This window comes from Xiphophorus hellerii, chromosome 1 (genome assembly GCF_003331165.1).
Source record: "Xiphophorus hellerii strain 12219 chromosome 1, Xiphophorus_hellerii-4.1, whole genome shotgun sequence".
Lineage (NCBI taxonomy): Eukaryota > Metazoa > Chordata > Actinopteri > Cyprinodontiformes > Poeciliidae > Xiphophorus > Xiphophorus hellerii.
The window spans coordinates 32,919,787-33,041,682 of NC_045672.1; the positions used below are offsets into that span (position 1 = coordinate 32,919,787).

Here is a 121,896-nt window from a genome sequence, read left to right on the forward strand (position 1 = left end):
GGCGTTCGATAGGGTTCACTGGGAATATCTTTTTCAAGTTATGGAAAAATTCAATTGTGGAAACAATTTTGTAAAATGGGTTAAAATATTATCCAATAATCCCTCAGCTGAAATAATAACAAACAGAAACATATCTAAGCCAATAAAGATCAATAGAGGTCAGATTCGCTCAGACCTTCATCTCATGGAATCACTGCTGGACCTGCAGAACAGGATTTCCTGGTTCGCAGACCATGTGACCTTATTCATGTCAAAATGAAGTCCATCAATACAAATTATTATGGAAATAATTCAATTATTTAGTGAGATATCTGGATACAAAATAAACAAAAACAAGTCTTCTGTTCTATTAATGAAAGAATTAGCCCATCCTCTGATGATTTACAGTTTAAAATAGTTCATGAATTTAAATATTTAGGGGTAAACATCTCTTCAGATCTTCAACAGGTTGCTGCGACCAATTATAAACTCATATTGAATGAAGTAGATAATTCATTTGAAAGATGGATGCCACTACCAATATCTATGATTGGAAGAATAAATATAATAAAAATGAACATATTGCCAAAGTTACTCTATATATTTCAGAATGTTGCTCTTCCTCCTCCTCCTGAATTATTTTCACAAATAAAGAAGAAGATGTTATGTTTTTATGGAACAACAGGAAGTCCAGACTCCGTTTATCTTTACTGTACCTCCTTATGACCGAGGAGGCTTGAAGTGCCCAAATTTTCTCTGGTATTACTGTTCTGTGCAGTTGAGATCTATGATGTTTTATTACAGTAATCATTCTCCACATTGGACTGAGAATGTCCAATGTGGAGACATTGGACTCAAATCCTGAGTCTCTGACATGGAGACTCAGGATTTGAAATTGACTCTGCCTTCATATTTATATTAAAATTCAATATCAAAGCTTCTGAAACATACTAAAAATCCATTTCTTAAGAATATAATAAGAGTATGGAGAGATGTAAGAAAAATTTTACATGAACCAAGTTGTTTATCGCGGTTCAGTCCAGTGGGGGGTAACCGATGTTTGTACCTGGTAGAGCTGATTTAATATTTAAAGTATGGAAAAACAAAGGACTCCAAATGATTCAGAATCTTTATGAACCAGACTCAGACAAACTAATGAGCTTCCAGGATCTGCAACAGAAATTTCACCTAGATAGGAAACATTTCTTTAAATATCTCCAACTCAGAAACTTCATAAGAACAAATCAAAATAATGAGTTGACTTTAGAGCCAAATTAACTTTAGAAAAAATGTTAACAAAGGACAGTTTGAAGAAAGGAATCATATCAGAGTTTTATCACTCAGTAATGTTACATATATCAGAAGGATCTCATGATAGACTTAAGGCTTGGAGAGAAGACTTACTGCTAGAGTTTTCTGAGGAAGATTGGCAAACAGCATGTAAACTGGCAAACAGCAGCTCTATCAACACATCTCTTTAAATGATCCAGTTCAAATGGTTAATGCAGGTTTATATAATAACACTGGACCTTAATAGGTACAACAGGGAGATTCCTGATGTTTGTCCAACATGCACAGAGGACAGAGGAACTCTGGTTCACTGCATGGAGGATAATTACACTGTTTTGGAAAGAGGTAAAAGATGTAATTGAGAAAATAATTTCCAAACAAATAATTCTTGAGCCAAAGCTGTTTGTGTTTGGACTGTACCCTGAAAAACATAATTATACTAAAAATGAACGGACATTTATAAACTTAAGTTTGCTTAATGCGAAAAGATGAATATCAATGTTTTGGAAAAAGACTCATGGACCGACCATAAACCAATGGCTCTGGAAAAAATTATATATATTAAAGGGAAAAGAAGATTTGTTTGAGTTCATCTGGATCCCTTCATTAGGGAGATGTTCAAGGATCTGAACATCTCAGAAGACGGTACAAGAACAAGTTAACTGCAGTTCCCAAAGACAATTCTGTTTGAGGACATACACTGTTAAAATCTCAATTTAAAGACGATATGTAAAATATGTGATGGTTGCATTGGAACCAGGATTGTGAGACATTTTGTTGTACTTTTTTGTTTTGACTTGAACAGTAATACTGTTCAAGTCAAAACTTGACTTGAGTTTTGACTGTTCAACAACAATTGCCACAACAAATTGTTGTTGCCACAACAAATTGTTGTTGCCACAACAAATTGTTGTTGCCACAATTTGCATACTAATCAAGTTGTTTGTTTAAGCCACTAAAATTCTAATGAAGATATTTTGAAAAAAAACAAAAAGGGCTTTGGACTGTAAATCTGACAATTTCCACATTTCTGGGTCATCAGCTGTTTTCTGTTTTAATGACCAAATTTTTAACCTTCTTGACTCCGGGGCCGAAGAAAATAAGTTCAAGGGCCCACAAACGGCCCGGGGGCCGCACTTTGGACACCGCCGGTCTAGGTGAAGAAATTCAGAGTTGACTTGAAGCTTTGCTGTCTGGTTCTGGTTCTGGTTCTGGTTCTGGTTCAGTGGGTGTGACCCGGAGCTGATGGGAGGCTCAGCCGCCGTCTGGCTGCAGCTGATAAGCCTCCAGTTGATCTTTTGTTTTTGTTTCAATGTCGAGTCGAGGAAATGAAATCCTGCTGCCAGCGAGTTTCTCTGGCGGGTGGAAACGTTCCAAAACGTTCCAAAACGCTCCAAAACGTTCCAAAAGGTTCCAAAACGTTCCAAAACGCTCCAAAACGTTCCAAAAGGTTCCAAAACGCTCCAAAACGTTCCAAAAGGTTCCAAAACGCTCCAAAACGTTCCAAAACGCTCCAAAACGTTCCAAAACGTTCCAAAACGCTCCAAAACGTTCCAAAACGCTCCAAAACGTTCCAAAAGGTTCCAAAACGCTCCAAAACGTTCCAAAAGGTTCCAAAACGCTCCAAAACGTTCCAAAACGTTCCGAAACGTTCCAAAACATTCCAAAATGTTCCGAAACGCTCTGAAACGCTCCGAAACGTTCCGAAACGCTCCGAAACGTTCCGAAACGTTCCAAAACGCTCCAAAACGTTCCAAAACATTCCAAAATGTTCCGAAACGCTCTGAAACGCTCCGAAACGTTCCGAAACGCTCCGAAACGTTCCAAAACGTTCCAAAACGCTCCAAAACGCTCCAAAACGTTCCAAAACGCTCCAAAACGTTCCAAAAGGTTCCAAAACGCTCCAAAACGTTCCAAAACGCTCCAAAACGTTCCAAAAGGTTCCAAAACGTTCCAAAAGGTTCCAAAACGCTCCAAAAGGTTCCAAAACATTCCAAAATGTTCCGAAACGCTCTGAAACGCTCCGAAACGTTCCAAAACGTTCCAAAACGCTCCAAAACGTTCCAAAACGCTCCAAAACGTTCCAAAACGCTCCAAAACGTTCCAAAAGGTTCCAAAACGCTCCAAAAGGTTCCAAAACATTCCAAAATGTTCCGAAACGCTCTGAAACGCTCCGAAACGTTCCAAAACGTTCCAAAACGCTCCAAAACGTTCCAAAACGCTCCAAAACGTTCCAAAACGCTCCAAAACGTTCCAAAAGGTTCCAAAACGCTCCAAAAGGTTCCAAAACATTCCAAAATGTTCCGAAACGCTCTGAAACGCTCCGAAACGCTCCGAAACGTTCCAAAACGTTCCAAAACGCTCCAAAACGTTCCAAAACGCTCCAAAACGTTCCAAAACGCTCCAAAACGTTCCAAAAGGTTCCAAAACGCTCCAAAAGGTTCACATTCAAAATGTCCGAAACGCTCTGAAACGCTCCGAAACGTTCCAAAACGCTCCCAAAACGTTCCAAAACGCTCCAAAACGTTCCAAAATGTTCCGAAACGCTCTGAAACGCTCCGAAACGCTCTGAAACGTTCCAAAACGCTCCGAAATGTTCCGAAACGCTCTGAAACGTACCAAAACATTTCAAAATGTTCCGAAACGCTCTGATACGCTCCAAAACGCTCCGAAATGTTCCAAAATGTTCCGAAACTTAACCTTTTGTGTTTTCAGGAACCAGGAGCAGCCGACGCTCAGAGAGAACTGGGATCCTCCTCACTGGTTCTGCTGGTTCTGTTGGTTCTACTGGTTCCTCCTCAGAGTGTCTGGGACTCAGCTCTCTGGTTTCTGGTTCTGAAACATCTCAGGCCTGACTCTGACCCAGTAGAACAGAGGTTCTGGCCTGGTTCCGGCCCACTGGAAGCCTCCAGATTACTGTTTTTCCTGACCCGGTACCCGTCCACCCGGAGATGGGAACCGGGTCAACAGGCTGTCTGCCTGACCTCCAGAACCTCCTGCTGGAGTCAAGTTCCAGAGCACCAACGTTCAGCATCTCACTGAGTTTTCATCCTTCCACTCAACTTTCTGCTCAACTCTCTATAATGAGCTTCAGCCTCTGATGGTCGGTGATCATGATGTCACCTGTTTGGACCAGAACCGGGCTCTGTCCTCCCACCCTCTGGGGGCGACCTCAGCTCATAAGCTTCATTCTGATTGGCTCACCATTTCCAGCCACTTCCTTGATGTGGGCGGCGTTCGTCTTCAAGGAGGTGTGGCTCTTGGTCGACGACAGGCGCGTCTCATTGGTGCCTGGGCTGCAGGTGGGGGGCGGAGGGCAGCCAATGGGAGGCTCTGATGAGCTGACCACACCTGGGACATAACAGATTACCTCACATGACCTCACAGGTGACCTTCAGCCTCAGGGAGGGGGCGGGGCTGCTCACCTTTCTGTCTGTAGGGGGCGGGGAGAAGGAGAGAGACGTCCTGGGTGGAGAAGCTGTCGGTCAAAGATTCATCGCTGCTGTCGGCTTCCTGCAGCCTATCAGAGGCAGGGGGCGGAGCCTGACCTATGAGGAAACAGGAAGCGTCATTCAGTCAGAGATCAGGAAGGAGCCGCTCCACCAGGAAACACGGAACTGTGGAACCATAAGAACAAAGAACCCGGCGCCGGTTCTACGCTTCGCTTCATTCTCGATGTTCTCGCCAAGTTTTCTGGCTTTTAGCAAATAGAATTAATTTTGATAATTCTAACTAAGATAAAACAAGAAAAGTTTGGTTTGATTTCACTTCAGACAGTGAGAAAAAAACAGTTTGTTTTCTTATGAGCTGTATCTAAATATGTATATTTACTGTATGAAGCAAAGTGGAAATTTAGCCTTGTGAAAAAACCTTCCATCTTTGCTAGAAACAAAATGTCAAAGCATTTTATGGTAAAACCCAGTAACTGTGTTACCTCCAGTTGTTATAAGCATTTACACGACTCCGGCCCTTTAAATCTCCCTGTTGCTCCATATAAGGACTGAACTCGTTTACTTCCTCCACCTCCAAACTACAACCAGGGGCAAACTCAACATCATCCTTCCTTTTGGTCTCTGATTGGCCGGTTAAAATTCAAACAGAAGAATTTCAGTCAATGGAAGAAATCCCAGATGGCGCTCTGAAGGGAAATGAGAATCAATCTGGACTCTGTGTTTGACCCGGTTCTGTTTCCAGAGTTCTGATCTGCTCTGACATCATGCTGGTTTCCCCTTTCAACCAATCAGGTCGCGTTCAGTTTTTCTCACTTGTCCAGTGACGCAGAAGCCTCTCATTGGCCACTGGCTGCTCTGAGACACATTGTGATTGGTTGGGATGCTTGGAAGCTCCGCCCTCGGTGCTGCCAGAGACACTGTGGAGAGACGTCAGCATCCATCCTGCCAGAAACAAAACACACCGTTATTATTACATTTATTATCTTTTCTAAAACAAATATTTCAGAAATATTTGGTCCGCATCGCCGGCAGTAAGTCGGGCTCGTTTCCAGGCAGAGTTGGACCGGTTGATCAGAGTTGGACCGGTTGCTCTGAGTTGGACCGGTTGCTCTGAGTTGCACTCTGCCATGGTTGCCCATTGTCACAGATTCTGTTCGTAGCGTTGAACAGTCTGCGGACCAGCCGATCCGTTCTGGTGACCTCAGGGTCTCTTTTTGCGGATGATGTCGTCCTACTGACCTCATCGGGTCGTGATCTACAGCGATACCGGAGCGGTTCGCAGTCGGGATGAGGATCAGGGCCTCCAAAGGGTAGAGGGCCTTCTCCGGGTCGGGGGGACGTCCTGCCCCGAGAGGAGGACTTTAAGTATCTCTGGGTTCATGAATGAGGGAAAACGGAGCGGGAGATCCACAGACGGATCGGCGCAGCGTCTGCAGTGCGGCGGGCGCTGTACCGCTCCGTCCTGGTGGAGAGAGAGCCCAGTGAAAAAGCGAAGCTCTCGATTTACCGGTCGATCTACGTTCCCACCCTCATCTATGGTCATGAGCTTTGGGTCATGACTGAAAGAACGAGATCGTGGATACAAGCGGCTGGAATGAGTTTCCCTGACTGGACTCTCCCTGAGAGAAGCTCAGTCATCATGGAGCCGCTGCTGCGTCACACTGAGAGGAGCCAGCTGGGCGGCATCTGGTTGGGATGGAGACTCCCTGCTGAGGAGTTCCCGTCCCACCAGGAGGAGAGCCAGGACAGGCTGGAGGGAAGACTGGGCTGCTGACCCGGAGACCCGGCGAGGGATCCGAGGGAGGAGGAAATTTCAGAAATGTAATAAATCTTAAAATGAGCTGCTTGTAAGGTTACGCAGTGAAACGTTGAAGCAGTAATTTGGTTTATTGATCCTGGAAGAAGAGAAAACAATCTGTGTTGTTTTCAGTCACATTTTTAAATGTTAAAAACTTCAAAACATTATTAGCAAACTAGAGATTTAGCTTCAACCTGAATATTTAGTTAAATGTGTGGTAAATATTTAGCTTCAAACTAAACATTTTGTAAACCAACTAAACTTTTTATCTAATATTTAGAAGTAAATATTCAGTTAGCACAGCAAATATTTTTCTTTAAACTAAATATACAGTTTGAGGCTATATTCATATTTGAGTTAACTACTTATTTCTATCTATCTGTTTAGTTTGAAACTGACATTTACTACTAAAATGAATAACATGGTCAAAATTTGGACCCTTATTTTTCCCATAAATAAACCAAATTATTGCTGTAAATTATCCACTGTGTAACGTCTTCAGATGAATCCGGTCCGGATCACAGCCCGGTTCTGTTGGGTTCGTTCAGACTCAACTGAGAAGAGCCGCAGAGAATGAAACCATTTCGAGGCTGTTAGAAACACCGAACGGTTCCGGACCGGTTCTGGATCTGGACCGGTTCTGCTTTTACTCCAGGCTGAAGCAGATTCTGACCGGCAGATGTAAAAACACGGAGTGATCCAGAAACCAGCGGGTTCTGGACCGGAACAGCAGAACTTTCTGCGTTCAGCAGGAAAACAACCGGAAGCTCCAAAATTAGGATCCAGAAAAACCGAAAAATGTAGAAAACTGAAACTCACCTGCAGCGCCGCGGGTCTGCTGCTGACTGCGGAGCTCCGGGGGCTGCGCCTCCCTCACACACACACACACACACACACACACACACACACACACACACAGAGCAGACGGAGGCTGTTACTGCCTCTCAATAATCATAATCAATAATAATAATCAATAATAATAATAATAATGATCATTTATTTCACGGATTTCATTCAGAAGGTGAAACTGGGTTAGAAATGAAACTCAGCAATTTATTTTCCGATTCTGGGTCAGAACATTGAACGTGACACAATAAACCAACAGAAAACATTCAGGATGTCAACATAGAGAATGAAAGGTCAAAGGTCAGCTTCTCAGGAAATTAAAACATCACACCAATAAAAGGGATTTTATTTTGAAGCCACGTTCGCTCAGAAGACTCCTGATTGGACAGACGTCCAGCTGTCTGGAGGTCAAGGTTCAGGAAGGAGAGTGCTTTATCCGAGCAGGCGGAAAGTTAGGTGGAAGAAAGAAGTGTGAGAAAAGAGAAAAGTACAGCAGGAACAGAGGAAGCCATGAGAGCTTCAGGACTGGAATATTTTTATTCTTTATAATCTGGAACCCAAAACCTTCTGATGGTTCTGGTTCTGGTTCTGCTGAGTTCTGGTTCTGGTTCTGTGGGCCTAAATCCTCTGAGCGTCACTTCGAGCTGTCAGGGAGCCTCCAGCTCTTCTTCTTCTGCTGCTCCAGATGTTTCTCTGTTGGATCCAGTTAAACCCAGAGTTCTGCTTCAGAGGTTTCCCTGAGCCTCTGCTGCCCCCTGCTGGACACATTCAGAACTGCAGCTGGTTCATCCCGGTTACGATAATCAGCAACAACCTTAAACACCAAGACCCGTCAAACAGCAGACCTAACGTTGTCCTGATGTACATGAACATGCATGTAGCGACAGTGGGGAGGAAGAACTCCCCTCTAACAGGAGGAAACCTCCAGCAGGACCAGAACCGGGCCCAGAACTGGAGCAGAGACACAGCAACAGGTCAGGAGAACTTTCTAGGGTCATGGAAGGGAACCAACAGGCAGAACAGTTCGGTGATGGCAGCATCATGCCAGCCGATGCCCTCCTCCAGGAAGCGGCCAGCCAATCAGAATGCCAGACCGGGTGGAGAGGAAATGACCGACAGCAGAAAGCTAAATAATGTAGAAGAAAAAGAAAATGAGAAAAAGTGATTCATTTATCCTCCAGAAGCTACAGACAGAACCGTAACCATGGTAACAGCAATGTCTTCTGGTCCCCCATCAGACCTATCTTCAATGGGTCGGGCGGATCCTCAGCTTGATTATAGATCCACTTAATCAATATTCCTTAATATTAATTTCTCGTCTGACATTTCAGGGACGCCAGCAGCCAAACCTGTCAATGACTTCATCAGGGACAAAACCAACAGCTTGGAATCAGGTTTCCGAAACAACTGACCCAATAACAAACGCAGAGATTTCAAACATGGCGGATCAGCTGAGTCACCGGCGGGTTGAGATCAGAAAGGAAGGATGGATGTCAGCGCGCCTCATTTCAAACACTCGCTTAGAAACGGGAACAGAATGCCATCCAGCACGGCGCCATTCAGCAGGGTGGAAAGATTTAACAGTTTTCAGTTCAAACGCTGTAAATAAATGAAAATAAAAAACCTGCCCAACTGCAAAATCAGTCCAAATCTCAACCTCTAATAAAACTCATGGTAATAGCATAATTTATCCATCTTCTACACCTTTGACCCCACTGGGGTCCAGAGGAGCTGCTACCTCCAGCAAACGTTTTGGGTGAGAGGCGGGGTCACCTGGACAGGTCAAACAACCACACACACACACACACACACACACCTAGAGCAGGGGAGGCCTGGTCTCCTGCAACTTTTAGATGCATCACATGATGACTCTGACTGCACCGAGGAGGTGATTCAGCTGTTGGACCAGAGAGACATAAGAGTTGCAGGTCACCAGGATTTTCCCCCCTGCTGGTTCAGAGAGACTGAAGTTGGGCTGTGGGAAGCCGGAGAACCAGACAGAACCAGCATGCAGAGAGACCCGGGCCGGGAATCGAACCCAGGACCTTCTTGCTGCAAGGCAACAGCTCTACCAACTGCACCACTGTGCAGCCCAAAATAATTTATGGAAACAGTAAAATTTTATATTTATATTTTCCAATATAATAGGACTGAATAAAAACTTGCAGTTTTGAAAATGTAATTTTTTTCTAAGAAAAGGCCAGTTTATCTTTAATACAGTTTTAGAGTAATTTATGGAAACAGTGAAAATGTATTTATATATAAAACTAAACCTTCTGCCAGCAGCAGCACTGCATCCTGGGAAATTTATATCTTAACCAGAACCGGAACCAGAAACAGAGCTCCAGGTGGACGAAAGGGGCGGGGTCTAATGCAGACACCTGGAGGTAATATATTGTAATAATAATAATAATAATAATAATAATAATAATAATAATAATAATAATAAATATATTAATTATTATTACCGACAGTTCTGCGATACCGGAATACCGCGATCCAGAAGACACCTGGACGGTGATGATGAATATTTGCTATTATTGCTATTATTAATTATTATTATTATTATTATTATTATTATTATTATTATTATTATTATTATTATTCTGCTGTTCTTGCGTCCCCCCGCAGTGAGCAGCTCCGGCCGCCAGGGGGCGCCTCGGCCGCCCTTCTTTGTGTTCGGTTCTGCTCCCTGCAGAGGAAGAGGAGGATGAAGATGCGGTGAAAACAAAGAGAACCCTGCAGGTTCGGCTCTGGTTCGGAACCGGAGGGTCGGAACACGTTGCGGCTGGAGCGGAGCAGCTGGACCGCCGAACCTTCTCATGGTAAGTCCGTGGAGTGACTCGGACATCTCCAGCCGAACCGAACCGAGCTGCAGTCAGAGAAATGAACAGAGCCTGGCTGGAGCAGTGTGGCCCCACAGTTCGGCTCGGTTCTGGTTCTGAGGCAGATCTGGACCTGATGGGGAACCGTCACCGAACCAGCAGAACCAGACAGAATCAGAACCCGATAGGTGAATGTTGAGGGCTGGATATGTTTACGGCTTTAGAACCTTCAGAACCCTATGGTTCCGGTTCTGGAGACCTCTGTCGGGCTTTTATTTTGAAGATTTTGTTGTGTTTCAGTCTGAGGAGGCAGCAGGAGCCGAACCGGGTCCGGAGGAGGAGGAGCAGGGAGGAGGAGAGGTTGCCATGGAAACGCCCAGCGCTCCGGTTTACTGCGTGTGTCGGAAACCAGATATCAACTGCTTCATGATGTAAGAACCTGAACCGATGAGCTGCAGGTCCAACTGGACCTGATCAGAACCGTGAGAAAGTATTCATCGCCCTGCAAGTTCCTGATCCGATTAAACCGGACGGGTTCCCTGTGGGACACCGCGGTTACCGGCTCGGTCATCCGGACCGGTACCAGAGGAGTCTGTAGAACTCCATTGTCCCAGAACCGGAGCATCAGAACCTTTCTGGACCGGGAGGAACTCAGAAACTTCTAGATCAATCACAAGAAGAAACTTTATTCTAATGAAACAACCGGGTTCTTTACATGGACCAGAACCTCTACTGGGCCCAGACTGGCCTTGAATCCTCAGATCCAGAACCTGGATGGAGACCCAGGAGAGGTTTTGATCCACATAAACCGGTTCTGTTCAGTCCTGTTCAGTCCGCTTCAATCCGACTCCAGTCCGTTTGTCTAGTCAAATCCGGTCCATTTGGTGAGGTGTGAACGCTAATTGACCTCTGACCTTCTGTCCTCCAAACCTCGGTCCGGGTTCTGTTTGAATGTGAACGCCAAGCGGACCAGAGTCCGCTCCAAAACCAGGAAGTGGACTACAGCGCAGGGCATTCTGGGTAAATACAACCAAAGCTAACATGCTAGCCTAGCGCTAGCAGCAGAAATGGCTCCTGGTCTTCAGCCAAAGACTAAAGAGAAATCCTCCAACACTGATGTAGTTCAGAAACACTTTCTCTCTCTGGATTTCCCTCAAGTTTCTCGTCTTCATCACTGAGTGTGTTCAGGGCGTGAATACTTTCTGGTGGTTCTGAATGTCTTCTACTGGTACCGCTGACATTGTTCTGGTTCTGATGGATCACTGAATAAAACTGGTCTGAACACAAATGTTCATCTCTGTTGTGCTCAACCAAGAAGTTTAGAAGGTACTGGTTGTCCTGTGTGTGTGTGTGTGTGTGTGTGTGTGTGTGTGTGTGTGTGTGTGTGTGTGTGTGTGTGTGTGTGTGTGTGTGTGTGTGTGTGTGTGTGTGTGTGCCTCAGAGGCTGTGACAGCTGCACGGAGTGGTTCCACGGTCAGTGCGTCGGCGTGTCGGAAAAAGCAGCCAAAGCCATCCGAGTTTGGTTCTGCCCGACCTGCAGAGGTCAGTGTGGCGCAGCGCTGCCCCCTGCTGGCGAGAGCAGCACTTACAGCTGAGCGCTGTGTGTTTGCAGACAGAGACTCGTCTCTGGAGATCAAATACCGTCAGAAAAAGAGCAAGGAGGCGGAGCCAGAGAGGGACGACAGAACGGATGGCGAGCGAAGCTCCGCCCTCCAGGCCAGGATCGACCGGCGGCGGGGTTCTCAGGTAGACGGTCCGCTGCTCTCTGGCTCCCCCTGGTGTTGAAGCCTCACCGTCGCCGCTGTCGCCCGCAGATCAAGCGCTCGGCCCGGATGTGTGGCGAATGCGACGCCTGCCTGCGGACGGAGGACTGCGCTCAGTGCGACTTCTGCAAAGACATGAAGAAGTTCGGTGGTCCGAACAAGATCCGGCAGAAATGCCGCCTCCGGCAGTGCGAGGTCCGAGCACGGGTACGTGGTTGGCATGGAAACCCGAGCTCCAGAGATCTTCATGTTGTGCGCCTTAGTTCATCAACCAATCACAGCGTGATGTGTCAGTGGTGGGCGGAGCCGCGTCCTCCCGTTCAACATGATGCTGTGATGATTTTTGTCTCTGAGCAGAAGATGCTTCGAGTTCGAGACGAGGAGATGAGTCGGAGTGGCAGCAGGGGGCGGGGCCTGTCCGCAAAGGGGGCGGGGCATCTTTCAGAAGATGATGACGAGGAGGATGAGGACGAGGAAGGTTTCAGTGAGAGCGAGCTGGAGCTGTACCAGCAGTACAAAGCGGCTGGATACAGAGACCTGGTGAGTGACCAATCAGACATCAGGGATTCACCTACTGACCAATCGTACATCAGGCAGCAGCTTTCTGTTCTATGATGCGGCTTCCTGTTGCAGGTGTGGCACAGCGAGGAGGAAGATGATGCTCAGTCAGACTCTCTGAGGAAGAAGGCGGTGAAGGTGAAACACGTGAAGAGACGAGACAAGAAACCGGAGAAGAAGGTGTAGCTGTTTGATCACATGATTCATTATGTCATCGATGACGTCACTAACGCACCTGTGTTCCTGCAGAAGTCCGTTTCTGTTCCCAAAGAGGAGGCGAAACCTCGGCGCCACAAGGTGAAGCAGCGCCACAGGGAGCGCGTGCGGCACAGCGAGCGCGCAGGAGAGGGCGGGGCTAAAGAGGCGGGCGGGGCTTTGAGGCAGTGTCTGGGTCCGGGCTGCGTTGAACCGGCCAGAAGTGGCTCCAAGTACTGCTCAGAGGACTGCGGCATGAAACTGGCAGCCAAGTGAGTGAGAGCTAAGCTAACGCCGGTAGCCTGATATGCAGCTAACTCTGTCTGTGATCGGCAGCCGGATCTATGAGATCCTCCCCCAGAGGATCCAGCAGTGGCAGCAGAGTCCCTGCGTCGCCGAGGAGATGGGGCGGAGACAGCTGGAGCGAATCAGGAAGGAGCAGCAGGCTGCCAGGCTCCGCCTCACGCTGATGGAGAAACGTTTCCATGAACTGGAAACCATCATCGCCAACGCCAAGCAGCAGCAGGTCCAACAAGACGAGGAGGTGAGATACGCCGAGAGACACAACGGTGTCCTCCCGGCCCGGCCCTGACCTGTCCATGTCCGGCCCTGTCCCGTCTCTGACTGTCTCCAGGTTGCTGAGGGAGATGGGGACGACACAGACCTGCAGATCTTCTGTGTGTCCTGCAGCCACCCCGTCAACCCCAAGGTGGCGCTGCGACACATGGAGAGGTGCTATGCTAAGGTGAGACTCCAGAGGCAGACTTGTGCCTGTCTGAGGTTTTACACATGGTCCAGAAGTATTCATACCCTCAGGACATGTCCGGGGAGCAGAACAGCTCCTCCAGGACGTCAACGGTCGTCCTCCTGTGTCACTGTGTCTCTGTCTGTCCAACAGTACGAGAGCCAGACCTCATTTGGCTCCATGTATCCGACTCGCATCGAAGGGTAAGACCACTGTACCTCCTCCAGTCTCATTACATTAATGTTGCCTCATGTCTCTCTCCCACATGTCTCTGTGTCTCTGCTGTCTTCGTGTCTCAGGGCCACCCGGCTGTTCTGTGATGTCTACAACCCACAGAGCAAGACCTACTGCAAGCGGCTGCAGGTTCTGTGTCCAGAACATTCCAGAGATCCCAAGGTACGTCTCCTCTGATGAAAACCTGTTGATCTGAGGAAGGATGGACCGACCGACTGACGGACTGACCGACCGATGGGGTGTTAAGGATTCGACACAAGTCTGGTGACGTTGCTCTTCTTTCCCCTGGACCTGTCATTGCCCTCCTCCACCAATATTTGTGTGTGTGAAACTTTGCACTCGTACATGAAGATGCACAACAGGAGGGCTTGCAATGCAACACGAGAAAGTGGAACCTTGGTTGCTGTCACATGATACTATGACCAACCAGCGAGGGTTTCATTGACTGACCAATGAGAGGAGCGTTGGCTCTTCAGTCTGTAACCAGTTTCAGCACGGAGGGACACATCATCTCAGCTGGGTGTCCAACGTTGTCTTTTGTAGAGTCAACAGCAAAATTCCTGTCACTTCTTTCTGACTCTTCATCCTTGAAGTCACAAACTGCTTTGAAACTTTAAAAGTTCCATCCAATTTCAGAAACACTCAAATTTCTAGGAGACGAGCAATCCGAGAACGCGATTCGCAACACAACCAGCATTGACATCTGCACCCTTTCTCTCTTCTTCTTCATCCCGGTGTTTTGATCCAATTTTCCTGTACTGCTCTTGTTGGAGAGCATGACCAAGAGCACGCGACCTGAGAGCGCGCCCTGCAAAAGCGTGATCTGAAAGCTTTGGCCTGTGTGTTGAGCCCATTACTGCCCTGCTTTTCTTTCTGAGCAGGAAACGGATCAGAACCAGGAGTGGAATCCTACCACAGTCGAGTCCTTGTTCAGATGGTTTCTGATGTTTCAGGTCCCAGCAGATGAGGTGTGTGGATGTCCTCTGGTCAAAGACGTCTTCGAGCCCACTGGGGAGTTCTGCCGGGTCTCCAAGAGGAAGTGCAACAAGCACTACTGCTGGGAGAAGCTGCGGCGGGCCGAGGTCGACCTGGAGCGAGTCCGAGTGGTAACCAAGTCCGAACGCACTGGAAAAGATCTGGAAACACTTCCACCTGGGGATGTTCAGTTAAAACCAGTAGTTCTGCTGAGATCAGTAGGGGGACTGATCTCACAGACTGAACTCCTCTAAACACTTATCGTCTCTCTGTCCTCTCTGTCCACCAGTGGTACAAGCTGGATGAACTGTTTGAGCAGGAGAGGAACCTGAGGACGGCCATGACCAACCGGGCTGGGCTGCTGGCGCTGATGCTGCACCAGACCATCCAGCATGACCCAATCACCACCGACCTGCGCTCTGCCAAGGACAGGTAGACGGCCGGACCCATGGACATCTGGACCCATGGACATCTGTCAGCAGCCGGGCTTCACTTCAAGAACCAGACAAACAGAACTGACCCGGATACATGACCAATCCAGAACTGGATCAACTCACAGAACCGTGAGTTAATCCAGAACCGTCTGAATTAGCAGTTAGACCCGCTTCCCGCTGGGGAAGGTTCTGGAGGCTCATTGGTTCTGGAGATACGAACCATCCCGGCCCACAAACTGCAGCTTGCACAGAATCGGTTCTGGTGCTGACAGAAAGATTTTCACTACATTTTCACCTAAAGTTTAATTTCTTGGATCCAGCTGATGTGACACTGAATGTTCTGGGTCGGTATCGACCCGCAGCAACCGGTAACCGGTCCGCAGCAGAATTTTCCTCTGTGGGACAATAATTGTCGTTTCCACGATCAGCAGGGGGCGATCAGCGCCATTGGGTTGCAGTCTGAATTTATCGGGTCAGAATCCAGAACCCCCAGGCGCTCCGTGTTTATCCCCGTCTCAGCCGCTCTGTAACCATGACAACAGCCACTTAGCGAATAAAACGTCACAAAGTCGAAAACATCCAGCTGTTCCTATTTATATGGCCAGTTTGCGTGGCTGTTGGTTCTGTGGTTCTGGGTCAGCTGGTTCTGTTGGTGCTGAAACTTCTTTGTGCTGCTGCCTAAACCTTAGGGGACCACATTACCCATAATCCTCAGCCCTATTGATGACACGTTGGTGCTGTTGCTACACGAACCCATCAGAACCGATCCGGGTTTTTACTGGGACCACAGCAAGACTGACACCTGATTGACTGACACCTTCAATGGAAACCAGCCAGCAGCCAATCAGAGAGCTCCATTGTTTTACTTCTGATTTTCACTTTTAGCGTATTTGTGATTATAAAGTTTTTTGTGATGTTTGTCCATCTGTCCTGGTCCAGCTTCTCCTGCTGCTTCCTCCCGCCTCACAGGAAGTGATGCGTGACCAGATTCTGTGTTTTTATTGGCTCAAATAAACCTGATCATGTTTTCATATCTGCTGCTGCAGTTTTCTTCAATTCCATGATCCTGATTTTAAAAAAATATGTCAATACGTGTTTTCACTTAAAACACACAACATATTTTACTACACCAAGATGCTACAATTTTATGCGTTTTTATAAAAAACCAACCAGTTTCTTTCATAAACTGTTGATTGATTCGGAGATAAGATCATTCATTATCACTTCAGGAAAATATATTTGATATAATCCAGAACATAATAAACATATCTAGTAAATTAATTTCTGGTTTGATTTCATTAGTTTTCAGTCTGAAACCCGCCTGACTCTGTAACTTGGGCTGGAACCGGGCCCGGACCAAAATGGCGGTTGAGTCAACGCATCGTTCAACTCAGGGCGTTCTTGCGTGTTTATATTTGCGCCTTGCTATGTGACGTCATCTCAAAGCGCCAGTCGATGTTGCATTAAGTTCGCGCTCAGATAAACAGAACCGTACGGAACCAGCAGAACCAGGCGGGGAGTTCGGCTCGGATTCGTCGTTCTTTGATGCTCTCAGGAACCGGAAACCCGCCGGAAATCTGAGTTTGACTCCCAGAAGAAGATAAAGCAGGTAAACAGATTAGTTCCGGTTCTGGTTCATGATTTATGGAATGAAAACAGGTTCGGATAGTGTTGGATCAGCAAGGTCCACATGAAGTTGAAAGAGTTCTGTTAGCATTATGAATATAAAATATGTTTCGACAAGTTCTGAACCAAACCGGACAGAATGTTTCTGCATCGGAACAATCTAAAATAATTTTCATATCTGGATGAGAGATGGTTCTGCTCTATGAACCAGAACCATCACACTGAGTAAATGTCTAACGGTTCTGGTTCTGGACCTCAGTGACAGAATATTCCGGTTACTGTTTCATCTGGGGGCGGGGCGGGTTCGGAAACCTTTCCTGCCTCTGAGCAGAGATCAGCTGGTTCTGGTTCTGTCCGGCTTGGTGGTTCGTGTACCGCTAAGCTTCTGACTCTGACACGAAGATGATCCATTCAGGCTTAAATCTGCTTTCTAGAAGCAGAACCTGGTCCGGAACCAGAACCCGGTGTCCCTTCAGTTCTAAAATGTCTGGTTCTGTTCCGCTGCAGGTGGACCGGGTCAGGCATGGCGTCCGGATCGGATCCTCCGGGATCCGGAGTGAAATCAGTCAGGAGGTCTCCACGCCTGTCACCTCAGGTCTCACACACACCCACACCCACACACACACACACACACACACACACACAAGTTTCTAAACCATGGTTCTGATTCTGACTGAGTTTGTCAGTTTGTCCCAGAGTCTCTTCAGAAACACTGAAGGATTTTAGACTGTGTGTGTTTAAAGTTTGATCCACTGGGTCAGTAATTAATCTGATCACAACCTGTAGAACCTCGGTTAATGATTCACCTGAAGAGCTGCAGGTGCAGCTTCCTGCTGCTCAGGTGCGTTAGCTGCTGCTGTGGTTACAGGCTGTGGGCGGAGTCAGCCTGCAGGAGGTGAAGAGGAGAGGACGGATGGAGAGGAGCAAAGAGGAAGACGGTCTGAGTGGACGTCTGAAAACGCTGGTGAGACTCTCTGTGATTGGTGGGTTTGAATATCTGGGGGCGGGTCTAATACTCCTGCTAGCATCCTGATCACTCAGGAGTTTTTGGCAGGTTTCTGGTCCAATAACGGTTCTGATCTGTGTCCAGGATCTGTGCAGCAGGTCTGCAGCCAGCGGAACCGGACTGGTTTACTCCCAGATCTTCACGCAACACCAGAACCTCTGGGATACCAGGTAACAGATCTGGTCCGGATCGGGCCTTCAGCAGCAATTAACTGATCTGGTCCTGGTTCCGTTCAATCGAGGTCTCTGATTGGTTGTTCACTTCCAGCCATGTGGAGAGTCCAGACAGAGTGACGGCCATCATGTCGGAGCTGCAGAGGAGGGAGCTGCTGAGCCTCTGCGTCACCGTGGAGGTCAGTCTGGTCCGACCTGCGCGGCCGCTGGCCGACCCGGTTCTGATCTCTCTGTGTTTGTCTTTTAGCCCAGAGAAGCTACAGAGGAGGAGCTGTTGCTGGCTCACACGTGAGTCGACCAATCAGAGAGCAGAAAGCCTGACTTCCTGTTTGTTTGTGTCAACTTCCTGTTTGCTGATGTTGCTGCAGGAAGCTTTATGTGGACGCCATGAGGGCGACTCGGACGATGACCCAGACGGAGCTGCAGAGTCTGTCTGACCAATACGACTCTGTCTACCTCCACCCTGTGAGAGCACACACCCGCACACACACACCCGCACACTCACCCACACACTCACACACTCACCCACACACACACACACACACACACACTCACACCCCTGCACACACACACCCGCACACTCACCTGCACACACACACACTCACACACTCACCCACACACACACACACACACACACACACCTGCACACACACACACACACACACCTGCACACCCACACACACACACTCACCCACACACACACACACACACCTGCACACCCACACACACACACTCACCCCCACCCGCACACACACCCCCACACACACCTGCACACACACACACTCACACACTCACCCCCCCCTGCACACACACACACACACACTCACCCACACACACACACACCTGCACACCCCTGCACACACACACACACCTGCTTTTTGTTTTTATTGGCTGAAAGCCAAAACCCATACTTCAGCTGTTGCCATGGAAACCACTAGAATAAGTCAGAAACATGGCTGCCGTTCTGTCTGAGGTCAGGTGTCGGTGTCACGTAGAACATGTCTGAAGTTCATCATGTGACCTACTTCCTGTGTGTGTGTGTGTGTGTGTGTCAGGAGTCCTTCCAGGTGTGTGTGACGGCTGTTGGTTCAGTCCTCCAGCTGGTGGATCGGGTCCTGACCTCTGAAGTCAGGAACGGATTCGCTGTCATCAGGTAAACGCAGCAGCACCTGTTCCTGTCACCTGACCCAGGAGACGCACCTGACCTCCTTCTTCTGCTGCTGCGGTCAGACCTCCAGGTCATCACGCTCAGGCCGACCAGCCCAACGGCTTCTGTGTGTTCAACAACATGGCGGTTGCGGCTCGCTACGCTCAGAAACGCCACGCCGTCAACAGGTGAGGGACGGTCAGCCGCAGCGGCGCCTCCTGCTGGTCGATCCCAGAACTTCAGCAGAAACTGATTACAGTCCAGAACAAAACCCGAATGAACTCAGAACCTTTCTGTGGATGAAACAGCTGTATATGCTCTTATTCTGAAAGGTTCTGAGGATGCTCTTATTCTGAAAGGGTTTTGAAGGTGTTCCTGTGTTTTCAGGGTTCTGATCGTGGACTGGGACGTCCATCATGGTCAGGGAATCCAGTACCTGTTCCAGGAGGATCCCAGGTAAACAAAACGGCTCTGATCCAGGAAGTCACTCTCCCTTTAAATCTGTCACTGATGTGTTAACCAGCTGCTGGCCGTTAACCAGCTGCTGGCCGTTAACCAGCTGCTGGCCGTTAACCAGCTCCTGCAGCTGGTTGGCAGGAAGCAGAGCCAGTTAAAACAACGGAGGACAGAAAGGTGAGAGCAGCCTCAGTTCATCACCTGTACCTGAGAGCTGTGGGGGCGGGGCCATCAGGAAATAAACACATACAGGGGAACATTTCAAAATAAAATGCATAACTCTGAAGAGAGGTAAATCCTGTGTGTGTGTGTGTGTGTGTGTGTGTGTGTGTGTGTGTGTGTGTGTGTGTGTGTCAGTGTGCTGTACTTCAGCATCCACAGGTATGAGGGCGGAGCCTTCTGGCCTCACCTGCAGGAGTCGGACTGCAGCTTTGTGGGCAGTGGGCGAGCTGAAGGGAGGAACATCAACCTGCCGTGGAACAAGGTGAGTCCGCTCCAGAACCGCTCCAGAACCGGAGCTGCTGACCCTGGATCAGTCCTCCTGAGGTAGCGCTTGTTTTACCTTCCTGCACCACTGGTTCTGATTCTCCTTCCTGTTTGTGTGTCAGACGGGGATGAGCGACGCTGATTACATCGCCACCTTCCAGCAGGTGCTGCTGCCGGTGGCCTATGAGGTAAAACACACACACACACACACACACAAGGTGTGTTAGCCTGCAGTAACTGGTGTGTGTGTTTGCAGTTCCAGCCTCAGCTGGTTCTGGTCTCAGCTGGTTTTGATGCTGCAGCCGGAGATCCAAAGGTAAAACTGACCTGAGATCAGCCCCTCCGTCCTGTGGGTCACTTGACTCACTGTGTGTGTGTGTGTGTGTGTGTGTGTGTGTGTGTGTGTGTGTGTGGGGGTGTGTGTGTCCAGGGGGAGATGTGTGTCCGCCCTCAGTGTTTCCACATTCTGACCCACATGTTGATGAGTTTGGCTGAAGGTCGGCTCGTTCTCGCTCTCGAGGTAAATTTTCCACATCAGACTTTTCACACTAAAAACACGTGAAGCTCATAACTGCAACTTAAGTCAGGTGCTGTTTCTGTTCAGGGAGGCTATGACCTTCAGGCGACAGCAGAGGGCGTCGCAGCCTGCGTCACAGCTCTGCTGGGCGGGGCCTGTCCTCTTCTGAACCCGCCCACTGCTCCCTGTGACAGGTAACCCTGCTCTCTGATTGGAGGCTGAGATGGGGGGTTGTTTCTAGCTGAGCAGTTTAGCACTGGTTGGTGCTGCACCATAGCATTAGATTCCTATAATAATATTGTGTTAGCATAGTTCTATAGCGTTAGCCTCTGTGTTGATACATCAGTTTAGCTTTAGCTTACGCTAAATCCGTGGTTGGTATTTTCCTTTAGAGGTAGGTTCTGCCATAGACATGAATACGTAGACGGGTCGGCCCGTTGCTGTGATTTGTCACAGCGTCCGCCATATTGAACGTGGCCTATGTGACAGTAAGCTAACACAAGTAACTGGACCAAACTTCACAAAGTGCCGTTCTACTAAGTATTTTAAGTTAATAAATGTCATTGACACATTTTCTCACACACACTAATATATTTGGTAATCAAAGAAATGACTAAAGACAGAGTTTCTAACTTTTAATGTGATTATTTAATTATTTTGGGAGATTTCTGAATAAAGAGCACAATGTTTTAATTTGCTAGAAATGATTCTGATAGTTTTTTATATTGACATTGATGAACAGACACACTTTTACAGTGTTTTATTCAAGAACATATTTACATGATTTCATAATTTAATGTACATTCAACATTTCAAGAGAAGAAAAAAAATTACATTATGTCAACTCTGCTATTGACAGCAAAGGGTGAAAAAAATTCTAAGAGTAAATCATATTTATTTAATTACATAAGCTGTGTTAATACACTAACACTTCAGATTGAGATATTTAAAAGTACACAAAAAGTGAAAGAATAAAACATTTATTTATTATACTGGGAACACTGGCCATAGGCAGGGCTTCAGTCTGCTGGTCACACTGGGAGAAGTCCAGTGAGTTCTGAGACGTCCTGCTACTCAGGCTAAAGCCCAGGATAAAGGAGAAATTATCCAAAAGTGTAATAGAAAATACATATATTTTTCCTTCACATTCAGAAAAAAGCCATTTTCATCATGTTGGGCTCTGACTCGTAGCATCTTTATAGCTAAATAGCGGCGTTGTGAAGCTGAGCTGTGAAACAGAAGAACAGCAGCTCCCGCTGGCTATGTATTTGTTGGGAGGTGGAGCTCCCAGTGCTTCCAGTTTGTCCCCTGTTGACTCCTGTCTCTGTCCCCAGCGCCTTGCAGTCCATCTCTGGGACCGTCTCAGCGCTGTACCCACACTGGGCCTCGCTGCAGGTTCTGGCTGGACCCGGTCTTGAGAGTCCTGTCATCACAGCAGCAGCGAATCACAGCAGCCCAACACCGGCTTCCATCAACACTTGTGTTGCCACGACAACAGGTCTGGCTTACGATGAGAAGATGATGGAGCATGTGAACCTGTGGGACAGGTGAGTCGACCGCTGAACATGGACACTAGCATTAGCGTGTTGCGGTGAACTGTGTGAATCGTTGCAGGCATCACCCTGAACAGCCTCAGAGGATTTCTAAGATCTTCTCTAAACATCAGCAGCAGGGATTGGTCGCCCGTTGCCATCGGATACCCGCCCGCCTGGCAACAGAGGAGGAGCTGGCCGTGTGTCACAGGTGAGAGGTGAAAGGTCGCGTGCCCAGCTGTCGCCACCGGGAGGGTTTACCTGTGTGTGTGTTGCAGCCTGCAGCACATCGAGCAGATGAAGGCGACGGCGGAGATGAAACCCCGCGACCTTCACAAACTGGGAAACGAGTTCACCTCCATCTTCTTCAGCAACCAGAGCTTCCAGTGCGCCCAGTTGGCTGCTGGAAGCTGCTTCAACGCCGTGGACGCCATCCTGAGTGGCCAGGTAAGCCCGCAGGAACACCTGAGCCCTCAGGAGGCGTCAGCAGGTCCTGGACAGGAGTCATTGGATGGCGCTGTCGCCATAGCAACGCACCAGACAGACAAAGTGTTGATCAAAGAACAACAGCAGCATCAGAGCCAGACTAAGAGATTTAAATCCCCAGAATAAAGTCATAATATTAGTAGCATAAAGATCCAATATCACCAATAACTGATTTAAAGTCATTTCTTTATTTATAAAGTGTAACATTCCTCATTTTAATTCTGAATAATTTTTCATGGAGTTCTGCCTTAAATTTATTTTCTTTATTAGGAACTATTAGTTTCAGGGTAAAAATAAATAGCAACAGGAGATTTTACAGTTAAGAAAACATCCTACTCTGAATAAAGAAAGTAAATAATAAGAGGCTGTGCCCCCTGGTGGCTGGCTGTCTCCACTGCAGCTGAGTAACGGCGTGGCCATCGTCCGCCCTCCGGGTCACCACGCTGAGAGAGATGCTCCCTGCGGTTTCTGTCTCTTCAACACCGCCGCTCTCGCCGCTCGCTACGCCCAGAAAAACTCCCATGATCCTCAGCTGCGAGTGCTGATCCTTGACTGGGACGTTCACCATGGCAACGGGACGCAGCACATGTTTGAAGACGACGACAGGTGAGGAAGGAGAGCAGTGAGAGTGAGAGCGCAGCAACATGAATCTGATGTTCTGTCTCCGTCTGCAGCGTTCTGTACATCTCTCTCCATCGCTATGACAACGGGACATTCTTCCCCTTCTCAGAGGACGCCGCCTCCGACAGGGTGGGCATGGCCAAGGGGGCGGGCTTTAACGTGAACGTAGCGTGGAGTGGCGGGCGAATGGGCGACTCTGATTACCTGGCAGCGTTTCATCACGTTGTCATGCCTATCGCTGCCGAGGTAATCAATGACAGAACCATTGGTTATTGGTTAATCAATAACTTTTACTGTTACAGGCGGTTCATCTAATAGAAACTATCTGAAGGCCTCTGATTGGCCGCCTCCCTGCGGTGTTCTCTGATTGGTCCGTTTTTCCTCTGCAGTTTAACCCCGGACTGGTTTTGGTGTCTGCCGGGTTTGACGCGGCCCGGGGAGATCCGCTGGGCGGGTACCAGGTGACTCCCGAGGGATACGCCCACCTCACACACCTGCTGATGTCACTGGCTGGGGGGCGTGTCCTCATCATCCTGGAGGTGAGGCCTGACTGCTCCTCTGCTCCTGATTGGTTGATGCTCCTCTGCTCCTGATTGGCCGGCTTTCTTTGCAGGGCGGTTATAACCTGACGTCCATCTCTGACTCCATGGCGATGTGCACCAGCGTGTTGCTAGGAGACGCTCCCCCCTCACTGGCCACACCTTTCCCTCCTCCCCATCACTGTGCAGTGGCAACAATCAGGGAAGTCATCCGACAGCACGCCCCCTACTGGCGCTCCCTGAGGATTACCGGTGAGTTTCGGACCTGGACCGGTTCTGGTTCTGTATCTGGTTCTTAATCTGGTTCTGGTTCTGTGTCCGGTTCTTAATCTGGTTCTGTATCCGGTTCTTAATCTGGCTCTGGTTCTGTGTCCGGTTCTTAATCTGGTTCTGTATCCGGTTCTTAATCTGGCTCTGGTTCTGTGTCCAGATTAAGAACCGGACACAGAACCAGAACCAGATTAAGAACCAGATACAGAACCAGAACCGGTCCAGGTCCGAAACTCACCGGTAATCCTAATCTGGTTCTGTCTGACTCGGTTCCTTTCAGTTCCAGAGTCGGTGCAGTTGGCCCTCCCCTCCCCAAAGCATCGTGGGAAACGTAGTTCTGAAGGCAGGAAGTCAGACAAACGGCCACTGCCCCCTGCTGGACAGGAGGTTGCTACGGTAACGCCCAGATTGAAAAAAGATTTCCTTCTAAATTGCATAGAGTCACATGACTTGTCCCGTCCAATCAGATGCAGGGTATGGAGCAGCTCACTCAGGGATTGGCCAGTCTTGATATCACTCAAGCCCCGCCCACCCCACAGGAACCGCCCACAATGGAGGTCAAAGGTGATGTGGAGTCTGAGTTGGAGAACAGCCAATCAGCAGAGAGCATGCAGACTCAGGTGAGTCCTTTAGATATGCCTCTCTCTGACCTCTGCCTTCAAATCTGAACACTTCCTGTTTCCTGTCAGAATGTTACCATGGCAACAGCAGACTCAGACCCCAAGGGAGGAGAGGGGTCAGGCGAAGGGGCGGAGCCTACGCCAGAGGGAGCCTGTGGTTGGTCGAAGCCTCAGGTGTCTCTGGAGCTGACGTGCAGCACTGAGATGGGCGGAGTCAGTAGATATTAGCTCACCTGCTAACCGCGCCCTTAATGAGTGCCAAGGTGTGACGTCCAACCTGTCCTTCCGTTCCCAGGACACTCTGTACGTGGTGGACCCTCTGCCCTGGTGTCCTCACCTGGATGCCGTTAAGCCCCTCCCTCCCTCAGGTGTTGACGTCTTCCAGCCGTGCAGCGACTGCGGTTCTGACGCGGAGAACTGGATCTGCCTCACGTGCTATCAGGTGAGCCCCCCCTACACCCCTCCTGCTCTCCCTGTCTTCAGGATGTGGTCCCTGTCTCACCTGTCCCATCCCCTCCTCCAGGTGTGCTGCGGTCGCTACGTTAACGAGCACATGGTGACTCACGGCGCCGTGTCAGAGCACCCTGTGGTGCTCAGCTTCTCTGATTTGTCCGTTTGGTGCTACCTGTGTGAGTCCTACGTCCACCACCAGGTGAGGCGGCTCCGGGTCGGGCGCGGTCCGGTTCCGACTGGTCGGCGGTACCGCTCATGTTCTGTTTGCTTCTGCTCAGGTTCTGTTCGAGGCCAAGAACGCCGCTCACTTCGCCAAGTTTGGAGAGGAAGTTCCTCCCTGGTGCTGAGCTGGCTGGTCGCCATGGAAACAGCTTCGCTTTTATCATTTTAGTGCAAATTGCTTCCTGATCTGAACATGCTTTTATTCTGAAAGTCCTACCCAGAGTTGGTTTTCGAAGGAACACTTCCTGTAAAAATTCTGACTTCCTGTGACATCACAAACCTATAATCTTGCTGCGATGTGATTGGTTGGATTGGGAGATGATGTCACTCTCTAAAAAACAGCAACCAGCTGATCTGGTTCAGTTCACCTCATTCATAAACCCAGCTCTGGATCAGAACCGGGTCAGTACCGACCTGTTAATAATCAATATTTGAGATAAAAATCTTACCATTTGTTTTATTGACAATAAAAATGATTTTTTTCTGATTTTCAGTTTTTATTGTTTTTACTGTCCGGTCTGGGGTACGGCAAGCCGTTTTAACATAAAATCAGTTTTCTCTGAAACCTTCATTTTGATCCTCCTGATTGATTATTCCAGATCAAAATGGCGTCTGGATTCGTCTCTCTTCCATAAATACAAAATAATATGTTCATAATATAATTATGCGTTTATTTACCTGAATGAAGAAAAGAGACGAGGAGAATTTCATGAACTATTTATGTTTTGATAAAACTGAAGATTTATTTTTGAATAGAATTTCTAAATGCTCCGTAAATCTGTAGTATTTAATCAGATTTCTGTTTCTGGATGAAAATCTGCCAGATTGGGGCAGATTATCTTCTGTTACCATGGTGATGAACCCAGAGCCTGTTTCCATAGTGACAGAGTCTGTTAGACTGGAGCATCCGGGAACTTTGCCTCCTCTTCCTCCCGCTGCAGAAAGCCCTCCTCCTCTTCATCACCATCTTCCTCTTCCTCAGACCGCAGTCCGTCGCGGCTCCAGCTCAGGTTCGGTTCGGTTCTCTTCGTGTTTCCTGTCTGCTGATTTTTGAAGCGTGAACGCGCCTCGGCTCGTGCATGTGTCGGTAAATCTGACAGACGATGACGTGACGTCTGCGTGTCGGCGCTTTGATGTTTGATGTGAGTGACGCTGGTGTCTCCGGAACCTTTGATCTTTTGCTTGTGTTTCCTCTTTGATGTTGCGGGATTTTGCTGCGCTCTGATTGGCTACTTGATTATTGTTTACTATTTGTTCCGAAATCAGCAGATGGATGGATGCATGTTGGATGTATCTGCTTCTCTGATTGGCTCATTCTTTCAGCTCAGGAGCCAATCAGAAAGCAGAACAATAATCAGCAAGTCCCTCAGAACCGGTTCTGGTTGAGCTCGGATCTGTACTGAAACAGTTTCGACCTGGTTCTGGTTCTGGTTCTGGGGAGCTGAAGAATCAGAACCAACTGCAGCAGGTTGGAACCGGTTCTGATCCTGTTCCTCTAGAGGCTGCTGTTTGGGCCGAACTCTGCGCTGGTTCCGGTCGGGTTCTCCAGAACCTATCCCCCGCCCCCCTCCAGGATGTCGGTGTCTCCGGGCCTCGCCGACCTTTCCCGCCTCTACCAGACCGAGTTCGTGCGCAGCGCGCGCGCGGTCGGCGTGCTGTGGGCCGTGTGCACGCTCTGCTTCGCCATCATCCAGGTGGTCATCCTGGTCCAGCCGTCCTGGGTCGGAACCACGGCCTCCCGGACGCAGCGGGCCGGGCCGCCGCTGCCCAGCGGAACCATGGGACTGTTTGAGGTGAGGAGGCTGAACAATCACAGAACCTGACAGCTTCCGGTCTCACATTACTGGGTCATGACCCGATAAAATTCTGGATTCAAATGTTTTTAATTGTATTTATTTATTTTACAACGAACCTTTTTAACATTGAGGTGATCAGCCAATCAGATGGCAGCGTTCCTTCCTCCAAAAGTGGTGATTACTGCTTGGTTCCTAGAGTTGAGTAGGTATCACCACAAGGGGGCGCCTGTCACACTTTCTTTTCTTGTAATCCTGTAGAACGAGTAAGAACTCGAGAAGCTAATGTAAGTTCAGTAGAGATCTGACTTTACGTGGACGAAGTGAAATAAAGTGAAAGTGTGGAATTGCTGGGTTCCAGATGACGTAGCACCGACGTCATCCAGTGCAGTTGGAGGGCCGGAAGTAAATGCAGCCCATTTATTTCTGCTGATCCAGCATCAAAATGTCTACAGTCTGAGTCCTTACGGTTGTTCCAGCCGTTCTGATAGAGAGAAAGATAAACGTTATTTTTTGTTTCGAAGGTAGTTCGGTCACAAGGGAGTTAATTTAAAAAATCTTACCAAAAAAGAGGAGAAAAATGGATCAACAATCTACAGCTAAAAACAGGAGGTGCAGAAACTAACAACACCAGAGTTTGCAGCCACTTTCTAACAGGCAACGATCGCATTGTTTAAATAGTATTTTCAGATATTTTATTGGACAGTTACTTAGAAAGACCAGCATTCATATGTAAGGTAAGATATATTATTTTTACGCCCTAGCTAGTCCCGGTCAGAAAATATGTTTATTCAATGGGACTTTCCCGCTAAACAAATAAAAAGCTAAATAAATTATAACCTCCACAGCCATATATTCATGTCCAGACATGAACATGTGGTTTCTGTAAATCGCTGCTAATGGCTGACCTACATTGGACCTGAATCCAGCAACGACTCGACATTAACGTACAACTCCAGCATGAATTTGTATTTACAGAAACTTACAGAAATTTACCGGCAGATCCAAGCTGATAGAAATAACATGAGTTAGCTTGTTGTTAGCATCGTTATCATAGACTAATTACTTAAATAGCACAACTCACTACTCACAGACAGAAACCAGTCCACAGCCATTTAATGATTCTTTTGATCCTAAATTTGACCCAACCTGGAACTAGATGATTTTATTCTCCAGGCTTTTGAAAACTTTCTTCTGGCTCGGATAATATGAGGTCTGCAGCTCCAGATAGTTAGTTAGTTATGTGGATCGCCTCCATGCGGGTAAATCCTCAACAGCCTGGTCTGTTTCAGCCCAGTCAGTGCATTAGCTACTCGTTGTGATCAATTTTGCTTTGTTTTGAACCAGAGAAATTCACTTCCGGACCTCCATCTGAATTTCGCGTCATCCAGGTCACATGTCTGAAACCCAGCAATATTTCAACCATCCATTCTGCTGATTCGGGTCAGAGTGGCTAACAACCGCTGCTAACTCCTTCTCCAACCCCACTGCACCGTCATAAGGTCAGAGGTCAGAGTGGATAACAGATTCAGAAACTCATAGATGGATAGGGTGAAAGCTAACTATTTAGCTTCAACTAAATATTTAGCGACCCCACTAGGGTAAGCGTGTAAGATAATGGATGGATGGATAAATATTTAGGGGTAACACTTTATTTGATGGGGTGTGAATAAGACTGTCATAAACATGAGAAAGTCTTCATGAATATTTATGACTGTTGTCATAAAGTGTCATTCAGTAAATCATGACACTTTTAATACAAAGTTGACATTATTCAAAATGTCTTTGTTATGACAAATTGACATTAACCAATAACCATCATATGTCATAAATATGTCATAATAGTAGTCATAATAATGTTATTACACTGTCAAAAATGTTAACAAAACAGTAATTATTTCTCCCTACCTGAAATAAAGCGGAACAAGTAGGACCAGCAATAAAGATTTATTAGGCTTTAATAAACGTCATTAATAATTCCTCTTACATCAAGTGGAACAAGTAGCACCAGTTATGACGATGTCATTAAGTGTTATTACAGTGTCATTAATATTATCTCTTACCTACATAATTTTTAAAGTTTAATCAGTAATACATTTATAACAAATTTATGACAGATCATGATTTCTTGGTTAATGTCAAGTTGTCATAACAAAGACATTTTGAATAATGTCAACTTTGTATTAAAAGTCTCATGATTTATTGAATAACACTTTATGACAACAGTCATAAATATTCATAAAGAAACCTTCATGTTCATGACAGTGTTGTGTCAGTCTTATTCACACCCGTCAAATAAAGTGTTACCATATTTAGCTTGCTGTTCACTTTGCAGCTAGTTATGAATATGTAGTATTTAGTTAGCCAAATATTTATTTTAAGGTAGACAAGCTAACTAGTTCGAAGCTAGTTAGCTTGCTAAATCTTTAGCTGGATAAATGTATTCAAGGAGGAATTTGTACTGTTTGTCGTACGCTAAACAAAGCTGCTTCCACAACTAAATACACTATAGTCAGTAAAAGTCGTGTGAACACAATAAAGTAAAATAAACATGTTGCTCAATAAAAACACGTTTTCCAGCAAGTGACCAAACCAGCCAATCAGCAGCATCACTAAACCCTGCTGACATTATTTATCAATCTGAGCTTTTCAATCTGTGAAGACTGTTGCTAGATGCTAACAGTTTGTCTCCCTCTGGGTCCAGGTCTGCCTGGAGTCGGACTGGCCGGCCCCGGACTGCCGCGGCGGTCTGTCCAGCCTGTCTCCGCTGCCGTCCTTCCAGTCGGTGGCCGTGTTGGTGGGCGTGTCTCTGTGGGCGGTGTGGACCAGCGTCCTGTGTCTCTGTCTCTTCCGATTCTGCAGCGCTGCCACCGTCTACAAGATCTGCGCCTGGCTGCAGCTGACAGCAGGTCAGTTCTGCTGGTCCTCCTGGGTCCAGTAACAGCAGGAAATCACAGGTCTGGTTCTGACCCACTTCCTGAGCATCAGAACCCCAGGATGGGTCTGATGAAATTCAGATAGTCAAGCCACTGTTTGTAAAGTTAGTTGGTCTATTTAGTTGTTAAGAGAAAAAATTCAGGGTTAATTTTTGAGTCATAATTTCATCATGTTGTCATTCACTTACAAAGATTGAAATTTAAGTATTTAATTAGTAATAATCATTGTCCACACATATGTATGGAAATTTGCTTTTGGCTTTGCATTGGGGTTAAAAACACAATACAGCATTTTAAAAAAGATAAATATTTATCTTGAAACCAAATATTTAATTTTACACATTAACTTTTCTTTTTTTGGCGCCGGTTTAGCTGGCTGCCTGCAGACGCAGCTCCCGTCGTGTTTGTGAATCTGTGTATATTTGCTGTAACCGATTAAGGATCTGTGCTTAAAGAACCCATAGATCATCAGTTAAGCTTCCACAAAGGCTGGATGTGGTTCTGTAGGTTCTGTCGCTGTTCTCTACGGAGTAGAGGCATTGATTGTTACGGAGAACCTCGCCGAACGGAGTAGCGGCATTGTTTACGCGCGTGAACGGCTGATTGCGCTGTGTAAGCCTCTGCTGCTGCCCGGAGACAGGCCTGTGGTCCCAGAGGAGCTACGGAGGAGACGCCGGGGCTGCAGGTCTGGAGTTACACGGAGGGAGAAGAGGAGACGGCACAAACCAGCGGTACCGGCGATTATTGTGGGGAACGTGAGGTCTTTGGGGAATAAGACAGACGAACTCACGGCGCTGGTTAGGACCCAGAAGGAGTACAGGGAGTGCAGTATCTTCTGCTTCACGGAAACCTGGCTGCACTCGCTTATTCCGGACTACAGCGTGGAGGTCCCTGGATTTTCCTTGGTGCGGGGGGACAGGGACTTTTCCAAGAGTCGGAAGAAGAGGGGCGGCGGGATTGCACTTTATGTGAGTGAGAGGTGGTGTAATCCCGGTCATGTTAACGTGAAGGAACAGATTTGTGGCCCGGACATTGAACTTCTGGCTGTGGGAATGCGGCCGTATTATTTACCGAGGGAGTTTACGTCCGCCATTTTGATCGCTGTTTACATTCCCCCATCAGCTGATGCAGCGGTGGCCTGTGACGTCATCAGCTCTACCGCAGCCAAACTCCAGACTCAACACCCGGACGCCTTCATGGTCATCACAGGTGACTTTAACCATGCCTCATTGGACAAAACTCTACACAACTTCCAGCAGTATGTTGACTGCCCCACCAGGGAAAACAAAATGCTGGATCTCCTGTATGCTAATGCCAAAGATGCATACAGCGCCACAGCCCTGCCCCCCCTTGGCAGGTCGGACCACATCTTGGTAAGGATGACTCCCAAGTATGTCCCCTTAGTGAGTAGGCAGCCTGTGCGCATCAGGACGGTGAGGAGGTGGACACAGGAGGCAGCTGAGGCACTGCAGGACTGCTTCGGGTCGACAGACTGGGATGTGCTCTGTGGGCCTCATGGGGAGGACATCGACAACATGTCTGACTGCATCACGGACTACATCAGATTCTGTGAGGACACTCTCATGCCAGCCCGGACCGTGCGCTGCTTCTCCAACAACAAACCCTGGATTACCAGTGACCTGAAGGCACTTCTAAACAAAAAGAAGATGGCTTTCAGGTCTGGAGATAAGGAGGAGCAGAGGAGAGTCCAGCGTGAACTCAGAGAGACACTGAGGACATGCAAGGACAACTACAGGAGGAAGCTTGAGTCCAAACTCGAGCAGAACAGTGTGAGAGATGTGTGGAAAGGAATGAAGCACATCGTTGGGATGAAGGGGAAGGACACACAGACATCTGGGAGCCTGGATAGAGCAAACCAGTTTAACCAGTTTTTCAACAGGTTTAGCTCACCTCCTGCTACTCCCCTACCACCACCATCCCCCCACACATCCACACTGCCCCAAGTTGTTCAAACCACCTACCGGCATTCTCCTGCACACCACCTCTCCTTCAGCCCCCCATCCCCACCTCCTCCCCCATCTCCACTGCAAACAACAACACCTACCCCCAGCTAACGGTGACTACAGGCCAGGTTAAGAGACAGTTGGAGCGATTACACCAGGGGAAGGCTGCAGGACCTGATGGCATTACACCACGGATCCTGAAGACCTGCTCAGGCCAGCTGTCCCCTGTACTGGCACACATGTACAACCTGAGCTTGAGGCTGGAGAGAGTCCCGCTGCGGTGGAAGACATCACATGTGCTTCCTGTTCCCAAGAAGCCAAGGCCAGCCGACCCAGAGGACTACAGACCAGTTGCTCTCACATCTCATGTGATGAAGGTCATGGAGAGACTGGTCCTGGCTCAGCTGAGGCCTCGGGTGAGGACGTTTCTAGACCCCCTGCAATTTGCCTACCAGCCCCACTTAGGAGTGGACGATGCCGTCATCTTCCTGCTGCAACGAGCACTTTCGCACCTGGATGGTGGAGGAGACACTGTGAGAATCACATTCTTTGATTTCTCCAGTGCCTTCAACACCATCCAGCCTCTGCTGCTGGGTGAGAAGCTGCGGAGGATGGGTGTCAACGACTCAGTGATCTCCTGGGTTACTGACTACTTGACAGGCAGGCCACAGTTTGTCCGTCTGGGCAGTGTCCTGTCTGATGTGGTGGTCGGTGACGTAGGGGCTCCACAGGGAACTGTGCTTTCTCCCCTTCTCTTCACCCTGTACACCACTGATTTCCAGTACAACTCTGAGTCATGTCACCTACAGAAGTTTTCTGATGACTCAGCGGTTGTCGGGTGTATAGGGGATGGAGGGGAGGGGGAGGACAGGACACTGGTGGACGGCTTTGTGGAGTGGTCTGAGCAGAATCACCTGAGGCTCAACATTAGTAAGACCAGAGAGATGGTGATTGACTTCAGAAGGAAGAAGATACCTTCACGGCCACTGAAGGTCAAAGGGGAAGTGGTGGAGGAGGTGGAGGATTACAAATACCTGGGAGTTGTAATCGGCATCAGACTGGACTGGGCATCTAACACTGACGCTGTGTGCAGGAAGGGGATGAGCAGACTCTATTTTTTAAGGAAGCTGAGATCCTTCAATGTGTGCAGCAAGATGTTGGAGACCTTTTATCACAGTGTTGTTGCCGGCGCCATCTTCTTTGCTGCTGTGTGTTGGGGAAGCAGCATCAGAGCCAGCGACTCTAATAGACTGGACAAAATCATCAGGAAAGCTGGCTCTGTACTGGGACTAAGGCTGGAGTCCCTGGAAACTGTGGTGGAGAGGAGGACACTGAAGAAGGTTCTGTCTATTATGGACAATGAACAGCACCCTCTCCACCACATAGTGGACAGACAGCGGAGCACCTTCTCACATAGGCTGCTCCAGCTCCGCTGTCGTAGGGACAGATACAGGAAATCCTTCCTGCCACAGGCCATCTCACTGTACAATAAAAGCTAAATCATTGTTCTGCACTAATCAGTCCGATTTTGCACAACTGCACTGTGGCACACTTGCTGTACATATATTTACATATACATATCTGTATTTTTTTTTAATCTTTGCAAGGACTGCTCTAAGCTGCTTTTTATATTAACAGCATTTCATATTTTTACAATTCATAGCATTTTATATTTTATTTTTATTTTATCTTGTCTACAACTACTACTCAGTGGTAGTTGTTGTGTCTTGTCTCTATGCTGTAACTGCAAAATAATTTCCCTGCTGGGATGAATAAAGTACTTCTATTCTATTCTATTCTATTCTATTCTATTCTAACTACTAACTTTGCAGGTAAATTAGATAAATAATTAACTAATATCCAAATTCACTTCCCGATAACTGGAAGTGGACTACCAGAATAAAAGCTTGGCCTTTCAAACTTTTTATAAACTCTGTTTCATGTGATCATCGTTTATTTTCAGGCTAAAACAAAAGACAGGCAATGTTTCTGCAGTTCCCCTCCCAGCCTGGTGGTGGCGCTGTGTGAGCTGATGTCTCCTCTCTGTCTGCAGGCTTCTGTCTCGCCCTGGCGTGTCTCCTGTTTCCCGACTCGTGGGAGAGTCCAGAGATGAGAGTTCTGTGCGGAGACTCGGTAAGAAGGTTTTATTCTCTTCTTTACATCAATTAAACATTGTTACCATGGGAACAGGAATCAAAGCTGCCATTAAGGTTCTGATGGTAATCTGTGAGGATTAGCAGCAGAACTTCCTGTATCTGCAGACCAGCAGCCTGGTTACCATGGCGATGTTCACTGCTGGTGTCAGGCTCCTGGTTTAAGCTCCGCCCCCTTCCCCAGGTGGGCAGCTTCTCTCCAGGTAACTGCTCCGTCCACTGGGCCTACATCCTGGCGCTGCTGGGCATCTTGGACTACGCCATCCTGGCCACGCTGGCCTTCGTCCTGGCCAACCGGCAGGACGCCCTGCTGCCGCCCGACGCCCCGGACGGTGAGCCACCGCCGCCGCAGGAAGAACGCTGAGCTCAGGGTTGAGTTGTTGATGCTGAACATGTTTCTGTTCTTCAGTGACCGCAGGCCTGCTGATGTCCGCCTGAGGAGGTGAGTCCTCTCTTCTTCTGCTGCCTCGGCTCTTCTTCTTCTCATGTCTCTCCTCTTCCTCAGAGATCTGCCCACACCGCCATGTTTCATCATCTTCATCAACAGAGGAGCGTTCTCCAGACGTGGGATTGTTTTAGTGGAACTGTTGAAGTTCCTGCATGTGGTGAACAGACATGAGCCAGGTTCCCTAAAGGTTCCCTGGACGTTCCCTCGTTGTTCCCTACAGATCCACAGTGGGTGGAACTGCAGAGTTAGTTGGTGAAAACTGTTTAACTTCACGCTAAATATTTAGCTTATTTACTAAATGCATGATTCAAAGTAAATAATTATCTTAAATGAAATATTTAGCTTACCATTTAGTTTGGAGCTAGTTAGCTTGCTAAGCTAAAGCTTCAGCTTTCAAACTAAATATTTAACTTGCAAAAGATGAAGTTCCCTTCCTTGGAGCAGCTGACAGTCCAACAGAAACCCGCTCCCAGGTCCAGTGAGGCGGACCCGGTCAGAACCACCTGGACTTTTTTTGTCCAGGTGGTTCAGAACTTTTTGCCCGTCTCTGTTTTGCTCTTTTCTCCGTTGCTCATTAACATTTAGAACCTGATGTGGAAAAATTACAGTTAGGTTCCACCTGCTGGTTGTATTGCTATATGTTTATTCTAAGTTCTGTATTTTCCCACCAAGTTAAAGCTGTTTGGGTTTCATGTACAGGGTTGGACCTTGTTTTCCCAGCTGCAGGGGAACCAGCCTGATTCCAGGCTTTGGATCCCTTTGTACAAAACTCATGTGTTTCTCTGCCTGGCAGAGCTTTCTGTTTCAGACCTGCTTCATTACTGACTGTCCTGTGACTCTCTGAGTTGTGCACAATTCATGAATAAACCTGATTGAGTGATTTCACCTGAGCAGTGCTTGGAAATAGTATTTTTCCATGACAGAACCAGAACCGGATCCATTTGTTAGAACTCCAGAACCCTTAAAGCTTCGCTTCGTCTGAGCTTCTGTGAACCTCAGTGGGAGAAATGATTAACTCTAACATTGAATATTATTAATAAGCCATTAATATTATTGGTGATCAATAAATCTTAATGTTTGGAAATATTCTCTGTTTCGTATGTCGGATTAATGAAACTAAGCGCCTGTTTTTGTTCAGCCTGTTAAAAACATGAAAACTTGATAAAACGGTTTCTGTCTGAATCAATCAATCAATCAATAAAATTTGATCTGTACAGCACATTTCAGCAGCCAGGCGTCTCTAAGTGCTTTACATCATGAAAACACTAAAACAAAGTCATGCATCATAGAATCAACAATCAAACATGACATAAAGTTCCATTGTTAAATTGATTATTGATTATGTTTCTAATAAAACTAACAGCAGCTTTTAGTCTGGATTTAAAGGATCTCAGTGTTTCAGCTGGTTTACAGTTTTCTGGGAGTTTGTTCCAGATCTGTGGTGCATAGAAGCTGAATGCTGCTTCTCCTTGCTGATGAGCTAAAGACACAACGTATTCTTTTTTTGTATATTAATTTTATACAAGAGTTAAGCATGTCCAACAATTCTGTATCCTTTTATTTCATGCTACAGTTTTCAGGGTGTCTATGACAAAAAGCTGCTCCCGTTTGGAACTTCCTGCTGTTTATTCCAAGAGGCCGCTACATGTTTTATTACTGGCTGTTATGTGAATTATTATGTGAAATGATGTAAAATTGGCTTTTTTAGCTTTATGTCATGTTACAATGTTATCCAACTAACTCAACTATGAACACTGACCAAGAGCAACAAGCACCAGGCGACCCTGACTGTTCTCACCCTCCTTCATCTGCCACCAAGACAGGAGACGAGAACAACCCAAGAGCAACGAGCATGCTCTGTGTGCTCTTCCCTTCTTGTTTTATTTATTCGCTGGTTAAATAAATATCATTATATAGTTAATTAAGTAGAATAATAGCTACTGCAGAGTACCAGAGCATTACAAGAACAAAGAGCGGCTCTCAGTGAGGCTCCAGTCCTGTCGCTGATAGTAAAGAGCCGTTCAGAAGAATCGAATCGTCGTGAACGTCACGTCACAGTATAGCAGACTTTTGGTCACAGCGTAGTCCCATGTCAGTGACACGTCAGTCAACAATAACGCAGCGCAGTGACTGACAGCTTTTTTCATAGTGAAAGCAGTTTGGCTCTGTCCAGCTAGCTTAGCTAGCATCACCTTTCTTGGCGCTTCTTTTCTAAGTGACGATAAAAGTTTGACGTAGTTCCACCGTCAGCGCTGCTGAAGTTTCATGTCGCCATGTCTGATGATTTATGTAGTGGATTTTTATTACCGACGGTTACAGACATCTTCTGCCGCTCAGAGGAAACCACTGCGCATGTCTCCGAGCGCTGCGTGCGAGTTAAAGGGGAGGCGATGGCCGACGGGACACGCGCAGTTAGTAAGTCACGTTATTGCTTGGATTTGAATCGGTATGTTTTGCATCCGGTGAAAACAAAGATTTTAACAAATAAACTGGACAATATGGTGGCAATTCAGGGACATTTCCACAGTTGATCAAATCCAGAGTCCTCAACGACCGAGACCATCAAGAAGTCTTGAGAGTTGAGACTGTTGGGAATATTAGTTAAATTATGCTAGTTTTAATGATGTTTAACTTTAGCGCATGTTGGAACATTGGGGGTTAGGGTTAGATTGTTTTATTGATTGTTTTGAGTCAATCCAGGTTCGATTTGTGTGGTTCAGTTTGAAAGGATGAGAAACTCAGGCAGCTGATAAACTTTCTTGAGTATTTTGCCTTTTTTCCAAGGTTATTGAGCTAAAACAGCCAATCAGATCACTGGGTGAAACTGTCTTAGCTGCCACACTCACTGCTCTCCCAAGACGCGTCTTCGTAATTTGCATTTTTTTATTACGGTAATTAATGTTTCCTTTCTGGCTCTGGTTTCTGATGACCATGTTGAGCTGTTGGTCTGATTTGATGCATTTGATTGTTTGAATAAATTCTGGTTGGTTGTGAAGTTGAACAGTGACTGCTGTCTTTGTGGTTTCACTTTTACACACATTAACGGACCTGAGGAGACGACATATAGAAAATGTCTCGTTTCTCAACAAGACCAAGGCTACAAGTACTAAACCCGCTAAATCTGCCTGGAAGGTAATACTGGCCCTTTAAGGTGTAAATGGCCACAAAATCAGCTTTTCAAGCTGATAAACTGTTTAAATAGGTTATGTAGGATCAGGGGCGTAGCCAGGGATCTGGGGCCCCTTAAGTCGTCCCCCCGACTCATCAAAAGTGTCACAATTTTAACGGCTTGTTTTCTTTGGTCCAATACTAATAACTAGCACAATATTTACTGCTCATGAATGTTACATCCAACAGTCTGTGTAGTGGTGATTATTTACCAAACCAAACATCCAACCAAACATCCAACCAAACATCCATCCAGCCACTGAGGCTCTGAGTCCAGTTTCTGTACGCAGGTAAAAGAAGTTCAATGTCCAAACGTGTTGATTGTTCTGGATGATTAATTTTTCTATTTCACTAAACTATTACACAGTTCAAACTTTCCTTTGTTCTCATGCTGCCTCTCTTGCTCTGGTAAAACCACAGGCCCCAAACCCAAATGCCTGCTGGTTCTGAACCAGGCCCGGCACTAATGGGAAGTGGACCGACCCACATTACTTCCTGTTTTAGAAAATAAATAAGAAAACACAAAATAAATAAAAAACAATCATTAACCTACAAATTAACTCTGTAAATAATACAAAAAATATAAATTATGAGTCAAGATTTTTTTTAAATGTGTTTTTACTCTTCTTAGGGCATAAAAAAACAAATATGAACTTTTTTTTTCAAAAATGTTATTTTTCCAGGAAGTTACAGAAATGTCCACTACAGTGGACTACATGCACTTCAGCACTCAACATAGAACAGTATGAACTTAACTGAAGAATAATTTTATCTGAGTTTGATCATAAATCCATGACCTCATATTCCATTGTGGGCTTTGAAAAGCACTTGAACATACTTTCATACACTCTAACATTCTATAGCCCTTCTGTTAATCCAAACCAAGAGAACAATCTTCATCAAACAACTCCTCTTCTAACTTCTCTCCTAACTCATTTTCCTAACTCCTAGGCTACATGAAAATTGGCAAAGCATCCAGGGCACAGTGCCACATGGCACTGCATGCAGATGTATTTGGTCTTCCTTGTGCATGCAGCATCGTGGCATCTGTTTGCATTTTTGACTTGAGTGAGCTAAGGCCAGTGATTTCCTGCGCTGAACCTGACCTCCCTGGGTACTTTGGTCACTGCTCTGCACTTTGCTGGAGGTGGGGCTCCACTGGGTCTTCCTTTTCTTTTTTGCTGACCAGAGCCAGAATTGATCAGTGCACGGGCCACAGAAGCTTTGAAGATAAGGCTTGACCAGTACATCCGTGTCCTAGGATACCGAATGTACCCCATGACCATGTTGATCCCTAGAAAACTTTGCATTTCTTCGCTTGTCACTGCCAGATTTTCTTTCCCTTTCTGCAGCGCATACATGTTGGTGTTATGCACTATCACATCAATGAGATCTAAGGCACAGGTGTCAAACTCCAGTCCTCAAGGGCCGGTGTCCTGCACTTTTTAGATGTGCCACAGGTACAAAACACTGGAATGAAATGGCTTAATTACCTCCTTGTGTAGATCAGTTCTCCAGAGCCTTGCTAATGACCTAATTATTCTATTCAGGTGTGGTGCAGCAGAACCTCATCTAAAAGTTGCAGGACACCGGCCCTTGAGGACTGGAGTTTGACACCCCTGATCTAAGGGAAACAAATACCCAAAGAAATCAATTGGTTCTCTTCCATCAACATTTACTCTCCTTTCTCCTAGAAAAGGTGGAAAGTCTCCATCAAAGTTATTGTCTTGGACTTTCCAGACATATTTGCGGGGTTGAGTGCAGGTATGGCCCTTGTGAACATTTCTCTGAGCAGGTACCATGTGGACATTTTCCTCAGCTCCCTCATCTTGCTGACCTCCATCTGCATCCTGTCCTTCATCATCCTGGCCCTCATCATCTTGACTTTCAGCATCCTGACTGTCTGCATCTCCTTCATCATCCGTATCTCCAATATTTCTAGTGTTCTCTGGCAGCCATTCCTCATGACTGCTGTCACTATACTTATCATCAGAGGAGTCAGAGGGAATTTCCTCGACTATTCTATAGTGTTCCTTATTCTTTGCTGCACTTGTGGTCTAAAAGTATGAGAAAATTATAATTTTACTAACACAAACTACAAATAATCTGAATAAAAAATTATATTTTTAAAACTAACATAGATATACTCAAAATGAATTTAATTGCAAGCAAAACAGTTATAATGAAAGATAAATCAACTACATGACTCATGTTAAAAATATAGTCAGCAATGCATGATGTCCACTGTGGTGGACACATGGTTAATCGCAATTTCCTACTTACGTGAAATAAAATTTTCCAAACTAAGTTAATAATATTGTTACCTAGATGCTCCTGCATGTCAGCATATTTTTTTTACCTCTAGAATTCTCCGAGAATAGAAGGATTGAGAGGATATTCCAGGAGTGGTCATTGACTGTGTCTGTCTGCCGGCCATCTTGGACTCCGATGACATTAACTTGTAGTTACAACAACTTGCCACTGAATTAACCTCAGTGGAGGGGAGCAGTAGAGAGCATTCTAAGGACTGATATGCAATACCACCGTAGAAGCCACTGCATTTAGGAGACAATGACTTCTAAACAGCTGTCCACTGTAGTGACCGCTATGCACCAGAGGGTTAAGAATAAACTAACAAAATTCAAAAGGATCAAGAAATAAAGAATCAATAGCTCCAACAACCTGCAAACAGTTTGCAAGTAGCTTCTTTACATTTTTTCTATTAGTTTTAGATATTGAAATGTTTCTCCCCACCAGCAACAGTCAAAATATACATAAAACAATCCAGAGTTCTCAAAAAATGTTATGTATGTGGAAATCAAGTTAATGTATAAATATTCATATGTTAAAACTTATTTGTTTAATTAGTAATTTAATAAGTGCATTTGTTGAGCTTTAGGTTGCACTATTATATTGCATGTAGCTAATTTCACAATGTTTTATTGTGAATAAGTGTTTTATTTTACGTTTGTGTGCTTTATAACTTAATTGGCCATTTTGCAATTTATGCAAATGAGGTTCGCAGCCTGAGTGTTAATGAAGGTTAGATAGCAGAGAGGAGGGAAGGCGCTGCAGGTAAGATCGACTGAGCCACACAGTTTTTCAACCAAAGTTTGTTTTGTGGAGGTTATTTAGGATTTAATTGCTCTTGTAAAGGATAACGCAAAACTGGGGGGTAAATTTTTGTTTTGTATCTTTACATCAGAGCGCTGTGGAAGTTCTTATTTTCCTCTTCAAACACACAAGTAAAATCAGCAAAATTAACCTTGTGGCAACACAGTGTAGTTGCATTTTATTCAAGCTGGAGTTTATAACTTTAATAAAAATGTTTTCTCCATATTTGTTAAAGCTGTCATCATGTCATGATGCCAGTTTGTTCTGAGACAGATAATCTGTGAAAACAATCAATCTCCTCCACCTGCTCCCTGAGCTGCTATTGCTAGCTAAAGTAAAGCAACGTTCCGACCAAAACAACCAATCAGAACCAGGAGGAGGGTCTTAGCGCTGTCAATCAACCTCATTCACTCGCTGCTAAATGTGCTAAAGGTGGAGAGACATTTATCATTATTGCTAGCTACAGCACAGCGCAGAGCAAGGGGAAGGAGGAGCAGCACCACATGAGATTGTGATTGACAGCACTAAAACTCTCCTGACTCTGATTGGTTGTTTCTAGAGAGAACTGGGAGAAAGCAGAGGAAATAGATTTTTCACAGATTATCTCTCATGCCAAACTGTCACAACATAATGACAGTTTTAACAAATATGTAAAAAAATATTTTTATAAAAGTTAGTGCAGCTTTAATTTGACTAGGAGGGGAGAGAGGACGGGTCAGGAGGTCAGAGCTGCTGCTGACTGACTCACCTGTTGTTAAGAGGTAAAAGGTACAGAGACAAGTTCAATATATGAATATGTTGGTCATTTATTTCTTTAATTTATTAAATGTTAGTGAATTGGAGGCCAACAGCCTGTAGCTAAGCTAACTATGCTAAATGGTTGATAATCTCTCAGTCTACCCACCTCTCAGAGAAAAACTGGGTTATAAATGAACACTTTTACCTTTTGCTCTCTCTTATCTCTATTTTTTCAAAACCTAACTTTATAATTTTTCTTAGCAGCATAATAACAGCCACAGTGGTTCTTGTTTTCCACTGACTGCTGCTGAACATCGTCACCGTCAAGCAGGAACCAACCATTTCCTGCAGATCCAGGAGGTTCAGGGTGAATATGGATGTTTTTCTGGGAGCGGCAACATTTCATTTTTACTGCTAAAACAATTTTAGAAAACACAATATGATTCGATTTGTAATTGACAGGGCCCCAATTTTTTAAAATTTCTATGATCAAAACAAAGAAAATTGTGGAGGGCCCCCTGTCACTCAGGGGCCCTTAGGATTCTCCTAACTCCCCCCCCCTACAGGCGCCTCTGTGTAGGATTCTCTGCATGTTTCTAATTCAAACTTTTACATTTTCATGAAAAGTTGTTTAGTTCTGCAACATTGCCTGAAACCGTCTGAGTGCTGCCCTCCTTAGGTTGATTGGTGGTACTGCAGTTGAATTTTGCTATTGTTTAAAACAGTCCATCTTTACATTCCTCAGCTCTGGTCCATCTCTGACGCCCCCTGGTGGCCATTAAAGTCTCCAACAACAGAAAAGTTTTTTATTGATAAAAAAAAAATCTCTTCAGGGTCTGAAAAGTCTGATTATTGTGATAAAGTGGAGAAGATGGCAGCAGACCCACTCACTCCCTCCCCTTGTCTCCACGTTTGGCCACGCCCCTAAGCGACTCTAGGCTCCGCCCACTTTGGTGGAATTACTTTCACATGGGGGCTGGTCTGTGATTCTGTGGCCTGGTTCCCTGGAAAAGGAGGGAATCACCATAGCAACCAGTGACAGCATGCTCTCTGGTTTGGTCTTTCCACCTGAACTGGACGCTGGTGACCTCTGTGACCTTGGTGAGTTTTTCAGCAGACACTGAGACGAGTGAATTTAATGACTTTATTTCTTATTGTGACACAAATCAAAGTTTCTCCACAGACGGGCGAGTCAGCACAGCGACAAGCTGAAGGTACGGGAACATCGACAACCAGGAACCAATCACAGAGCTGAGAAGCTGTTGCCACGGTCACAAACACTGTTCATCACATGTCCATTTAACAGAGGGAACCTGTCAACTACGACTCCCAGCAAGCCTTGCTGCTAGAAGTCAGCCAATGAGAACTTTGTGTCTGAAGGTCAGAGGTCAGCCTTGATGCTGCGTTCGGTTTGACTCAGAAGCTGGAAAACCAGAGCTGTGACGATGCTAGCTACTGTTAGCATTCTGTGTTTTCAAACAGGAAGTGATGACGTTTGGGTTTCTGTGTGAGACGAGCCGTCATTAACAGACTGACTTCTTTATTAAACCAGCTTTTATTGGATCCTGAACTCAGGCCTTCCCAACGTCACACATCCAACTGCAGGGGGCGCTCTCGTTGTTTTTCCACCCAGAAACTCATGAAGCCGAGTGTAAATAGAACGCATCATCACTGCGTACCAGCCGAGGCTCATGGGTAATGTAGTGTTGAGACATGTTAGATCAGAAGTTTGCTTCTTCTTGAAAATTCTTCCTGATTTCTCCTGATTTATACAACAAACATTTGATCCGCTCAAATTTACACAAGCAGCAAAACCAAAGAAACGATACGAACAATAAAAATGTGAGACACGACCCGAACTATCTTCCTCCTCCTCCTCTTCCTCCTCTCACTCCCTCAGGTAATCCAGAATCTGATCCATCAACATCTGGGGGTCGTAGTTCAGCACAGCTCTCCTGCGGCGCCTACGACTCCCGTGGTTCACTTCCTCTAGGTCAGCGGTTGCCATGGTATCGATGCGTTTCATCCTTTGCAGCCCGGGTCCTCGTGGGCGGAGCTTCTCTTCCTCTTCGTCGTCCAGCCTCTTTACTCTGAGGAGGGGTGGCTCGTTGCTAGGCGACTGGCCGTCCAGGGAGCGGCGGGTTCGTCTGTGGGCGGGGCTAACGGGTCTGGCCATGGCGGACAGGTCCCTCTTTGCTCTGCGGCCTGATGACATCATCACCTGGGCGTTGTTAGGGCCGTCACTAGACAGTATCTTAGCAACCATCTGCCTGCAAAGGAAAATCACAGAAATCTGTTTTTCAACATTTCATAAATAAACCTTAACAGAAACGAAAGAAAAAACATTTTTTAAATGATTGATTTGAATCCTGTTTTGTTTGAAAAACATTCCAGAAATGTGAAGGTTTTAAAGTGAACAAAAGAAGGTTTGAGACACAGTAACACATCGCTAACTACCGGTTCAGCTAGCTAACAGCTAAATGTTTAGTTTGGTGCTAGTTAGACATTTAGTTGGCAAACTAAATATTTGTGAACAAACTAAATGTTTCCTAACTAAATGTATAGATTTAGCTCTTAGCTAATTAAATGTTGTGTTTGTAGCTACAGCTTGCTAATTAAATATTTACTGTTTAGAAAAAAGAACCACATTTTTTTTCTCTTAGGCTAATTAAACCAAATTATTGTTGCTAGTTTTTGATTGTTTGTTAGATGATGTCAGAACTTTCAGCTTTCATCATGAAACGTTTGTATTTCATTCCTTGTGTAGTCGGGCGTCTCGTCCCCGGAAGTATGACCATATAAGGAATAGGCTGGGCAGAGCGCAGCCGAGTCGTTATGGAGACAAGTAATCAGGTAATTAAGTAATCAGATTACAGGAGGTTTGATTCTGATTCTTCCTCTTGGTTTTTGAAGGCGACATCATTTCAGAGGGAACGACTCACAGAGCGCCGCTGACTGGGTTCAGCTTGGAGGAGGCAAAAGCCGCTTATTATTGTTATTATTATTATTGTTATTATTATTATTATTGTTATTATTATTGTTGTTGTTATTATTATTTTTTCTGGTTTCAGGTTTCTGGTCTAACTTTATCCATTTGGTGTGTGCAGGTGGACCTGCTGCAGTTTTAGTTTAGTTTCAGATCAGAATGGTTTCTGATCTGATTATTGATTCTGAGTGTTTGGGTCGTCGGGCCCCTGGCTCATTTTAAAGGGACCTGCTGCTTTCTTTACAGTTTCATTCCTCTGTGGTTTTCAGCAGGGATTTCTGTGTGAGTGTTTTTGTCGGGGAGCAGCTGGGCGTATTTAGTTATATTAGTTGTTATGATTATTATTATTATTCCTCCTTCAAGCAGCCTGTTTTAGTCACAGGTTCCAACCAGATCTGCGCCGTGAGGCTCCCAGCATAGACTTCTATTTTTATTGTGGTCATTTTTGTATCAAGAAGTAACTTTTCTTTTCCAATGTATTTTATTGAATTTTCTCTCTTCGGACACAACAAACTTAACATTAGAAACATGAACTTATACACACTTACATTCACTCACTCACCATTCAAACCTGCATTTGTTTAGTTCCAAAAATATACAAAACCCTTTAGATTAAGGCAGAGAAAATAACAAGACAATATATAAATAGAAACTGTAGTTAAGACGCTCATTAATAAGCTCTGCCTTCAGTCCCTACCATCCTCATATTTGGCTCCCACAGGTTCCCAAAGTCTCCCTTGGTGATGTACTTTAGTTTTTCCAGTCTGAGCAAATTTGTAATTTCTTTCTTCCAGAGTCCAGGGAGGGAGCGTCCATGCTCCTCCAGCATGATGCAGTAGATCTTCTGGCTTGAAGAAGTCCATAATCTATCAATTTAGTGTTAATCTGTGATTGTTTAAGTTCCACTCGGTATATTCTCCACCACCGGAGGAAGCCGGTCAGACCTGGCGGCCCAAACATGTTGTGAAGGTCTGCTGGGAACATCTGGCGGAATTCCCTGAGAGACGGAGCTTTAACTCCCATCTCCGGCAGAACTTTGAACACGTCCCGGGGGACGTGGGGGACATGGAGTCTGAGTGGACCGTGTTCTGTTCCTCCATTGTCGAGGCGATTTATCGGAGCTGTGGCTGCAAGGTTGTCGTTGCCTGTCGCAGCGGCAACCCTCAAACCCGTTGGTGGACACCTTCGGTGAGGGATGCCGTCAGGCTGAAGAAGGAGTCCTATCGGGCCTTTTTGGCCTGTGGGTCTCCAGAAGCAGCTGATGGGTACCGGCAGGCGAAGCGGCATGCGGCTCGGGTGGTTGCTGAGGCAAAAACTCGGGCGTGGGAGGAGTTTGGAGAGGCCATGGAGAAAGACTTCGCATAGTCAAACCTCGGATTCAGGAAGAGCAGGGTGGTTCTGGTTCTGGTGGTGGAACACTGGACCAGCTCTACACCCTCAGCAGGGTCCTGGAGGGTTCTGGGAGTTCGCCCAACCGGTCTAAATGTGTTTTGTGGACTTGGAGAAAGCGTTCGACCGTGTCCCTCGGGGAGCCCAGTGGGGGGTTCTCCGGGAGTATGGGGTACCTGGGCCCTTTGATACGGACTGTCAGGTCCCTGTATGACCGGTGTCAGAGTCTGGTCCGCATTGCCGGCAGTAAGTCGGGCTCGTTTCCGGTGAGAGTTGGACTCCGCCAGGGCTGCCCTTTGTCACCGATTCCGTTCATCACTTTCATGGACAGAATCTCTAGACCAGCCAAGGTGTCGATGGATCCGATTTGGTGGCCTTAGGATCTCATCTCTGCTTTTTGCAGACGATGTGGTCCTACTGGCTTCATCAGGTCATGATCTGCAGCTCTCACTGGAGCGGTTCTCAGCCGAGTGTGAAGCGGCCGGGATGAGGATCAGTGCCTCCAGATCCGAGGCCATGGTCTTGAGCCGGAAAAGGGTAGAGTGCCTTCTCTGGGTCAAGGGGGGGTGTCCTGCCCCAAGTGGAGGAGTTCAAGTATCTCGGGATCTTGTTCACGAATGAGGGAAGAAGGGAGCGGGAGATCGACAGGCGGATTGGTGCAGCGTCTGCTGTCAAGCGGGCGCTGTACCGGTCCGTCGTGGTAAAGAGAGAGCTGAAGCTCGGTCATCCGGGAGGGACTCAGAGTAGAGCTGCTGCTCCTTCACATTGAGAGGAGCCAGTTGAGGCTTGGGCATCTGGTCAGGATGCCTCCTGGACGCCTCCCTGGTGAGGAGTTCATGTCCCACCAGGAGGAGGGGAAAACCCAGGACACGCTGGAGGGCGATGTCTCTCGGCTGGCCTGAGAACGCCTTGGGATTCCCCTGGAGGAGCTGGAAAAAGAGGCTGGGGAGGGAAGTCTGGGCCTCCTTTCTGAAGCTGCCACCCCCTGCGACCCGACCCCGGATAAGTGGAAGAAGATGGATGGATGGATATATTCCTAGAACACAGAGCTTAACCTCTAATCCAGTGGTGCCCAAAGTCGGTCCTCAAGGGAGGATCTGGATCAAATGATGGATCATTAGAGGCCTTAGGAGAACACTGACATGTGGAGAAGGTTGTTGGATACCAGGGAGAGAATAAAAGATGCATTTTTATTGCCGGCCCTCCAGGGCCCTCCTGATCTAATGGGACTTTCACCTTAAACAAATCAGATAGACACCTAACAACATCCTTCCAAAACTTCTGGATTTTAAGACATTCCCACAGACGATGGAGAGAAGTAACTTGTGACTACTTTCGCCCGTAGTTCGTCTGTGAACCGGAGGAAATGTGTCTAATTTGCTAACGGTGCCTCTGTTGATTCTTACCAGCTTGTGATGGTCTAGTAAAAGGACGGTTTGAGTTTCTGTTGGCGGTAGTTGTACCCACAGTCACACTTGTTGGTTCAACGTGTGAAACCTACCGTGAGGACAGTAAAGGTGTGGCCAGAGGGCTCAGACGCTGTGCTCCAGGACCGGTTCAGGAATACAGATTGGACTATTTTCCACCATACAGACTTGGATCAGTACGCCTCATCTGTACTGAACCATATTTCCACCACCATAGAACGTGTCACCAGCTACAAACGCATTACCATGTACCCCAACCAGAAACCCTGGATGAACCGAGACGTTCGTCTCCTGCTGAAGGCCCGCAACATCGCCTTCAGGTCAGGGGATGCACAGACTTACAGTGCAGCCAGGGCTGAGCTGAAGAAGGGAATCAAGAAGGCCAAACACCACTACAAAAGGAAGGTGGAGGATCATTTTTCTAACTCCAACTCCCGACGTATGTGGGAAGGCCTTCAGATTCTCACAGACTACAAGAACCCCAGTACCACCCCTGCTTCTACTGATGTCTCCTTCCTCAACGAACTTAACAACTTCTATGCTCGTTTTGAGAGAGGGAATACCACAACTGCAACCAAAGCAGCTACCACCCCAGGCCAACAGCCACTGACTTTCCTCCCCACTGACGTAGGAGCGACTCTGAGCAGGATTAAATCCCACAAGGCTGCGGGTCATGATGGCATACCTGGACGTGTCCTCAGAACGTGCTCTGGGGAGCTGGCAGGAGTGCTGACGGACATCTTCAACCTGTCCCTGGCCCCTGCTGTGGTACCGACCTGCTTCAAGTCTACCTCCATCGTCCCAATCCCCAAGAATCCCAACCCAACCAGACTCAATGACTACCGCCCGGTAGCCCTTACCCCCATCATTACCAAGTGCTTGGAGCGGCTGGTCCTAGCACACCTCAGATCCTGTCTCCCCCCCCACACTAGACCCCCACCAATTTGCATACAGGCAGAACAGGAGCACAGAGGATGCAGTCTCTATAGCGCTGCACTCTGTCCTTTCTCACCTAGACAGTAAGAACACTTACGCCAGACTGCTGTTCTTAGATTTTAGTTCAGCATTCAATACTGTCATCCCATCACAACTCATCACCAAACTCACAGACCTCGGCATCAGTCCACTCATGTGTAACTGGTTGCTCGACTTCCTGACCAGTCGACCTCAACATGTCCGGCTGGACAACCACTTCTCATCCACCATCATCATAAACACCGGAGTGCCACAAGGCTGTGTGATGAGTCCCTTCCTCTACTCCCTCTTCACCTACGACTGCAGACCTGTCCACGGCTCTAACGCCATCATCAAGTTCGCAGACGACACCACGGTGATCGGCCTCATCAGAGATAATGACCGAGGCCGCTTACAGGGAGGAGGTAGACCGTCTGGCTGAGTGGTGCGACAAAAACAACCTGCAGCTGAACACCGAGAAGACCAAGGAGCTTATCGTGGACTTCAGGAGGAACGCTGACCCACATCCACCCATCCACATTAAGGGGACAGTGGTGGAGCGTGTGGACACCTTTAAGTTCCTGGGAGTCCACATCTCCGAGGACCTGACTTGGACGACCAGCTGCTCCAAATTCATTAAGAAGACGCATCAGCGCCTCTTCTTCATGAGGACCCTGAGGAAGAACCACCTGTTCATCAGAGATCCTCACGAACTTCTACCACTGCACCATTGAGAGCATCCTCACCAACTGTATTACAGCTTGGTACGGGAACTGCTCTGTCTCCGACCGGCAGGCGCTGCAGAGGGTGGTGAAAACTGCCCCAGTATATCGCCGGGGCACTGCTCCCTGCCATCAAGGACATCTACAGGAAGCGGCGTGTGAAAAGGGCCGGGAAAATCACAAAGGACTCCACTCACCCAGCACACACACTCTTTTCCCTCCTGCCCTCTGGGAGGCGCTACAGAAGCCTACGGACCAGAACCACCAGGCACCGGAACAGCTTCTTTCCCACAGCTGTCACGCTTTTGAACGCCTCCTGACATAAAACATAAGCTATAAGGACAGTACTCCCCTATCCTCTCATACAACAATAACACATGGACTATCCTCACACACACACACATCACGAACTGTTTTCTTCACACACACATACAACCTGTAAATTTTATCTGCCATTATTTATCTATAATCCATTCCCTAACATTCTTGTATATTCTGTATAATCTGTGCATGTAGCTCCCATATTTATATTTATACACAATATCTATATCTCTTGCTATAACCCCTTATAGTCCATACATACATAGTCTTGTACATCTGTAAATAAATATTTATATCTCGTAGAGCACTTCTGGATAGATGCAAATTGCATCTCGTTGCTTGTACTTGTGACAGTGCAATGACAATAAAGTTGAATTCTATTCTATTCTATTCTACTGCAGATTGTAGAGACCAGTTTAGTTTTTAGTGTCAGTCAGGTGTGTGGTCCTACCTGAGGGCGTCCTGGTCTCGGCTCGGTGCGGCTGAGGTCTGACCGGACTCCCTGGTTCTCTGCAGCAGACTCTGGGCCAGCCGGGGATCCATCCTGACAAACATCCACCCGTCCCGTTAACATTTACACCCTCCTCTTCCTCAGACAGCTGATCTGACTCACTCACCTGTCCAGCAGCGCCTGAGCCAGCTGCGGCTCCACCAGGTCCCACCAGGGGGCGCCGGGCTGCCCCATGCTCATGCCCCGCCCTGTCTCATCGTAGTCTGCGACATCGGCGGTCTGGAAGTCCCCTGGAGGCCCCTCTTCCTCCTCCTCGTCCTCCTCCTCCTCCATCACCTCCACGTCTCCGGGGCCGACCAATCCCAGCGCTCTCTGCCTCGCTCAGGAGGCGGAGCAAAGCAGCCAGGTAAGCTGTGGATGAACGTGATTGGCTCTGGAGCTTATTCTGAATAAAATGTGACATCAGAGGTTCCTGCATCCTGTTGGCTAAAGATTTTAGAGCTTTTTATGAAAACGAGAATAAAGTGAATGAAAACTTTAAAGTTGCGAGTTTTAAATGTTTTATTAAATATAATTGAGCTGTTTTAAAGGTGTAAACCTTTGTTTGTTTGTTAAAACTGCTCAGTAAGAGGAAATCAGCGGCTTTAAATGAATAATAATTGTAATATTTAGTGAAAACGGCTGAATAAACAACCTGCTCGTTGCTCCTCCTCCTGCTCCCGTCTCTGGTCTCTCTCCACCAATCGCTGCAGAGCCTGGTCGATTCCCCGCGCTCTCCAGTCTTCTGATTGGTAGTACAGGTCATTGGCTCCGCCTCCTGCTTGCAAGGCAGGATATGACATCATTTGTTCATCATATGGCAGCCGGTTTCGGAGGTCTCTGCGCTGTCGTCTGATCCCGCCCACTGAGACGTCCAGGCCACGCCCACCACCAAGAGCTGCAGCTAGAGTCTGAGGCAAAAGGTCAGAGGTCAGGCAGAGTGACGGGCGTAGCCGTGGTGCTAAAGGCTAGCTGCAACAACTGGAGAAACATTTCAGATGTAAAAACTAGTCAGTAAATTACTGAAGGTTGTCACACAGATGTCATCATGTAGTTTACACTGCAATGCATGTTGGGTAGTTGACTTAACCCTTTCATGCATAGTGGTCACTACAGTGGACAGCTATCTAAAAGCCATTTTCTTCTGCTTCCTGTGGATTTTTATGTTATAAATGCACACAGACCACTGAAGTGGACATTAATGCATCATAAAATATACCATCAACTACTGGCCATCAGCTGCAAATGCAAGAAATTATTTTTGTTAAATACAATATGGCCGACAGACAAAAAAGCATGAGAACCAACCCGGTCCTCCTTCTACTGTAGACGACTCTTGCTAGTAAAGAACATATTGTGACATCAGAGAACCCCTAAGGAACAATACTACTGATGTATTTTTCAAATAACAACTTTGTATTTGGACAAAATTACAATTGATCACATAAAAATAAAAAAAAATAAAAAAATATTTTTACAAAAAATATTTCCTACCTTTTTTTATGCCTTAAGAAAAACATTTTTTTTTTAAATGGAAAAAAAATTCTGACACAAAGGATCATAATTCATGCATGAAAGGGTTACGCTAAGTGCTACGAAGCTAGCACTGGTCAGCCAGAAAAGTCATTTTTGCACACTGACTAACATCAACCTCTTTCAATTTGACCTGAAGTGCCTTGAAATGAGGATGAGGAGGATGAGGAGGACCAAGCAGAGGAAGAGGAGAAAAACCTGCTGATGGTTTGGAAATGCAGATGAAGCTGAATTAGCTTCTGATTTAGGAAATGGCTAAAAACAGCTAAACAGGTTGTGAGCTGGGTTAGAGCGCCTTTTACCCGACTGTAGGAATCCTGCCTGGAACTAGTGATGTTACGTGATGTGCCGAGGCTTCGAGGCGTGTGTCGAGTAATGGAGGGGGCGTTTCCGTAAAGCGCGTATCGAGGCTTGCTTCATTTAGGGGAGGAGCCGGAAACGATGACGTCCGAAGCCTCGCTGCCCGGCTGTACCACGTGACTGCTTCGGGAAGTGGCTCAGATGTTGGCGCGGGGTTTGACAGCTTTAGAAACCCCACAGGCTCCATTCAAAATGTGGGTTGTTGTAGGCGAGTTGGGTCAGTTGAGAGAGTGGATAGAGTTTTGATAGTTTGGATAGCAGAGTTTGGATAGTGGTTATTTAGTTTGAGACAGTTAGTTTGGTGTTTGGAGAGTTTAGGAGATAGATAGAGGGAGGGAGGGAGAGAGGGAGGGAGGGAGGGAGAGAGAGAGAGAGAGAGAGAGAGAGAGAGAGAGAGAGGACAGGATAGGAGTAGGATGGAGCCGGCGAGAAAGAGGAGGATTTCCCCTATGTGGGAACATTTTGATTTGATAAGCCCTAACAAGGTAAGGTGAACTGAACATTTGCAGATGCATTATGTTTGCTTATGAGGAACTGTATTTTTCACTGTTTCTTATTTTCTGTAAAGGTGAGGTGTTTATTGTGCTCCAAGGAGTTGGGGTACAATAATAACACCTCATCCATGTAGTGTCAAAAAAGAGAAATCGTTTGAAACCAAAAACTGTGGAGAAATTGTTGTTTCTTAATAAAAATGCATGAAATCATCCAAGTTACACAAGCATTAGCCTATTCACTACCCCCTCCCTAGTTCCACAAGCACTTTCACTGTCCTCTGCCTGATTAAGCCCAGGCCATTTTTCTAGAGTCACAGAAAAACTTTATTACACAACATGCCATATCACATGACACTACTATTTTGGGAATAATTACACACAGAGGAATACATTCAAACAATATTTTATTATACACATATGTGTATACATAATTTATGTAGACAAATGATTTCGTCCTACACCTTTTGTGAAGTCATTCCCAAGAGCCATAATAGACAAAAATTCAATGCATCACACGTGTTAAGATACAGCTGGCTGTGATTATACACCTGGCCAGTAGGTGGTTTCGTGTGCACATGAAGCTTCAAGAAATGAACCCTTTCTGAACCAGTTGGCTCAAGTGGTTCAATGCCTCATGAGGCTTCATCTCACCATCACTACCTGTCAGCTAATGTTCTGCAGGAAGTCCCATGAAGACACCTGACTGTTTCTGTTAGCTGCTGTTAGCTCCGTTAGCTTCTGTTAGCTCCGTTAGCTTCTTGCAGTGTGCCTTCCTAAGCCAAATACTTCATGAAGATTTAAATGGTTGTCGTAGTTTTAAGCTAAATAGTTAGCTTTGAGCTACATAAACATTTAGCTGGCATGAAGCTAAATATTGCCAACCTCCTAAAAAATGTCCTAAGTCATTTTCTGCCTTTTAAAAAAAATATATAATAATTTTTAGTAAAAAATTACTTTGACCTTTTGTAAAAAGTCCGTCTGTTCGTTTAGCACTACATTACCCATGATGCATCTGTTCATTTTGTAGTTCCACTTTCATGTAGCTGAGCAAGTTTTCTGTGTGGCTCCGTGGCATAAAAATAGCATCCATCCATCCATCCATCCATCCATCCATCCATCCATCCATCCATCCATCCATCCATCCATCCATCCCTCCATCCATCCATCCATCCATCCATCCCTCCATCCATCCATCCATCCATCCATCCATCCCTCCATCCATCCCTCCATCCATCCATCCATCCATCCATCCCTCCATCCATCCATCCATCCATCCCTCCATCCATCCATCCCTTCATCCATCCCTCCATCCATCCCTCCATCCATCCATCCATCCATCCCTCCATCCATCCCTCCATCCATCCATCCATCCATCCATCCATCCATCTATCCCCCACCCCAGGGGTCAGGAGGAGCTGCTGCGTCTCCAGCTACGTTCCGGACGAGAGGCAGGGTCACCTGGACGGGTCACCAGTCTGTCGCAGGGCAACACAGAGACAGACAGGACAAACACACACACTCACACACACTCACACACCTAGGGAGAATTTAGAGAAATTAATTAACCTGACAGTCATGTTTCTGGACTGTGGGAGGAAGCCGGAGAACCGGAGAGAACCCACCATCAATCCTCCCTTAATCCCGTGTGGATGAAACCTGAGAGCGTTTTTATTATGCAAGTTTACATTTTCATGTCTGATATTTGTGTTTATGTCTGTTATTAGCCCAGGAGGTGAAATGGTCCTCATGTTTCTCTGAATACTGATGATGCAAGAGTTTACTTATAATAACTCCAGTTATATTTTATACTTGCCAGATATATTGTCATTATATTAGTATATGAGGAAATTTACCGTTAATTCATATTTTCTGACGATTTTTGTCATTTGTATGTTTATTGCATTTGACCGATAATCTATGTGTGGTGTTATGGGGCCCTCCAGTGGATTTCTGTGGTACTACAGGCCATTTTCTTCCTGTATCTATGCATAGCTTTTTTTAGGCTATTGATATGCACCTTTGTTGTTTCTTCTGTTTCAGATAACCACACACACACACACACACACACCCACACACACACACACACACACACACACATAAATATACATACGGAACCAAATATAAGCACCTCGTTATTAATCTCCACCTCATCATCTCCCAAGTTCCTGCTATTATTCCATCAATAAACCGAAGTTGACCTTTTCCTTCTGACCGAGGAAGATTCAATTGATGAGAAATCTGAAATTAGCGCATGTTAGACACACACAGTCTAATAGACCTTTACTTTATTTAGCTTGGAGCTAAATATTTAGTGTAAGCTGACATCTATATGAACAACATGGTGAAAATGAAGCCTGTGACTGTGTAGCAGACAGGCTTCCAGGTGTACAAGTTGTATCAGTTCTGCCTTTATGCTGCATTTAGCTAACGGGAAGCTAAGTGTGTTTGTGAGACGGACCACGTACGGTCACTAGCTAAGCTCAGTTGGTAGCATCAACTAACTTGCTCACATTTTGGTTGCCTAGCAACAACCCACTCATTCTTCAGTTGCCTAGCAACAACCTGAAACAGGAAACATCTGGTCAGCAGTTTTCAGAATTTCAGATTTTTTAAACACAAAACTGATCAATAATTATCTATTGTTGGAGCTATTGATTCTTTATTTCTTGATCCTTTTCAATTTTGTTAGTTTATTCTTAAATTTATATTTTCTGTATTATTTACAGAGTTAATTTGTAGGTTAATGATTGTTTTTTATTTATTTTGTGTTTTCTTATTTTTCTTATTTATTTTCTAAAACAGGAAGTAATGTGGGTCGGTCCACTTCCCATTAGTGCCGGGCCTGGTTCAGAACCAGCAGGCATTTGGGTTTGGGGCCTGTGGTTTTACCAGAGCAAGAGAGGCAGCATGAGAACAAAGGAAAGTTTGAACTGTGTAATAGTTTAGTGAAATAGAAAAATGAATCATCCAGAACAATCAACACGTTTGGACATTGAACTTCTTTTACCTGCGTACAGAAACTGGACTCAGAGCCTCAGTGGCTGGATGGATGTTTGGTTGGATGTTTGGTTGGATGTTTGGTTTGGTAAATAATCACCACTACAATCAATAATTATCAAGACTGACTGATATGAAGCACTGATATTGTTCAGCTGTAATGATGGATGTGACTGTCACAGAAGCCCCGCCCTTCTCTCCAGTTCTTCCTCCAGGGATTGGTCAGATTGATGGCTCAGATTGTCAGGAACCAATCAGATTGACCGGCTGCAGCCAGTTCCATTTCCTGTTTCCTGTCCTGATTGATGGCAGTAATAATCTCTGCTACAGGAGGAACTGGGAACCAGTTTAACTCTGTCTGGTGTTGGAGCTTCGGTCAGGTTTGGACTTTAACGACGAGTCGGCTCTGATGAATGGAACTGAATCAACATTTCATGATGAGGTAACCATGGCAACGGGCCGAGGCTGAACCTGATTTACCTTGAGGGGGAAGACATAAATGATTTACAGCTTCACTAGCAGGGAACCACAACACACACACACTAACACACACACACCAACACACACACAGAGTGGTGTAGGTGACCTGCTGCCTCCTGCTGCCTTGTTGCCGTGGGTGACCATGTCCTGTCGTCATGGTGACAGCAGATGAAATAAAATGTCGCAGCAGCTTCACACACACACAGTCCTGATTCTCTGCTGTTGTTCTGAGGACTGTTGGATCCAAACCCGGTTCTAAACGGTTCTGAACGTCCAGCCTGGTCCTCACACAGCAGGTAAAGTCAGACAAACAGGAGCAGAACACACACACACACACACACAGGCCTGTGTGACGTCATATTAAAAGAAGATAAGCAGTACCTTTCTGCAGTCACCATGACGACGCATCATCATGGCCACAGATGAAGATGAAGATGGACACCTGGACATGTTCTTACCTGAGTGGCGTGGAGCAGAGCAGCGCCGAGCAGCAGGAGGCCGAGAGACGCCATGCTGCAGACGGAGGGAGACACACACTGAGGAAGAGGAGGAGGAGGAAGAGCAGGGAGGAGCTATGACTCAGGAGAGGAAGAGGAGGAGAGCTCTGCTTCATCAGCGCTGCTCTGCAGGCATCGCAACAAACTGAAAGCATCAAATATCACTAGTAAAATGCATCAAATTATATTCATGTGCAATAATTCACTGATCCATAGAAACAGAAATTCTCAAATTAAGGTATTCTGTTTAATCCAGGACTGTTCAGCTTCCAATCTGCTGCTGTTTTATACAAGTTATGTTATGGATTACATGGGTAGTGTCTATGCCAGAGGTGTCCAAAGTGCGGCTCGTGGGCCATTTGTGGTCTTTCAAACAACTGTGTGGCTGGAACAAACCTGACTTCTGTCATTTATTCACAGGAGAATTTCAATGAAAACTTGAATTCTTCTTTAACAGAATGTTAGAGCCAGAACATTTTTGTTTTATAGCAATGTTTACTTTCTATTTTAATGTTATAGAAAGTAGGACTATTGACTTTTGCTAAAAAGAAAAACTGAACCTGGAAGAGGACGAGGCCACGTTGAGCCAACATGACCAAGGCTACGTCGCAGCGCTAACAGCTCTGATGAACTCTGCAATTTTAGAAGAAACGGTGTGCAGCTAACTGACACCAGACAAGAAAAACAAGGCCTGAAAGAAAACCTGGCCAAGAGAAGATGGCACTATAAGCAGCATCTTCACTCAGTGAGAGGCTGAACCATCAACAAGCTAGGCTAGGCTAGGCTAGGCTAGGCTAGGCTACAAGCTAGATTAACTAGGCTAGAAGCTAGCTTTTAGACAAGGAGGGCAAGACAGAATCAGCGGAGTTACCGGAAGAAAGGGAAGGTGTTGATATTTTTGGTGTTTCTGGACTGATTGTTTAAAAAACTCGACCTTCTTATGGACCGAGCAGAACTCTGACCCAGAAACCGGACTTCAGTGGGGAAGCCGATCAATCGCGGTAATGTTTGGGAACTATCGTGCTAAAGAGGAGGTAATGAGAAAAAACGAGTCTTCTGTGAAGAAACTGTCATTTGTTGTGGACTGTAACTTCCCCGCCGAAGTGCTGAAAGCCGTTGAGATCTACAGCGGTCAGTCCTCCAGAGCCGCCATCCTGCTCCAACACGCCTGCATCCAATGAACGGCTCGCCTCGCCACCAGGCCTTTCAGAGCTGAATGGCTGCTGGTGCGGGAGTCCCGGTCTGTTGGACTGGACTGGAGCAGAACCTGGTCTAAAGCATCCCGGGTCAGGAGGCGTTTCTGCTGTCATGGCAGAAGGTGAAACCGGGAGCCTGACGCATCGGGATCAGTACGCAGAAAATCCGAGATGACTCAGGAAAAACGGACACCTAACCAAGTCGGTTCAGTTTTCCAGTGACTCAACCACTTTTCTTTAATCTTTGCTAGATGAGCAGAGCGACCTCCAGTAACTCTTCATGAAAAGATTCATACTTCTGTTCAATACTCTGATAAAAGGTCGGCTTGATTATGCCTCATTTACACGAAGTACTTATCAGAAATATCTGTCATATAACTCAAATTTGTTTTAAGTCATGTTTGATGTAAACATTGGGGGCATTGGGGGGGATTAGGGGTTTTTGCCCGCCCACAGAGTCAGCTGCGCCTCCCTGGACTGGAAGCTGTTTGTTGTTTTTACCTTAAAGTGGCCGATAACTTTCTGCTATTCCTCGGTTTGATACAGTAGCAGCTTCTGCATTTCCCATATCTGTGTCCTCTGTCACTCTTTTTCAGCAGTTAAATCTGTTTAATCCGTTGTTAACATGTCGTAACCCGTTTTTCCGAGCCGCCTTTAAACACAACATGAGCGCTAAGATGCTAGCTGGGTTTATACCTGTGGGCAGGAGACCTGCTGCTGTGCAGAGCTGCTCAGGTGTGTTAGAATCATGGCAGCAAACCAACAAAACGCAAAGAACTTGGCACAATTTTCCCCCCAAACTAACAGAGTGAGTTGGGTAATGCTGCTGGATGCAGCTAATGTTAGCTAAAAGATGGCTAGCTAATGTAGCTAAAAGATGGCTAGCTAATACCAATACAGCACCGTAAGCTTGTTAACTAGTAGCCTGTAGTTGTTGTCTATGTTCAAAAGTTTTGGAAATAAGCTATTTATAAGAGTAGTTTTACTGCACTGTTCATATTATTGCATTTGCTACGTAGATTCATTTTTGCCCCCCGCTGGGTAAACATTTTTTACATCTCCAGGTAACAAAGTCTCTTCTCCTTTAACAGCCAGATTCACTGGTGGTGAATCTACATGTGGATAAAGCAGCGCCACCCAGTGGACACATTGAATTATGTCTGTCTGTAATGACCCGGTCACCATGGATCCATTCCGCTTCCGGTCCGTCTCTTCGTTCATTCATCTGTTGGGTTAATAAATACACTCAGACCCTCAGCAATTATCATTTATTGAAACTTTTCACTGAAGAAACAGGGAGGGGAGGGGTCTCCATGGCAACAAGTCACACAAGCACACATCACTGTCAATACCATTGCCATGGTTACTGATGCTGGGCAGTACTTCATCTTACAGGAAGTTACATCACAAAGCCCAAGAGGAGAAGCCATGAGGATGAACAACTGAGGAAGAGGAGGTCATGAAGGAGGAGATGAAGAGCAAAGGGAAAAGAAGAAATAGATTAAAAGATGCACAGAAGGTGAGGAAGAGGAGGAAAACATATTTGATGAAGCATTGACAGGAAATGATCTCACACACACCTCAACAGGAAACAGGAAGTAGAATCACACTGATCTTCAGTTACTGAACAACACAAAAAGAAAACATGTCACCATGCGGAGGCGGATACCGACGCTAAAAACAGCTTCACGTTCAAAAAACAACCCAAGAAGAAGAATAGGAGGAGGAGGAGGAGGAAGCATCAGAGTTTTCAGGAGAACGTTCCAGAGAGAGCTGTGATTGGCTGAGAGCAGGGAGACACTGATGGCCGATTGGGCCTCAGATGGACGATTGGGCCTCAGACGGACGATTGGGCTCTTAGACGGATGATTGGGCCTTCAGAGGGACTATTGGGCCCACAGATGGACGTTTGGGCCCTCAGACGGACGATTGGGCCTTCAGAGGGACGATTGGGCCCACAGATGGACGTTTGGGCCCTCAGACGGACGATTGGGCCCTTAGATGGATGATTGGGCATCAGATGGATGGTTGGGCATCAGAATGGACCATTGGGCCTTCAGATGGACGATTGGGCCTCAGACGGACGATTGGGCCTCAGACGGACGATTGGGCTCTCAGACGGACGATTGGGCCTTCAGAGGGACTATTGGGCCTTCAGAGGGACGATTGGGCCTTCAGAGGGACGATTGGGCCCACAGATGGACGTTTGGGCCCTCAGACGGACGATTGGGCCCTTAGATGGATGATTGGGCATCAGATGGATGGTTGGGCATCAGATGGACCATTGGGCCTTCAGATGGACGATTGGGCCTTCAGAGGGACTATTGGGCCTTCAGAGGAACGATTGGGCCTTCAGAGGGACGATTGGGCCCACAGATGGACGTTTGGGCCCTCAGACGGACGATTGGGCCCTTAGATGGATGATTGGGCATCAGATGGATGGTTGGGCATCAGATGGACCATTGGGCCCTCAGACGGACGATTGGGCCCTTAGATGGATGATTGGGCATCAGATGGACCATTGGGCCTTCAGATGGACGATTGGGCCTTCAGATGGACGATTGGGCCTCAGATGGACGATTGGGCCTCAGATGGACGATTGGGCCCTTAGATGGATGATTGGGCATCAGATGGACGATTGGGCCTTCAGATGGACGATTGGGCCCTTAGATGGACGATTGGGCCTCAGATGGACGATTGGGCCCTTAGATGGACGATTGGGCCTCAGATGGACAATTGGGCCTCAGGTGGATGGTTGGGCATCAGACGGACGATTGGGCCCTTAGATGGATGATTGGGCATCAGATGGACGATTGGGCCTTCAGATGGACGATTGGGCCTCAGGTGGATGGTTGGGCCTCAGATGGACGATTGGGCCCTTAGATGGATGATTGGGCATCAGATGGACGATTGGGCCTCAGATGGACGATTGGGCCCTCAGACATTTCCTCAGCAGGAATGTAATAGATAGCTGTACACAGCTTGTTAATTGTACTCACAATGATAGGAAGCCATTTTGGATCTAGTTTCCATGGACGCCACCATGCCGGCGTCCAGGCTGCGTTTGCTACAAGTCCAGACTGACATCACTTCCTGTGTGGATATTTACATGCAGCAACACAAAGAGCTGGGAGGCGATGCTGGTGGACCGGCGGCTCATCATTTTCTATCCGGATCTTTGTTTGGTTCTGATCTGTACCGGATCGTTGAACCCAGTCTGAACAGCATTGATTAGCAATCTGGTTTTTGGGGGCGGGGTTTATTGCAACAAGAAATCCCAGGGTCCAATAGGAAGCGAGAAGAAAGGGTTGAGATTATATATCTGTTCATAAGTGATATCTATACAACACAAACATACATTCTGTCCACAGATACAGACCCGAACATGAAGATCAACCAGAACCTCTGGGTTCTACTCAGCACTGCTTGGTCTAGTTGTGGGTTTCTCATTTAGATTCTCTTTTCGTCATTTACACACTGATTCACAGCAGTGAACATTTATCCCAACCCCGCCCAGTAATGTTGCAGGCAGGCTGGAGTGTTGCATTGTGGGTAGGTTGCAGGCGACCCACTGCTGGTTCACTCCGGCACTTCCTGTGAAAGAAACACCAACATCAGATGATGATGTCCGGTTAACATCCAGCCTTCACTCAGAAGCATCGCCTGGACTCACCTGCTTCCTGTCGCCTCACATCTGATTGGAGAAGGAGGTGGGCGCCCCCTGCTGGCCGTAGCCTTGACCGTACTCAGCCTCCTGGTGACAGAAACACAGAGATCCAGCTCAACATCACACATTCGTCTAGTGGACATCGTGATGGGAACCAGGGCGACTCAGAGGTTCTCTGATGGATGTGGAGCAACACCAACAGCCATGTCACGTTCTTCTGAATTCTGATGCTCACTTCGACCTCCAGCAGCATCTCTTTCCCTAAATACTTTGGGTTGCCTCCATGTGATCGATGGCCATTGAGGATATGGAAGCTTTTGAGTTACAGATGAAGATGAACCATCAGACTTTTCATCAACTCATTACCAGACCAACAGGATGGTGGAGAACCAGCAGGTCCAACTGTGATCCTTTGCATCCTGAAGGCGGGCGTGGCGCCAGGTTTCCTGGTGGGATGCTGCAGCTGCGTGGAGCTGAGGTCAACATTCTGGTGACATGACATCATTTCCTTCCTGGGTGCCACGAACCTGCAGACTCTCGAACACTCGGCTGTACTTCACAGTTGAGGTAGACTCATTGCAGACAGCCGCCAGACATGCAAAGGTCAGCTTGGTGTTGCACATTAAAGTGTTTTGTATAAAATAAGGATGAGATTCGGCTAAATCCGTCACAAAGACGCGCAGCAGCTAGTCTGCCAGTCTAGGTGTGCGGAGGCTGCCCTGGTGGAGAAGAAACGGGGCGAGCTGCCCAATTGGCTCATCAAACTTACTGGCATCTTTTTGGATTGTGGGAAATGAAGGATTTTATCATGAGAAATGTAGGCAATCAGTACCATTGACCCTACATCACTTCCACATTCCCTTAGGAAGGGTCCTGGTCAAGTTTCTAGGGAACCTTACACCATTCTCACACTAGGGGTGAGAATGGAGAACCAGTTCTTTTAGAAACCTCTCTACCTTCATCCTGTTGGTCTCATAATAACCTGATGAAAAGTCTGATGGTTAATCTTCATCTTTAAATAGGAATGAACGCTATAAACGGTATAAGGTGGAAACCATAGAAATTTGGCCTGCAATAAAGATCTGTAGTCCACCGGCTAACCGCGGTAATGCTTGTTGATGATGTAGCCGACCGGCATCAAAACAGAGGAAGCAGGAAGCAGCGAAGGAAGAGCTCATTAAAAAGGCAGGAGGAAAACATAAATTATCTGGACCTGGTTCAGGTTTTATCCTCCAGTGGTCTCAGCGCGGCAGATGTCACGGGCAGACAGCGGGAAGCGAGGGGTAAAATCACATGTGTGATCCCCACCAGGACGAGCATGGGGTAAAGCTTGCTGGGTCCAATGGACACCTTTCCTAACTGTTAGAGATTTTTTGGTATTATCATTTTATTCTTACTTTAGTTCACATTCAGTCTATAGATCTTTGTGATTTTCTGTTTAAAGTGTTCTCTTCTTTAAATGACCTGGAGGTCACTACTGTCTGTTCAACTTTACGAGAAATAGATAACACTGAGTTTCTCAGACTTTAAACCCTTTTGCAAGAACACCCCCTAATTTAGTAACTACCTGTGAACAGTCGTATTTTGTTTTCTTGACAGTATTGACCGAGATTTGAACCGGGCTCAGACCTTTGATCAGATATCACATCTGGACCTGGGTTGTTAGATGTTTGGGTTAGAAGCTTTACGACCTCTGTTGTTTTTCCTGACTGCCCTCTTGCCTGTCCTTCTTTGACAATAAAAACAGGAGCCGTTGTAAGGGCAGCCCAGAACGCTCTGTAGAACTGATCGAAGGAGAGGTTTTGATAGAGCGTTCTCCTTTTGCAAAAGCTCTACATAAAATTCATATACGTTGTCTGTGGTTCTTTCTTTTATTTAGGTTCGAAAGGAAAATACCTATCATTATTTGGTGCCGAAACCCGGGATCTCTCACCTCCCCCGCTGTCAGGCAGAGGAAGACGCGCTGAATCCGTGCACGGCCAGAGTCAATTGGACCTGGAAAGGAAAACCCAGGAAGCAAATTCTTCGCTGGGCCAGCGACGTATCCGACTTTGTCTGCCAACGGCGGAGTGACGAGATCCGACTGGACAACCCGAAAACTACAGAAACGTAGGTGAATTTTAAGTCATATAGGTTTGAGTCCTTGTCAAATATTAATTTGACTAAAAGAAGGTTTGAGTCCTTGTCTGATATCAACTTGACTAAAGAAAGGTTTGAGTCCTTGTCAAATATTAAAATTTCAATTTGACTAAAGAATAATGAAGGGTTAGAGTCCCAGTTGACAGAGAGTTTCAACTAAAGGCAAAAGGATAGGCTCTTAGAGCCCCCTTACTTAGAGGACGCCTCTTAAGGGAAAGTCCTCACTTAGATAGAAAGTTTGTTATTTGCTGTGCTGCTACTGGTTTTGTTTGCTGTTTTGTTGCTGTGTGTGCATGAAGGAGTGAATGGTGTTTCTCTCTCTGGGAGTAAAACTCTCTGCCTTCGGAATTAGAATCCAAAGTGAAGAACCGCTTGGAGCTAGGATCCTAGAAGCCTGTTCTTCAGGAGGCACTGAGTGCTGAACTACGGCACTTTCTATGAGAGAGCACATGATACCAATATTTTCAAGCTACAATTGCAAGTGATTTAAAAAAAAAAAAAAAAAAAAAAATGGGAAACACAAATTCCTGTAATTCCTCACTCGTTGAGGGCCTCAAAGGGGATGAAAAGTACATGCTGTCCAGATTTCCTGGTAGCATTGTACATATGAAAAAATGGAAAAAGAAATATAAAATAGATGGGAAGCTAAAAATTGATCAATGGCAAACAATTGTGGGAATTTTGGAGAGTAGTGTAGCAAGAAAAAAGGGAATAAAAAAGGTTAAAAAGGAGGATGAACTAAGGTGTGCTAAATAATGGTTAAAAGCAGCCATAGACCGGAAAGAACAAATTAAAAAGTTTAAAGACAAAAAGCTTGTAGAATCAAATAACTTATTTGTAAGGCCAGAAGACAGTGATGGACGGAATGCTTCAGTGGGACGGGGAGAGCAGGTACGGCCGACTGCTCCTCCACCGACCGCTGCGGCAGATTCGTCTGCCCTTGTCTCAGTATTAACAAACTCGGTAGATAGTCAGCCGAGTGCACTTCTTAATATCAGAAAGTTAGAACAAATGTCTGTAAAAGGGCAAATTACAGTCATTTGTCAGGAACTAAACAAGAAACAAAAACAAAAACCACAACGTCCAGATGGATGTTGGAATTGTGGCCATTTTGGCCACTGGGCTAGACATTGCCCAGAAAACAAAATAAATCATCGGAAGGGTGGCAGATGGAAAAAAAAAACAAAAAACAAAAGTATAACTCCTCAGCATAAAGTTTTCTTCCACAACCAAACAAAACTTACCACCAGAAAAAATTGATGAAATGGAAGCTTAAGTGTAAAAGAATTTTAACAGGTGCAAAAACAATTTGATGAGAAATGGAATGAAACAATAAAAAAAAAAAAAAGGAAAAGAAATTTTTCTCAGAGAACAATGTTTTTAAATGTATTGATTACTGGGTAGAATAATTATAAAAGATTAAAACACCCACTTGGTGCTATGATCCTTTGGCTGTATGTCTAGAGGTGTCAGCGATCAGAGTTTGGTACCGACCTGGACTTTATCCAGCCTCATATCTCTCTTAAATTCCAAATGAGAGGAGGGCTGCTCGCTGGCTTCACAGATTCAGCATTAGGATCAATAAACTTAAGGTAATTCATTGATCTCTGATAAAATGATTACACAGACTAAGTTAATTTAAATGTAAATTAACTTACATTCTACATTTTAAAATTAAACATGGCAAAGGATGAAAGAGACTATGGGTTTTAACATGTTTCATGTTTATATGTGTTTTAAATGATTTATGTTTATAACATATAAACAATGTTGGGTACTAAGTGGCTAAAACTATACAATCAAAAGAGAGAAAATATATATATAAAGGAATAACAAACTAATAAACTCCTATTTGCTTCTTTCCTTTTCCTCTGTCTGAGCCTCGCTGCGGTGCGTCTAACCTCTGACCTCAACTCAAACCTGTCTTGCCATGGCCGAGATGATGTCCCTCTTTCGTCACTAGCTAATGACGGCAATCAAGAAGACAAAGAAGAGTTCTATCACCTCCAGACACTGAAGTATCTGCTGATTTTAATTCCTTGACACCTGGGAACTGCCATTGAGCAAACTCTTGTATGGTGTCCTGCTGGACATTGGACTGAAATTACATTCTTGTGTTTGGATGCAACTGAACTCTTACAACCTCTGCTGATCTACTCCCTGACATCAGCGTGGAGAAGGAAAAGATAACGTACTTCTGAGACAAAGACAACAAACTGAACTATTTGATGCTTGTTTTATTTGTGAACTGTTTGGACACTGACAGAGGGACAGTTTGGACAACTCAAGATCCAACACCAGAGCCAGTTGGACTGACAGGAAACAGCAGAGAGAGTAGGAGGGAGGAAGGAGGATTACACCCCAGCGACGCCAGCACTGGGAGGAGGAGGGAGAAGTGAAACAGAAAGGAGAAATCCAAAGATAAGTGTATCACACACACAGCTGTCATACACTGTTATTGCATTGAAGATTTGCTTGCTAACCCTGCACACAAATTATCTAGCCAGAAGAGGAAGTCTTAGAGGCTTTTATGTTCAATGATAGACAAATTCTCTCAGTTTGTCCCTGTTAACTCTGAGTCCTGAACAGCAGGACCACTGCTAAGGATCCTTTTAGGGTCCACGAGCCAAAGGTTGGGAAACCGTGAAGGGAAAACTGCAATCATTGAAAGTTCAGCAAAGAACTAGCAAAAACTTATGCCACTAAATTACACCAACTAAAAATCATCAAAGATTTTAAGCTAATAATTATTTGCAAAATTTCCTTTTTCCTTTTTTAAAGGACATGCTAGTTTGGATTTAAAATTAAAATATCTCTAAGTGTTAAAACTAAAAATAATAATAAATAATTGATGCTGCAGTGTTTGTAGACCATTAAATATTTGTTGCACAGTCAATGTAGAGTTAAATTTTTTAATGAATCTACATTTTATTGAATTGGGTGAAGTGTTACAGCAGCAGGAAAATCAGTTACTGCTGGATTCTAACACATGTAGCTCCTTTAAAATGTGCACGTTGCCTACAACAGGATTCTGACAACTAGAGATAAATGTTAACAAATTAAAAATGTTATTAAGAAATATTGGAAAAATTCTTAAAACGTCAGAAAATTTGATAATAATTTGAGCAAAGAAAAACAGTGAAAGTAGACTGAAAATTTGTTAACTGACTGAAAATCTAATAGATTTTTATGTTTCTGTTTGTGTCATTTTGCACTGATGAAAATGAATGTGATTAAGGGAACAAACAAACTATACTCAAGAACTGAGTAACTGATCAAATTATTGATTATTTAATATTTAGATAATAAATTGTCAGCTGGTTTGGAATGTGAGGTTAAAATAAACTTAGATGTCAAGTAACTGGATACTCCAAACTGATGATTGATGATTATTAAATTCATAAAGAAATACTGAATTAGAGGATTTGAGATTTTTGTTTAATTTTGGGAAGGTCATTTTTTTTGAAAGAGTAAGGAAATGTTCTGCAGACGAGCCAACTCTGGGTTGTGCCATCTGACAGGAGTAGAGCAGAAGTGTTCCACCTTGATGAATTTGACAACTTCCACATAGACAAACCTTCCTACCACAATCCCTGTAAGGCAGTTGCAATTTTGACACATGGATATTGTCAATGTGTCAACTGGGAGGAATGATTATTAAAATGAAATGAATCACGGATTAAAATGAAAAAATCAAATTCTTACTTAAAAAATTTTTTTAGTGCTGTATAGTACTGCATGACCTCTTTGTGTTAAAAACAATCCTCAGGGAAACATGAGACCAAAAAGAGGAAGTTTCCCTAAACCTTCTTATCAATTCCAGACAATGCATATGGATTTTAGTGAACTTACACAAAGCGGACCATATAAATATTGTTTGTTAATGATTGATGCTTTTTCTAAATGGGTTGAAATAGTCCCAGCAAAGCACGCAGATGCTTTGACAGTAGCTAAAGCTATTTGTAAAACTGTTATTCCATCACATGGCATACCACTACCTTTTTATAATAAAAAGTAGATTAAGAAATGTATGGAAACAAATGTTTAGATTTGGTAAAGATGTAAATAAGAATTACACTCACACAAGAAGGATTAACCATTTGAAATAATTCATGAACACACCTCCCCCCAGACAACACTACACTGACAACCCCCCCACACACCTCAGCACAACCCCCGCCCCACTTCACTACAGACCAGGTCAGAGAACAGCTGAGGAAGCTCAAGCCCAGGAAAGCAGCAGGGCCGGACCAGGTGTGTCCAAGGCTGCTGAAGACCTGTGCTACTGAACTGGGAGAGCCACTACAGCGGATCTTCAACCTCAGCCTGCAGCTAAGGGAAGTGCCCACCCTCTGGAAGACATCCTGCATCGTCCCAGTGCCCAAGAAGAACAGGCCCAGCGAGCTGAATGACTTTCGGCCCGTGGCACTTACTTCACACCTGATGAAGACGTTGGAGCGGCTCTTCCTCGGCCTCCTCAGACCCCAGGTGGAACATGCCCAGGATCTCCTGCAATTCGCCTACCAGTCAGATGTTGGTGTGGAGGATGCCATCCTCTACCTGCTGCACCGGGCCCACTCCCACCTGGATAAGGGCAGCGGCACGGTGAGGATCCTTTTTTTGGACTTCTCCAGTGCCTTTAATACAATCCAGCCCCTTCTGCTCCAGGATAAACTAAACAGCATGGGAGTAGACCCGCACCTGGTCACCTGGATCCATAGTTACCTCACCAACAGGCCGCAGTATGTCAGGCTGAAGGACACCGTGTCTGACACTGTGGTCAGCAACACAGGAGCCCCCCAGGGCACAGTGCTGGCCCCTCTTCTCTTCACCCTGTACTCTCTGACTTCCTCTACAACTCGGAGCTGTGTCACATACAGAAGTATGCTGATGACACAGCCATAGTCGGATGTATCAGGGACGACAGAGAGGAGGAGTATCGCTGTCTGGTGAGGGACTTTGCTCTCTGGTGCCACACAAACCACCTGGAACTCAACACTGCTAAGACGAAGGAGCTGGTTATAGACTTTGGGAGGTCCAGACCAAAGCCAAGACCAGTCGCATTAGAGGGAACTGAGGTTGAGGTCGTGGACTCCTACAAATATCTTGGGCTGTGGCTGGACAGTAAACTGGATTGGTCAAAACACACTAGCCACCTGTATGGGAAAGTGCAGAGCAGGATGTACTTCCTGAGGAGACTGCGGTCCTTTAACATCTGCAGCAAACTGCTCTGGATGTTCTACCAGTCTGTGATTGCCAGTGTCCTCTTCTACACCGTGGTGTGCTGGGGAGGCAGCATATCCAAGAAGGACACGTCCAGACTGGACAAACTGACCAGGCGTGCCGGCTCTGTGGTCGGCATGAAGCTGGACTCTCTGGTGACGGTGGCAGAGGCGAGGACACTGAACAAACTGCTGGACATCATGAACGATAGCAGCCACCCTCTACACGTCGTCATCAGCAGCCAGAGGAGCCGGTTCAGTGACAGACTGCTGCTTCCCAAGTGCCGGACCAATAGATTTAAGAACTCTTTTGTCCCCCATGCCTTCAGACTGTACAATTCCTCATTGGGGGGGGAGGTGACACAGGACAGAGGGTGGAAGGAGTAGTGACCCCTTGTATTTTTCTCCATACTTATCAGGTCAAACCACATAGTGCAATACGATATCACTGGTCAATCTATCCGTCCAAATTCTTATATTTTTTTTGTGTTGTATTTATATTTACTTATATTCTTATATTCTATATTCTTATTCCTTGTTTCTTGCATAATTTAAGGTTTTTCTTGCATAATTTAAGGTTTTGGTTACTCACATTTAGTGTGTACCTTAGTATTTAATTTGTATTTTGTATTCTTTTGCACTTTTGCTTACTGTGTGTTATCTTTGTTTTTTGCCTGGGAGCTGCTGGTAACTTCAATTTCCTGAGGGAGTCTTCCCAAAGGATCAATAAAGTACAAGTCTAAGTCTAAGTCTAAGTCTATGAAAGACCATATAGCTTGCCAATGTTTTCTGCAGATTTGCAGAAAGCAGATGTGGAGAAAAAATTGACAGAGTACATGATCAGGACGCTAAAGCAGAAAGAGGTGTCAAATGCAAATTTACTGCCCTCTGCCTCTACTCTCCCACAGAAAGCCCCTCCCATCAAGCCAGGAGACTGGCTTGTCAGAGAAAGGAAGAGCTGGGCCAGCCCACTGTGGGAGGGACCATTCCAAGTGCTGATAACCACACCAACTGCTGTAAATATTGCTGAAAGACCCAGATGGATACATCTCAGTCACTGTACGGTACAGAGAGTGTTAGACTTCTAGATTGAGTGATGGGGAAGATCTGGCTACACAGGGAATTCACTGTATAGATGTGTTTTGTCTCAACGCCAGCAGAAGAATTCAACAGATCCTCACTCTTTTAGCCTAGAAATTCTGACATCTCTGTAATCTGAGCAGCAATGGGACTCTCACAAGCCAGGTGGAATCCCTGCTGTGCTGTGACTGCAGCATGTTTATTATGTTGGAGTGGGGGCTGTCTCACCCTCAACAAGATAAGGAGAGAAGCAGACACATCCTTCCCCCAGACTCATTCACAAGATTACAACCCCTATTTGTGGTGGCAACTGATGAATAGAACTGCATATGAAGAAAATGGGACCAACACATAACTGTGGTCTGAGACATGGAAACAAGCACACACCCAAGTGACACCATACATCTGCCACAGATAGACCTCTGACTACCAGAAGTAATTATTTTGGTTAGTCTTAAGCCAGGAGCCCTTGGTGTCTGTGTGTATAATGGCACCACCTTTCTGGGGACAGCTCCATAGAACCTGTGAAACAAAAAAATCTACACCTCCTGTGACAAGAAAGCAGACATTTTCGACTGTGACGACTGCCAAGCGACGAACCACATCAGTACTGCCTGTTCCAAAAGATGGAAGTCTGACCGCAACTGTACCAGAGTTATTCTTCTAAAGATGAGGAAGTTCGACATCGGAAGCAAGACCAGGGGACGTCAAAGTCACCTTCTGCAGCACCATCATTCCAGGGAACAGAGGATCCAGGACAATGGCAGACTGTGACTTTCCTGAAAAAGGTCCAGGATGTTCACAGCCATGGACGCTACTGCACTAGGAGAGATGTCATGCCGAAAGCCCAGCCCAAAGGTGGGGAGGCCTTACTAAAAAAACTGGAGTTCCTTGGAAATTCCGGATCTGGAGCGGCAGAGAAGAGTGTATCCAAAGTCTATTCCCATCAGTGGGAGTAGCTGAAGTTCGAGACCATGTTGAGATCAACAGGAACTGGAGGAACTATACATGATGCCCTGAATGAATGGGAAGAGCTTAAAGACTATGTGGACGATGCAACTCAGAGGTCACAGCCTTTTGACTCTATTTCTTGGCTCACCTCCGGACCCTGGTGGCAGCCTTTTTATTAAAGATTGGAACACCCATCATGACTGTACTGATCCTATTCTGTCTCTATACAACCTGCATCATTCCAAGTCTTCGTAGCATGATGTTAAAGACATTTAACACTGCTTTGATCAGCTATCAGATGGACAGGGTAACCTCTGACACAGATGAGGACTACATCTGGTTTCCAGAAAAATGAAGATAAACAGGAAAACAGGAACATATGATGATGTGCTATACCTAATAAACAGATTAAATCATTTGCTCAATGGCTCCTGCACTGAACATGTGACAATAGATGATGTTCGTGATTTAAGATGCATTTGGGGTATACTGTTTCTTTTATTTTTCATTTATTGCATTATATTCCATATATTCATTGTGTATTTTCTGTGTTTAGATTAGAAAAAAAAAAAAAAAAAAAATCTTGCATTTATTGGTTCTTTTCTTTTCTGTGCTTAGCTCTTGCAGAATAAAATGATAAAAGGGGGGAATGTTAGAGATTTTTTGGTATTATCATTTTATTCTTACTTTAGTTCACATTCAGTCTATAGATCTTTGTGATTTTCTGTTTAAAGTGTTCTCTTCTTTAAATGACCTGGAGGTCACTACTGTCTGTTCAACTTTACGAGAAATAGATAACACTGAGTTTCTCAGACTTTAAACCCTTTTGCAAGAACACCTATTGTTTTCTTGACAGTATTGACCGAGATTTGAACCGGGCTCAGACCTTTGATCAGATATCACATCTGGACCTGGGTTGTTAGATGTTTGGGTTAGAAGCTTTACGACCTCTGTTGTTTTTCCTGACTGCCCTCTTGCCTGTCCTTGTTTGACAATAAAAACAGGAGCCGTTGTAAGGGAGCCCAGAACGCTCTGTAGAACTGATCGAAGGAGAGGTTTTGATAGAGCGTTCTCCTTTTGCAAAAGCTCTACATAAAATTCATATACGTTGTCTGTGGTTCTTTCTTTTATTTAGGTTCGAAAGGAAAATACCTATCACTAACCCTCCTGCTGTCTTAGCACGATGCTCAGGAGGAGCGCAGCAGATGTCACGGTCGGGGCGGCGTGACGGTCTTTCCAAAACCTCCAAAAGAAAACCTCACATGGGGTCAGTGTGACCGCGCCAGACATGCAGCAAGTTCATTATATTACTTTAAGTTAAGCTTTGAATTTCACCAATCAGTTACTATTTGTTATGTAAATTAGTTATTTCTTTGTATTAGTACTTGTTTGAAGCGAGCAGTTTTTCCTATTGCACTTGAACGCCCCTTATGCAGCGTAGCCACGTAGCCTGATGCATGAGGAGGAGGTTAAAGGCTACGCTATCGGTCCAGAGGTAAAACATTTTCCTTGGTTAATTCACATCCCATAATTTATACTGGTGATTGAAGGGAAGTTATATTTACTCGAGCCGAAGTCAGATTTTAAATGTACAGCAAGTTAATAGGAGTTCCTGTGTTCCAGTTGTGTAACTGTGAGTTATGGTGACTAGATTTGACGCAGCTGTGGCAGGTTTTTCTTGGTTGCTTGTTTGATTTGACTCATTTTTCTTTATTTTGGATGTCATTTTCTTGCAATGGGAGGTGTTTGGACCAGACTGCTCACTGCTGTTTCTTTTCATATCTCAGACATACTAAATAAAAGACGGTCGACCCAGATGTGGTTCTGTCACGGTGTGATGTGAGGTGGTGGTAAGGCAGACGCTTGGAGACCCAGGTAAGATGAATAATGGTGGTTTAATGATGAAATCCCAAATAACACAAACAGTCCGAACCCCAGGCAGCACTGCTAAGTGGAAACCAAGGCTTAACACAGGTAGCGCTGGGTGAACGAATGGACGTCAAGACAGAGACAGCACGATGACACCAAAGGAGACGAGGAACAAGGAACACAGGTGGGCTTAAATACACAGGGAGTAATCAAGGAAACGAGACACACCAGGGAGCAATCAAAGGGTAAGACGGGACAACAGGGAGACTCACAGACAGAAACTCAAAATAAACACACCAAAAACTCAAATCCCGACAGGTTCCTGTTCTGTCTGATACACTGATAGAAACACAACGCAGAGTGAAAGCTTGTGGTGTTTAAATGACCCCGTCTACAACCACAGTCGGACCGGGAGAAGAACCCGTTTATTTCTTCCTGGGAATCGAATCGATACGTCAGGTCAATACTGGAATCGTATCGCTAAAGTGACTCAGCTCTTTGTGTCTGTGGGGGGCAGAGATGGTCCTCATGGTTTCCCTGGACAGCGGTCTCTCTGGTGAATCTATCTGATGTTTGACTCCCTGGTTCTGGTTCTGGCTCTGAACTGGAACTGGAACCAGAACCACTGCTGCTTATGGTTGGGTATTGGTGGTTACCTGCTGTGGCTCACCTGGTTGTATCCTTGCTGGTTGAACTCGGGCTGGTACCCTCCCTGGTTGCTGGCGTACGGGTCTTGTTCGTACGCCCCCTGCTGGGCGTAGGCTTCGGGCGCAGGTTTGCCCTCAGGAGGCGGAGCTCGCATGAACGGGGCGATGATGCCCGTCTCCTTGAAGACGAACCAGAGGTTTCCGGCCCACAGGACCAGATTGATGAAACCGAACGCCTGCAGAGGAACACAGCAGGTTACCTCCGTCTGCTGGGTGGAACAACTGAAGGAGGCAGACAATGCTCTGCTCTGATTGGTCGGCTCCAGTGGCCTGACCAGGAATCGCCTCCTTTTATTGGGCTGGACCACATAATGAATACCGCCTGAAATGACAACATCAGGACTTTTCTAGAGCAGACTACCATGCAACCATTGCCCATCTTCATCTAATTTGCTGGAAGCTCATTTTCTCTTAATGTTCCTGAATGCATCATTCAGTGCAGATTATTCCAGAACATGCAGATCGTTCGCCAGGTGAGGCGGAAAAATGTAAAGAAACCTTCAAGAGGTCCCAAGTTTGTAGCAGCAGATGTTGGATTAATAACTTAATCTGACCGAACATAAAATTCTCTGCATGAGAATCGGGTCGGATTTATGTGGCGCATTTTCAATAAGCCTGAAATACAAACAGCAGTGAGAAAACTAAAGAAGAACGTACGACACGAAGCTGTGCTTATCAAACCATTCTGGTCTGACTAGTCCAGGGGTCGGCAACCAGTGGCTCCGGAGCCACGTGTGGCTCTTTCATCCTTCTGTTGTGGCTCCCAGTGACTTTGGGAAATAGAATATTTTATTAAAATTAAATCATTAAAAAATTATAAATTAAAATAATTTTAAAATAAATTTCTAAATCTGAAGATTATGGTAAACTTGTAACATTAAAACAAAAGTTTTGAACATTTTTAGCACCCAAAATATACGTCATGTCCGCCGATGTGCGACAGGCATTCCTGGCGAACCCCACATGTCTGGCAGACCGCGTTTTTTTAGCGCACTGATTTATTGATCTTTTGACCCTTGCCTGGAAGATACATCATGAATAAATCCAAGAAAAGGAAACATTGTGAAGATGGCAGAACATTTAATGCTACGTGGACAGATCATTTTGCTTTCACCGCTGATGAAACTGGTTCACCTTCTGCTTAATATGTGGCGACAGACTGACAAACAACAAGAAGTCAAATGTTGAAAGACATTTCAAGAGCAAACACTAAAAAATATCCCGAGGGAGAGGAGAGAAAAAAGGCCGTTTCGGAGCTGATGCGAAAGGCTGAAGCGTACGGCGCCCCCTAGGGGACATGGGGATTTTTTCCTTTTGCGTTCCCTCGCAATACTGTACTGGTCAGTTATGCAGCATAATTTAACACTGTAAGCCTTTCTTACGGTGGGCGCCGTACTTTCTGCTTTAATATAAGGTTATGTGAGGTTTTTCCATGAATGTTAGAATCTTTTTGTGAAATATCTGAAGTTTTATATCTTTCTTTAGGATAGAAAGGCACCACAAACCTACGATATAAACAGAAACTTTCCGTAAGTAGGAAAGAAATAAAAATACATCCTAATTTGGACTATTTCTGAGTTATTATCGCGGGTAATAAATCATCTGACAGTTTTGATTGTGTCTCTGTTGTTCTAGTCTGAATGGTTTAAAGAGCTGCTTTCAGTGCCGCTCCATCTCAGCCTTAACAGACATAAACATGCAGGAAAAAATAAATCGATTTTCAATCAGTGTTTTGCACCAAACAGTTAATAATAATAAACAAGTTTTCACTGAGGCTCTGTAAGAGCCATATGAATGAAATAAGTAATTATTGATATGACAGGAGCAGCGGATTTGACACTTAGGTGTGTCGACGTGGGAGTGACGTCACCAGGTGTGAATGGGAAGGAAACTGGCTTTGTGTGTATTAGGAAGCGGTGAGCGGGGCGGTCAGTCCTTGCAAAGTTTGGAGCCTGATCATCAAAATGGAATAAATCGATAATTGTGACAGAATAAAGAAAAGGTTTGGAGTTGATTGATAAACGGACAGATGAGATTCCCCGAGTTAACCCAGTGCGGTCCTTTACCATCATTAGTTTGTCGTGTTTTTAATAATAAAAACTTGTTAATAATAAAAACTGTTTGGTGCAAAACACAGATTGAAAATCGATTTTTTTTCCTGCATGTTTATGTCTGTTAAGGCTGAGATGGAGCGGCACTGAAAGCAGCTCTTTAAACCATTCAGACTAGAACAACAGACACAATCAAAACTGTCAGATGATTTATTACCCGCGATAATAACTCAGAAATAGTCCAAATTAGGATGTATTTTTATTTCTTTCCTACTTACGGAAGGTTTCTGTTTATATCGTAGGTTTGTGGTGCCTTTCTATCCTAAAGAAAGATATAAAACTTCAGATATTTCACAAAAAGATTCTAACATTTATGGAAAAACCTCACATAACCTTATATTAAAGCAGAAAGTACGGCGCCCACCGTAAGAAAGGCTTACAGTGTTAAATTATGCTGCATAACTGTCTGTTATGCAGACAGTTTACCCAGCACATAAAGCTGAAACTACTGAACATATTGCAATCATAAGAAGGTTATACTCTAGGAAGACTCTCTGAAGTCTGTGTTGGAAGGTTCTACTTCTGGTAATCCATTTCAGTTCTGAAGATTGTTGTATTTGTTGTTGTACCTCGCAAATTGTTGTATTTGCGAGGTACGCAATACCTCGTACAGTATTGCGAGGGAACGCAAAAGAAAAAACTTCCCCATGTCCCCTAGAGGGATCCGAACTACGGGACACAGAAGCAGACTGCGCATTTTTTGGTTTGCTTGGTTGGTTCAGTGCCGGTGGATAATATTTGGATAAGTTTTGATTTTTATCTCCTGAATAAGAGGAGGACAGGTGACTGCATTCTGTTTCTATGTTTCCTTCAGTGCGGGTTGGGTAAGTTTCGATTTTTATTTCTTAAATACAAAGACCCAAATAGACAGAGGGTATTTTGTTTGAAATTGAGCATCAACAAAGTGTAAAATGCGTTTTGTTACATGCAGAAATAAAATGTTGTGTTCTCTGCAGCAGTTCGTTGATTTCATAAACGCAACATAGTATCGATTTTTGTACATAGCATATAGGTTTTATATATATGACGTCAAAATGGGTTGTGGCTCCAAGTGCTTTCTTTTTATTGGGAGGCGGTCCCAAATGGCTCTTTGAATAGAAAAGGTTGCCGACCCCTGACCTAGAGGAAGTTCATCCTGTGAGGAAAGACAGAAAGGAAGTTGATCAGAGTGGCTCCGCCCTGCGGCTGCAACAGGCAGCAAAATGGAAGAGGCTAAAAGCTAAAACATGAGCAGCTCTAAGCTAGCAGGGTCAAAGGTCTGGGAGTATTTTAAACTGGCAACCCCACTAATTAACTCTGGTTGGGTCAGTAACCGACTCAACGCCTGTGGGCTCGGGTCGGATTATTTAGGCCTAATCTCTAGTCCGAAAAGTAAAAACGTGATTAGTGATCCAGAGGAAACGGCAAACAGACGTTTCGTGTGAAGTCAGTCTTGAAAAGCCGTTTCAGCTCAGACTTAAGGAAGCTGGATGCTTAACTGCATCAGATCTCTGGCTGGTTTGCATCTCAATGTCCTCATAAAACCAGAAAGATGGATTATTGAATAGTTTATTTATAAACCTACTAAAAGTCTGTTTCTGTAAAACGTTTCATCTTTATGCCAGTTTATCCTCTGGGAATGACGTCAGCTTTTCTTTTGTTAGGTTTTTCTAATATTGTTTGGATTTTCTTCGTTTTCCAACAGGTCTGATTTTTCTGGTTCTGGTTCTGGTTCTGGTCTGGTAGAGCTGTGAGCTGACCCAAAGTGTGGTCGTTGACTTTGGGGGATTGTCAGCGACCGGTCGGTGAGTCCGGAGCGGACTCTTACCACGGAGGTGTTGAGTCCGGACATGACCGGGTCGTGGACTTCTCGGCAGGAGTTCTCCTTCTTCTCACAGGCGTCAATCAAAGTGATGACCTCATCCGGATCGGTCGCCGTCTTCACGTCGGACAGACCTTTGGCCCAAGCCGCCGAACTCACCAGCCACATGAAGGCAAACACCGCCGTCACTCCCAGGTCCTGGAACATCGCCACGGTCAGAACTACGTGTCCCACAAGGCACCTGGCGGTCACACGGCGTACTTACGATCAGCGGGCCTTTGTTGTTCTCCTTGTACTTGTCGTAGAAGAAGACGTAAATGCTGAGAGCCGCGGTGGAGTAGAGGAAGGCGAAGACGCCGATGGTGACGAAGAACTCGGCGGAGGAAGAGTAGTCTCCGACCAGGAAGATCCGGTCCGTGGCCCTGTCCTTACAGGTGGGGGCGTCGAAGTACACCTGGTGGAGTCTGACAGAAGAAGAGTCTGTCAGAGACGGCTCGTTCTACCCGGCCCGTTTGGTTCTGCGGTTGTGAAGGGAAAGAAATGTCCGGACCTGAACGGATACTCGAACTCCACTTGTATGGCGAGGTCGCTCTCCGTCCGGTTCCTACACTCCACCGCCATCTTGAACATCCCAGAGTAACTGCCACAGGTGGAGAAGGCGAAGATGGCGAAGAACTGCGGGGAGAGGAGTAGACACAGAACCCGATCAGAACCCCAACAGAACCCCATCAGAACAGGTTCTGGAGAACTCACCCACTGCAGGACCTTGATGAAGCCCAGAGGAACCTTCAGGATCCGGAACTGACCCTGGGCTACGAGCTGCAGGAGCAAACAGACACACGGGTCAGAACCAGAACCACACCGACCCACCAGGTCAGCTCCATTCCTGCTAGCAGGATGTGGGCGGAGCTTAAGTCACCTGACCTCAGACGGCCGAACACGGCCAGAGGAGCAGAACCGGACTGCCCAGCAGGTCCAGCTCTGGTTCTGACCCATTTGGGTCGGAACATGTGACCAAATCAGAACTTGACTGACCCGGGATGAACAGAACCAGAACAGATTACAGACCAGCTGGGTTGAGGGTCACCAGAACACTTTGGATCAGAACCGGACCAGACCGCCTGCACCTCGGTTGGTTCTGGGTTAGTCCGGTTACCTGCTCAGGTGAGAGCTGATGTCCTGATTGGTGCAGCCAGCAGGAAGCAAACAGAACCAGACCCAGAAAATACTGGTTGCCACGGTGATTAGCTCTTTTTCTGACCCTCCAGCAGCAGAACCGGACCGGAACTCAGTTGTCACTGCGAACCCATAAGCATCAGAACCTGCAGGCCTAATGGGTTGAACAGAACCATCAGAATCTTCAGGTCCAATTCATCCAGAACCCCTCAGAGCTGAACAGGACTGAATCGGAACCGAACCGGTAGAGTCCAGTTTCCTCTGAGCTGGTTCTGGAACACATGGAGGTCCAAACAGAACCAGGTTGACCACTGCATGGATCCAGTTTTTTCATCAGTTTTTATGATTCTTGTTCTGTTCAGCTGAGTTCTGGAGAGGCGAGTCCAAACACACCCGATCCAGTGGTTCTGACCCGGTTCGTTACGTCAGAACCAAAATAACAGCTCCTCCGGAACCGGACTCGGTTCGCCCAGGGAGCTGAGCTCAACCCAGTCTCCATCCCAGCTGGTGAGGAGGCGAACCGAACCGAACCGACACCAGCACCGAGCTGCATCAGCAGCACCAGAGAGGAAGATTCTCCTCTTCCTCCCCAGCTGCCATTTCACCACCACACGCGCGCGCAGAGCCGCGCGCGCGCATCGTGATTTCACGTCATTCCCGCAGAAAATTCCCGTTTCCGAGGATTTTTCTGCCGAGATCCAACAGAACCAGAACCAGGCCCACACAGAACCACCCGAACTCTGGGCCGGACCCGCTGCGGGATGGGCCGAACCCCGCCGATCAGAACCGCATCCCCTAGACACAAACAAAACCGAACCGAACCGAACCCCGGGCCGACAAACCGAACCTAAATCATAGCGGGATGCTGAGAGTCGGTACCTGATTTACGACGTCCATCCTGCCGCCTGGAGAGGAGAGGAGAGATGGAGAGATGGAGAGATGGAGGAGGAGGAGGAGGAGGAGGAGGAGGAGGAGCCGGGGGAGGAGGGGCGGTGCGTCAGCGGGGTTTATTATTATTATTATTATTATTATTATTATTATTATTATTATTATTATTATTATTATTATTGTCAGAAATGAAAATAAACAACAACAAGCGGGACAGAGGCAGCAAGTAAATACAAATTCATATTTTTATTTCATTTTGACGGAGGGGGGACAGTGGGGGGAGGGGGGCTCATCACTGTAGTGGGAGGTGATGACGTAAATGATGACAATGATGGCGACGCATCATGTGACCCGGAAAGTGACGTAAACAAAAGCAATGACTACAGTATGCACAGATGGGAGTAATTTATCATTATTATTATTATTATTATTATTATTATTATTATTATTATTGTTCTTATTATTACTATTATTATTATTATTATTATTATTATGATTATTATTATTGTTGTTGTTATTATTACTATTATTATTATGATTATGATTGTTATTGTTATTATTATTACTATTATGATTATTATTGTTATTATTATTATATTATTATTATTATTATTATTGTTATGATTATTATTATTGTTGTTATTATTATTACTATTATGATTATTATTGTTATTATTATTATTATATTATTATTATTATTATTATTATTATTATTATTATTATTATTATTGGTTAATAACTCCGCCTTCTGCTCTGTCAGGCTCAGTGATTATCTGTCAGCAGAATTCAGTACTTTAACATCAAGAATTATAAAATTAAATGTCCCAACTAATAAATATAAGTATTCAAATAAATTGCTTCATAAGTCTCAATATATGGAATTAAAACAGTTTTATGTATTTTCCAGCCCAGTTATGAAAATCTGCGCTGAGGTTTTTCCCACACTGTTATGGAGCCACTTGCAAATTAATCCTAAAAAATGAACAGCAATAATCTGGTTTCTGCAGCCACAGAGAAACAAAAGTTTGATTTTCACCAAGTTATTCTTACATTTATAAATGTCAGAGTTCCAAACTATTTTGTTCACAGGCTCAATATTTACCTCACAAACTGAAGAATTATTTTTCAGGTTAAGTATTTAGTTCCTATCCAGATGTTTATGTCTGAGCTGAATATGTTGGTTGCTGGTTAAATATTTGGCTTGGAATAGAAATGTGTGGGATCTGGATCCGAGTACATTAGAGTTAGAATGAGACATGAACGTCTTTCTGGACCGTGTTCATGTCTCCGTCCTCTACAGAGCTGGGCAGAAATCTGAGTTTTAGTCAAATGAGCTGACAGACATTCTCGTAGACGTAAAGATCTTTCATGGTGACATTTTCTCTCAGGTTGGGAAAACGCAGCTTAAATAAACTCTAAAGTTGTTCAAAACGGTCCAACAGCTCAGGGTTGTGGTGTCTAAAGAATGGCTGGAGTGTGTAGGACTGTGGATTAATTAAAGCCAATCATTAGCATTAAGCTACATTTGGGCTTTCAGCCTGAACTTTATGTCATGTTTGATTGTTGATTCTATGATGCATGACTTTGTGTTTTAGTGTTTTTATGATGTAAAGCACTTGGAGACGCCTGGCTGCTGAAATGTGCTGTACAGATCAAATTTCATTGATTGATTGATTGATTGATTGATTGATATATAATGATGGAAAATAGTTCAGAACTTTATTTCTGTTTATTTTGGTGATTATGACTTTTAGCTGATGCCGTGTTCACTTTTCCATTAGCTGTTGGCCAGAACCACCTGAAAACCCGAACTGAATGGGTCTTCAGGAATAAAACTGGCTCTTTATTTCTGCTTCCAGCAGCCGGGAAGCGACCACAGGGGGCGCTGTCCTCTCAGCTGCACCTCCTGAGCGTGGGTCTTCGCCTGTGGGACAGGAAGTAATCTTACCGCTAGTTCCGGTCCACAGACTGCAGCGGCCGAAAGTCCAAAGTCCCGCTCTGCTGTTCGGTACCTGATAAACTGACCTGGGACCAGCCGTCAGCAGCCGCAGGTAAGAACCACAGAACAGGTCCTGGCCCAGCCACGCGTTTCCATGGTTACCGTCCCCACCGATAAGAGAAACTGCGATCGGTGGCCATTTAGTTGACCAATCAGATTTGAGGATCGGCAGGCGGTCACTTTCCCGCCCTGACTCGGGAAGACGCAGAAAATGCGTCGGTCTCACGGAGTGCTGTGGCTTCAGAGCTCTACTTCCGTTTCCATGGCGCGCTATGACGTAACGTCGCCCTAACAAAGATGAAAGTCAAGTGACGTCATAGACTCGCCTGTCATTTCTCTTGTCAGATTCCGCAGATCTTTGAAGGAACCTCCTGGTTTTTTAAGAGACATTTTCCGAGGTTTCCAAGAGTTTCGACTTGTTAAAAATGTCGGTTTTTGGTTCTAAGCCAGAATTTAACCTCCAGAAAAATACAGTCCTGGTCAGCAAAACGAACCAGTTCGTAGTGGAAGACCTGATGGCGCGCGGAGGCTACGGCTGTGTGGTAAAGTGCAGGAAGGTGGAGACGGAGGAGATGGTGGCCGTAAAGCTGGTGAAGCGATCGCAGTACGACTCCGGCGTGAATGAAATGAAAATTTTTAAGACACTCAGACAATTTAAGGGCGGCAATACAAACATAGTGAAATTTCTGGAACATTTTGAGCACAACAACCATTTCTGCCTGGCATTTGAGATGTTGGACATTAATCTATACGAATACATCAGGTGTAGGTATTTTTTTCCTTTGGACATCAACGAAATCCGAGTTTTGGCGCAGCAGCTGCTTGTAGCTCTGAAAGTCCTGAAAGAGTTACGTGTAACACACAGAGATATAAAATGTGACAACATCATGCTAGTTGATCGGGCGTCGCAGCCGCTGCGGGTGAAGCTGATAGACTTTGGTCTCTCCACCAGAACCTACAGCATGAGGAATTACGTGTTCAAGCAGCCGCTGTCTTACAGATCCCCAGACGTCATCCTGGACTTTCCTTTAGATGAAGCTATAGACATGTGGGGTCTAGGATGTGTTTTAGCCTTTTTGTACCTCGGTCGCCACCTGTTTCCCTCGCGGGCCGAGTACGAAACCTTAAGTGTGATGCTCAAGCTTCTAGGAAAGCCTCACGATACTCTGCTCACCTTCGGACTCAGCACAGGCCGGTTCTTTAAGTGCGTCAAAGGGGAATTTACGTACACTTGGTTACTAAAAACGACAGAGGAATATTATGATGACTCGGGCGAGGTGGTCGTGCTTCGTCCTGGAGTTCATTCGGACCTGAGCTGTTTGGATGACCTGCAGAAAAAGCGACCAGAGCCCAAGGATCCTTTGGAGAAGAGGGATTTACTGTCTTTCATTGACCTTCTCAAAAAGATGCTGGATATGAATCCTTCAAGACGGATCGCCCCCCTGAAGGCGTTGAACCATGAATTTATCACAATGGCTCACCTGTCTGCTGACTCCAGCAGCCCTTATGTGATTGCGTCCCAGACGAAGATGGTAAAGGTGGAAGAGGAAGAGCCTGAAGTGGAGAACTCCACCTCTGCAGGACCCAGTCTGCCACAGGAGAGCTTAGACTCAACTCCTCATGTAGATGGCAATAAAGAATCAGAGAAGAAAGCGGCTGAGCAGAAACAAGCAGCACCGGGCCCGGGGCCCACCGTGACCAAAGGTCAGGCGAAACCGGGCAGCAGACCAGCAGGCATGAACCCAAGCGGCCATAAAACGGGACCGTCGGCAAGTTCAAGCAGGCACACCACGGTTCCTCCAGCCACCGTCAGGAAGAACAAGAACAAGAGTAACAATTGTAAACCTGGGAAACCAGGTACTGAGTGCTTAGATAATTTCTCTTGTACCGAATCCTCATTTTCAGTCAGTTCTGCAGAGATCTCAGCCAGTCAAACTGGAGACGACCCAACAGCTGCTGAAATAGATTCAGAGGCAATACTCCAAAAGATCTTTGAGGGTTTTAGACTTAAAAAAGCAGCCACCTCAAAGTCTCCATTTCCAACTGATTCCTGTGATCCCAAGACAGAAACCCCCTCCGATCCGAGCGAGAAGCCCACCAACGTTTCAAAAACGCCCCGCAGTAAAGATGAAAATAACAAAAATACTGATAAAGTTTCAAACTCTGGACGATTCAACACAATGCCTTCATGCTTAGCAGGTTTGGGCCATGAAACACAAGAAGCACCAACCAGTTGGGCCGACAGTGACGGCAAATACAGAAACACCAGAATTAAATCACAAATTGTCAAAGTGAATCCCATCGTCACGGTTACAAACAAGAAACTCCCAACTGAAGACCAGGAACCAGGCGAACCGACCCGGTCCGACAGCACCAGGCAGCCGGACCGCTCTGCCAGAACGACGCTCACACACCGCCCTGCTTCCGTCCAGGACCGGTCCGGCCAAACCGAGAACTGCGCCCAGTTCACCGAGGTCAAAACGAGGAATACGTGTCTCAGGAGGATGAAGAACTTTGCCACGCGGGTCTTAAGATGTTTAGAGTAGCGGACCTTTCTCAGCTCTGTGGTCCGGAGTCTGGGTTTCCAGAGCCGGGGTTCTGGAGCTGGGTCAGGGAACCAGCTGAAGGTCCGCCCCGCGGGTGGAGATGTTCTCCGGGAGCGCCGGTCCTCCTACCGATCCAGCAGGTTCCTCCTCGGACCTCAGGGGAATCTCAGCAGATTTTCCTCCTTCGTCAGAAATCTCGCTGTAATAACCTTCCAACGATCCAAGCAGCCGGTTTTGGATCTGCTGAGTTGGTTTTTATCCTTTAGGTCACGAGTCAAACCTCAGACATGGGAGGCCGGAGTCCTGCAGCTGCTGCAGCGCCTGGTCCAGCACAGCAGAATCCAGATGGCTCCTCAGAATGGAAACAAGGCCTCCAGACTCCTGGTAGTAACCAGATTGTCTGGTTCAGCTGCAGCAGAGGAGCATCTAGAAGATGCAGGTCTGGAGTTTGACTCCTGCTCTACTCCTTCAACCTTCAGTTAATAAAATCTCCTTGAGATTAAAGATCTGAGGCAGCAGCACAGTTACAGTAGTTACCTACCGGTAGAGACACTGTCTCATCATCATCAATAAAACATAAAACCTAGATCCTATAATCAGATGAAGGATGACATGGCAGCAATGAGTGAGAGGTTTTAAGCTGGTGATGAATCTCAGCTTCCTCAGCCTGAAGCCGCTGGGAGGCAGAACGCATGTACAATATCTCATAACAGAAAACAGAAAATAATCTCACATTTACAAGATGTCTTTTCCTTCAGCAGATAAACAGATTTCATTCTAATAAAATGAAGTCCTGTCTTTGTTTTATAGTGACGGTTATGTCCAGGTGTTTGCAATGTCCTGCTCCTCTGTAAAGGAGCTAAAGCTGTTAGCTCGTTACTTTAGCATAGAAACGTCTCCTGGTTGTCCAACACACTCCAACTGCAACCAGTGCAACTCAACCAAAGTCAAACAAAAACATTTCATAAGTGCTAGATTGAAATCCAACCAGAAGCTGATTTTGGCTCCAATGTACGATATGACCTGACCTTCAATCAGTTCTTGGATTTTTTTGGTCCTGTAGTCTGGATTATAATCTGCTGTTTTTGTTGTCTGCTGATTATTAAATCTGTCCAGCGATTCACAGGAAACATCAAAAAATCCTCCAATTTCAAGAGCCGCCATGATTTCTATAGAATCAGGCTAAACTAGTTGATTTGAGACACAGATTGGTGTTAGCACAGCACACCGTAGCCCCGCCCACAGCACACCGTAGCCCCGCCCACAGCCCGCCGTAACCCCGCAGCCCCATCCCGCCATGGCCCCACCCACATCCCGCCGTAGCCCCGCCCACAGCCCGCAGTAACCCCGCCCACAGCACTTTTTAAATTTTTTAAGTTTTTCTGACACCATAGAATGTAAATTTAACTTCCCTCTTAATTTTACTCTCCACCCGTCATAAAATGTCATTAGAAAATAAATAATTTCTTGATTTAAATGTTGTCCATATTTTTTTTCTTACACCAAAAAGAGGAAACATGATCCTGTTTTCAACACATTTGGCTTTTTATTCCAAGTTCCTGTTTTAATAAAAATGTGGTTTGTTTGGTCTTTTTGGCTGGATTCATTAATCTAATTATTCTGTTGTATATTGTGGTTTTTGGTTGATATTAATTTTGCTGGCGTTTTCTCAAACGTCAGTAAAATGTGGTGAAAGTCATGAAGGCGTTTCTGATTGAGGAGATTTCAGCAGATTTTCTAATTTTATGCTTTCAATATTTACATCTGTAAGTATATTTACTGCTGGAGTTTTCTTATGATTTCTAATTAACATAAATTATGTTTTATCTCAAATGGAAGGTTATCAAACCACATTTTAATTTTATGTTTTCAAAACTTGCTGCATTGTCCCAGAACAAAAAACACAAAGTCATCTGCAAACAAAACATTTGATGAGTTTATTTTCATTGAACGTTTCAGCAACAAGGCAGTCCAAAGTGAAAACTTTGTGCTGAAACCAGCCACAGCTCAGAACAGAGGACCCGCAATTTCAGCCAGACACAAAATGGAAAAGCAAATAGTTTATTGGGAATCAGGCTGTGGGCCAGGCGACCAGCAGCACTGGGCCAGGAACCTCTGAGGGCCCAGAACCAGGTTAGCGGCTCGTAATCCTGGCTGTCGAGGTTCAGTAGAAAAGCCACCAACCTTCTCAACGTGCTGTGGAGAACAGGGGAAGGTTCCTGGGTCCTCAGGGAAGTGGTGGTGAGCAGGGCTCTCTGGGCTCGGTTCTGCAAGATGAGACTGGTCCAGAGGGTGAACACTGGCAGCAGGTTATGAGCTCAGGGGAAATCGGAGGTCAGGGGACAGAAACAGGTCAGGCAGGTGAAGACAAACCCAGGCAGGAGGCGGGAACAGGGTCGGGTCCAGAAGTCCGGCGTGGGCTCGGCGAGGCAAGGGAGTCCAGGGAGTCCAATTAGGGAACGAAGAATATTTACTCACACTGAAGGCTTTCTGTCGGACCTGCTGGACCGGTGGAGGCTGAGGAGGAAACAGACGGGCCAGAACCAGAACACACAGACATTTTGTCAAATCATCATTAATATTGTGAAGCTTCTTGTTACAGTGGAGCGATTCTCCACCCACAGTTTTTCATACCAGACTAAATATTCTTTTAATTATATTCAAAAAGGACTCAGCTGTTTAATTCACAACATTTTTATAATATATGACATTTTGCTGTAATAGTTTATTTTTTGAAGATATCTCAAATTTTTTATTCTGAATCTTAACTTTATGTTATCTTTAAGTTACATGTTGATGAATAACCTGCTTTTTATTAAATGTTCCATAATTTTGGTAAATATTACATATTAGTAGCACAGAGGGATGTTTCTCTTGTTACTTAATATTAATATATTCATCATATTTTTTAATTTATAACAGTTAAGTTATTGAACAACATCTCCAAACTATTATTATTCTGTTTTGAATCCTGGTGTTTAATAAACAAGCCAAAGATTATGTTTCTGTTTCTGTCCGTACAGAAAAATCTCGTCCACATTTTCGTTGTTTCATTTCTTATCATAAAGTTCATAAAGTTCTCCTCCTGAATCCCTTTTACATGCAGAAATTCATATCTATCTTCATCTTTTTGGGGTTTTCTGGGTCTGATATGATTTTTACATTAAATGAACCTTCAAACTGCCTAAAGATCCTTTTTTTGTTTGCAAGTTTACATTTGAACTTCTGCAATGATGTTGTGCTGTAAAATCTCTTAAAGTGGAAATGCTGACGTCGGCTCCATGTTGGTCTGTCTCATGACATCTGTTATGACCCGACTCGTGAGCCGTAACAAAAGCCAGGGAGACACGGCCATCAATAAAAGAATACGCTCTTTATTGAACAACCCAAACCAATAAACAGAGCCAAACAGCGACCAGCGGGTATCCCCCCTGTGGTTGATGGCATCTCTGAAGCCAGTGATAACCGGAAAAGTTCTGCAAAAGAAAAGAAAGGTCAAACAAACAAAACCTAACAAAGACAGGGTGGCCAAACAGGTAATGGAAGAGCCACCTCTGTAGAGCAGAGCTGGGTGGAGAAGCCGACTCCCTTCCTTCCTCACGCGCTGAAGCAGACTCCTTCTATAGCGATGACGCGCTGGCCCTGGCGAATCCTGGTCCCGCCCACTCTGCTCCGCCTCAGGACAAAACACAATAACATCATTTTAAAATATGACATCAAATGAAATCAGTTTGTCAGTGACGGAGTCGCCTGTCCGACCGAAGCCTCTGTACTCGAGTATTTGCTCAGGTTCTGCTGTTTGGACTGTTGCTGCGTTACCGCCCTCAGCCAGCAGGGGGCCCTGCTGGTTGGTTCATATCAATATTGCTTCAAACCTGTAAAAGTATTTTTGGTACAGATTAGGGGTTGAACGACTACATATTTTTTAAGGTCGACTACATCATGATAATAGTCGAGTCGATGTCGACTAGTCGCGGTGACGTCATAGTGACGTAAGCGCAAAAACCCTTCACAACTACTTGGAGGCTTTGACCCCCCCCCCCCCCCCACACACACACACACACACACTCTCCCCTTCTCCTGCTTTTACTAAGTCTATTATGGAGATTCGGGTCTGACTTTTTTTTTCTAAACACCGGCTGATGCTGATGATCTCTGGATAGTTACTATAGGAGTCAAATGATCACACTGACTACATGGAGCTTTTGGAACATCACAAGCCAAACTTGTTATGAACGGATCCCGTTTGGTTGCAGCTGAATTCAACGAAACCACCTGCTTCTCCTCCGCCCGATGCGCGGCAGGAAGCTCTGCTGACTCAGCAGATTGAACGATTTAAGATATTTTCTAGTCAACGTCAACATGATAAAAGTCGAGTCGATGTCGAGTTGACTAGTCGTTGTGACGTCATAGCAACGCAAGACGCAAAGCTTTGGAGTAACGTACAGGCTTTATTACCCGTTTTCACGGAAAAATGTGACGCCATTTTGTAGCCAGTGTTCTGTCAGATCTGCTGTCAGTGTCATACACTTCTGACAGCTGATCTGATGACACTTCTAAGCACGAAGTGTCATTCTTAGCACGAACTCACGGCTATATATATGTCAGACAAGTATACACTGTCATTACCAACTACAGGCTTTTATTTAATCAGCAACATAACATCATAATGTATTAGTTAGATCGTGACAAAGACACTCGCGAGCCGGCTAAGTGACATCCTTAGCGGGAAGGGGGCGAGTTTTAGACGGCTCGTGTTTTGTAGTGGACTGCAGCTGCAACTCCATCTCCTTTTAAAAACACTGTAAAACCACAAATATGCATCCATCTACATATCATTTAAACTAATGTATTAACTTATTTTTCTTGTGTCTTGTGACGTATACTGTGCTGTCAGATCAGCACAGGCTGTCACCACCGGCAATCACATGACTGCGACTAGTCGACATGAAATGTAAAAACTCGCGAGACGTCCTAGAGTCGACTAGTCGACTAATTGGTCGACTAGTCCTAGTACAGATATACTTTTGTTCCTGGACTTGTTGCCTGCAGGCTGCAGCTGCGTTTGGACCCACATGTCGCCCGGTTTCCTCCTGCCGGACCCTGCTGGTTCTGCCCGCTTGGTGTCATTAAATACTTCCACATATCTGTTAGAAACAACACGGAGTCGAAGGCAGAGCGTGATCTGGATCTTTATTGGAAGGAAAACAGATTCAGGCAGAGCAGCTCCTCAGCGTCTGAGCAGGAATCAAAAGCCCTTAAAGAGTTCTGGGGAAAAGTCCAACGGGTCGGAAGAGATAAAAACACGACAACAAGAACAAGATGAGTCGTCATCAGCATAAAAAACACCACAAGTAGAAAAACGAGCCGGACCTGCAGTGAGAGAGACTGAATGATCTGAGTTCATGTGAGGCAGGAGGCCCAGCGCCACAAACCGCTGACATCATCATCTTCATCATCATCTTCATCATCAGCTCACAGATGCTCTTTCCTCATCACCTGATGATGTCATAGCCCTGGAGGTCGATGGCGCCCGGTGGAGGAAACTCAACTCCGTTCAAACGAATCACCAAATCAAATCTAAATGCGTCCAGATTTGGTCGGATAAACTGGAGAAACTATTAGAAAATATTGTCTTTTTATTAGTTATAAAATCAGCTCAGATTAAGGTCAAAATAAGTTTCATATTTTCAACTTGTTACTTTCCTTTATCTGTAAAACAAACAGTGGCTCTGTGTGTTTTACAACTTGAATAAATGAATAAATAAGGACAGAAATAAATCCACCTGCTCATTTTTACACATTAAAAAATGTAAAAAACCTTTTTAATCTGAATCTGTTCTCCTGCCTTAAGCCCAGAAATCCGATTCGACCAGAACCAGAACATATTACAGTTTAATGGACTCGGTTCTAACGTTCAGAGATTATCGGTGCAAACTCAAGTGAAATTCTGGTTTATTTACATCTAGAAAAATCAACGAGCCTCTCAGACGGTGAATCTCCATGGTAACGGGCCTAACCAGGTCGGAACCTGTGACCCTCTCCTCTCAGTGTTGATAACTTTAGTGTCAGCCGTGATTAAACCCGATCCTGGTTAGACCGTCATATCCTCAGAACCGGGTCACAGGAAGCTGAACCCGACCAGTTTATGGTTCTGATCCATTTATACCACAATCACATTTTAACTTCCTCTACGTTTCTGTCCTGTAGCGCGAACCGCTCCTATTGGCCGGAAACCCCACCTCTATCCTCCTATTGGCCGGCAGTCTTGGCCCTGCCTCCTTCTCCTCTGATTGGTGGATCCTCAGAATGAGGTCACACAGGCCATCTCGTCAGCCAGCTCCTCCTCCTCGCGGCTCGTCCTGATTGGCTCCTCGTCGCTGTAGAGCGCCGCCGGGTCGTCGCCGATGGTGTTCAGGAAGTCGTGGCTCCCGGAGCTCAGCAGGTCGCTGGCCGCCGACTCCATCTCGTCCACCGTCATGTGACACGCATCTGCGATCTCTCGCTTGGCGAACGCGACGAACTTGGGGTCTCGTGCGTAGAGGCCGAGTCCCTCCGAGATCAGAACCTGGAGACAGAACAGAGCGGAACCCGTCGTCTCCATGGAAACGCTCAGGAACAGGAAGTGAAGAGTGATCAGTGGCGCTCGCTCACCGCCTCCACCAGACTGTCGGCCGATCCCCGTTTCTCAGCGAACGGAGCGCCGAGCTGCGAGGGAACCCTGAGGGTGGTGTAGGCCCGGTACGGGGGCGGAGCTACAAGACAGTCACATGATCCGATCAGAGTCACGTGGCCCAATCAGAGTCACATGACCCGATCAGCTGATGATCTGTGTGAGGAAGACTCGTTTCTGTTTTTTCGTCTCACCTGAGCTCCCGGCTGATCCACTGAACCAGGGCGGTCCATCTGCTGCTCCTGTCACAGGAAGCAGCATTAGCCAGACCCTTCACATTAAAAGCCATTGGCTAGGCTTTTATTTTGAAGCCCTGCCTCCTCACCTCTTGCTGCCCCTCCGTTCTTGCCCTCGCCCCCCCAGGGCGGGCTGCCCTCCTCCTCCACCAGGATGAGCGGCGCGTAGAGGAGCCGCCCGCGGCGGGGGCACGGCTTGGCCCAGGACGCCGAGGACACGGCGGCGGAGCGGGTGGACGAACGGCGGGAGTCGTAGCTGCTGAAAGCCTGGCGAGGAGAGGGGCGGTTACCTGGGGAACAGGTGGGTGAGTGTCTGGAGCGGCTGTCTGAGGTCACCTGAGGTCGCGCGCGGCGCGGCGGTGATGTCGGGTGATACGTCCCGGGAATCGGCAGGTCGTCGCTGCTGCCCTGCCGCCTCAGACACTGGATGTTGAAGGACGGTTTCCGGCCTGGTGAGCAAAACAAACGCACCGCTCAGCCGGCTGTGATGTCACACCCATGATGTCAGCTGTGAGACAGTCTGTCACCTGTGGGAGTGGCAGGAAGCAGGCGTCTGCGAGTCGTCCTCCTGCCCTCGCTGTAACTGTCGCCATAGCTACCGTTGCTGTAGGGGGCGTGGCTATCGCGGTGGTCTCTGTACAGCGATGAGTCGTCGGGGTAATGTCTGACAACACAGTCAGATGATAAATAATCCAGCCTATCAGCTGCCAGCGTTCCCCTGCAGGGTGGAGGCGGGACCTGGACCGGTCCTGGTCAAGCTCCGCCCACACACCTGATGACAGCTGTAGGCACTCCTCCACTAATCTGCTAATGCGCTATAAGCAGAGCTAATTCTTTGCTTGTTACTTTTGCTAATGTTGAACACATTTAGGGCACTTAGCTTACCCTGAAATAACTTTTCCAAAGCGCTAATTTACTTGGCTGTTCTGTAAACTTTTAGTAGAATAAAGTTGTCAAAATGGTTGAAGTTAGCATGTTAGCATTCCACAAATATGTTGATAATGCATTTAGCATTAGCTGCTGCTAAATGCCATGTTGTTATAGGCTATAGCATTAGCCTCCGCTAAATATCATGTTTATATTTCTGTGCTGACTCCATTATTATGTTTCGCTTAGTTTAAAGATGGTAAATTGTAAGTGAAACTGTAGAGCCTTACTGACACCTAGTGGACGTTGTTGACGTATTTAATTTGGAAGTCGAGCAGAAGTCGTCCGGCTGTCCGCATGGTGTGATAGACTGTCCTTCAGACACGTTTGTCCCTTGGACACTATTAGTCTGTAAGTTCATTTGATTAATTATTATTTCAGTATTGTGCAATATTTTATAAGACATAGTTCCATGTTTTCCAACCAAAATACAAAGCTACATCGTTAGCTAGTTAGTAATAATTGGGAGCCATCAGTTTGCTGTAGTCTAGTTATTTTCTGTATTTTGTCTGTGGTTGATATATAATTTTGTGCTTTGTTACAGTTTTACAAAACAAACCACAAAAGAGTTGAAAACAAGAAAACTATCAAGGACTGGATTATTTTAAACTCAGGTGCTAGCTAGCTGTTTAGCTTTGTAAGAGCAACACAACATGAGGGCAGCATATTTTCACTTTAGCACTAGCTTCTGCTTCATACCATGTTGGAAGCACTTTAGGTTCAGGGTTAGCACAGCTAACCTGCATGTTAGTGAGCTACTGGAAGCACTTCCTGCGAGTTGCTAAGCTACTGGAAGCACTTCCTGCACGTTGCTAAGCTACTGGAAGCACTTCCTGTGCGTGTTGGAAGTACAAGCACTTCCTGCGCGTTGCTAAGCTACTGGAAGCACTTCCTGTGCTTTGTCTACCTGTCTCTGGAGCTGATGCTCTCGTTGTCCTCCTCTCGGCTGTGGTAACCCTGCTCTCCGTAGACATCCACGTCTCCGTTCCTCCAGGATCTGTCCCTGGAGTCTCTCCTGCAGACCAACAGATGAAAATCAGATTTCAGACCCTGAAAAGCTAAAAAGTTTTAAGTTTTACTTTTACGAGATATAAAGAGGAGCAGCAAAAGCAAAGGAGGCAGCTTAGCAGAGCTGCTAACAGCTGATGATGTCATCAGGACATATTACTGTGGAATATGATCTTTGCTGCCTAAGCGTTAAGCTGTTAGCATGTTAGCATGAAACTGTCCAGCAGCAGTCTTCAGTCAGAGACGTTGCAAGACTGACTGCAACTGGAGACCATTCCTTGGACTCTGAAGATTTTTGGGTGGCCTGACTTCATTTCTCTGTGGGGCAAATGAAATGACACACCGTCCATATTTGTAGTACGACGGTCTCTTGTGGGCGGAGTCTGTCAGGCTGTTCTTCACGGACGGCCGGCGAAGATGACTCACTGATGACCTCACGCTGTCTCCACGACGAAGATGCTCGTCATGTTCGTTTCCATTTGCCATCTTGCTGAGCGACCCGACTCGGTGGATGAGACTGCCGTTTGAGACGCCGCCATCGCCTGCAGAGAGAAGCCCCGCCCACTGTCAGTCCTGGTTGAAACGATGCTCTACTGCCCCCTGCTGTTCATGCTCAGATTGAAGCTGATAGCAAGTATTTGATCATTTCCTTTTTTGAGGTTAAAGGTCATTGATGGTCTGATTTTAAGAATCTGAGGTTCAATAAGTGAGGATGATGATGGAAGGAGCGAAGGAAGGTTCAGCTGCATTTTACCGGTAGGTGTCAGTATGGAGCCTCGTCGAGTCTCTGGTCCAAATCCGTTCTCGGCCTGCAGACAGAGAACAGAAAGTTTGAGGCGGCTGGTCAGACTGCCGGCGGTGGACCGTGGGCGGGTCGGCACCTTGTAGGCAGCGTTCTTCTCCAGATCGTCGCCGTCCATCAGCGCCTCCTCCTCGTCCTCCAGGTCTTCGTTCAGAGCCAGACGCATCTCTGGACCCAGATCCTGCAGCGTCTTCAGACCCGCCTTACACAGCTGCAGCGAACACAGAGAAATCACTTTCTGCCTCAGGCGGTGAGACATCTGATCCGAGTGGTGGGAAACAGTTTCAGCATCAGAACATGACTGGGAACTGAAGAGGACGTAATGAGACGATAAGCATAAAATGCTTCAGCTTTTTTCCACAGATGCTCTTTTCCCCACTTCAGGGGCCTCATGTATAAAACACTGCGCAGTTTTCACACTAAAACTTGGCGTAGGACAAATTTAGAAAAGTTCGGCGCACAAACAAATTCAGATGTATGAAGCCTGCGCACCTTTCCTTTATTCATCCTGGTTTATAGGAAACAGAGCAGCTGCTGCTCCGCCTGTCGCCTCCATAAATACATCTTAATGTAAATTAGTATAAATACCCGGAAGTCTGCCGCAAAGTGAAGCAGTAACCATGGCAACGTCCTGTTCGAAGCAGAATAAGTATTTATAATAATAATAATTCTATATTTTATTTCTAAGTTGCTTTCAGGGCACATAAGGTCACCTCACAAAAATCAAACTAATACATTTTAAAGAAACAAACTCCAAATGAATCCTAAAGATCTCAGAGCAGACGCTGTTGGAGCAGCAGAGCGATCAGCCGGGATTTAAACGTTTCTTCTGAATCCAGGAATCATGAGCAGAAGTTACATTTACAGGGTCCAGATGATTTCTGTCCATAAGGCGCATTCACAAAGCGGGCGGCTCCACTGGAGGACGGCTGCAGCTGGACCGGTACCGGTACCTGCTTTAAGTTCTGCTCAGAGCTCCAGGATGATCAGTCTGGATGAATCTAAACGCTCAGAAACCAGCAGATCAATCTGATCTCTGATCAATGGCTCCATGTTCTCCATCAGAGCCAAAGCTCCTCAGGTAGCGGCTCACCTTGATGCAGCTACTGATATACCTGGGATTGTCTCCACACCTGATCACCTTCAATAATCAAACTGTTTGATCAGCCCTGGTTTCTCTCTAGTGAGAATAAATAGATGCATTCAGACGATGAGTTTCATCTTTATGAGACACAAACTGAGCAACATGATTATTTACATTGAGGTTTTCACATCCTTTATTTCTATTTTCTTTATTTTGTGTGTGTGTGTGTGTGTGTGTGTGTGTTAGGTTGTCTGAGGATAAATGTGGTTCAGTTTCATCATTTAAACACTAAAATATTAAAATCATGAAACCCATCTGGTTTGATGCTTCCTGGTCTAAATAACTGAATGCCGTCAGATTTCAGTGGATTTAGGTGAGTTTTGACTCTTTGTAGTTTATTATTGTTCACAGAAAAAGTTTGCCGCACATTTTCACGCCAGGGAAAAAGTGCGCATATATTTATGTAAACTTTGACGCAAAGTTCATTTTTATACATGCCGACTTGTGAGTTAAATACGGCGCTTTATACATGAGACCCCTGGACATTACTGCGAGGGAATGCAAAAGAAAATGCATGTCCCCTAAGGGGATCCGTAGGCTCGAAGTGGAGAGCTGAAAACAACATAACATTATTACTCATTACTCTCACATATGTTTATGCATTCTGCTGCAGTAGTCACATTTGACCACTAGGTGGCAGCTAAACGTTTAAAAAGCTTTTGAAAAGCTCTGAGTTTCTGGGACAACATGGAGAAAGACAGCTAACCTGAACAGCAGACGGATTCGTAGAGTCAGACTCTCCCGTCACGTTTCCTTTCTCCTTCCTCTTCCTGAACTTCCTGAAATAATCCTGAATGAGGAAAGTTGCATAAAACTTCCCGACGGTGACTTCCTCCTCTGCAGATGGAGAGAGAGAGGTTGAGTCTGCAGACCAGCGGACGGAGACCCGGCTTGTCCCTGCAGGCCAGTGCTCTACCTTCATGTGGCGGGATGACCTCATCCAGCAGCTTCGGCTTCATCCGCTTCCAGATCTTCTTGATGATCGCCCTCAGCTCCTCATTCTCCTGCTCAGGGCTACCTGTCCGCAGCACCCAGGGGGCAGAGCCAAAGACAGGTTAGAAATTCATACCTGAACCATCTCAGTGTTGGTGGAGTTGATGTTAAACAGATTAAAGACAGAAGCGCAGCTGAAAAGTCACTTCATATGTAGATGATACTGTGATTTATGTTCCTCGTCTGGCTAATTTAGCAAAGCTAACACGTCTTTATTTTCTAATACAAACCATAAAAAAGAAGTTTAAGCTGAGTCATCCTCCACCTGCAGGTCGTCACGTACCTTCGGTTTTGATCTTGAGCGCGGTGCGAACCAGAGCGAACAGTGTGGCGTTGAAGGTCACCATGCCGTCGGCGTTCAGAGGCATGTTCATGGCCACCAGGCGCTGCGGTGCAGAGGGAAAGGACGACTCAGGTTCTGTTCAGGGGGTAACAGACAGAACCAAAACACTCCTGCAGAAACTCTGACTCCTTTACGTCTGAAGGACAAACCCTAACAATCCAACGCTAACTACCGATTAGCTGTAGCTTTAGAGTTCGGTTTGAGAAATATTGGAACTTCTGCCGAGCATCAGTAGGAACCAAGAACCAGAACCGGCCGAGAACAGAACCGGCTAAAACAGAACCGGCAGAGAACACAACCAACCAAGGCCCGTGTATCGCTTCACACTTCTCCAACCGAACTGGAGTCGGGTTAAGGCGGACTGGAGTCGGGTTAGTCCTGCTTACCTTGCAGGCCACCCTGTGCGGACAGAGCTTGCCGAACCCCAGAGGAGGCTGGATCCTCCGGAGCAGTGCCACCACATCCAGATGTTTGATCCGACCTCTGAGGAAACAAAACGTTCCACAGACTGGTGATTCCGGTTTCTGCTCCAAATGGCAGCAGCAGAAGACAGGAGCATCTCAGATCTACGTAATCTGAAGAAGCTCATCAAAAACTGAGCTCACAGAACAACTGGACCACTGACAGGAAGCAGAACCTCTGCAGAACCTACTTGGCCTCTGGATCGTACTCTGACCAGATCCTTTTGAATTCATCCAGATGATGCGGCCCCAGGATGGACCAATCACGCGTCAGATAGTCGAAGTTGTCCATGATGACGGCAACAAACAGGTTGATGATCTAAGTGAGAGAAAGAAGTTCGGTCAGGTTCTGGTCCAAATGGAGGAATGTTCTGGGAACATTATGGGAACATCCTGGGAATGTTCAGGGTCCCACCAGGAAAGCACACAGCATGAAGAAGCTGATGAAGTAAACAATGGCGAAGTTGCTTCCGCAGCTGAACTCCTCTCCTGGTTCGTAGTCCGACTCCGGATCGCAGCGTTTCCCTGGAAGGCTGGCCAGCATGATCTCCTGCCACGCTTCACCTGTGGCACACCTGTTCACACCCACCCACACACACACACACACCCACACACAGGTAAACCAGCAGAGACCAGGCGCTGAGCATCCAGAAGGAGAGGAGAAGCCTCTGACCTGAAGAGGAGCAGGACAGCCTGAGGAAACGTCTGGAAGTTGTTGTTTCTGTTGATCTGAGTGTAGTCCTGCATCGCGATCTTCCCGAACGTCTGCCAGACACAGCAGAGGGAACAGTTAACCCGAAGACAGTCAGAACCTAGTCCTGCTGCGTTCAGGTTCTGGGGGACATGCAAAACCTTCCAGAACCTCATCAGCTCTGGTGTCTGGACTCCGAACAGTACCCCCTACAGGCTCACCTGCGTGTGAACTCACCTGCATGCCGATGACAGCGTAGATGAAGAAGATCATGGCAATGAGCAGAGCGACATACGGCAGCGCCTGCAGGGAGAGGACGGGGAGAGTCTCAGCCTGACCCGGCGCCCAGGAGCCAGGCTTCAACCCGACAACCCGACTGATGGCTCACCAGCAACCTGAAGGTTTGTTTGTTTATGATTATTGAGCTCAGTGATTTTCTGGAGTCTGTCCACCTTCTGATCCACTTAATTCACGATTTTCAGGTATTTAAGACATTTTGCCAACTTCCTTCGTTTACTTCCTGCTCTCTGGTTAACACCGCTCCTGCTAGCCCCGCCCTGCTAGCCCCGCCCTGCTAACCCCGCCCTTGCTAACCCTGCCCCTGCTAGCCCCGCCCTTGCTAACCCTGCCCCTGCTAGCCCCTAACCCCTGCTAACCCCGCCCCTGCTAGCCCCGCTCCAGCTTACCCCGTCCCTGATAGCCCCACTCCTGCTAACCCCGTCCCTGATAGCCCCGCCCTTGCTAGCCCCGCCCCTCTAACCTGCAGTGATTTGATGAATGTCCACAGCAGCGTGCGAATCCCCTCCCCTTTATTCAGGAGCTTGACCAGTCGCATCACTCGGAACAGGCGGAAGAAGGTGATGGACACCCTGGAGCTGTCCTCGCCGCTCTGAAAACAGAAACATTCATTAAGTCCTTTTAAACTTGAGACGTGATTATTTCAGTGGGATTTTGGATAGTGATGATCATTTCACTGTGATCTGCTGCTCACGCTGAACTCTGTCACCACGATGTCCACCACGCTGCCGACCACGATTAGAGCGTCGAAGGAGTTCCAGGCGTCCACAAAGTAGTGCTGCAAGGACAAGGAAGACATGAGACGCTGTGCAGGATGCGGACCGACCGATCGTCCGTCTGCATTCGGTTCTGCACCCGGAGCCGCAGGGCCAGCAGCTTCAGCAGCATCTCTGCGGTGAAGAGTCCGGTGAAGACCATGTTGAGGATGTCCATGACGTAGCTGAAGGTCTTGGACTGCTCGTAGTGCTGCAACAGAGACAACACTCAGCTCGCTTTGGTCCGACTGGATCGGCTTTGACTAATTGGACCAGTACCGACCTGCACGGCCAGTGTGACGGTGTTGAGCAGAATCAGGACGAACATGACGTACTCGAACCCCGTGGAATTGATGATGGACCAGAACTTGTACTGAACCGGGTTCTTTGGGATGTAGAGTTTCAGAGGCTGAGCCTTCAGGGCGTACTCCACGCACTGACGCTGAGACAGAGGCAGACAGCAGAGATGAGGCAGGAGACATGGGACAGACATGGGACAGAGCGTCCTGCAGCCCAACGATTGGACCGAGGACAGGAACTGCTCCAGCAGAACCACCAAACAAAAACAGCAAAGACGTTTAATTTTCTGTCTTGAATTATTCCAGACATTTCAAGAAGCCGACAGAACTGAACTGCTTGGGTCTGAATCGGGTTTTCTCTGGGTTTACTTCTGTTCCACCAGGTGAACCAGACAATGTTCTGAGTGGACTTCACAAGACCAACAGATCCAGAACCAAATCAAGCCAATCATACAGAACCGGGACCAGCTGTGGGAGGAGCTCTGTCCAACATGGTGGACAGTCCCGGCGATTCAGACTCCAGCAACAATCAGGAGACTCATTCTGTAGTTTCAGTCCTGATCTGAAGCAGAAACAAAACTTTTGCTACGCGGAGATAAACCCACAGACTGGAGACAGACGTCCACTGACCACCCAGGTTTGGGAACCTTCGGGTTTCGCTGACCCAGCAGGTCGCGATGCTTGATGATGATCTTTTGCTAAAATGTGATTTTTTCCCCTGGGTTTAGAAACTATCAAAGAAATGTGGAGGAACATCAGGGAGAATTCCTGAGGCCTGACTGAGGAAGAGGAGGGTACTACTGCTGGGTTTAGGACTTAGGAACCAGAACCGGGACAAAGACGACCCGGTTCTGTTGGACTCTTGGAGCTCTTCGTATCCTAATGTCCTCCATCAGCCAGAGTGAATATTTTTCTGGAGGTTTGGATGGACAACGTGTCATGTAGACATTTTGTCCTCAGACCGATTTGGACTTTTGCTGAGGTTCTGGTCCAATAGGACCGGGTCTTACCTGGTTCTTGTCCAGCTCACAGTTCTTGTACTCCTGCTCTCCTTGCTCTCTGAAGGTGATGATGACAAAACCCACGAAGATGTTCATCATGAAGAAGGCGATGATGATGATGTAGACGATGAAGAAGATGGAGATCTCCACCCTGTAGTTGTAGATAGGACCCGAGTTCTCTCCGTTGGCGTCGATGGCTTTGTAGAGGAGTCTGGAGAACCAAGAGACAAACGCTCAGACCCAGCTGAGGGAGATGAGCTGATGAAGGTGGGATACTGACGCGGGCCAGCCCTCGAAGGTGGACACGGTGAAGAGCGCCATCATCCCCATCAGGACGTTGTCGAAGTTGAAGTCACTGTTCAGCCAGATGCGCTCCCTGACCATGGGGTGGCTCACGTCTCCGTCCTTGTAGACGACGAAGGTTCCTCTGCAGACACACACCTGGTTCAGCCTGAGCGGAACCAGAACCGGACCAGAACCGCCTCTCTGACTCACTTGCACTGTTCCGGAGTGCTCTTGGCCTCGTCGGTGCAGCGGTAGAACTTCCCCTGAAAGCAGAAGCAGAGTGAGGCGGTGGCAGCGCCAGGCCTGGGCCGGGTGAACGGCGGAGAGGAACCTTGAAGAGCTGGACGCCGATGCAGGCGAACATGAACTGCAGCAGCGTGGTGACGATCATGATGTTCCCGATGGTCCGGATGGCCACAAACACACACTGGACCACATGCTGCAACACACACAGCAGAGAGACTTGACACCTGGACGACCAGAACCAGGCCAGAACCTCCTCTGAGACCCGACCCAGCCCCAACCCTCACATCCTCACCATCAGGGGACCGTTACCTTCAGTCCTTTGGCCCTGTTGATCGCTCTGAGAGGTCGCAGCACCCGGAGGACTCGAAGGATCTTCACCACAGAGATGGCGCTGGAGCTGCAGACACACAGAGGAACCAGAAAACTTCTGATGGGACCAGATAGGAGAAGATCTTGGAGAGCCGGTGCTTTCTTACTGTCTGAATTTATTTACACTTCTGTAAAAATGACATGCTTCTGCTTGAAAGTGATTCTAAAGAAAGACGATTTTCTAAAGCTAACTTGGGCATAACTCTGACCACTAGAAGGCAGCAAAGTTCAGCCAATGGGATTGTTGGTAAGTCTAACCCAGGGAGAGAACTAAAACATGCAAGATGACTCTGGACCGGAGTATCAACAGGCGATGGTGGTCAGCATGGCCGCCGTTCACAGCAGGAGTCCATGGAGACGGAGGTCTCCTCTGCAGTGGAAGGTAAAGAGCTGAGCGGCAAGGTATGTTTCCCTGGAGGCACGAAAGCATCTAGAAAGATGTTTCTGGAGGAGATCAAGCCAGAGTCTTGCTACATGTGCCCTTGGTTAGAGGAAGTTAAGGTTTAAATACTGACTGCAGGAAGAAGGAGACGAGCGAGACGCTGACGACCAGGAGGTCCAGCAGGTTGAACCAGTTCCTGCAGAAGGATCCCTGGTGGAGGAACGCGCCGTGGACCGTCATCTGAGAGAAACAGACAGGAAGTCATAGGGGAAGCTCTGGGCCAAGACTTCCTGCCGACGGATGTTTACCTTCAGCAGAATCTCCACGGTGAAGATGGAGGTGAAGGCGTAGTCGGCGTAACCCAGAATCTACAGACACACAGGAAGTTCAGACTCAGACAGGAAGTACAGTCATGGTCACATTCCTGTTCAAATCTGCTGCAGGTGAGCTGAGGCCTCAGGTGTGGACCAGCAGTGCGGAACATCAGTCCTCATGGTGTACCTCAGGGTTCTGTCCTGGGATTCTTATTAAATAATTATTTCTTCAGCATGTTTTGGGTATTTTTGAAATCTGTGTTCACTCAGCTGGTCTTGGTTTGCTTCTGCTACTAACTAAACCCGACAGATTTCTGTGTGAACGGTTTACGACCCCATTTTAGCAAAGATGGCTGCCGTCTGGATGGATTTTAGTAAAGATGGCCGCCGTCTGGATGGATTGTAAAGTTGCTGAGAGCGACGCCCCGGTCACCAGATGGTCAGCAGACAAAGGAAGAACGCTAACAGCAACGGCCTTTAGTGGAGCACTGACTGCAGCTTCTGACCCGGTTCTGTTTGGAGTCGGACCAGGAGTGATGAGGTTAGGTGTGATGCGTTCACTGACTCAGACCGCTTTTCATCACTTCATTACTGTCATTTTCAGACGATGTTTAGATTCACCGTCTGGATTCTCCCTTTTTTTGACGTAAAGGTTGGATAAAGTGTGACGTTCAGACTGCAGATGGTTTGAAAACTATCAGATTTATTTCCACACAGTGGAACAGATCAGATTTACTGGAGGGAAATTTGGTCCCAGTAAAATGGCTCACAAATCAGAAACAGAACCTCAAGAAGTCTGAGTTCAGAGACAAGCAGAGTTAGAAGCAGAGACTGTGTGTGTGGGTGTGTGTGTGGTAATTTTTCTCTCTTTTCTCTTATTTCTGCCTCGTTGACCCGGTTAATCACTGACCCGGACCTACCCTGAAACCTTCTGAAGCCCCGCCCGTCCCGATGCCAACCCAGAGACGTTCTGATGACATCACCTGTGACATCACAGAGCCGGGTGTTAGTGAGGAGGCTGTGGGACTCACGTTGTTCCTGAAGGAGTGCGCTCTGATTGGATCCTCAGCAGCCAATGAGCAGCTGCTGAGGATGATGAAGACAAGGATGAGGTTGGTGAAGATGTGGTGATGGATGAGCGTGTGGCAGGCGACACGGATCCTGCGAACAGAAAGACAGAGACAGAAGAGTCAGGTCTTCATGTGGAACCAGAACCAGCTGGTCTCTGGATTCTGGCGTCTGTACGGATCAGATCCAGATAAACAAAAATGAAAGTTTCAACACAAGTAGAACTTTCTGGGGGTTCTGGAAGAACCGACCCACAGAACCACAACACTGATGGTGCTTAATGAGTCAGTTGGTTTTTCTTTTTTTAAGGAACTTCATGGACTCTGAGATCAATGATTCCCTGACCTGGAAGGTGGGATTTGGGTCTCTGAACTGGGTGGATCTGTGACCCACCAGGCCCAATCAGTCACTTCAATCTAAGGTCAAACTCTGATGCACCAAAAAAGTGACCTCTGGTCCTCCAGACCTCGGTCTGGCTTTGGTTTGAATGTGAACGCCTAGCAGACCAGAGACCGCTCCAAAAGCAGGAAGTGGACTACAGTGCAATGCATTCTGGGTAAATCCAACCAAAGCTAACATGCTAGCCTAGCACTAGCAGCAGAAATGGCTCCTGGTCTTCAGCCAAAGACTAAAGAGAAATCCTCCAACACTAAAATCTGACGCCTCCATCTTGTTTCCATCTGGTGAAACAGGAAGTTGCTCTCAGCGTCTTCAGAGGTTTTTGTGTCGTTTCCTTCAGTGGTTCTTGGTGCAGCGCCCCCACAGGCCAGGAGGGGAACAGGTTGGTTTGGGTCAGAACCACAGCAGCTGGAGGTGGAGCAGTTGATGGAGTTCTGGTTCTAACAGAACCGGGTCTATGAGGTGGAAAAACCTTAGTTCACTCAACTCTAAGAGTAAATTAAGGTTTACTTGCTTATTTACTGCAACTTTATCTTTCAGAAACTCATACATTTAAGTTGTTGAGTTAAAAATCTAAAAATTGCAGCATTTCTTAGGCTTTGAGAATAGAAGTTAGTTGACACAATGAAGGTGGCTGAAATATTTTTTAGTGTGTGTGAAGGTCAGTGAATGCTGAGGTGCTCACACACTCACGGGTTTGTTTTGCTGAGACAGAAGAAGGCGCTGCCCTCTGGGATGGGAAGAACTTTCTCTTTAGGAGGAGCAAGGTCAGCCATCTTCAGCTGGACGCCTCCGTCTGAGGAGAAGAGAGAGGAAACATCTGTTTGGATGAAGAGCTCATTCTACTGACTTGGAGCTACAAGGTCTGCCTGACCAAGATGATAACGGGCCTGGACTCTGGGGGTTCTGGTCTGCTTTTAGAACTGAGCTGGACCGATGGTTCAACGTTTGTTTGGTGACCCAACATCTAACCCTGAACCTCCAGAAGTCCTTGTCCCTGGAACCACTCACTAGTTCCCAGAGTCAATTTCTGGACTGTTATGAAATATTTGTCCATTTGAACAAACCAATCGTGCCTCCAGAACCTGCAGGACCAGGGGATTCTGGTTCTGGTTCATTTAACAGATCCTCACTGTCTTTTACTAGAACAGTTTTGGGTTTTAATTTGGAAAAATCGACTGGACCGAAGACTGAAGCAGAGATTCTGCTCTGGAGAGTCAGATGTTGTCCTAACATGGCTGCAGAGAGCAGTTCTGGTTCCTGGTTGGTTCGATGGTCAACGGATCAATTAGTCAGAACTTTACTGTGAGAACAGACCGTCTTCTCCTTCAGGAAGCTCCTCTTCCTCCTCATACTCTGTATCTTCATCGATGTCCACCTGAAGAGACAAACAAACGTTAGAATAAACCGAGGACACGTCAGAGACCTGGTAACCCTGGAGATCTGCTGACCTTCACTTCTCCTTCGGCCTCCTCCTCTCCCTCACCCTCAGTCTTCTTTCTGCAGAAGAGAAAACAGGAAACCATCAGGCGAAATAAAATCCAGGTTTCCCATCTGCTTCTCCATCACTCACTCTTTCTTCTTGTCATCCCCATCGCCTCCAGCCAGATTGTCGACAGCAATGGCCAAGAAGACGTTCAGCAGGATGTCTGATGGTCGGTAAGGAGAAGATGTTTGGGGAGTTCTGATGGATGGATGGAGTCAGATGAGCAGAGCTCTCCAATAATAAAGCGTTTGATTGACCATGTATTGGTTTGTTGCCATGGATACAGTTGCCACAGATGAAGAGGATGACGAAATAAATGCAGACGATCATGCCTGGGAACACCGGGCCGCCATACGCCATGATGCCGTCGTACATGACCACATTCCAGTCCTCACCTGTCAGGATCTGACACACAGTAATCATCAGGGACACGCCCCCTCAGCTGGTGACATCACCTGTTGTTGCCGTGATACCTGGAAGCAGGTGAGTAGCGCCTGCGGGAAGGCATCAAAAGTGCTCCGCTTGGTCTGTGTCTCATCGAAGTTAAACTTTCCTCCGAACAGCTGCATGCCGAGCAGAGCGAAAATGATGAGAAAGAGGAAGAGGAGCAGCAGCAGGGAGGCAATGGACTTCATGGAGTTCAGCAGGGAGGCCACCAGGTTGGACAGAGCCGTCCAATGGCTGAGGAGACACATGGACACCATCAGAGACCAGGAGTTTGGGGCCCACCTGGAGGCCCAGGTGTGACCTCTCACCGTGTGACCTTGAAGATGCGCAGCAGGCGGACGCAGCGCAGCACAGCGATCCCCAGTGGAGGCATGATCTCCAGCTCCACCAGAATGGTCTCAATGATCCCACCACACACCACGAAGCAGTCAAAGCGGTTGAAGAAGGCCACAAAGTAATGTGCCAGACCCAAGCTGTACATCTTCAGCAGCATCTCCACCGTGAAGAGAGACAGCAGCACCTTGTTGGCGATGTCTGCAGAGACGGAAAAAGGACCTCACCAAGACCGCCCAGCATTTGTCAAAGAGAGGCCACCGGGTGGCAGCGCCGAAGCTGGCGCTTACCCTGGACTTGAGTCAGCCAGTCGGGCTGGTTGTAGTGTTCGGAGGCGCTGAGTGAAGTGTTCAGAAAGACCAGCAGGAGAACCAGCCAATAGAACGTCACCGATTTGACAGCGGTGCGACAGTTCCTGCGACAGACTCGGTTCCAGCGACGCAACGTCCGGCTGAGACAGAAAGAACCCTTCAGCAACTGGAACATCTGAAAATAGGACTTTCTTCTACAGAAACTCACCAGCAGCTGATCTTCATCACAGAAGCACTGGAACACAACAGACTGAGGTCAATCTACTGCCTGAAGGTGGCGCTGGATGATGAGGTCATCAGCGGTTGAAGAAGGCCACATGACATCATCATCCAGATGATGATGTCATGTCTTTATAAGCTTCTGGTCAGTGGTGGCTACTGCTAACTATTTAGCTAGATCTGCTAACTCTAATTCACTAATTATGAACATTAGTTCCACAAATGCTAAAGTGCTATAGAAAATATGGCCTTTAATGGAAGCTAACACTAGATGCTATACCAACATTGTAGTTAGCGGATACTAATGATAGCAAAGTCTTAATTAAACTCTAAAAATCCCAGAGAAAATGGAAGAAGGTTACCAGCAGGCTTGGCAGCAGTTGGTGTGTTCTTCATCTATGTTCTCGGTGTTCTCTGAAGCTGTCTCACTCGCTGGAAGACTCGCTAACAGACAGAGACAGACAGGAAGACAGAGAGAGACGGAAAGCATTAAGGTTTTGACATTAGCATTATTGTTCTCCATCAGTGTGTCTGTCTCTTTGTGTCCACCATCTACTGTGGATCATTGTCTTGTCAGAGACATTCTGGACCATTTGATCTGAAACTGACTCACCATGAGTGTCGCTGGAATGACTGAACCAGCCAAACTTCCTCTTTTTATCGGACAGATCCCCCAGGGACGGCCCTGAGACACACAGGAAGAGACAGAGTCATTACAGACCACCCTGCAGAAGCTGGACCAGTTCACTTATTCTCAGGTTCTACTCCTCCAGGTTCTGCTCCTCCTGATCTTTGGCAGGATGTGATGGCGTGATCGTGGACATGATGGGGAACCTCTGGAGGATGGAGCAGAGGATACATAACAGCTCCATCAGCAGTCATGAAGGTGTTGGTGTCTGATGGTGAAGAAGGAGTTGAGCCTGGAAGCAAAGCTTTCCATTTATCATCTAGAAGGAATGACAAGCAGCTGAAATAAGTTCCCTCTACAGCAGGCATCCTTGACTCCAGGCCTCTAGGGCCAGAATCCTGCAACTTTTAGATACATCTCTGCTTCAACACACAAGTCAAATAATGACGTTGTTAGGGGGACTCTGGAGAACTGGACCAAACACTAAGGAGGTGATTCAGGCATTTGGGTCAGGTGTGTTGGACCAGACAGATCTAACAGGTACAGGACACCAGCCGTCAAAGACTGCACTTGAAGACTCCTGATCCACAGGGAAGCCGGGCTCTGCCTTACAGGTCAGGAGAAGAGATCCATCCTGGACCTGTTACCCTCATGGAAGATGGTGGACAGATGGACGGAGAATGATCCAACCAGAACCTTCTCGCCATCCATTAATGAGAGCTACATGTTTCTGAAGGTTCCAGAGAGAAGATGTGCAGAAGTCTAGATGTTTTAGACATGAGCATGTTGCTCATCAGAACCATGATAAGAACCTGTGTCCTGAAGGTTGAGGAGACCAACAAGCCCTCAGAGTCTGATCCTTTCAGAAAGCAGCAATTTTGGATGTGGACCTTGAAAGAGACCTTCAGTGTTTGTGCTTCTTGACTGTCCAGTCTGACCCGTCGTACACCATTCTCCTCTCTGGAGAGATCCATAAATAATCTACTGAGGTCAAAGTGGATCTGAGAACGGCAGTAAGGTTGCCCTGTGTGGACATCATATATATATATATATATATATATATATATATATATATATATATATATATATATACAGTACAGACCAAATGTTTGGACACACTTTCTCATTGAATTCAATGAGAAGGTGTGTCCAAACTTTTGGTCTGAACTGTACATCTGACCTGTTCAGCTGTGTTCTTGATGTTCTGATTGATCTGGATCTCTTCGTGACCCAGCTGATCCTCAGCTCACTCATGTGACCAATGGTAAGCCATGTCACATGACCTGATTCTGCAGCTCTCTCCTTTGATCCAGAGAAAATCCTTAATCTGAGTCAGTACGGAGTGCTGGGCTGAGTCTGGATTATTTCTGTCTCTCAACATCAAACTGCTGAACTGAAGGATGAAAACACCGACTCACTACAGAGTCTGACTTACGTGGGTTTCCGTCCTCGTCCAGTTCATCCATGTCCTCCGCCTGAGTGATCCAGTCCATGTATCCACACAGATCCTCCTCCATCTGCTGCTTCTCCCGGAGCTTCTGGAAGTCTCCCCGGGCTTTGGCCTTCTCCCTTTCCTTACTGAACTCTCTGAAACATTCAAACAGCATTCATTTAGAGGTGAGTTCTGGTCCGGTCCTACCATCAGAACCTTCTGGGAGTTCAACTGACCCGCTGAGGACTCCCAAAACCAGATTGAGAACAAAGAAGGATCCAAAAATCACTAGACTGACGAAATATACCCAGGGCAGCTCAAAGCCAATGGCGTCGTTCATCTGCAGAGAGAGACCAGGAGAAGGATGAGGAGACGTGGACACAACTCTGAGTACGGAAGGACAACTGGAGGTGAGTCCTCACCCAGTACAGCACATCGGTCCATCCCTCCATGGTGATGCACTGAAACACCGTCAACATGGCAAAGAAGAAGTTATCAAAGTTGGTGATTCCACCATTGGGACCGTCCCACCGGCCCCGACACTCAGAGCCGTTCACAGTGCACTGGCGGCCATGTCCGGCGAATGCACACGGCACCGGCTCGTCCTCCACGTAGTTATCTGGAGACAAGGACAATCAGTAGAAGAAACTCACTGAGGAGACAAGAAGATGACGAGGCAATACCCAAAAAAAACAACGCCCTAAAGAGGTGACAGCCTGGGCGAGACAACACAATGAAGAAATATTTTCCCTGGCAGTAAATCGGTAAATATCAGTGTTTGATGATAGAATGCTTGTTCATTGAAAATAAAATAAACCCTTCTTTAACTGCAGATAAGGTCTTGTTTAAGAGCGAAGACTCAGCCAGCGGCCGGCAGTGTTAGTCATGATCGGATGTTTGGGGGTTTTGTGGTTTATTGTTGCAGTGGTTGCTTCAGCCCAATCTGTAGGGTCTGCTGACCATATAGCCGACGCTACATCTCCCAAACCCACCACAGGTTGGGTAGGTTTGAGAGCTTAGCAGGATCTTCATCCAGGGTGAAGGATCTTAAAATAAACATGTTTGTTGTTTTATTTCTTTGTTTTGGGCTCAACTGGTCAAAACAAATCTGCTAAAGGCCTCAAAGAGAGACGAACCAGAAGGGAGTCGTTCTTCATCCTGTCAGCAGCTGAACATTTAGGAAAGATCACCCAGACAAACCGAGTGAAACTATCTTCATGATTCTCTCTGGACCTTGTGGGGTGTGAGTGATTACAGGTGTGACCAGTCCATTTGTGTACAGCACCTGTCCTGATGTAATAGCAGGTCCTGTGCATTCGTCCGATGAAGAGTTCCAAGCCAATGATGGCGTAGATGATGATGACGAAGAGAACCAATAGAGCGATGTGTAGCAGAGGAACCATTGCCTTCATGATGGAGTTCAGGACGATCTGCAGACCTGAAGAACACACAGAACTGAAGACATGTTGGACACACATTGTCCAGTCAGGTCACTGTCCAGGAAACTCACTGGGGACTCCAGAGACCAGCCTGAGGGGTCGCAGCACCCTGAAGGCTCTCAGAGCTTTGACATCCAGACCTCCCGGCTTCCCTGGCATGTGGTGAGTGGTTGCCTGCTCGCCACTTGACTTATGAGTCATCGTCTCCAGGACAACGCTGAATAACCTGCACAGAAAAAGAAAAGTGAAACATCAGTTATGTGTTGTACTTCTGAAGGTGTGGCTTCTAGGAAGGAGGAGTCAGCATCCCCAGAAGTTTCCTTCAAATGTCTCACTGTTCAGGTTTGCATCCAGTTAATACGTTGGTTTCTGATGCATGTCTGATCCCAGAGGACTGAGTAAACTGAAACTACCCACCCATGTGACCCTCCATCGACTGCTGACTTGGTAAAAACCAGCCCCTTTCTCTACACTTTGCTCAGTCCAGACCCTCTGGACGGAAATTCAGAAATGTTTGTGAGGTGTAAACTCTGTTGAAGTTCAAAGAGATTGACTCTGATTTAACTCAATTGCTAATATCTAGCCATGACATATGTCATTCTAACCCTGTGGGGAGTAAGGTGACTACATCTTTGCCAGCAATAAAATGCTTTAATCATTCCTCTTTAATTGCTAGATGAGATGAGAGTCGAGTGTAATTGCGTAGAAAGGTGATGGAAGTCATAGGTCCAGGAGGGAAACCCAGACGTTCTCTCTCTGGCTCACCCTGCAGGATCCCAACGTTTTCCTGGATAACAAGGATAACCAGTCCCACCATGGAGTTTTGGATCCTCACCCATTGGGAAGGACCAGGAAAACCTCCAGCTGGAGGCGTCCAGATGAAGCTGGAACCCTGTAGAGCAGCAGCAGCTCTACTTTAAACCCACAGAGGAGATTCCTTTCAGGTGATTGAGTTCTGCTTCTGGTTCTTTCAGTCCTGGTAGGACCATAGATGAGGCCTGGACCATCGATGAAACAGTAAATCCTTTTAGCTCTCCACCACAGATCAGGCATCCACTGAGACCTTATCCTCATCCAGGCGCAGCAGTTTACTTCCGATACTGCACAGAAGCATGAAACTCCAGAGGGTCCATTGCTGTCTCTGATGCAGTGAAGTGGACCAAAGCATCCCCAGGCAGAGTTACCATGACAACAGGCTTTATCATCACCAGCATCATCACTGCTCTGAGGACATCCAGTCATGTCTCCTGTCCTGCAGTGAGGACAGAGGATGAAGCCCCAGGTCTGCAGGGCTCAGAGCCAACCGCTCCATCACTTCAGTGTCTCCAGACTGAAACACTTCAGCTCAGTTAGGGTGGATGGATGGATGGATGGATGGATGATGGATGGATGGATGGATGATGGATGGATGGATGGATGACATCATCTTTCAGTTCTGGACATGGAATCTCTGTTACAACCTGGGCGGCCATTGTTCAAAATGGAAATAACGTTTGCACTAAAATGGACAGTAGCTTTTAGCGGTATGAGGCAGAGCTGATGAAAAAGTTTGGCCCAATAATTATCAAGTCACTAAACAAGAATCTCTTAGCTCTGCTAACACTAAACCGCTACACCTAAAAAAATTAGCAGAAGCTAACAGTAACCATTAAGTTGACACCAGTTGATGACTGGTGTGACACTCGTGAACAGCGAAGTTCCCTGTTTCTGATTCTGCTGCATTTTATTACTTTATGAACTTTATGATCAAAGTGGAAAACATGATTTGATATAAAGTTAATCCACGTCATGAAAATGAGGAATATCTGATGGTTAAGCTCTCTAGCAGTCCTTAAAAGGGTCGCACTGACCTCGTATGCGCTTTTACGAGATTTTAATTCTCGTAAAAGAATTAAAATCTCTTTTAATTCTGGGAACTGACGGTCTGACGGGACACCCCTTTTCTCTTCCCTGTTGTCTAGCCGTGACATCTGGCTCAGTCTTCCTGAGCATCGAGCTACGGCTACGGCAGAGTTAAAAGGCTTAAAAACGACAGCCATCTTAAAAAGAGGACCGCTGGAGGAACAACGATCCTCGGCTGGCCTGGGAACCAACGCTTTGGGAGGATCCGGTCCCAGTGGCTGGAGAGAGGAAAGTCTGGGTCTCCAGGCTGCTGATGGATGGATTTTATTCATAAAATCATTGAAAACTACGAATCACTTCACTTCAGATATATAAACTACTTAAATAAAGCGGGTCAGAACCTGGGACTCGCCCACAGAAGGATTGAAAGGCCTACACAGACCTCCAGGGCTCCTGTGTTCCTACCCAACAATGACGATGACGAAGTCCAGCAGGTTCCAGCCGTTGCGGATGTAGGAGCTTGGGTGCATCACCAGACCGTAGGCCAGGATCTTCAGGAAAGTTTCTATGGTGAAGATTATGAGGAAGACGTACTCCACTTGTTCCTGAAACACAGAACAAGGTCCGTCAGAACCGGACAGCGGGACACGTGATCGGTTCTGGTGGCAGGAGAACATGGACTGGATGATCTCAGTCCATGTTTAAGTCCGTTGGGTGGAAGACCAATGAACAACATCTCCTGATTTCAGCTGAGAGCGAGGCGCAGCCATCACTCCAACAGGAAGTGACTGCGTGAACAACGGGCTCGGTCTGGAGACGGAGGAGGACGCTGAGAGCAGAGAGAGCTGGAGCAGCAGAACAGAAAGTCCTCAGAGCCGATCACAGATCTGTCAATCATCCACTGCTCCAGCATTTATCCTGCACCGCTGCCTCCACAGCCCCAGGCTCTTATTCTGGAGGTCAGGCCTTCTCTCACCAGGTCGTGGTTGGTGGAGTTGGAGTCATCTTCAGGAAACGGTTTGGAAACTCCCAGAGCCACGCAGTTAGCAAAGATGGCTAACAGGATAAAGATATCGAACGGTCTGAGAAACGAGTTCAGGAAGTTCTGAAACTAATAGAGGAACTGCCTGGTGCCTGGTTTAATGGCACCAGAACCTGTTTCTGTCTCCTGCTGCTGGAAGACTTCCTGGTTTCTGTCCAATCAGAGAGCAGAGACACGCCCACTCTCTTTCCCTTCCAGTAGATTTCAGCTCAGCATGGTTCTGGAGACACTGGACCTGGAGGTTCTGATGACCGGGTCAGATCTCCCACAGAAAACAATATCTGTGTTTCCATCAGTGTGTTTTTATTTGCAGTTTGAAGTATTGCATTAAAAATGGTCGATGGAAACGGCAAAACTCAAAGTTTTTGCGCTCGCTTGAAGTGGATTTGGGGTTTTCTGAAAAAGTTCATTAATGGGAGATGGAATCACATTTGCTGAATAAATTCTGATTTGCAAACTTTTTACTATTTCTTACAGCTGTGTTTACGTCAACATCTGACCAAATCATGCTAGCCCAGTTAAATCATTCCAGACCAGGAGATGGAAACAATTTTCTCTTTTTGCAATATTTTCAAAGTTTACTCAGAATTTGCATGAAAATTGGGTGAAAACATCTTTCTGTAGAACCAGAACCATTTGCATGTGATGACACCAGAGGGTTCTGATGCTAACAGAAGCAGAATGATGTCAGGTCCAAACTGGAATTATAAAACATGTGTAACCATGGTTACACATGCCCTGCGACAGAGTGGCGACCTGTCCAGGGTGACCCCGCCTCTCGCCCGGAACGTAGCTGCAGATAGGCACCAGCGACCCTCCCGACCCCGTTATGGACAAGGGGGAACAGAAAATGGATGGATGGATGGTGTAACCATGGTTACACGTTATTTATAATATCCTGAAATGTCCTGGCAGCTGATTGGCTGAAGGATACTTCCACTCGACGATGTGAAGTGCGGCGCGTCGGATCGGGTTGTTGAGCTTCAGACAGAACAACGCTCTGGGGGCCCGCTGGACCTGGTTGCTGCCCTGCACCTGAGGAGGAAGGTGACATCATCACTTACATCATCAGTTTCTATGGTAATGTGTCTGGCTCAGAGCGAAGAGCCAGCACATCCTCCTAATGAGAAGGTTTTTCAGAACAAAACGGATCGGTTCTTCAGATGTTGTAGAAGAACCGATTGTCATGGCCTCTGAGGTCTGGGGCCGCAGAACGTTGACATGTTGACATGTTTCATATGTTCATAAAAATACAGCTGACTTCAGTGTGACCACCACATCTTTGGTTCTCATTTCATCCCATCATCATCGGGTCAGAAGAACCAGAACCACTTGATGTCAGCAGAACACAGGATGGGGTTCTGGTCAGGAAAATGACTGAAATAATGCTGAAAGATTTGATCGTTTCTCCAAATGAAGGCATGTTTTCACTTGATGTTAGCATGTTCTAAACCAGTGGTTCCCAAAGTGTGGGGCGCGCCCTCTAGGGGGGGCGCAGTGCCACTGCAGGGGGGCGCGGGAAGCAATATGGATGAAAAAAACAGTTACACAAAAGTGTTTGACTGTAAAGATGGTTTGCAGTTTGTTTTGTTGCAACCTGAAGTGTGAAATAAAGTTCAGTGGAACCTGAAAACTAAATGTGTGTTTAGGTTTCTGTCTGGTTGAACCATGTCACCAGTTGATTCTTTTTCCTTTTATTGTAATCCATACGGGTCCAGAAAGTCTTTGGGAACCACTGTTCTAGATTGATGTTAGCGTGTTCTCACCTGTTTCTTGGCGTGTTGTCCTCTTCTTCTCTGCGTTCCAGTGGAGCTCGTGGTGGAGTGAAGCGTGTCGGTTCTCGTCATCCTCACTCCACCTTCATCTCCTCCGTCCAGCTCCTCGTCCCACTCTGCTTCCTCTTCCTCGTCTCTTCCTCCTCCACTTCCTCCCCCTCCATCCGCCTCCTCCTCTCCGCCCCCCTCCTCTCCATCCTCCGTCGTGGCGTAGCCGTTGCGAGCGCTACCTGCAGACACAGAGTGGAACCAGCAGCTGATGAACCTAAATATTGGAGCGTTTCTCTGGTTAACGACCAGATTAATCGATTAATCCGATTTGGGTTGAAGGTGTTTCTAAACGTCTAAATGGTTCCCAGTTTGGGTTCAGACTGGGAGTTTTTCTCCATCTAGACTGATGTGTTTCAGCAGCAGGAACCGGGCTCAGAACCAGAATCTTAGCTGGTTCTTGATCCAGTTTGGTTCTATGGTTCTGGATGTCTGGTTCCTGAGCGACAGCAGCGGCTCTGAAACCCAAAGGCTCCATAGATCCGGTCCAGATAAGCTTCAGGTGAATCTTGCATCTGGACCTGGATCCATAGAACATTTAGGGTTCTGGAGGCGGAACGTCGGTTCTGCTGGTTCTGACCCGACAGCAGAACGAAGAAGATCTTCTGTCCTCTTTGTCCTCCTGCAAGGTCAGACAGGAGGGTAGCAGGACGAAGAAGAAGAGGTGAGGAAGAGGCGGCAAGGGAGGGGGAGGAGGTGTGTGGGTGTGTGTGTGTGTGTGTGTGTGGAACAGCTGTGACCTAGATCTGTGTGTCCACAGCGGATCTAGGACGTGATTTCTGTGTTAAATCCTGAGGACACACACACGTTCAGGCTGTGGTTCTATCCCTATGGGGACCGTCACGGCGCCCCCCGGAGGCTGTGTGAAGCATCGCTCTGGAAGAGGTTCAACCCTATCTGGAGTCACTCCCAGGATTTCCCACAATGCTTTGCTGCCGTCCAGCTGTTGTTCTGAGGCAGGTGGAGGAACATGGACTTGATATGTTCACTGCCAGCCTGGAAAACAGGAACAGATTGTCCATGAAGTAAACGCTCTGTCCTGTCAGACTGCATCAGAACCAGAACCGGATCAGATCTGGACCTGCTGGATCCCTGAAGGTCTGAGTTCTGAGGAACTCGAGCTTAAGGTTTGAGTCTGCTGAGAACCTTCTGTCAGGCGGTGGAACCTTCAGTCTGGCGGTGGAACCTTCAGTCAGGCGGTGGAACCTTCAGTCTGGTGGTGGAACCTTCAGTCTGGCGGTGGACCGCCCCCTCCGTTGTTGAGCTGCCAGACGTTCCCACAGCAGAACCGACCGATTCTCCAAGTCGGTTGGAGGATGTTTTGGTGACGGAGGCTCAGAAGTTGCTGCTTGAGGAGTTTCTGATTAATGACCCAAATGGTGACATCAGAGTGAACATAACCGGGCCTGCAGCAATAATGGAACCAGAACCCTGCAGCAGAGCCTCTGAACATACCTGAATACCCAGAACCTCAACCTGATGAAAGATTCTGATCTTTCCAAAAGCTCCTCCAGAACCTCTGCAGTCCACCGGGTTTTAGGCCCGGTTCGATTAACTCAGAACAATGGAAGGATTAACTCTGCTACTGCGGCGCTGATCCGGTCACACGTGCTCCCACCTGTTTCCATGGCAACATCAGATGAGGGGTGGAGAGCATCTTCATCCAGAGAGCGGGACCAAACGGGTCCATGTGTGGTGGCCTGGTATTGGTGTGGTACCGGGCCAATACCCCGGTACCACACCCTGCTCTGAGGTTCTGACTGAACTGCTTCATCGCTGCTGCACCTTCTGCTCATCTTCATCCTCTGAAGCTCAGGTACTAATGGGTCTGGTTCCACTGGAGGTTCTGGTCCAGGAGGCCACAGCCAGAACCAAGTCTGACCCAGGAAGTTCTCCCTCCAGAACCACCTGGTCCTCAGCAGGAAACGTCAGAGGATGCTAGGAGGAACCAGAGCTGAACACTCAAAGCCTTTAGAACCAGAACCAAGTTCTGAACCAGTTCTCCTTAGCCCGAATGAGAAGATGGTCCTGGACTCCAGATTGGACCGTTAAGAAGACGGTCGTCTCCTTCTAGAGCCTCTAGGGGGAGCCGCTCCAACCAAGAACCGGCTCCTGACGAGAGCGGTCCGATAGAGAGCAGACGCAGGATCAGAACCACCAGCAGGTCCAGTAGAACCTGAGCATCTGACGCCCTGATGGATCCACTGTTGGTTCTGATGGAAGAGCTGAAGGCAACCGGACCGAGTTCAGGTCTGATCCAGACTTCAGCAATCTGAAGAGGCTGAGCAGTCAGAACCTGTCCCTCCAGAACCTGTCTTCTCTGCCAGAACCCGTCCTCTCTTCCAGAGCCCGTCCCTCCAGAACCTGTCCTCTCTTCCAGAACCTGTCCTCTCTTCCAGAACCTGTCCTCTCTGCCAGAACCCATCCCCTCCAGAACCCGTACCTCCAGAACCCGTCCCCTCCAGAACCTGTCCTCTCTTCCAGAACCCGTCCTCTCTTCCAGAGCCCGTCCCTCCAGAACCTGTCCTCTCTTCCAGAACCTGTCCTCTCTTCCAGAACCTGTCCTCTCTTCCAGAGCCCGTCCCTCCAGAACCCGTCCCCTGCAGAACCTGTCCCTCCAGAACCTGTTCTCTCTACCAGAACCCGTCCCTCTAGAACCAGTCTCTCCAGAACCCGTTCCTCCAGAACCCGTCCTCTCCAGAACTTACCTCTGCCGTTCTCCTCGTACATCTCGCTGCTCTTCGTCACTGGTGGACCATCATCATCCTCTGCGTCTCCTGGACCCGGCGGTCCTGTGATGTCCCGGCAGGACAATCGGATCGGGCCGCAGCAGCGTCTGTAATCCGGCTCCGCTCCGCTCGGCTCCCGAACGGAGATTAGAGGCAAAGGCTCACAGAGGAAGGGGAGGGGGGGGAATTAAAGAGACAGCGCCAATAAAAGTTTAACCTCTGATGCAACTGAAGAGGAAGAGGAGGAGGAGGAAGATCTGGTGATGATGATGAAGATCTGTCGGATCGTCATCATCATCAGAAGAAGATGGATGCCTTCCTTCCAGAGCCAGAGGAACCCAGGAAAAGTTCCCACAGCATGATACCTCCTCCACCATGCCTGACCTCTGACAGACACAGCAGGGATTCGAACCGGCAGCCCACTGATAACAGGACAAACGAAACTGAACCACCGCTCTGCTGCCTGTTGGCATGGAAACGGGGTCAGCTTCTGGGGTCAACCTGGTGGTTCTGGTTCTGGAGCAATGTGATGCTGATGACCGACACGTGTGTGTGTATATGTGTGTGTGTAGTGTGTGTGTGTGTGTAGTGTGTGTGTTTGTGTAGTGTGTGTGTGTGTGTAGTGCGTGTGTAGTGTGTGTGTGTGAGGTTAAGCTGCTATATTAAGCCGTTTATAATCCTCAGCACTGAACTCTCAGGATTTCCTGCTTTAACTCGTTTGTTCTTTCAGTCAGAATGAAAGAAACTCATCACTTCATCTCTCCTCCATCACCCTTTCATCTCTCCTCCATCACCCTTTCATCCCTCAGTGCCTCCTGCTGGTGTGCAGTCTGGTTCTGGTTCTGGTTCTGTACAGGCAGAGCAGAACTCTTTGCTCAGAGTTTATAGATGTTTGGATCATCAGTTCTTCCCAATCAGATAGAAACTATGGAACCGAACCTGGAACTGAACCGGATCAGAACCTGGAACTGAAAGATCTACCGGATCTGACTGAAGCCTTTTCATTGTGGTTTCTGAGGTTCTGTTGAGGTTCTATTGAGGTTCTGTTGAGGTCCAGTCAGGAGTTAGTGAACTTCTACAGAATCGGATCTGTGTTTCTTCTGTTCAGATTCTACCCACCGGTTCAGAACCACCTATCGTTTCTGTAAACCGACTCGGCTCATTATCGGACCTTCTGTCTCATTGGAAGAACTTTCCCTGGACTGGTTCCTGAACTGGTTCCTGTTCCCATCATCAGCCATTAAATCCTGATTTATTCGACAGGATTTACTTCACAATGTGAGTGGAGCCGACAGAACCAGAACTGGTTCTGGCTCGGTTGTGCAGCACGTTTAATTTCCCTACAGAACTTCAATGTGGTGCTGCCCTCTAGTGGCAGCTCCACATCATGACATGTGGATGCAGCTTCCCTCTAGGCTGTAGGGCTGGTTCTGGTTCTGGTCCGGTACTGCTGCAGGAGGAACCGTCATGCCTGGAAGGGAAACTTCAGCTATTAGACATTTTGTAATTTTTTCCTTTATTTAAGCAGAAAAACATCCTGGAGACGCGAAAATAAAACAGTTTAAACTGATTACAGAACCGTTGGAATCTGATGGAGGAACCAACGGAACCATCGGAACCACCGGAACCAGCGGAACCAACGAAACCATCGGAACCACCGGAACCAGCGAAACCACCGGAACCAACGAAACCAGCGGAACCAGCGGAACCAACGAAACCATCGGAACCACCGGAACCAGCGGAACCAGCGGAACCAACGAAACCATCGGAACCAGCGGAACCAGCGGAACCAACGAAACCATCGGAACCAACGGAACCAGCGGAACCATCGGAACCACCGGAACCAACGGAACCAGCGGAACCATCGGAACCATCGGAACCAACGGAACCATCGGAACCAACGGAACCATCGGAACCACCGGAACCAGCGGAACCAGCGGAACCAACGGAACCATCGGAACCAGCGGAACCACCGGAACCAGCGGAACCATCGGAACCACCGGAACCAGCGGAACCAACGGAACCACCGGAACCAACGGAACCACCGGAACCAGCGAAACCAACGAAACCAGCGGAACCAGCGGAACCAACGGAACCAGCGGAACCAGCGGAACCAACGAAACCATCGGAACCAGCGGAACCACCGGAACCAGCGGAACCAACGAAACCATCGGAACCAGCGGAACCATCGGAACCACCGGAACCAACGGAACCAGCGGAACCATCGGAACCATCGGAACCAACGGAACCATCGGAACCACCGGAACCATCGGAACCACCGGAACCACCGGAACCAACGGAACCACCGGAACCAGCGAAACCAACGGAACCAGCGGAACCAGCGGAACCAACGGAACCATCGGAACCAACGAAACCAGCGGAACCACCGGAACCAACGAAACCAGCGGAACCATCGGAACCAGCGGAACCATCGGAACCACCGGAACCAGCGGAACCAGCGGAACCAACGGAACCATCGGAACCAACGAAACCATCGGAACCAGCGGAACCACCGGAACCAGCGGAACCAACGAACCACGGAACCACCGGAACCAACGGAACCAACGAAACCATCGGAACCAACGGAACCAGCGGAACCATCGGAACCAGCGGAACCAACGGAACCACCGGAACCACCGGAACCAACGGAACCACCGGAACCAGCGAAACCAACGGAACCAGCGGAACCAGCGGAACCAACGGAACCATCGGAACCAACGAAACCAGCGGAACCACCGGAACCAACGGAACCATCGGAACCAACGGAACCAGCGGAACCACCGGAACCACCGGAACCAACGGAACCAGCGGAACCAACGAAACCATCGGAACCAGCGGAACCAACGAAACCATCGGAACCAACGGAACCATCGGAACCAGCGGAACCATCGGAACCACCGGAACCAGCGGAACCAGCGGAACCAACGAAACCATCGGAACCAACGGAACCAACGAAACCATCGGAACCAGCGGAACCACCGGAACCAGCGGAACCAACGAAACCATCGGAACCAGCGGAACCACCGGAACCAGCGGAACCAACGAAACCATCGGAACCAGCGGAACCACCGGAACCAACGGAACCACCGGAACCATCGGAAACCAACGAAACCAGCGGAACCACCGGAACCAGCGGAACCATCGGAACCAGCGGAACCAACGGAACCACCGGAACCACCGGAACCATCGGAACCAACGGAACCAGCGGAACCATCGGAACCAGCGGAACCAACGGAACCACCGGAACCACCGGAACCAACGGAACCACCGGAACCAGCGAAACCAACGGAACCAGCGGAACCAACGGAACCAGCGGAACCATCGGAACCAACGGAACCAGCGGAACCATCGGAACCACCGGAACCAACGGAACCAACGAAACCATCGGAACCAGCGGAACCACCGGAACCAGCGGAACCAACGAAACCAGCGGAACCACCGGAACCAGCGGAACCAACGAAACCATCGGAACCAACGGAACCAGCGGAACCATCGGAACCAGCGGAACCAACGGAACCACCGGAACCACCGGAACCAACGGAACCACCGGAACCAGCGAAACCAACGGAACCAGCGGAACCAACGGAACCAGCGGAACCATCGGAACCAACGGAACCATCGGAACCAACGGAACCAGCGGAACCAACGGAACCAGCGGAACCATCGGAACCAGCGGAACCAACGGAACCAGCGGAACCAACGGAACCAGCGGAACCAACGAAACCATCGGAACCATCGGAACCAGCGGAACCATCGGAACCAACGGAACCAGCGGAACCAACGGAACCAACGGAACCAGCGAAACCAACGGAACCAGCGGAACCAACGGAACCAGCGGAACCATCGGAACCAACGGAACCATCGGAACCAACGGAACCATCGGAACCAACGGAACCATCGGAACCAACGGAACCAGCGGAACCAACGAAACCAATGGAACCATCGGAACCATCGGAACCAGCGGAACCAACGGAACCAGCGGAACCAACGGAACCAGCGGAACCAACGGAACCAGCGGAACCATCGGAACCAACGGAACCAGCGGAACCAACGAAACCATCGGAACCAGCGGAACCAACGGAACCAGCGGAACCAACGGAACCAGCGGAACCATCGGAACCACCGGAACCAACGGAACCAGCGGAACCAACGAAACCATCGGAACCACCGGAACCAGCGGAACCAACGGAACCACCGGAACCAGCGGAACCATCGGAACCAGCGGAACCAGCGGAACCAACGAAACCATCGGAACCAACGGAACCAACGAAACCATCGGAACCAGCGGAACCACCGGAACCAGCGGAACCAACGAAACCATCGGAACCAGCGGAACCACCGGAACCAGCGGAACCAACGAAACCATCGGAACCAACGGAACCAGCGGAACCATCGGAACCACCGGAACCAGCGGAACCAACGGAACCATCGGAACCACCGGAACCAGCGGAACCAGCGGAACCACCGGAACCATCGGAACCAACGGAACCACCGGAACCATCGGAACCAACGGAACCAGCGGAACCATCGGAACCACCGGAACCATCGGAACCAACGGAACCAGCGGAACCAACGGAACCACCAGGACGGTTGTTTTGTGAGTCCAGAACTCTCTTCTTGTCAGAACCAGAACTGGGTCCATTTGCTTCAGAATAAATCAATAGCAGAAGAAACAGGAAGTTGTTCTCAGATCAGGTATATCTCCAGTCAGCCATCAGTAAGCGATCAATAATCATTTATTATTGAGCTCTGATCATCAGCTGATCTGATCTAAAGAAATGGGATTTTCAGTTTTATGTTTATTTCTTAGATCATCGCCATGAAAACTAAAACATACACAAACATTAGAATACAAAACCTAAACTTATAATACAACTAAAATCAAACAAAACGAGCCTCGCTGTTTTCACCGGGGAACACTGAGCGTTGATTTGTTTGTACCAAACATCTTGACAGTTCAAGTCATTCATTGGTCCAAAAACGCTGCCAGCTGTTCTAGGCCTGCCCTCATTGGCTACGGCAGCCTGGGAGGCACATACAAAAAACCAACATTACAAAGAGCAAATACCATTAAACAAAACAAACATAAACCAATCAAAACAGACAAACATTCATAAACAATCTACAACATTCATAATTTAGAAAATTCACTGAATAATTTACAATTTTACCTTAAATAGTCTATAAGTTGAAGTAATTTACACAATTTATTTTGAACAGTTTACTATCCGTTACAAACAGAACTACACCGCGTCTCAGATGCTAGCAGCCATGCAGCAGGTTCCTACTTCAGACCTGAGAATGAAAAAGGTGAAATCCACTGTGTTTGGATCAGAGTTGCTGTTGCTGTTGCTGCAGCGGTTGCTGCGGCGGTTAATGCTCCACTCAGTGTTCTGCTAAAACCGAGCCTCATCCGGAGCGTCTGTGTGCCTGAAAGGTGACTTTTCAAGTGGAGTTATTGCAATCTTATCTTTATTAAAATAGTGGTCTTAAATTCAAGTTGCCCATTTTGATCTCACTGGTCCTGTCACACATATTCAAATGCACATGGTTATATACATAATATCTATACAGGTTTGATTCATGTTTTCCAGCCGAGGAGTTGCAGCTTCAGAGATTCATCAGCAGTGAATCCATCTCTCCTTAAACACATTTCTCTCTTCTTCCTCACATCGTGTCTTTATGAAACTTTCAAAACTAAAACAGGAGCTATTTTACTTTAGACAGAGTGAAAGAATTACACATTAATAACAGTCTAAATAACACAGAAACAGCGTCGCTTGTGTCACATAATCTAAATCAATGTTAGGAAACATTTAAAACTTTTTAAGATTTCCTAAATCTCAGTTAGCCTTCATAGCGGGGCTGAACCGTTAGCACTATAGCTAATGTTAGCTGGCTAGCCCTA

At 46.8% G+C, this 121,896-nt stretch overlaps 9 protein-coding genes and 1 long non-coding RNA gene across 13 annotated transcripts in view; 6 read left to right on the forward strand and 4 right to left on the reverse strand.

The window, feature by feature from the left end:
- The window catches only part of LOC116723136 (keratin-associated protein 10-10), a 19,695-nt gene extending 12,277 nt beyond the window's left edge, over positions 1–7,418 (reverse strand). The window contains exons 1-4 of the mRNA XM_032567782.1: positions 7,339–7,418; positions 5,535–5,663; positions 4,695–4,817; positions 4,474–4,620 (exon numbers count right to left, since the gene is read on the reverse strand). Of these exons, the coding sequence (XP_032423673.1) occupies positions 4,474–4,620; positions 4,695–4,817; positions 5,535–5,658 (394 nt within the window). The 5' untranslated portion in view covers positions 5,659–5,663; positions 7,339–7,418. The remainder of the gene's footprint in view (positions 1–4,473; positions 4,621–4,694; positions 4,818–5,534; positions 5,664–7,338) is intronic.
- A 2,602-nt stretch (positions 7,419–10,020) lies between these two features.
- On the forward strand, positions 10,021–16,127 carry cxxc1a (CXXC finger protein 1a). Of its 2 annotated transcripts, none has more exons than XM_032567359.1 (14): positions 10,021–10,190; positions 10,491–10,621; positions 11,632–11,732; positions 11,803–11,936; positions 12,005–12,160; positions 12,311–12,493; positions 12,587–12,691; positions 12,761–12,978; positions 13,043–13,250; positions 13,341–13,451; positions 13,605–13,654; positions 13,751–13,847; positions 14,639–14,791; positions 14,950–16,127. In XM_032567359.1, the coding sequence occupies exons 1-14, from the start codon at positions 10,188–10,190 to the stop codon at positions 15,094–15,096; spliced, it is 1,797 nt and encodes a 598-aa protein (XP_032423250.1). In that variant the 5' UTR covers positions 10,021–10,187; the 3' UTR covers positions 15,097–16,127. The 2 variants fall into 2 exon arrangements, with proteins under 2 accessions (XP_032423250.1, XP_032423253.1); XM_032567362.1 differs by lacking the exon at positions 10,021–10,190 and adding an exon at positions 10,222–10,378.
- Positions 16,128–16,545: 418 nt separating this feature from the next.
- On the forward strand, positions 16,546–25,578 carry hdac6 (histone deacetylase 6). Of its 2 annotated transcripts, none has more exons than XM_032567097.1 (28): positions 16,546–16,703; positions 17,228–17,315; positions 17,589–17,684; positions 17,811–17,896; positions 17,994–18,078; positions 18,147–18,187; positions 18,268–18,364; positions 18,955–19,052; positions 19,130–19,234; positions 19,434–19,502; positions 19,860–19,986; positions 20,111–20,176; positions 20,245–20,304; positions 20,419–20,508; positions 20,593–20,699; positions 21,840–22,052; positions 22,120–22,248; positions 22,316–22,484; positions 22,924–23,129; positions 23,198–23,390; positions 23,534–23,683; positions 23,758–23,935; positions 24,234–24,349; positions 24,427–24,573; positions 24,643–24,786; positions 24,869–25,015; positions 25,097–25,225; positions 25,305–25,578. In XM_032567097.1, the coding sequence occupies exons 2-28, from the start codon at positions 17,244–17,246 to the stop codon at positions 25,371–25,373; spliced, it is 3,189 nt and encodes a 1,062-aa protein (XP_032422988.1). In that variant the 5' UTR covers positions 16,546–16,703; positions 17,228–17,243; the 3' UTR covers positions 25,374–25,578. The 2 variants fall into 2 exon arrangements, with proteins under 2 accessions (XP_032422988.1, XP_032422979.1); XM_032567088.1 differs by having other exon boundaries at positions 16,547–16,703; positions 24,421–24,573.
- Positions 25,579–25,872: 294 nt separating this feature from the next.
- lhfpl4b (LHFPL tetraspan subfamily member 4b) lies at positions 25,873–35,432 on the forward strand. Of its 2 annotated transcripts, XM_032567764.1 has the most exons (7): positions 25,873–26,390; positions 26,748–27,041; positions 29,746–29,950; positions 33,995–34,074; positions 34,279–34,426; positions 34,504–34,536; positions 34,600–35,432. In XM_032567764.1, exons 1-6 carry the CDS (start codon positions 26,382–26,384, stop codon positions 34,530–34,532), a joined length of 765 nt encoding a protein of 254 aa, XP_032423655.1. In that variant the 5' UTR covers positions 25,873–26,381; the 3' UTR covers positions 34,533–34,536; positions 34,600–35,432. The 2 variants fall into 2 exon arrangements, 1 of the variants encoding a protein (XP_032423655.1); XR_004339918.1 differs by having other exon boundaries at positions 34,203–34,426; positions 34,504–35,432.
- Positions 35,433–42,692: 7,260 nt separating this feature from the next.
- On the reverse strand, positions 42,693–59,793 carry pcsk1nl (proprotein convertase subtilisin/kexin type 1 inhibitor, like). Its single transcript, XM_032567914.1, has 9 exons — positions 59,779–59,793; positions 59,483–59,540; positions 59,127–59,225; positions 56,174–56,281; positions 50,507–50,762; positions 50,166–50,223; positions 49,979–50,134; positions 49,813–49,905; positions 42,693–43,832 (listed from the first exon to the last, which is right to left on the reverse strand). The coding sequence occupies exons 3-9, from the start codon at positions 59,148–59,150 to the stop codon at positions 43,451–43,453; spliced, it is 1,077 nt and encodes a 358-aa protein (XP_032423805.1). The 5' UTR covers positions 59,151–59,225; positions 59,483–59,540; positions 59,779–59,793; the 3' UTR covers positions 42,693–43,450.
- Positions 59,794–60,017: 224 nt separating this feature from the next.
- Positions 60,018–60,348, forward strand: LOC116723192 (uncharacterized). The gene is made up of 2 exons (XR_004339922.1): positions 60,018–60,155; positions 60,214–60,348. It is a non-coding gene; the product is annotated as an uncharacterized LOC116723192 (long non-coding RNA).
- Positions 60,349–60,648: 300 nt separating this feature from the next.
- sypa (synaptophysin a) lies at positions 60,649–79,131 on the reverse strand. The gene is made up of 8 exons (XM_032567887.1): positions 79,011–79,131; positions 77,709–77,774; positions 77,506–77,630; positions 77,221–77,419; positions 76,962–77,153; positions 73,007–73,219; positions 61,082–61,162; positions 60,649–61,002 (listed from the first exon to the last, which is right to left on the reverse strand). Exons 1-7 carry the CDS (start codon positions 79,026–79,028, stop codon positions 61,097–61,099), a joined length of 879 nt encoding a protein of 292 aa, XP_032423778.1. The 5' UTR covers positions 79,029–79,131; the 3' UTR covers positions 60,649–61,002; positions 61,082–61,096.
- Positions 79,132–81,443: 2,312 nt separating this feature from the next.
- LOC116720731 (homeodomain-interacting protein kinase 1-like) lies at positions 81,444–86,020 on the forward strand. The gene is made up of 5 exons (XM_032564128.1): positions 81,444–82,875; positions 83,451–83,560; positions 83,607–83,704; positions 83,831–83,948; positions 85,796–86,020. The coding sequence occupies exons 1-5, from the start codon at positions 81,444–81,446 to the stop codon at positions 86,018–86,020; spliced, it is 1,983 nt and encodes a 660-aa protein (XP_032420019.1).
- Positions 86,021–88,738: 2,718 nt separating this feature from the next.
- cacna1fb (calcium channel, voltage-dependent, L type, alpha 1F subunit) lies at positions 88,739–116,519 on the reverse strand. Its single transcript, XM_032566891.1, has 51 exons — positions 115,968–116,519; positions 113,203–113,441; positions 112,371–112,471; positions 111,371–111,476; positions 110,860–110,999; positions 108,624–108,778; positions 108,399–108,551; positions 107,536–107,732; positions 107,350–107,453; positions 107,117–107,268; positions 105,667–105,738; positions 105,416–105,497; positions 105,043–105,069; positions 104,814–104,974; positions 104,499–104,724; positions 104,217–104,424; positions 104,028–104,148; positions 103,831–103,906; positions 103,709–103,757; positions 103,575–103,635; positions 102,951–103,053; positions 101,822–101,951; positions 100,785–100,844; positions 100,610–100,716; positions 100,035–100,122; positions 99,811–99,918; positions 99,690–99,742; positions 99,475–99,621; positions 99,204–99,405; positions 98,178–98,336; positions 97,995–98,105; positions 97,834–97,917; positions 97,603–97,731; positions 97,080–97,145; positions 96,825–96,916; positions 96,567–96,726; positions 96,343–96,470; positions 96,077–96,173; positions 95,631–95,733; positions 95,271–95,372; positions 95,061–95,191; positions 93,290–93,421; positions 93,163–93,217; positions 92,752–92,950; positions 92,308–92,415; positions 91,001–91,137; positions 90,810–90,922; positions 90,563–90,740; positions 90,432–90,479; positions 90,219–90,319; positions 88,739–90,132 (listed from the first exon to the last, which is right to left on the reverse strand). Exons 1-51 carry the CDS (start codon positions 115,987–115,989, stop codon positions 89,869–89,871), a joined length of 6,147 nt encoding a protein of 2,048 aa, XP_032422782.1. The 5' UTR covers positions 115,990–116,519; the 3' UTR covers positions 88,739–89,868.
- LOC116720738 (collagen alpha-2(I) chain-like) lies at positions 116,460–120,589 on the forward strand. Its single transcript, XM_032564141.1, has 4 exons — positions 116,460–116,514; positions 117,514–118,446; positions 118,493–119,264; positions 120,211–120,589. The coding sequence occupies exons 1-4, from the start codon at positions 116,460–116,462 to the stop codon at positions 120,587–120,589; spliced, it is 2,139 nt and encodes a 712-aa protein (XP_032420032.1).
- Positions 120,590–121,896: the final 1,307 nt, after the last annotated feature.

Coding starts and splice junctions, on each gene's coding strand:
- cxxc1a (XM_032567359.1), top strand. Junction 10,622..11,631: donor GATATCAACTGCTTCATGAT/GTAAGAACCTGA, acceptor TGTGTGCCTCAG/AGGCTGTGACAGCTGCACGG. Junction 11,937..12,004: donor ACCGGCGGCGGGGTTCTCAG/GTAGACGGTCCG, acceptor TGTCGCCCGCAG/ATCAAGCGCTCGGCCCGGAT.
- hdac6 (XM_032567088.1), top strand. CDS start 17,244: ATGGCGTCCGGATCGGATCCTCCGGGATCCGGAGTGAAATCAGTCAGG. Junction 18,365..18,954: donor ACTCTGTCTACCTCCACCCT/GTGAGAGCACAC, acceptor TGTGTGTGTCAG/GAGTCCTTCCAGGTGTGTGT. Junction 19,235..19,433: donor AAACGCCACGCCGTCAACAG/GTGAGGGACGGT, acceptor CTGTGTTTTCAG/GGTTCTGATCGTGGACTGGG.
- lhfpl4b (XM_032567764.1), top strand. Junction 34,075..34,278: donor GAGTTCTGTGCGGAGACTCG/GTAAGAAGGTTT, acceptor CCCCTTCCCCAG/GTGGGCAGCTTCTCTCCAGG. Junction 34,427..34,503: donor GCCGCCCGACGCCCCGGACG/GTGAGCCACCGC, acceptor TCTGTTCTTCAG/TGACCGCAGGCCTGCTGATG.
- pcsk1nl (XM_032567914.1), bottom strand. CDS start 59,150: ATGCTTCCTCCTCCTCCTCCTCCT. Junction 50,763..56,173: donor CTCTGCTCCACGCCACTCAG/GTAAGAACATGT, acceptor CTTTTGCCTCAG/ACTCTAGCTGCAGCTCTTGG. Junction 50,135..50,165: donor GAGAGCGCTGGGATTGGTCG/GCCCCGGAGACG, acceptor GATGGAGGAGGA/GGAGGACGAGGAGGAGGAAG.
- sypa (XM_032567887.1), bottom strand. Junction 77,420..77,505: donor GAGTTCGAGTATCCGTTCAG/GTCCGGACATTT, acceptor TTCTTCTGTCAG/ACTCCACCAGGTGTACTTCG. Junction 61,163..73,006: donor ACCAGCAAGGATACAACCAG/GTGAGCCACAGC, acceptor TTCTGTCACCAG/GAGGCTGAGTACGGTCAAGG.
- LOC116720731 (XM_032564128.1), top strand. CDS start 81,444: ATGTCGGTTTTTGGTTCTAAGCCAGAATTTAACCTCCAGAAAAATACA. Junction 82,876..83,450: donor TTGTAAACCTGGGAAACCAG/GTACTGAGTGCT, acceptor GCTTCCGTCCAG/GACCGGTCCGGCCAAACCGA. Junction 83,561..83,606: donor CGGGTCTTAAGATGTTTAGA/GTAGCGGACCTT, acceptor CTGGGTTTCCAG/AGCCGGGGTTCTGGAGCTGG.
- cacna1fb (XM_032566891.1), bottom strand. CDS start 115,989: ATGTACGAGGAGAACGGCAGAG. Junction 107,733..108,398: donor CTGCTATTACATCAGGACAG/GTGCTGTACACA, acceptor CCTTGTCTCCAG/ATAACTACGTGGAGGACGAG. Junction 99,743..99,810: donor TCGGCGTCCAGCTCTTCAAG/GTTCCTCTCCGC, acceptor TTCTGCTTTCAG/GGGAAGTTCTACCGCTGCAC.
- LOC116720738 (XM_032564141.1), top strand. CDS start 116,460: ATGGAAACGGGGTCAGCTTCTGGGGTCAACCTGGTGGTTCTGGTTCTG. Junction 118,447..118,492: donor CACCGGAACCAGCGGAACCA/GCGGAACCAACG, acceptor CATCGGAACCAG/CGGAACCACCGGAACCAGCG. Junction 119,265..120,210: donor CAACGGAACCACCGGAACCA/GCGAAACCAACG, acceptor CATCGGAACCAG/CGGAACCAGCGGAACCAACG.